Consider the following 110604-nt stretch of genomic DNA (forward strand, 5'->3'; position numbering starts at 1 on the left):
GAGATCTGTTTGACCTAAACCCATGTTGTTGCTTTGTAAAATGATCAAAGGTTTCCATATGTTTCACAACTGCATCGCGAACAAACGATTCTAAAAGATTTTACATAATATAACTGTTAAGCTTACAGGTCTGTAATTCGCACATACATGTTTATCCCCCTTCTTAAAAATTGGTGTTATCTGTGCCTTTTTCCATATATCTGGTAAAATCCCAGTCCCTAAAGAAATTGTAAAAAGCTTGGAAACTATGTTACTAATCTTAGCACTGCATTCCTTTAAAAACAACGAGTGAATCTGATCCAAGCCTGGAGATTTATTGGTTTTTAAAGCATTTAATTTCTTTCTTACAAGCGATGCATCCATGTTAATACTAATTAATGGGCCAATGAACCCCCTATCTTCAAGTTCTGGAACATTATCCAAATCTTCATCGGTAAAACACTTGAGGAAAACGATTTCAAAAGTTCTGCCTTCTGTCGATCAGAATTTGATAGTGATCCATCCTCAGTTCTCAAATCGCTTATACCACTATGAGTTTTTGACTGTAAACGCACGTAATTCCAAAAGGATTTACTATCAGATTTAATGTTCTTTGCAAGAAGGCGTTCAAAATTTAACTTAGATTGACGACAAATCTTTATTGCTTGATTTCTTTTAGCAGCGTATTTTTGATAGTTTTGTTTTGTCTGACACATGCGATATTGCTTCAAAACCTTATTTTTTGCCTGGATAGCGTTTTGTTGGAGGGATTTACTTTAGGAATGTTCGCATCGACGCAATCATTTAATACAGATGTGAAATTATCCCAGAAAGTGTTTATATCGTCTGACTCAATACTGTTCCAATTAAAATTTGAGAGTTCCTGCCTCGCAGAGGCGTAATTTCCCTTATAGAAGTTAAATCTTGGTTCACTTTGGACCTTTCTTGATATATAGCATGTGAAGTTAAAACAGAGACACGCGTGGTCACTAGCACCTATCGGTGGAAGATACTCTAGATCGTTAATCATATCACATTCATTAGTATCCATAAGAGGGTTGGAGTTTGTGACTGAATAGAAGGTACACCTTCATATATAAATACCATCCGTTTTGATGTGGTAGCCATTTTCTAATCAAAGACTTGAGGCGTCTGGAGATGGCGAGTTTTGGTAGATTCGTTTTCCGTTTTTAAAGGCCTAGATCTTGGCATCGGGCCAAGGGATTTCTGTCCTCATTAGCATGGGCGCTTATGACTCTCACAGTATGGTTCCAATTAACAGGGGTCATAGTTTATTGGAAAGTCAGTCTACCTTATACCTTTATCAATAAGCGAGAAGAAGAAACAGTACATTTTATTATTTTTTATTATAAAACATTTATTTAATAAACATGTGATGATTTAATCTATTTTTTGGCATTTCTTTATTAACAGAAAAATGTTTTTTGTTCAATGATAAGAAACTTATTTAGGAATATATCACAAATTTCACATTGCTTTTAGGAAGGAAAGCAAGTTTTTAGTTTTTAAAGTTCTATCTAGGTAAACAGATTCGAATTCATGCAAAAAAGGTACACTTTAATTATAAAAATTGAAAATTCAGTATAAATGAAACACAATAATAAAATTTTCTCAGGTTATATACTAATAATGGTGATGCATGTATAAGAGAAAATCATTTTTGTAAATAAAATCTGGAAAGTAGATCCCTCGGAAGCACCGAGAACAAGGCAAACAGTGAAAATTGCAGACTCGGTTTGATTGAGTCTGTTCATGAGCAGTAATGGAAAATGCAACACTGCCCACGCCCCCTAGCACCGGCTTAAGCAGTATTCAATCTTCAAATCTAAATGAGTTGAAATCAATGATCCCGAAGGACCAGAAAATATAACAACACTGAGATGAAGTTGTATATAAATATAATGGTAAGATCACTTCCGCAGCTATGACCTTTTCATTATTATGATATTGGCAGATATTGTTTGCCAGTACAAATACATTATTGAGTTTTCACTTTACCTGAATCTTATTATCATTATTATTATAATTTATTTTTACATTTATTACTATTATTATTATTATTTATAATAATAAAAACAGCAATAGAATAATAATAATAATAATAATATTATTATTATTATTATTATTATTATTATTATTATTATTCTACATTCACTGACAGAAAATAATTTTCTTTCAACCCCAATGCACACATCTTCATGGTCTAGTGGGGACCCCTGCTGTGCTAATTGCCCTCTAATTAGCTACTGTTACATAATCGCTGATAAGCAGCAGATAAGAAGGGGTTTGTTTATTGGATTGTGGGGGGGGGGGGGGGGGGGGGGGGGGGGGGGGGCGAAGAGGCACTTATATAGTAGTGGATCTAGGCCTTTATTGGCAACTGTTTTGTACCTCAATACTTTTCATTACCAGCTAGGATAAAGCAGGGAGTATCTGAATTTACATTTTGTCTGTCACAAATGTTATGTCACCTGTTAAAATGTAACTTTATGAAACAAGAAAATATCAGTAAAACTGATGGATGCTCCCCTGAAATATTCATTATTACATATTAACAGAACAAAAGTGGAATTCACTGACGATGATTGCGCTATAGTTTACTGATGTCGAATAATCAAAAGGCAATAACTCAGTGAAAATCATCTGAACGAAGCATGAAGATAATATGCGCATCTCCTATTGGAAGTGAAGTTTTCTATGAAGCTTCAATGAATGCCAGAAAGTGGTTGCTTAGGAATTCTCCGCATAAGAAATCGTACTACAGCATACTAGTGCACAGAGGGGCACCTAGGGTTTTCCTCCACCAGTAAAGCTGGAAAGTCGCCATATGACCTATCATGTGTCGGTGCGATGTTAAATAAAAAAATAAAAAAAAAAATAAAAAAAAAAAAAACAGCATACTAATGGTTCATAATCAAAGGACAATAACTCAGTGATAAATTATCCTACCAAACTACAAAGATAATATCCGCATCTCCTTTTAATGGCGAAGCTTCCTATGCAGTTCATATTTTTCAGACATTTCATCATGATTTTAGATTTAGATTTTAACTAATCCATACAATTTTACTATAACAGAACACTGTTTAAGCTAGTGCTCAGGGTGTGGGGGCAATTTCACATTTCACTACATCTAACGAACAGACTCAGTCAAATCAAGTCAGCTGTTATTTTGCATTGGCTGTGTTGTTATGCTTCCAAAGGATCATCTTGAAAATATTTGCCACCACAAAAAAGTCTTTAAGTGCCATGTAATGGTGATTTTTTGGTCCTTTTGGACCATAATTACTAAAACAGAATTCCTCTTAAGCCAGTGCTAGGAGGCGTAGCCAGGTGTGTTTCACACTTCATTACCTCTCATAAAGAGACTTGATCAAACTGAGTTTGTTATTTATTTGCTTGGTTGCGTACTTTGCTTCTAAAGGATCTTCGAAAAGTCTATTGCAAAATGTTTTCAGCATGTGTCGTTCAGAAGGCACTCAGTATCTTCCTAGAAGTTTTGAAAAGCATTATATAATTGTTTTCTTATCAATTTTGGTTTTCAAACACTTAATATTGTTCACATTCTTGACAGTTTAAATCTAAAGATTACTTGAAGTACCTGAATATTTCATATATTTCATTTTGGTTTTTAGTTTTTGTCAATACTGCTTTACAACAGTGAATATTTTATTAATAAGCCCATAAATATCTCAATACAATGCATGTTTTTTTCTGAAACTCAAAAACAAAATGCCTTTTTTTCTCACATAAATAACTGCATATATACACTTCACAAACATACAAGATAAGTATTCCATTAAAAAAATCCATGAAAGGCAGCCCCAAATTGTAATCCGTTTATCAGTGTGTGGTTGTTAGCAGGGATTTATACATACTTAATATATACAAAATATATACATAAAAATACATAATTTATTTATGTAAAATTTAATTATTGACAACAATATTGAAACCATCAAATAAAAGAACAACATAATTAAGAGACTGATATTAGTATAATTAAATTGATAGATGCATTAATTCAAAATGAAAAAGGAACATTGAATGTGTAATGACTGTTTCAGATGATTTCTTGGTTGACAACGGAAAGAAAGAATGTTAGAATTAATACTTTAAAGTTTTAGCAAATCAATGATATCATAATATTGATAACAATGATTCAAATTTCTTCCTTCATATTTCTAAATACAGCCAAATACAGTGGTAACGTATTTTAAAGCGCCGTAATGGAAAAAATCTCACTGCTTGAGAAGTATGGAACTATACTATTTTGTAAGAGTATTAAATAGCTTGATAACTAAATGCTCCTCTACTATTTTCTGAGAAAATAACGATACAATAAAACAAGATTACTGGAATGGTAACGTAACATGTTTCAAGTATGTAACAAACAGATTCCTCCTTCGAAAAAGTATTAACACTATATTTTCATACGATATAGCTCAAATAAAACAAGTTTATTGATCACAGTTTATTTCATCATGTTGTTCAGATTTAGTTATATCTTGTTTCCAGAGATGTCTGTTTTAGCATAGATTAATTTTATGCAAATTAGCTAAAATACCTATTGTTGAAGCAATTATTTACCTTCAGAGTAACAAAATACTATTATAGAAAACACTGAGAGACATAAGGACCAGATCAAAAGTGTCTGATCTATATTTTCTACATAATTGATGTAATAAAACAAGGTTATTGAAATGGTAACGTAGCATGTGTAAAGTAAGTTACATACTGATACTTCTTTCGAAAAGGTGTCTAAACTACATTTCCAAACAATATAACTCACATAATTGTTTTTTTTTTATTGATAACAATTAAATATATCATTTTATTAAATTTTAGTGGTATATTGTTTCCTGAGACGTTGGTTGTGGTAGTGGTTAATTTTATGCAAATTAGCTAAACATACCTATTTTGGAGTAAAAAAGTTACCGTCAGTGTTACAAAATACTATTTAAGAAAAATTGAGAGGCTTTCAGAACAGATCAAAGCTGTTTGGTACATTTAAATTGATTTAAAACTTAGAAAATATTATTTTCTAATAAAATTTTGTCATTTTGTAACATTCTCAGTAATATTCATGAATATGCAAATTAGTTAATTAATATCAAAATGCTGCTATTTTAAGGACAATGTCTTAACTCCATTTTGACACCATTTTTATTGTTTTATTACCAAAACTTACCAAGATATGACTGATTATCAATTAGATGGTTGTCCTTTCCAAAATGAACGGTTGCCATGGAAACAGTGAAATGATATATAGTTCAATAGAGTTTTTTCATGGAAACTTTTTTATTTTGAAAGAGTTGGCCCTGCCGAACAATTTAATACCTATGAAAAAAGTCTAGGGGAGGAGGGGGTGCATGGTAGACCTTATTGGCCCCCTACCTACAACACTCTCTCAAAATTTAGTGACCGAGCGGTAAGTTTTTTTTAATTCTTTATCCATTCCAAATTTCGCTCACTGAGTGAAAACTAGTCTGCGTTCAGACCCCGTGTTTTGTTCACAGAAGATAACTCCTGAGGCTATTCAAACTTTGTACAAGTATGTCCCTTGTCTTCTCAAAACACTGGTAATTAGTGCCAAGACTGATAATTTTTTGGGGGTTTTTTTTGGATTTAACGTCGCACCGACACATGATAGGTCATATGGCGACTTTCCAGCTTTAATGATGGAGGAAGACCCCCGGTGCCCCTCCGTGCATTATTTCATCACGAGCGGGCACCCGGGTAGAAACACCGACCTTCCGTAAGCCAGCTGGATGGCTTCCTCACATGAGGAATTCAACACCCCGAGTGAGGCTCGAACCCACATCGATGAGGGGCAAGTTATTTGAAGTCAGCGACCTTAACCACTCGGCCACGGAGGCCCCTGCCAAGACTGATAAAGTCAGAATACATAACAGAATTATTTTTTCTAAAAAAAATATTATCTAGTCGGTAGCCAGACAACGTGAAAACCGGAAACCAGCATTTGACAGAAAAGTTGTTGCAATTCAAGCAATTGCCGTACTAACAAATCCTGATGTGAATCTACACATTGCAGCCATCTGTTTTTTGAATAACCAGTCAATGATGTGCAGAATAAAAATGGGAGACGATAAAAAACCAAGTCAGTTAAATTATTTCAAATCTATGACAAACATACATTTTTTTAATGAATAATTACATGTCAGTAGATTTTTGTTTATCAAACCAATGCTAACATTACATGTTGAATTTACTTTATTGTACAAATAATAATGAAAAGAAACAAACGAAATTTGTGTGTGCGCGCGTGTATGTGTGTGTGTGTGCGGGTGGTGTGCACGTCTGCGTGCTGTAGGTTTCGTTTTGGGGAGGCTGCGTTTTTGGTGCGTGGCATTCATTGTTTGATATTTGTCTTTGTTTTTTTACTAATGTTTACAGGAAATAGTTGGACATAAACATGACCAGTTGCTTCTATAGGATTTTGACATTATTTGGTTAATATATAGTTAAATAGTTTTGAATATTTTAAATGTTTAATTTTCTTTAACCACACGCTTATCTTTCATTTTAGCTTCTTTATCCATGTTAATTTCTGAATTATGAATTCATGTTTTTCGAGAATATAGTTTTCAAAATCATATTGGTTGCCACAATCAGGCATGTACCATGTACGTGTACTTCATTCTGACGTTTTACCGCTTGTCTTGAAATAATTATGTCACGATATAACAAGAAACTGGCAGAAATCAATCATGAACTGCATTGTAACCTGTCATAGCCAGCGTATACGTAAGCGACGCTGTTTGTGACAGACCCAGAAACAGAGCATGCGCAGTGCTGATAATAAACCTCGTGTTCATTCATAAGTTCGGGTGTGATTTGATCACAGGAAAACCTATTAAAAGGATAGTATTATCTTCTATAAGTTGAAAATTTGGTACCGGATTTCAAAAACTTTCAGCGGAAACTGATCTGTGACGAGAAGTTTTAAGTTTGACAACCGTAATAACTTTTGAAACAGAAGTCTTGCGACTCATTTAAACTGATATTGACCAACATGAGCGAGGATACAAGAATCACCGCAAATGAATCCTTCACGTCAATGAAGCAGTGGCTATTGACAAAATTTCAGACACCTGGCGAAGGGAATCAGCCGAATGCATTACCTAAAATAGTGATATCTAGAGGAAGCGATAAAAGTATAAATAAAATGGTCAGTCCGTCGAACAGTCCAGTATTTAGACGTCCGAGCCCTCTGGCAAACACTTGGACAAATTACAAAGAATCGTCGCCAAGGACCCAGTCAGCACCTCACAATTCTAGCAGATCGTTCTTGGGTTCACCACAAAGTTCCTCGCCACCACAAACCGGACCACTGCAGAGAAGTGTTCAACCAGGCAATATGCGGTCAGTTGGCAGTTTGAAGAGAACCGTTCAGTCAGCCTCGTGTTCGCCGATACAGACGAATTCCTCTTATATACCGGTAAGAAAGGCAATATCAGATAACTATACAAATAGAATAAAGTCCCCTGTACTAAGATTTTCGCAAAGAAATAATATACCTATTTCCGGTGGACTCTCACCGTCGCCGTCCGCCGCCTGTTCTAGGAGCGATCTAGACAGCGAATCGTTATGCGGCGCATGCGGTCAACGCAAATATTACGGCAGTCGAGATCTGGTTGCCTTTGATGCAAGTCCAGTGGAGGATTTAGGGATACAGTCGGTAGTAAGCTCTCCTAAATTCCAGCGCAGACAACTACAGCTACGTCGCACAAGCTCTTGTCGGGCACCGGACAACCTAGAAAGACAAATATTCCAAAAATCAGCGATGATTACGAAAGCATCATCAAACGTGGATGTACAGAAGCATTCGTCTGTAAAATCTAAACGAGTGAAACGGACGGGATCAAAGGAATCGTACAGGAGCACAATATCTCTGACCCGCTCCTGGTCGATTAATCTCGATACCTTCCGCATCGTAAGAAATGATCTGGCAAAGTCACACGATGTAGACACCCGTAAGATGTCATTAAATGACAATGAACTTCGTCGAATAAAAGAAGACCGCCGCCGTTCCTCGATCCTTCGTCTGTTAAAATGTCATGATAAATGTGATTCCGACAAGGACGAGGGAGCTGACACTACTTCGAGTCCAGATTCCAACTCGGAAGTAGAAATTTTAGAGTATTCTCCAAAAGTCACCCGGGCAGCAAAATTTGAAAAAAGTGACCCCGTATTTGACTTCAGATCAACTTTTGAATCGGACTGTTTAAAGGATCCTAGCGTATACGGACAAATAAAAATCATGTTCCAGTATTTCAATGAGAAGAACGAACTTCAGTTAACTATCCTAAAAGGCTCAAATGTTGCCCCAGGCCAGACCGGAACCCTCGGAGTCTACACCAAAGTTTGTTTAATACCCGGCAAGCTGCAAAAGAAAGTAGGTGACGATAAACACGATACCCGGAATCCGGTATTCTACGAACCGTTCACTTTTAAGATGAGTCTTGACGAACTTCTGGAACGCCAACTGAGAATCAAACTATACAACAAGCCTGGGATCTTCTCAATTTCGGAGCCAATCGGTGAGTGCAGCGTAGCACTCTACCATTACGATCTCACAGCAGTCACTGTAATTTGGCAAAATCTTGATAAATGCAAAAAACAGAAGGTAAGTACAGTATTTTGTTTCTGTAGTTTTTTTGTAAATATGGGATTTAGATCGAGAAATATCATATAAAATTAGTTAGTCTACTATTCAATTCAATTCAAATTTATAACATATCAGTAAAAACATGTATAAAATAATCAATATATTAAATCATTTTGCTTAAAAAATATGAAAATATTTATTATATTCATGATGATCAGTACATAAAAAAGTCAAGTATATTTCATTGTTTGATAAAATGATCATAACGCCTGTGATGACCCAGTAAAGTCAAATCACTTATTTTTAAATTGGGTCATATTAAGTATTTATAGGTACAAATCTAGTGTATTAATTAAAGTAATTTTAACATAATTTACATAATTTAATAATAATTAACATAACATTATCTGAAAAAAGCCTTATGTCCTGAATTTATCATAATTAGGATTTCAGTTTTGAGAAGTATACCAAGCCAACAAAATTAATAGCAACTAAGACGTGGCAAAATTGGGAAGACTTATAAAGCAAGATACCCCGATTACCTGTAGGATGATTCTGGGCTCTGGTGGAAGGGTGTAAAACCCTTTTTAAGTCCCTCTTCTTATGGAATTGCTGCTGTACGGCTCAATTTGTTACTTCACAGTTTGTTCTTTAAAATTGTGACAGATCTAATTATATTGTCATGATCGCTGTAAAATCAATTTACAGTCCAGTGTTTTAGTGTCTTAATTTGTATGGAGTTTCTCCCTGCCAGTGCTTATCTAATCTTATTTTGAAGTCAATTACAGTTTTATCATATATGTACAACATACTGTGGTAATTCATTCCATGGTTTGATAACACGACGAGAAAGCTGGTCCAGGCAAAACGTTGTTCTAGAACATGGCATTTCAAGTTTTAGGTTATGGCCTCTTGTTGAAAAAGAGTACTTGAAAAATCTTTCAAAAGGACAGTCATCAATTCCTTTAACGATTTTAAAAACTTGTATCAAGTCACCTCTTAATCTGCGATGGTGAAGACTGGGTAATTTTAATTTTTTCAACCGGTCTGTATATGTAAAGTCTTTCAAAGATTGGACAAGATTTGTTGCTCTCTTTTGAAGTCTTTCTAGACTGTCTATATCCTTATTATAATAAGTAAATATGGGTGCCAGACAACATTTGCAAATTCAATATGAGGGCGAATCAATGCAGTGTACATCTTCATGAAAGTGTATTCATCGATAAATTCAAAACTCTTGCTGATAAGGGCCAATATGCTGTTTGCTTTGTTGATTTTTGTCGAAATATGCTTACTGAACTTCATGTCTCTTTCAAACATAACACCAAGGTCACATTCTTCCTGTGCCACTTTAAGAATGTTGTTACTCATTTTATACACGTGTTGAGGATTTGCATGCCCGTAATGGATAACTTTACATTTATCAACATTAAATTTCAATTCCCATGTTTCAGCCCATTTCATGACAGAATTAAGGTCATCTTGGAGTATATCAGAATCACTTGCTGGTGCATAAATCTTAGTGTCATCAGCAAAAATTTTAATGCTGGATTTTACATTCTCTGTGACGTCATTCACGTAAATAATAAAAAGCACAGGTCCTAGCACACTGCCCTGGGGCACCCCACTACAAACATTTTTCCAGGTTGATGTACTCCCTTTAACTGATACACATAGCCCCTTCTCAAATTATATGCATACTTTACATTTCATTGTCAGAACGAGGCTTGTAAATTATGGCAGTATGTATGTAAACAATTATGATCAGTGGAAAGACCAAGAAATTACTGCTTCATTTGTAAAGTACACTGTTTATGATCAGGTAGGGAAAAAAGACACAAAGTTTAATAATTACCTACTTTTGTTGTATTCCAATGTGTAATTCAAATAGCTGATATTTTTTTAAATCTGAATTTGAATCTGACCGGGACTGGAATCCTGCACATTGCTGGTCTTGTTTGATATGAACAATTTATATGTGTCCTCAACCTTTGATTCATGTGTCCGTATTATGTTACATTTAAACCTATTGGAGAATTGTTGCCGGAGAATGTAATCTGTAGGCTTGGTTACCTTTAATAAGTTGTGCAGTAGAACAATTTTCGAGCTCAGGCATGAAACAAAAAAGATAATGAAAATCAACAAAAAGGTTGTTGGCATGGCCCCGGAAACACACACACACACACACACACACACACACACACACACACACATATATATATTCCCCAAACAAAGCGTCGTCTTCTGCTACTGGAAATTCTACCATGCTTGTTTCTGTAAAAACGCTACTCCCTCATGATATTATTCCGCAGACGTATTTATAACGTCTTTTTCGTGTATCAGTAACATTAAAACACGATTTTCCAATACATTACTTTTAATTACAGCTTGCCGAACGTACACCGTGATAAGCATATATATGTATAGTGTTTAATTCAGTTGATACAGGCTAACCTAAATCACGTATGATGGGACGACAAGAAAAAACACAACTAGCTTTCCGAAATAAAATGAGCATTGTTTTACTTTCGTAGAAATAAATAATTTATCTTCAAGGATTTCTATGTTTCTATACAATTAAGACTTGGTACGAATACAGTGAATTACACGTGGCAAAAATGATAACAGTTATACAGTACAGCCAGTGTAATTAAGGTTGATCGGGGTCACACAGATAAATAGACACCTCGTCAATCTTTCCATCGAAAGGCTGGAGATTTTCGGCGTGTCCAATTTGAATAGCACATCTTACATTACGCAAATAACCTGTGGCAGCTTTCTTCCTTGTTTCAACACCATTGCTTCCCATCAGATCACCATTATTGAACTTGTATTCGACTGTCTTCTCAGGTACATCAGGATTAATTGGAAGCTGTGGTACAAATGTGTAGACAAATTGAGATGCATCTGTTCCAACTCCAAAATAAATGTTACTGTTGTCTTCGGAAAGCATGATGGACGGGGGAGTTCCACAGTCGCTATTGGAAACAAGAGCACGTGCCATACCAGTCCAGGTCTCGTGCTTTGAGCTGTACTTAATCTTGATAACTACCGTGGTGCTGTGTTCTAAATTGGTAAATCTTGGGATAACCAGTCTGCTGTTTTTGCCATTGAATTCCGCTACACCGTTTTTAATTACCACGTCTTCGTTGTGGACGAAGTAACTTTTACCAGATTCGTCTCTGTGGTCTCTGGTGAAGGGGAGATGTATCTCGGGCTTGCAAACCCTTTTCCTTGCAATGACGTCAGTCAGTCCGATACATGCGCATGCGTCTTTTAGAAACAACGTGCCTATTGGACAATCTAACGTAAGGTTACCCCAGCCCTCGACGTACCTTTCATACTTTGCAGGTTTACCCGCTATAGGAAACATGTCGCACTTAGGTGGATACAGGGTGCTTTCACTGACGCCAAAACAAGTGTCATTACATACGTCATTGACGTCATCAACGCATCCGGTACCGTCAACGTAGGTTTGATTGTAAGCACAGCACACTGGTTTAGACTTTCCGCCCACACACTTCATGTATCCCCTACAGTTTGTGGCAACACTATATTCTGAATCTTTGGCCAGTCTTAAACATTTGTCATTACCGCATGGCGTATCACCGATTGGCAGACACGTTAAACTTTCCATATCCCAGTGGGTTGCGAAGGGACAATCCATTACTTCGGCAACAAGAGCGCCAGTTCCATCATCATGGCACTGGACATATTTGTCACAGTCAACATGGTCGTTGTACCCGGCTCCATTTACCATTACACATCCGGCGCAGAGATCTGTTGGCTTTTGTGCGCTTGCGCAATGCAATACACAAATTAGGAATAAGCAGACGGGAATTTGCAACATTTTCTTTCGTGTTCTTTCAACTGAAATGCAATGAATGAGGTTTGAAAAAATAGCATAATACAAATCATAGTAAATTTAGGTTAAAACCTACAGAACACCGTTTCGTCAGGACGAGATTTAGCTTGAAGAACCTTACTGAAATATTATTATTATTATTATTATTATTATTATACCAGATTTATATAGCGCCCTTTTCATGATAAACACGTTCAAAGGCGCTTTACATATACTGCAGCCACACAGGGCGCGAAATCATCCTCTACTAGTACAGACACAGAGCGATCTGACCAGAGGGACAGAGTGAGATAAAGCCCCCAGAACAGACAGAGAGAACTTTTCAGATACAGACGTGTCCGGCTAACCTAGCCTAGCTCTTTTCGAATAGACAGTCTGGTTCTTTAACGTGTCCGATGTACAGCACCGATACACGCGAAGCCGTCGTTCCTGTGAAGAACCAGTACAGGCCTCTAGTTAGGTGGGAGACACTCAAGAGCATCTCAGAAATTTCCAGTGCCTGGACCGGGATTCGAACCCCGGACCTCTGGATTGACAGTCAAGCGTGTTACCACTAGACCATCGGCCCACCTGCATAATATACGAAACCTCACACTAGTGCCAGGTGCGGATTATCATGAACCCGAAATTTTACATTATATTCACATGTGTAGTATGTTCCGGTGCTATGGCCATATGGGCTCATACTTAAACATGGTCTAAATAGTGACAATGTTTTAGAGCGAACACAGCCCGGTCATCTCATATGGCCATCTAGAGCTATCAAAGGGTTACACAAGGTACCTAATCATTGCCAGGACCTATACATCTACATACACTAAGTTAGTTAGTAACTTAAAATATCGACTTACTTACTGACTCAAAATCTCGAGTAAGTGTCCCGGAAATTTCGAGTTAATAAATAACATGCACCGGACACTAATGCTCTGCTAAAGACGTCAGAAACAGAAAAGATTGTTTGACCAACCCGTGTATGTCACAACCCGTGTATGTCACACTTAAATGTAGGAAATATATTTGCACATAAAGTGGCTACGCATATAAATATTTCAGTTATTCTAAAAGATTTTGAAATGAAACGGAACAAATTTTTGTTATATTTTTTCTTTATAGCAGAAAGTATTGAATAACTGAACGTTTTATTTCATTATGTGGAATAAATGGAATGAAATGCAAATCACGTTCTTAAAAAGAAATTTTATCCCATATGATTTTTGGTTTTACGTCATATTAAGAATTATATTAACACGAATAGTTTACTTTCCATGTAACTTGTGACACAATATGTAAAATGCCCGTCAATTTTCTTTTTCAACATTATTTATTTGAAAACTAAATAAAAGATATTAGCTTACCTCTAGTTAAAATTGTGTTCAGTGAGTGATCTTCTCTAAACAAACTATTTTCGGTCTGTGACAACGTTGAAAATTCATCACTTTTATACCAGATATGACAGGAAGCAAAAAACGATATTTATTAACGTAAAGTGCATTCAACGTAAACGCCCCCTTACGTTTTTACGGTTAACCGTCGAATCCTAAACGAGATGTCAGCAACGTCTAAACGCAATTTACGTAATAAAAACGCTCTGGTCCGTATCCTTCAATACCTATATCATAGGTTTAGATGCATTTGATTGCATGTTTACATTTTTGAACATTCATTCATGTTTGAACAAATTAATTGTCTGCCACGGTAACAAGGATGGACTGAGTGCGCGTTTTAAAAGTTCAATGTGCATTTTAATGCGTAAACAACAATTAAAATTATGTTTATTGAGGCTTTGCATGTTATCAAAAATATCAACTTTAATATACATGCATGCTGATACCGGAATAATATTTACAAACCCTAATTCGATGACCGTCTTAGTTTAAACATATTTTATTGCTCATTCAATATTTACAAGCATATATAACATTTTTACAAACACAAACAAATAAGCAAATGGGTCGGGCCACAAGTTCTTACAATATCAGATGACGGCCCTCCCCAATGACCGTCTTGATGTTCATACTGATGCTAAGACTTATGCGAACCCTGCTATAATTGCATGACCGGTAAGCTGAAAACCCAACTAAGTCATAGTACAAAAAATGTTACATATTACTCTCTCTCTCTCTCTCTCTCTCTCTCTCTCTCTCTCTCTCTCTCTCTCTCTTTTTTTTTTTTTTTTTTTTTGCTAAGATATATGACAATATTTAGGGATGAAATTAACCACAAATGAACGGACAAATAATGAAGAAGAAAAAACTGCAAAAATACAATGTCATCAGTTGTGGTTTTTATTTTTGTCTTACAACCATTTATTACAACTGGTGGCATTTTTTCACGTTTACAATTATTTCTTTTTGCGTGGGCGCAATAACAATATAAATCAAAACTAAAATTGCATTTACCTGCTACCTATTATTTACCGTTTAGTTATCATTTTAATCTAAAATTTCAATAAAACATCTGTTTGATCCATCTGTTCACATCATTCTTCATGCTATAGATGTTTCAATATAATCTTGATTACAATGTACTTTTTAACGATTTTGATACAGGGCGGGTATTTTTATGGTGGCATATTCTGCCGCGAGATTGCGATACTTATAAAAATCTCTTAATAAAGCGAAGTTTTCTGAAAAGATTATCTCAGTAGTCGGAAGGTGTCCTGGAAATATTATTGCGATAATTTACAGTATTATCTCGATACCTTTTGTGTAAGTGCCAACAGCTGCCATTTATTATCCCCCACCGAAGGCGCAGGGATATAGGTTGGGTATGGCTAAACACCGAACATGAGTCATGTCCGCGGACATGACTGGTAAATACCGAACATGAGCGATTATTATTTTATTAAAGCAATATATTATGTTTTTATGATTTAAATTGATTATTTATGCTAAAAAATTAGTTCATACAAAAAATATTTAAAATGCAAGCATATTAATGCTTTTAATTCATATGATACCGTAAATACCAAACATGAGCGATTATTACTATATTAAAGCAGTATATTATGTGTTGGTGGTTAAAAATAATTATGAATTCTACAATACATGTACTTACCAAAAATATATTATTTTAAAACTTGTTATTTATATAGAATACAAAACTTGCGATCTGTTTTGTGTTCACGAACATGACTGTTAAATACCGAGCGTGTCTGATTAATTATTTTATTAAAGCATTATTATATTTTATGCCCCCAGCATCTACTGATGCGGGAGGCATATAGTGATTGTCCTGTCCGTCCGTTCGTTCATTCGTCCGTCCGTCCGTACGAGGTTAACCAAATGGGACCGTTTCGTCTAGCATCAATACCCCTTACTAGAATGACTTGATACTAAAGCAGATGTAACCTGTGACCATTCCTGATCTTCAGACAATACCTGACCTCAGTTTGACCTTGACCTCCTCATTTTGGACTTAGGTTGCTTTATATGAGCCATCTCTTGGTTAAACAAATGGGGCCGTTTCGTTTAGCATCAATATCCCTTACAAGAATGAATTGATACTAATACAGATGTAAACTGTGACCATTCTTCATCTTCAAACATCCTCTGACCTCAGTTTGACCTTGACCTTGACCTCGTTTTGGACTTGGGTGCAAAATCTATCGACAAGGATGCCAGTGGGGGCATCAAGCGTTTATTCAACGCAGCTTCTTGTTGTTGTTTAAATGTTGCTTGGCGTTGTCCGTCCGTCGTGGCTATAGGAACAATAGGTAACTGTACCTTTTCTTTGATGTAGCTTTTATGTGGCTATTTTTCTTTTACGTGGCTAAAAGAACAATAGAGAGAACAAAAGAGTAGCCACAAAAATATCCATATCCGTCCGTCTTTCCGTCCGCACGTCCATCCGGGGCCATATCTAGTAAGAAGTGTTGGGAATAACATGTCCACCACTATAGGGAAATGCACGAAAAATCATGTTACGGATTGGTGAATCACAACAGAGGTGAACGTCACTCTTAGCGTTTGCACTGGTACTTTTGGTTTAGTGTAGGCGGTAGAATGAACAACTTCTATCGCATAAAAAGTCTTGAATCCATTTAAGAACATTCCCCTTAATCTTGCCTGATAAGTGACCCAAAATATATTTGCCTCATAAGTGAGTCAAATAATTATAATTAGACTCTATATGCCTAATAGGCCTAAGTGAGTCAAAAATTATTTTGTCTCATAAGTGAGTCTATGAATTACATTTAAGAAATAATTTTTAGCAAAAGAGTGTTTTAACACTATTTATGCACGAGCGTATAGTGTGAAAACACTCTTTTACTATAAATTATTTCGATTCTTATATGCCCTTAATGTAAAACAGTAGATAAAATATAGTAGCGCTCTTTCTTGGTCGCAAAAAAACATTGACGTCATCGCACGTTAACGTGACGTCATTCTAGCGTTAGAGTGTTTTAACAGAGAAAAGCATATTAGAATGTCTCATAAACTCAAAGATTTGATTACTATATGACCTCCGGCCCTGGTACACAAAATATTTACAGAAATGAATGATTTAGCAGCATATTGCTTTTAAACATTTACTTTTCGCATGCATAATACAGCCAAACCTGTATCTAAAGCCCGCCCTTCCGAAATAAAAAAGATGGTCTTTATTAAAAGGTGGTCTCTCTATACAGTTATAATACATTATTTATACTTAAACGGGAAGAGAAAAGAGTAGCCTTTATGAACAGGGTTTATAGTAGATTTAGTGGCCTTTATTTGGAGGTGGTCTTTCGCACATTTCTGACTCTGTGTGTCAATATACTTCTGTGGTAGATTATTACACCTTAATTTAATACAGTATTGACAAAATGAAAAATGAAATTCGGTCTCGATAGCAAGTTAACATGACGGGCAAAAAGGAACTTTCAGTCTCTGTTTCTGTAACTATCTCTTTCAATTTAAAGAATATCAGTAGATGCTCTAAGACATTAATAAACTCTTCTAAATTTTCTATAAAATTAATATTAAGATACGATTCATATAAATCCACAGATTTTAGCCTTTTATTTCTTCAATGATAAAATAATTACTAAAGTTCTTACAAATACACTTACTTTTTTCCTTACAGGACATCGTGGATCAGTTTGACATTAGTCCTCTTGAACGCCATCAGAATAAACGGAAAAAGTTCCCACATTTTTTGTGCGGTCTCGGACGACAGAAAGCAAAGGATATTGAAGAGAGTTGAAATATTCAGATAAAAAATCTCGCAGATCGGCGTTACATGTTTGTAAATTTGACGTTTCAGTAGCCGTTTGTTATCAGTGTCTGAATACAAGCCGTTTCTTTTATTTTCTTTTCGTTATGGGGGATTGGAACAACCTACATTTAAATACAGAAGCACCTATATCCCTTTCGTTCTTATACCCCAGTTTAGTAATATTTTTGTCCTTTTAGTCGTGGAGTCAGTTAATGGAATTTTGACTCAGTCGGTACTACGGGCAGCGGTGGATATTACAGTTTATTACCTATCATGAACAGACTCAATCAAACTAAATCTTCTATTATTTTGCTTGCTCACGTTAAATACCCCCAGAGGATATCCTTACAGATATTAGCACAATTGTGTTGTACTACAATTAAACGACCTTTGACTGAAAGAAGTGAAACTTTGAAGTGGTCATAATTGACATTAACCAGGGAAACAGTTTGGAAAAGTGTTCTATTTTACCATTCCACTAACATCGAATTGTGAGCAGCAGATCGATATTATCAAAGTTGGAGTATCGGAACTTGGCACTCTTGATTCGTCCGTCAGAATCAGTATGTGGTGACACACATTTTAACCGCATTGTACGTAACTTTCAATTTCATGTTACACTTTTATATATGAAAAGTTCAGCATGTGTAATTGCAAAGTTGTATATAAGTATATGTATACAAGAGAGCTGGTAGATAAATAAAGCGTTAACCGTACGAAAATTGTATATCATAACATATTTGTTTTAAATGCCGTTATTTCTCATTGCCTATGTAACAATGAAAATTTGTATTGCGCTTTTGTTGATTTCACGAAAGCTTTTGATATTGTCGTCAGGGATATTTTATGGTATAAATTAATCAAATATGGTGTAAGAGGAAAGATTTTAGATGTTATTAAGTCAGTGTACGAATGTGTAAAATCAAGAGTTAAATTAATGAATACAGTAAGTGATAGCTTCTTGTGTTTCTTAGGGGTTAGACAAGGGGGGTGTTTATCTCCCTTTCTTTTTAGCATGTACCTAAATGATATAGAGGAAAATTTGGTTTTAAAAGGAGTAGAAGGCATTGATATAGGAACAGCAAAATTGTGTTTACTATTATATGCAGACGACATTATATTATTTTCAAAGTCAGCTGATGGCCTACAGCGTTCACTTAATCTCTTAGCAGATTATTGTTTTAAATGGAAGTTGTCTGCAAACACACAGAAAACGAAAATAATGGTGTTTAGAAGAGGTGGTAGGATTCCCCAAAATTTATATTTTCACTACAATAATTACCAGCTAGATATAGTGAGTAAGTTTAAGTATCTGGGTGTTATTTTCACAAACGGAAGGGCTTATAATGAAACAGACAAGACAAGACAAGACAAGACAATTTTATTGCAATTCATTTAGGCTTAAAAGCCCATCATGACATAAATGTTACATAATACAAGATATACAGCAAACAGTGGTGTACATCATGATATAAAAGTTATTATAAAGAGTTATATGACATGTAGACGAACTACAGAAAAGAAAAAGTCACAACCATAAAACACACAAACAAAACAAAACAAAAGCGGAGAAGGCCATCTTTGACAAGTTTACAAGAGTTGTACAACTTGACATAGATCTATTTAAATCAACAAACAAAAGCATAATTAATGCTTAGATAAGTAGTTTCAAAACAGAAGCAGTTAACCAAATAGACACTATATATATGGGCCGTTTAACAATACATTTAAATACAACATATATAGAACAATCAGTTCAATCACAGCCTTGTCGAAACGAAATACAAGACCTGAAAAAACACACACATTTAACTACAACAATTATATAAAACATAATAATATAGAGTATTACAGAGTAGACTGTCTAAGTTTAAATGCATTAAATATAAATATTCCTAAATTTTTTATTATTTTCTTATTTTCGGAGTTCAAAAGTTCTATAAATTTAAATATAATTGGTCTAATCCAGTATTTTCTTGGTATATATTGTTTTCTTAAATCATTATACAAATCACATTCTATTATAAAATGGTATTCATCTTCAACAGATAATATGCTCTCCGGACAAGCTCTTAAGGCTATTTTTCAACTTCATAAGTATATATATATAGGTTAACCCCGCTTTCCCCAAAACATTCGTTAGATCTGTTTGATAAATTAATTTCACCAATTTTAAATTACTCATCAGAGGTATGGGGCTTTAATAAAGGTTCGAAAATTGAAAGAGTACATATGAATTTCTGTAAACGTATTCTTGGTGTAAAACTTTGTACTCAGAACAATTTTGTATACGGAGAGACTGGTAGAATTTCTTATATGTTTAGACGTTATCTGAATATAATAAGTTACTGGTTAAAAGTATGTTCTAGTTTTGACACAAAATATATAAAAGTCGCATATAACATGTTAATTGCTGATGCAGATGCTCATCCAAACACAAAAAACTGGGTAACAAAAATTAAACTTTTACTGTCAAAATGGGCTTTTACGAAGGTGTTGGAGATGTAAATATTTTTCTCTCAATTGTAAAGCAACATTTAACAGATAATTTTATACAAGAATGGCAAGACAGTTTCAATGAATCCTCAAGGGCCCTTTTTTACAGATCTGTCGCATCCTTTGGATTTCAACAATATTTAAATGCCGCAAATGTTTTGAAATACCGTATTGCCTTATCAAAGTTAAGAATGTCCTCTCATAGACTCGAAGTAGAATGTGGCCGATGGAAGAAACCTCAGAGTGTACCGTTTGATGAAAGGAAATGCAAAATAGGCAATACATTAGAAGATAAATACCATTTTGTTATAGAATGTTCACTTTATGTAGACTTAAGGAAACTATATACCAAGAGATATTACTGGCGTATGCCAAATTATCTTAAATTCATAGAGCTGATGAATTCTACAAATGAAAGCGAAATTAAAAAATTATCAACATACGTTTTTAAGGCTTTTGAAAGAAGAAAACTATTTTCGAATATTTAACTGTTCTAAGGCTGAAACAGATAATATGTTAACAATGGTTATTAAACGATACACTGACGATTATTTTTACTGTTTATGCTTATATGTTAGTTTACAAGTATGTTTGAAATTTGTCTGTCCAATGTTTGCTTACTTGTGTAATGTTAGTCTTATTTACATGATGTGACCTGTCATATTATCATAGTGTTTTATTTGATATGATTATTGATACTTTGCATGGGCCTTAAATGGCTTATTACACATTAATACTACTGTGACTAAACTCACCGGTATTCTGTATCTAGCTAGGGATGTTTTGGTCGAACCTAGAAAAGTTTGGACAAAAACACCAAATTTTCAGCAATGCTAGACAATAGTATAAAACTTAAAAGAGTCAAATGGGTCCCAATGGCACAGGTTACAGTGCTGCTATTTTAGCACATTTCAAAATGGCCGCCAAAAGTCAGATATGGCGTTCAGTTCTACATTTTAATTTGTGAAAAATAAAACATACACGGTCACATTGTCATTTGTTATTTATTTTCTATTTCCAACACTTTTCAAAAATGGCCACCATATAGTCGAAATATTTGGAGCCAACTACAAGAATGGTATACCACTGTTTGACTTTAATAATTTTTCTCAATGTATACATTTGTTTTGCTACAAAATGAATCATGAAACTATGCTTGTACGTTTTGCCTAATTTAAAAATGGCCTTCATAAAGTTTATAAGATGGCACTTTGGTAGCAGGGTACACTTCGAATTTTGGCCCCCGTCAATATTTGTTATAATTAGAACTTCGTGATTTTGGATGTCTGTAAATTAAGGTGAGAGATAATGATTGTTATTTCTTTAGAAAATTTAAACAGCCGATACATGTAAAATTGTAAAACTAACTGCTGCTAGCTTTGTATGAATCGGTGAGTCACCTTTGCGCGGGAAATTCAAATCAAGGAAGGGTTCCGTGCTTATTGATTGATACTCGGGAACTTTTCCGCTATTTTGTGAAAAACAAAACCAAGCTGGATGGGCCCCCATTCCGTTTATATCCTGACGTTCAGTAGGGACTATTAGATTGAGAAATGCAATAAAATTTGGCATTGTTCCTGCAGCGGGATCATTGCAGTCTGTTCAATAAGTGCAAAATTGATGACTTTGGCATGCTATTTTTAATGGATTGTGTAAAACTTTCGTTTTAATAACTTTCTGTATTCTTGTATGAGAGTCCTGATCTTGCCATTAATTAAAAGCACAAAACATGCATGCAATTTATAAAATGGCCACCCTGATTCTGCTCATTAAGGAAGTGCAGTATTGCGACTCGCTACATGTAAGCCTGGCCGTGCCCAAAATTTTCGAATCTAAGTGTACCCTGCTTCCATTATACGTTAACCAACAACGAATCTTAGACAAACATACGGGTCTGCCATGTAAACCTTTGCTCCAAGCTTTACACGGCAGGTACTGACGGACTACATTCGATCCAATTTCCCTAAATGTAAAAAATACTGAGAATATCATTATGTGCGCGAAATTAGCCAGAGCAGCCAGAGTAGCCAGAGTTCAGCCAGAGTAGCCAGAGAAGTCAGAATTCTGGTTACTCTGGCTAGCCAGAGTAGCCAGAGTAGCCAGAGTTCAGCCAGAAATGTCAGAACTCTGGTTACTCTGGCTGGCCAGAGAGAAGTCAGAACTCTGGTTACTCTGGCTGGCCAGAGTAGCCAGAGTTCAGTGAGAGTAGCCAGAAATCTGGTTACTCTGGCTGGCTACTCTGGCTAAACTCTGGCTGAACTCTGGCTACTCTGGCCAGCCATAGTGACCAGAGTTCTGGCTACCCTGGCTACTCTAAATAGCTCCTTGAAAATAGTTATTAACTTGAAATTCAGTTTTAAACACGCTATTTAGATAGAAATGACATATGAGCCGTGCCATGAGAAAACCAACATAGTGCAGGCTGCTCAGGTTCCATGCTGTTCGCTAACAGTTTCTCCAATTCCAGTAGGCTTTAAAAGTGAACAGCATGGATCCTGACCAGACTAACAGTTTCTCCAATTCCAATAGGCTTTAAAAGCGAACAGCATGGATCCTGACCAGACTGCGGGATCTGGATCCATGCTGGTCGCAAACCCACTATGTTGGTTTTCTCATGGCACGGCTCAATTATTAAATTTCATTCGTCCTCCACCTCTGATAATTCATGTGGGAAAGTTGGCAGTTACTTGCGGAGAACAGGTCTGTACTGGTACAGAGTAGAAGTGAGCACAATGCCCAACTTTATAGTGCTGCCTCACTGGAGTATCATGCCGTAGACACGTGGGATGATACCCCACCCAGTCACATTATACTGACGCCGGGCTGACCAGTCCTAGCACTATCCTCTTAAAGCTGAGCGCCAAGCGAGGAAGCTACTAGTACCTTTTTACGTCTTTGGTATGACGCGGCCGGGGATCGAACCCACGACCTCCCACTCTCGAAGCGGACGCTCTACCACTAGACTACCGAGGCGGTAGGAACACTAGTTAGGGTAACTGCACGCCGTTACATGACTGAAATACTGTTGACAAACGACATTAAACCCAAAACAAACTTTTTTCTGCCTGTTCATATTTACTTTTGAAATACAGGATGTATTTTGTACAGAATTTATATAGGCATATTATAAAATGACATATTCAATGACGTTGTACATTTAATCTCACAAAATAGAAAAAGTGTAAACTCCAAAGGTCGCTCAACACCCTAAAATCGAAAAAATTTGCAGTCTCGGTTTGATTGAGCATGTTCATCCATTTAGCGCCAAGTTGTGCAGAACTCGACATTTACATGTGGTACAAGTACTAACAAAAGACACATCCGCAGATGTGTTCATACGGCGGTGCAAATGGGACTTTCAGTGATGCACTAGCGGGTAATTCCATGATAAGCGGTATATTTTAATCCTAAAACAAACAAAAAAATGATTTTTTTTCTTCCCTATATATACTCCTATATGGAAAAGGTGCTTGTGTTGCCGTAACGGTATGGAGGTTTACTAGGACACGCTGTGGAACAACCAAAATGTCCAGTTCAGTAACAGTTGAGGCTGCCTTGCTGCAATTTACATATCATGCATTTATAACATAGTAAACAATCTTGTTCTGCCTAGTAAACAGCCTTAAATAACTTACATTTAAAATCAAACAAGCCAAATTGTCTAGACACTTGCAAAATAAAAGTGACGATCGGCCATTTTGGTTCAAAACGAAAGTAGAAAACCTATTCCGTTGTTGGCGTCTTAGAATTTAAATGTAAGTTATTTAAGGTTGTATGCTAGGTAGAATAGGCTTGTTTACTGTTTTCTAAATGTCCGATGTGTAAACGGCAGCAGGGTAGCTGGCATTGGTACTGAACTGGACATTTTGGTTGTTCCACCGCGTGTCCTAGTAAACCTCCATAGCGTTACGGCAACACAAGCACCTTTTCCATATAAGAGTATATATAGGGGAAAAAATCAATTTTTTTTTCCGGCGTGCCGTATTAAGCACGATTTTATGACCTCGTATGACCTTATGCCGCCAATCGTGCAACATCGGGCATTTCCGTACTCTCCGGTAAATACGTCTATTGCGTAGCATAAAGGCCGAGGTAATCAGATTGCTTATGCCGCCTGAATAATGTACCAATCGGATTGCTTGGTAAGGTATTCTCGGTATTTTCAGCCATAATGAGAGATTTTGTAAGAGTGGCGCTGATTGGAGGAAAGGCTGAAAATGCTTCACTCTGAGTCATGTGTGACACTGAGTGAAATGACAACGCGTTCGTCATCTATAAACTCTATAAGTACAGCACCATCGGGTTGTATGCGTACCACTTGAACAGGAGTGCGTAACCAAATATTCATCTGCTCATCCGGACATATTTCTGTTTTGTTAAGTTTTCTTGTTAAGTTATTTCTGTTTTGTTAAGTTTCCTTTCCTTAATTTTGTTTTTACAAAAAGGTTATTTGTTTTATACAGTCATTAACTCTTACCCTGCATTACAGCAACAATTTCTAACCAGTGCAAATCATTACTAACCTGCAACAACATGTCCGATACTGTTAAATTTTATATTCTAAATTTTAAATTAATCTTTCCGGTGAAAACAGTACTGTATTTTGAATGATAGACAAATTTGATAATAAGCTGAAGTAGGGTAAGGGTTCATGTTGCTTCCAACAATTCCAGAAATAAAGTATAGAACGTATTTCAATATTGTTTGCTTACTGTTACCATCTTTTAAGCACCAAAGGTTCAAAGTGAGCTTTTGTGATTGATTGGTGTCCGTCGTGTGTCCCTCCACAATTTCTAAACACAGTGTTCTTCAGAACTACTGTCCTCATTTATTCAAAACTTCACAGAGGCCCCTTTCAACATTGCCAAAAGATTTAAAATACAGGTTTCTGCCCATATATATAACTTGTGCTTCAGTTACATCACGCCGACCATCTTTTTTAAAGATAGTTTTTGTTTCGTTTTAGGCTTGACAGTGTTTTTAATCTTTCTAGGAGGGGGCGGCACCCATATGGGCACCAAGACTGGGCAGGCACCTGTGGTTAAAAAGGGTTTTGTCTTGAGAAATTTAAACAAAATGGAATTTAGAAAGGGGATAATCATAATATATTTACTCACACAGAAATAAAAAGTAACATCTGCTGTTATCACATATAAAACAATTACAAGAAAATTAAAAACAAGGCCATGAAGTCCCTAGAATTTAAGATTTTTTTTAATGTATCAAGTGATACACACACCTAGCACTTGATAATATAGTATAAAATCGGGAAGAAGAATAGTTAACAAAGCTATTAAGCTGGAACACCCGTGTTTCAAAAATAAAACTTTTACTTTTTTTTTACAACATCTTGTGTTGGAGGTCATCTGAAAAACGTTTATCAAAAAAACAAAACAAAATAAATTCCAGTTTAAACAACAAATGTGACATTCAGGCAACACCGCACTTTATATTCAAATGATTCGTGTAACAATAATTCATGCGATATAAACAGACCATCTGGTCACCCAGACATTTTGGACTTAGTTCCATTGTTGGAAGTTTGGTGCTTTTGCCAGGCTTGTCTAGATCAGACGTTACTAACACGTGGCTAATTCTGTCACCTAAAGAAATTGTTGACAATGACTCTGATTTTCTGAAAAAGCGTGTTTGTCTCGTATCCATGACCACGTTTCCCCTTGTTTGTGTCATTACATATTTCCTCAGTCACGTATTGTATTGGCTTAACATGTATATCAGATGTTTCTGACACTGACTAGACAAATAAATATTTACTTGCAGTATGATGTCATCTGTCTCCATGGCAACATGTTTCAGAAAAGAAAACACAATCATATTTATTGTGAATGAATCTACATGTATTATGAAACAACATTTTCACTGTTCGTATATTCTCTCAGAGATTTATTTAAGAAGCAAAAGCACTCATTACATAGAATTAGATCACTATTAGAAATGTATTGTTATAAGTTTTATAAAATTTTGTAATAACACCACTCCCCCATCCACGCCCTTGATAGGTTTCAAGTATTCAATATTTAAAGCTGGGTATTTCTTTTTAATTCAACATAATTTCTAGTTTTAAATCCACATTTGATAAATACTTGGGTATTTCGACAATCTGAACCCAGACGTAAGTTTTTAGATTGCGTTTGCTTTCTCATTTCTTTCAGTTTGCAACCAAGGTAGACAAAGGGGCCATGAAGGCACGGGTAACTTCGCTATTACTTTGGTGGTGAAAATCCAGTTGCATGTCTAAAGTTGTTCTATAGGGCATGAAGTAAATGTGTATTTCTCTGTTATGTTGTCGATGGTAATCTACATGCATATCCCTTTAAAGAAAACCGACGGAGCATGAAGTCACCGCGTATATTGCTATAATGTTTGCATGTTCCTTTAAAGTAAGCCGATGGGGAATGAAGCCATGGCGTATAACCCTATGCAACCGGAGAAATATGCTCCCTTACAGTAGGCTGCATCCTGTCACGAAGCATAACCGAGATGTCCATCTTATTGAATGTCCCTTAAAAGTAAGCAACTAATATATCGCTTTTACTAGCAATATATCTAGTACATCTAGTGTGCTAGTACATCTATTAGCATGTCCCTTTAAGGTTGGCCAATGGCGCATGAATTCACGAGGCACGTTGCTTTTATGTTGATGATATACATCCAGATGCATGTCTCATGTAAGCTTGTAGACCGGGTATGGAGTCAGGTAGTATATTGCAGTTATGCTGGTGATGGTGATGATCATCTACAAAGAAGGCAGCTGGGACATGAAGTCAATGGGAATATAAATAGGCGGACAGGATTAATGGTGAGTATTATGTTTTGCTATGCTGCAGACAAGAATCACCAGACCAACTACCGTCTGAAAGATTTACATATAAAACAGCATAGATCTACAACAGTCTGTTGTCCTCTAGGAAAGAGATTTTTCATTGCATTTGTCGCAATGGATTTGTTTCTTCTTAGCAATGATACTTAATCATGTTGCTGATAAGAGTTTGATGTCGGAGGTTCTAATCTGTAACGCATAGTCACACTGTAAGCACATTTTCTACAGTGAACAAGTAAGTAGTTGAACTGCAGACTTTGTAAATGTTGCAGTGAAACTATACAAAAACATTTTGAATACAATATTTGATCAAACTCTATGGTAAAATATTGCCAAATAAACCAAGGTGTATCCATACATATCTATTATACTATAAAAGGCCACTACGTATGATGTCTGGTATCATTATGCAGAGCCGATGGATACCAGCATACTTCTTTCTCTTGGGGTTCAAGACTAGAAGAGCCTACCAGAGAGGAGAGTTGAATAGCATGTAGATGCTGAGACTGTTTTCAAAGTGGTTTACCTCCTGTAAATAATACACGCTGCACACATTGCATCATACACCCAACGAATGTGGGGTGGAAGTGTGTGTGTGTGTGGGGGGGGGGGGGGGGGGGGGGGGGGGGAGCTCATATCATATGAGGCTTATGTAAAGGAAAAGTAATACAACAACAAACAACAATTAATGCATTAATCATATATTTGTATTTAATAAGAAGTTAATACATTTTGTTCTTGTTTTCTTTTCATGTTTTACATTCGTTTATTCTTATTCATTTTTTCATTGCCCAATTTCAGTCTTATAAGCGTGATCTTGAGTGTGTGTGTATTCGAGTTTAGCGTCTTTTACAACAGTTTTTCAGTCATATAAACGACGGTGTCTACTTGTAGCAGTGAGCACAATGTCCAACTTTATACTGCTGCCTCACTGGAATATCACGCCGTAGACACGTGGCACGATATCCCACCCAGTCACATTATAGTGACAATAGGGCTGACCAGTCCTAGCACTATCCTCATAATGCTGAGCGCCAAGCGAGGAAGCTGCTAGTACCATTTTTAAGTCCAAGGGATCGAACCCACGACCTTCCGCTCTCGAAGCGGACTCTCTACCACTAGGCTACCGAGGCGGTCTGTTGTGATCTTGACCTTCAATATATGACCTTCAGAAATGTTTCAATACACACCCTTATCACTAGTATCAACTACATGTAGTGTAAAAACAATGCTGGAAAAAATATACAATGACATTACTTATTAAGGGGACGCATATTGCTACATTCACAGTTCATACAGCAATGCGGAAGGGGTGCATATTCAAGAAATCGATGGTGGGAAAATAAAAAACATATTCCTAAACTGATATAATACTGAAGGACACCTGTAATATTCAGTATTTTGTGGATAAGCATGTGGTACTATGAATGTAATAGGAAAACAGAGGTCTTTGTGAAAGTACATTCAACACAAAATATTAAGCTTTTGTATAAGGAAAAAACAGTTTTTTTTACAATAACAGTGTTCCAAATAATGTTGAAGGGATGAGATTTTCTTTCTAACACACCAGGTTTGCTTTAACATGTAAAAATTTAACGCCACGTCAGTTCATCTCGGGATGGACGCCATATTTCTCATTGATAAAATATGTAAACAAAAAAATCAGAGTGGGATTAGCATTGCAAGGGCATAACATGACATGCTACACAATGAATACCTTAGAACAGATATCTAAGATGCTACACAGGTCAGGCGGGTTAAATGCATAATGTCGATCACTTGAAATTCATCTTGAAAAGGTGGTTAATTTTAGTTTGTTTACATGGTTTTTAATTTTCCCACGACTTCTCGGCGATTCACTGCAAATGTATTACTGCGCCGGACGAAAGGTAACTCTAATAAACAACGGGAGACAACAATGGTGTCAGCACGTGTACGATTTTTAAAAAAAACATGTCGATGATTATAATTTCTTCAGATATTCGTCTTTAATATTAGAAAATTATTAATTTCTGTGGACATTTGTCAAAAAATATTACTTACAGTGGACTACTTTGCGCATCAAACTGGTTTCCGCTTCAGTTTTGAGGCACTTCCGTTATACTTTTTGACGACAATAACAAACACAAAATGAATCAATAAAGTCATTTATAAACCGACTGCTACTTAAATCAGTGTAAGTAAAGTTGTTGTTACAACATTATACATGTTCGTTACGTTACAAGATAAAGTTTATCTTGAACTGCATAATCCATTAATTACGTTTAGATGGTATTGCATTTACAACTTATTTGACCCCGTTTTTTTACATGAATGACAGCATTCTCGTGCAACTCGTGCAAACAGAGTTATGAAAAGTATGGTGGAGAATTCAAGGACAAATTATAAATGACATTAAAGTGAGGATAACTGTATATTCGTCCAGTTTTGATCATTGACATTCCTGCTGTGTATTAGTAACTTTTGTGAACAAGATTAGAATGTTGCTTTTGCACATATACATATTGATTGGACCTCTCAACCAAATTTCATACCTTATTTTAGGGATTTTTAAGACAATACATTTTCAAAAGTTTGTTGAATGTGTTTTGATATTTAAGTGCATTGTAGATCATGAATACCAAGTTAAAAATTAATAATGGCAACATTTCTAGGCCTTTATTGTAAGCCACTAGACTTCTGTAACGATAAATGTTTAATGTATTAAGGGGAATATACTCTTTTAGTTTTGGAATGTGGCATTCCTTGACCACCGTATCTTTTCTTATGCACTACTTTGTAAACAAACTAAATAATGTGTTTTAGCTCACATATGCCAAATGAAAAGCAAGATAGTGAACTTATTTCACATTCTTTCTTTAAATTAGAATCTGTAGGACATTGATAAATGTTTGGACAAAGTGAAGCACTATTATTTTCGCACCAAAAAGGCTTAATTGTTGACTTTGAATGTACACAAGAAGTCTTATGTAATTCAACAATAACTTTCTTGTTTCAGTTTTTCTCATTTTTATTTTAGTGAGCAATCCTTTGTGTACTTATAACAGTTGAAACAGTATTCATTTCATTTACCAAAACCTTGTACTTTTTTGCAGGTAAATTTTATAATACCCCACCCACTTTTTTCTAATTACAAAGTATGCGTCCCCTTAATTTTGAATATTTATATTATCACAATTATACCAGATTTATATAGCGTCCTTTTCATGATAAACACGATCAAAGCGCTTACATAGTACAGAACCTCTCAATCACATTGTACAGAGCAAGCAGTAGTAAGGAAATACCGGGAAGCTCTCAATCACATTATAAAACAAAAGCTGAAACACGTATGCCTCCACACTCCATGATTGGTTGCCCCATTTTCAGTCTCGTGATCACTATGACCTTGACCTTTAGCCTGCTGACTCTAAAAATAATAGGGGCAATCTACTTCATTAAGCCCAATCATGCTATCAAGTTTATAGGTTCTTGGTGAATTGATTCTCAAGTTCCCATGCAGAAATTGTTTTCAATGTTTGGGTCTCTGTGACCTTGACCTTCGACATATTGACCCCCAAACAACAGGGGTCATCTAGTCCATAAGCCAAATCATGCTTTCAAGTTTAAAGGTCAATGTGGTTCTCAAGTTATTGAGTGGAAACTGTTTTGGAGGTTGAGGCCTTCAACACAAGTTATCATGCAAAAATGTTTCTAACCAAGTCAATGCTGTTGTACCTTAAGTTCTAACAGCTCATTCAAACAAAACTGTTTAGCTCTGGTAGCTCCTTAAAGTGCCTAAGCACAACCTAAAACCGGTTGAACAAAACTCAGAGAACACTCCAGGGATTCTATAGACAAAATTTAAAAACTTTAAAAATCCATAATATGGATCGTGACCAAAGTTCTAAGAAATCCATTTTTTGCCCTGGTGGCCCCTAGAGGAGCTGAACAAAACTAAGAGAGGGTATTCCAAAGATGATACAGGTCGATGGTGATCAATCAAGTGGTCTATGAAAGCAGCTAATTTAAGGATTTTCTATTTTTAGCTCTGGTTCCCATTTGAAAATAAAATAGATAGGACCTGACAAGAATGTTATAGATCATCATGTTAATGAAAATCCATCAAATGGTTCATGAGAAAAAGTAAGTTTTAACAGGTTTCTACTTTTAGCCCTGGCAGCCTGTAAAAGGGTCAAACAGGCAAGGTCTTTACAAGGAGGCTGCAGGCCAAGATTGGTGGTGATCCATCAAGTGGTTCTTGTGATGGCTTTTGCTATTTTTAGCTCTGAAGACCTACAAAATGAGCCAAGCACTATATATGCATATCAGATCCATCTCTGTGTTAAATGAGAAAACGGACCCTCTCTGTTCGCGCACAGGACCTTCTTTGTGGTAAACAATGAACGCCACCCTCAGGGAGCTCGGAAATTCCAAACGTTTGTCCTGAACACAGGTTTGTGCATAAAAACATATTACCACGGGAAGACGTAGCTATATATCATTGCTTTTTTCTCGTTACATTTGTTTTATCAGTTGACACAAGTCCAAACGGAGATGGAATGTAGACGGAGGGTACTGGCTCGGATGAACATCGTGCGATATTTATGAAACTTAAATACGACTTTCCTTGAATATAGCAAGTATCTAGTACCTTAGATGTGAAGTCGTTGATCCCGTACACTTAATGTGGTTATTTTCATCATATTCCCTTAAAAACGCCCTACTTCCGATTCCGTTAGTGCACGGGATCCCTCTCAGTCGGTGCAATTTTTGCCTCACATGCACATGATCCCTCTTGACTCTCTGCACCCGGCACGGGAACCCTCCGAGTTTGACAAAATTTTCCATCCGCACCGGCATCATCACCCTCAACTTCAATGTTAAACTTTTGAGATGGTATTCTTATTGAAACAACAAAAAGTGCACATTTTGGGCCACATTAGCGAGCCAGTACCCTAGCTCCGTCTACATTCCATCTTCGTTCGGATTTGTGTCTACTGATAATACAAATATAACGATAAAAAAAGCAATGGTGTATAGCTACGTCTTCCCGTGGTCTATATGTTTTTATGCACAAACCTGTGTTCAGGACGAAAATTTCGATTTTCCGAGCTCCTTGAGGTTCCGTGCTATACAAGGATGCTACAGACAAATTAACGCTGGTGAATATCCATGAGAAGAAGTTATTTTAAGGTGTTTCTATGTTTAGCCAAGCAGACTCCTATGAACAAATATGAAAGAGTACCACACAGGGATGCTAGAGACCATGTTGGGTGAAGATCCATGAATTGGTTCATGAGAAGATCTTATTTAAGGTTTTCCTGTCTTAAGATCTGGCAGCCCCTAAAAGGAGTATTTGAGCAAATGTGAGAGTTGATCATACTACAAGGATGTACAGACCATGTTTTGTGAAGAGCCATCAAGTTGGTCATGAGGAGTTGTTGAAAGATTTTTGTGTTTTTAGCTCTGGTTGACCTTGTCCCTAAAGGGAGCCAAGCAGACTCCTATGAACAAATATGAAAGAGTACCACACAGGGATGCTAGAGACCATGTTGGGTGAAGATCCATAATGTGGGTCATGAGGCTGAAGATGTTGTTTAAAGGATTTTTTTTTGTTTTAAGCTCTAGTGGCCCTAAAAATGTCAAGTAGAATAATTTGGAAAAACTTAGGATGGGACCTTGCCAGGGTTTTATAGACTTTGGTGTAAGTCTGGCCAGTACTTAGAGGAAAAGAGGTTTAAGCTAAAATGTTGATGATGGACACCAGATCATCCCACTATACTAACAGGTCACCCTGAACCCTAGACCCTGAACCTACGGTTCAAAAACGAGCAAAATATCATGCCTTTCTTACACAAGTTGTAGAGTTTCTGAGTTATTTATGAACAGGGGTAATGTTTATGAGCTTTATGTGATGCATAGTCTTGATATATAATGTGTGAATTCAAATGCAGAAAGACCAATTATGTTTAAAGATAGAAACTTCATAACAGTATATTACCAATACTATATGGAAAACAAGAGCTTAACTGGAGATAGGTTACAGGACTACTGTAAAATTGGTCACATCAGATTCTGAGGAAGCTGTGTTTAATAAAGATTTTGACAGTTAAGTAAAAGCGTTTGTCAAATGTATTTATTAATAACAGAGATAGAGATAAAATTGTATCCAAACATTTACTGAGTATAAAAGAGGCATAATGCTGATACTGGTGCCAGAGTTATGGACCTTGTGTTATATAATGAGGGTTATGATATGGAACAAACATGTTAAGTTTGAATTAAATCAATTTAGTAACAACAGAGATATGATAAAAACCATGAAATTCTGACTAAAATGGGACATAATTCATGAAATATTTACTCCAAGTCATGGACTTTGTGTCATATGATAAGAATGATGATGTGGAGAACTATTTAAAGTTCGAATCAAATTCATTAAGAAGTAACAAAGATATGGTGAAAGTGCACCAAAACTGAAATTCGAAGTGAAAAGGCAGGATAATTTACAAAATACTGACCAGTGCAAGAGTTATGGTCCTTGTGAAATATAATGTGGGTTATGATGAAGACTATTTTAAGTTTGAAGCAAATCCATAAAGTAATTACCGAGAGCTAAAAGAAAGTGCACAAAAACTTTTACCAATGTGTGGATGCTGAACAGATGTGGACGACGACACTGATTTGAGTAGGATAGCTCTCCATGTACTTTGCATAGTCAAGCTAAAAGCTAATAAAGATAAACCACCTTTTAAATATATGTATTATCACCGAAAAACATCAATTTGTGTAATTCCCTCAAAACTAACTGACTTTTTTTCTTTCTTAAAACTTAGACAGTACTGTAAAAGAACATTTACACAATACATGTCAGAGTTATGGGACTTGATGCTATGACATAGTTTTATAAATCTGAAGAAACATGTGAAATTTCAATTCAATATTTACTTTAGTTTTTGAGAAAGTACCAGTAACTTGCATGCAAAACTTTAACCAGGATTTTCCAAGTCCAAAAGGGGCCACACTTTGACAAAAATACATGTCAGAGTTTTGGAACTAGATTCCTGTGAGAATGGTTATTGACCTAAAAAAAACAAACAAACTTTCAAAGCTATATGCTTTTAAATAATAGCTACATATACTTGCATGCAAAACTTTAACCAGGATTGATTTTTTAAGTACAAAAGCGGGCATAATTTAACCAAAATGCATATCAGAGTTATGAGACTTAATGATATCACCTAGTTTTATAACCCCAAAGACACATGTGAAGTTTCAGTTCAATATCTGCAAAACTTGAATACAAAACTCTAAAGGGGGCATAATTTGGCCGAAATACATGCCAGAGTTATAGGACTTGATCAAGTGAGGTTTGTAATTGACCTAGAAAAAGGAAAAAATAAGTTTCAGAGCTATTTGCCTTTAAATGATAGCTATAGGCACTTGCATGCAAAACTTTTACCAAGGTGTGACACCAACGCCAGTATTATAGCTCGTACTATTCTTGAAAAGTCAAGCTAAAAATCATTCTTTCTGTTTCATCACATGGAAGGTACGTGTGAAGTTTCATATGACCAATAACTACGACATGAGCTTGCTGAAAAACATGGGTGTCTACACAAGCAATATACTGGTGATACAGAAATAGCTTTTTTCAAGGCAAACTTAAAGTAACACTGGTTGTTTATTGCTTCATATGTCTCTCTGTTTATAGATGTATTAATGCATAGAATAGCATGCTTTTCATTACTGTAAGCTGTAAACATAAAAAGAAATCTGTCTATTTATCTTTCTAATTAGCAACATTTAAATATGTTATTTCATAAACATGAAGATCAAAAACAAACAATGAAGCAAATTAAATAACATGTAACACAATAAAGGTAATAATAACATGTATAATTAAATTGTTAATAAAAAAAATAATTTTGTGGTCCAGTCAACAACAAATTGTCAGTTCGTATATACATGTACTCCTACATGTAGCAATCTCTATACACAATTGCATAAAACTGAGTTATTACTTTAATCCAAGTTGATGATACATGTTAATCTACACATTTCACACTTTAGATTTAAGCTTAAAAAGTATTTTTTAAGCCTGTATATAGTGCTAAATTTTGTGAAAATTTGAATGTGCTAAATTTTGATATTGCAGAATTTGCAAGTATGAATTTGAAATGTCTTTAAAGCCTCTTGTCTCATTAGCATGCTCCCATTCTTGGAGGATTCCATATGGTGATATCAAAAACAGGTAACATGTTAAAAATTTCACTGTTTACCAAACCGGAAAGAAAAAATTTGTTTCTAAATTTTAAAGTTTTATTTTAAGTCACTTGATTTTTTTCAGACTTTTACCTCATTATCAACATTATTAGGACATGAATATCTAAAACTGTGGTAAAGCTGAGCAAGGATAAAAAAATAATTTTCCATTTAAACTAACAACATTCTGGTTACAGGTAAAAATGCACAACTTGTCATACTGCGATCAATCAAAACATTTTTAGGCACCAGCCCCTCCCACCACCCGTCTAATCAATTGTCAAAATAAATCAATGTTAGTCATGACACACTTTGATATTCTTACTGAGCATATTTTATAGAACAATTTAAAATCAGTACTATATGCAATAATTATACGATGTACATCAATATTCCTTAGAAAACTACATATTGGCTTCAGAATGTAAAATTTACCAATTGTGACTTTATCTATGACTTAAGTACCAAACATATCAAGAGCTGTCACAGGAGACAGTGTGCTCGACTATTTCAATGCTGTATAGTGAAACTGGGCACATCTGAGGAAACTGCAGCTGTCACGGAAGTGTTTAATGACTCAGGTGGTGGATGAAGATATTGCACAATGGCCTGAGTCTGTGTCAAAAATATTAAGTAATGATAGAGGTAAAGATAAAGTGTACCAAAACACTATAATTCTAAGCAAAATGGGGGCATAATTTAAAAAATATTGGTGCAAGAGTTATGCACCTTGTGTAGTATGATGTAGGTGATGATTTGGAACAACTGCTTCAAGTTTGAATCAAATGCATTTTGTAATAACTGAGATATATGAAAATGCATCAAAATTAACCTTAAATTCTAAGTAAAAGCGGGCATAATTCATGAAAAAGAGGGTCATGATGACTCTGGATCGCTCACCTGAGTAATATGAATGTCAAACTGATGCTAAGATATTAAGAAAGTCAGTAGGTCATATTCATGGTCAATGAAATTCAGTTTTAAGATCGGCATGCAGGTAGAGGACTACTAGGCAATGCATCGTACCAAATATCAAAAGCCTAGGCCTTGCAGTTTCAGGCAAGAAGATTTTTAAAGTTTTTTTACTTAATTATAATTATAAAAGTCTGTGCAAAACTTGGTACCCCCTGGGCAAGGCCTCTTTTCATCCCGGGGTAATAATATGAAAAATATTGGTACATGACCATTATGCAATGCAACATGCCAAATATCAAAAGCCTAGGCCTTTAGTTTCAAACAAGAAGATTTAAAAAAAAAAAATTCCTATATAATTTATATAATAATTAAGTGACCCAAGGGCAGGGCCCTCTTTTCATCCCAGGGTAATAATTTAAACAATCTTAGTAGAGGACCACAAGGCAATGCTACATACTAAATATCAAACGTCTAGGTCTTGTGGTTTAAGACAAGAAGATTTCTAAAGTTTTTTCCTATATTAGTTTATGTACAATTTGGGAAACCAGGGTTGGGCCTCTTTTCACCCCAGTGGTATAATTTGAACAATTTTGGTAGAAGACCATAAGACAATCAGTGTGGGGAATCACGTGACCCAAAATGGTACGGAACACGGAAATCAACATGGCGGATTTCTTACTTTTTTACCAATTTTCAAAGGTTAGTAAAAACTACAGCATCTATTTCGTTCGTATTATAGCGCAGTCTATGCGCATTTTAATGCTCTTTCCAGCGATGTATGTGTCTTGTCTACGTTCTCTCTAGTTTCTGAGTTAACTTCGAGGTTTTGACCGAACCGAGGATAATTTTCTGTAAAAACGCAATGGTACGATACACGTAATTACTCTTTGCACACAAAAATCTATGTAATATGCAGTTTTTCGTACTTGTTTCAATCTGTAACTGTTAGATCTTTATCATATAGTAACCATGCACAGTGTTTCTTTATGATTTTTCGTGAATTCTTGTAAAAGATCGACAAAGTATTGAAATGGTACGCGACACTTGCTATGATACGCAACACGTATTAACTGTTGGCAGTCTAATACGCAACACGTGCATGTGTCACCAACGGCGATTCAACTTCAAAATTGAGTCATAATTAATAAATTAACTATTTCAAACGTGGTTTTCAGTTTTTTAAAATCGTTCGGAAGCACTGCAATCTTTATTTATGTTTAAACAGGTCAGCGCGCTAAGACTTTCATGTTTCAAAATTACATAAAATCTATTAATCTGATTTCAAAATGACGCAGTTGTTTAGTTTTCTAATCTTGTATACTTTTCTTCTACAGAAATGGCAAAACCTAAGAAGAAACGGAGTCTGACACTTGGAAAAAGAAGTGGATAAAGAAGCAAAACAAGAATATCAATATTAAACTAACTTTCCAATTGCCGCAATGCGCCAGGAAATCACCAGTGAGAAAACCAACAAAAAGACTGCTTACGCCATCTGAATCCCCTCTACAGCTTATATCCAGCAAACTGAAGTATTAAGTCATTTAGGTCACCTGTCGCTTCCAAAAAACAAACATAAAATAACTCTCGATTAAAGTTAAAGTCTTCAAGAACACTTGTTTGACCTGTAGAGGAAAACAGTGATATATACAGACGATGTAGAGCACTTCTTAAACACTGAATTGCAAGTGTGAAGAGCTGCATAATACAGACAATGTAGTCCCCGTTGATGTGGCTGATGAAGCAATGGACTTGATGAAGTAATGATAAAATTTCTAAAATTGGTTAAAGATAAAAAATTCCACTGAAGAGTATATCATTTTTTTGTGGATGGAGGTTGTTTGTTGGTTTGGGTGCACTAATACAACACAAATGAGATACTCGAACAAAACTAAGATGTTTTGGAAACCCTGCTGGAGAATGTTTGGGGGACGGTTTATTCGTTTTATGAGCGGATACAAAAATAGGGAAGAGAACATAATTGGGAATGTCAGATCTAGGGCTGACATCACCCTAAACATCTTTGATAAACATTGCCGTACCAGATTTGCTAGTGTTTATACCATTAAGTTACAAATAAGTTTTACAAAGCTGACTTTCTTAATGAAAATTTGGTCACGTATCGTGCTAAAATCATCTAAAATTTGAACTAATTATTGAACTCTAAATAAAAGTTACTATATACCTTTCTTACGCATTTGTAGTCATTAGTTTCGATAGTTTCTTCATGGAAACATTTAACAGAAAACGTTTTATTTTGCAGTATCATTGAAAAAAATACTACACTACATTTTGTATATCGGGTCTGGTAAACCTACCCCACTTGGCCAGGCCAACATTATCTGCTACCCCCTGTAAAGTATCTTTTAACGTTATGGTACATCCCGAGACATAAAACAATCATACAAAATAAATTAGTCTTCATCGGATTACGTTTTGAAAAGTTCACCCACCACACAATGTTTGCGAACTGGGTGAGCTTTTATATTATGTACGACTGTTCTATGTCTCGGGATGTACAATACTGTATATGGGCGTAGCTAATATGGTGGTCTGGTCAAGCGGGCATGTTTTTCAGACCCCATGTGTCTGTGTGATATTTTTGGAGCGAAAAATCGTCTTGGTATATCTGTAATTGTTTCATAATACTCTACTCGCGATTTTATGGATTTTGTGTTACTATGTTTATAGTTGGTATTTTTATATGACGGTATCAGCATTTTGACGTTGTTTCTAGTTTCAGTTTTGTATATTCGTATATACATATATATATATGTGTGTGTGTATATACTTGCAATTTGCTCAAGTATTATTTATGTGTGAGTAAAGTGTGATTTAACCAGGAGTTCAAGTTAAATAAGCATTTTATATTTACGTACAAAAAATGAACAATTAATAAATAATTATAATAATTCAAACTGATTTTGTTTTTTGGTGGCTATATTGTCCATTGAAACAGTATTCCAGATACTTAGAAGCGGAAAGAGGCTTTGGAAGAACCATAACAAGATCCAAACTACCTAGTTTTCTCATATAAAGAGGCTGTTATTAGTTGGGCTCTAACGTAAACCCTCTATCTTTTCAATTTCACAGTGATTAGAAACTTGAGTAACAGTTTGGTTACTTCTTTATTGCAATTAAAAACATAATTAAACACAATTATGTCACAAAAACATGTGCAAAGAAAAAAACATATCATTTTTTTTAATTGACAAAAAAGCTATCAAAGCTCATTTTCATTATCTATACAGAATCTATACAGCAAGCTTCCAACAATAAATTAAAACAAAATCAAAGAAAAACACTGTCATTAGAAATTTCTTTTTCTCAATGTCATCGAGTCTTTCTATTCCCATTGAGTATGCCAATTTATATCACATAATGTCCTTTTGCATAAAATTTAGCCCCATGATTGTACTCATAGTTTTCACATTGTTTACTGAATATATCAATTTTTCCCTAATGTTTACTATTAAAAACATCGGTTCTTTCTTCACTCAGTACCTATTTCACTTCCCGTAATTGTATTAAATTCCTCGTCTCATTTAGTATAGATTTATATCACATTCCTTTTCACATTAAGTACTCAAATATTTTTTCTTTTCTCCAATTGTATTTATATCATCCTCCTTTTATTTTCGGTACTGATATCGTAACTATTTCTTTTCTCGTTCATATGCACTTCTCAGTCCAGTCCCATCCTCTTCATCGGTAGCATTTTAGATTCATTCGTCCTAGCCTTCTCCCACCTTATACACAGAGCTCCTTTCTGAACTGCGTTCCTTGATGTACTAACAGTACCCTCTTTTCTTCTCACAGGAAGTCTCTTTCTGCTTGCAGTATCGAACATGTGATTTCTTCACATTTCTTCACACAGTAATTCAGTGTTTAAAAAGCGTTCTACATCGTCTCTGGTATCACTGTTTTCCTCTACATGTCCAGAAAGTGATCTTGAAGACTTTCATCGGGAGTTATTGTAAACTTTTTTTTTTGTTTTTTTTTTGGAAACGTCAGGTGACCAAATTCACTTTATTTTTTATTTACTGGAGATATGTTGTACATAGGGGATTTAGATGGCGTAAGCAGCCTTTTCGCTTGTGATTTCTTGACGGATTGCGGCAATTGGAAAGTTACTTTGATATTGATATTCTTATTTTGCTTCTTTATCCACTTCTTTTCCCAAGTGTCAGACCCGGTTTCTTCTTAGGTTTGGCGATTTCTGTAAAAGAAAAATATACAAGATTAGAAAACTGCGCCATTCTGAAATAAAATAAATATTTTAAGTAATTTTGAAACATGAAAGTCTTAGCGTGCTGACCTGTTTAAACATAAATAATGATTGCAGTGCTTCCGAACGATCTTAAAAAGTGAAAACCACGTTTGAAATAGTTAATAAATTAATTATGACTCAATTTTGAAGTTTAATCGCCGTTGGTGACACATGCACGTGTTGCGTATTAGACTGCCAACAGTTAGTACGTGTTGCGTATCATAGCAAGTGTCGCGTACCATTTCAACAGTTTGTCAAGTTTTGCAAGAATTCGCGAAAAAGCGTAAACAAACACTGTGCATAGTTACTGCATGATAAAGATCTAACAGTTACAGAATGAAACAAGTACGAAAAACTGCATATTACATAGATTTGTATGAGCAAAGAGTAATTACGTGTATCGTACCATTGTGTTTTTAAAGAAATTATCCTCGCTTCGATCAAAACCTCGAAGGTAACTCAGAAACTAGAGAGAACGTAGACAAGACACATACATCGCTGGAAAGAGCACTAAAATGCGCATAGACTGCGCTATAATACGAGCGAAATAGATGCTGTAGTTTTTACTAACCTTTGAAAATTGGTAAAAAAGTCAGAAATCCGCCATGTTGACTTCCGTGTTCCGTACCATTTTGGGCCACGTGATTCCCCACACTGACAATGCTACAAACCAAATATCAAAGGCCTATGTCTTGTGGTTTCAGACAAGAAGATTTTTAAAGTCTTTTCTTGTATGTTTATGTAAAACTTGGGACCCCCGGGGCCATGCCATATTTGACCCTAGGGGGATAATTTGAACAATCTTGGTTAGAGGACCACTAGAAGATGCTACATACTAAATATCAAAGCCCTAGGCCATGTGTGATTTTGATCAAGAAGATTTTCAAAGTTTTCCCCATATAAGTCTATATAAACCATATGACTCCCTGGGGCAGGGCCATATTTGACCCTAGGGGGATAAATCTTAGTAGAGGACCACTAGATGATGTTACATACCAGAAACCAAAGCCCTGAGCCCTGTGGTTTTGAACAAGAAGATTTTTAAAGTTTTTCCTTTTGGTTACCATGGCTACCAGTGTTCTGCACAGAATTCAATTCTTTGAACAATATTGAAAGGGGGTCACTCAAGGATCATTCCTGTGGAGTTTGGTGTAATTCTGCCCAGTTGTTTTCAAGAAGATTTCTTTTTAGAAAATGCTGACAGACACACGACACACGATGGACATTGAGCGCTCACGAAAGCTCACCGTGAGCCTTTGGCTCAGGTGAGCTAAAAAATGGTGCCAGAGTGATGCACCTTGTGTCATATGATGTGGGTGATAAGGTGGAACAAGTCTTTTAAGTTTGAATCAAGTCTATTTAGTAATAACATAGATAGAGCGAACATGACTATTGTATAAAAACTTAAACCTGAAATTGTAAGTCAAAAGGGGGATTATTCATGAAATATTGGTGCAAGAGTTATGGTCCTTGTGTCATATGATATGAGTGATGATGTTGAACAACTATTTTAAGTTTGAATCAAATCCATTCAGTAATAACTGAGATATAGTGAAAGTGCATCAAAACTTTCACCTGAAATTCTAAGTAAAAGGGGAATAATTCATTAAATATTGGTACCAGAGTTATGGGCCTTGTGTCATATGATGTGGGAGATGATGTGGAACAACTACTTTCAGTCTGAATCAAATCCATTTAGGAATAACTGAGATAGAGTGAAAGTGCATCAAAACTAACATGAAATTCTAAGTAAAAAGGGGATATAATACATAAAATATCGGTTTGAGAGCTATGGCCCTTGTGCCATATGATGTGGGTAATGATGAGGATTAACTATTTTAAGTTTAAAGCAAATCCATCAAGTAATTACAGAGATAAGGAGAAAAAAGAGAAAGTGTAAAAAAACTTTAACTGAGGTCAGGATGCGGAAAGACGCCGACACCAGGTCAAGTAGGATAGCTCTCCATATACTTCCTATAGTCAAGCTAAAACGTAGCTGAGGTATGTAAGTTTCTGTAAAGCCTGTATGGCAGATCTATCATTCCAATATCACAGAAAACCTGAATGTCCTGAACAAATTGGGCAAATCTTCTGACTTATTGAAAAACTAGAATGTGTCTGTAGGACACAGAGTGTGCCCCCACTGGTACATTTGTCATAAATAAGGGGAAATAATTCAAATGTTTGCAGTCTTAATGGGGTATAGCCTGAACAAGCATTTTATGAAAAGGATTCATTATTCTAGGTCATATACTTTTTGAACTATGAGCATTACAAACAAAAAATCCACTATTTTGGCTATTTCAAGGGCCATAACTCTGTAATAAGCGCTAAGATTCTCAAGAAGAATGTTAAGTGTGCAAGGTAACATTATGATAAAGACTCAAGCAAGGTTTCACAAGTTTACATCAAATACTTTTTGAGCTAGGCACGTAATTAGGTGAAAATGTACTGTTTCAGGGGCCATAACTTTAACAAGAGGGTCATGATGACCCTGAATCACTTACCTGAGAAATATAAGCCACATGTTTAAAATGGCACACTGATGCTAAAATATTAGAAAGAAGGTCACATTCATGGTCACTGAAAGTCAGTTTTAAGATCGGTGTGCAAAACTGTACATATCATACATATTTCAAGGCTGTAACTTAAAAAACAAGAAAGTAGGTCAGTAGGTCAAGGTCACAGTCAAGTGACCCCTAATTGATTGTGGTCATCAGGTAATCATAATAAAACAGACTAGGAAATATGATCTGATAATTTTTTAAGTATTTATTCCTATATAACTCATATAACAAGTGACCCCAGGGCGGGGCCTTTTTTCATCCCAGGGGCATAATTTCAACAATCTTATTAGAAATCCACTAGGCAATGCTACATACCAAATATCAAAGGCCTAGGCCTTGAACTTTCAGACAAGAAGATTTTTTAACCCCTATACAAGTCTATGTTAAATTTGGGACCCCAAGGGCATGGCCTCTTTTCACCCCAGGGGCATAATTTGAACAATTTTGGCAGAGGACCACAATGCAATGCAACATATCAAATATCAAAAGCCTAGGCCTTGCTGTTTAAGGCAAGAAGATTTTTTAATTTTTTTCCTATATAAAACTTGAGACCCCCTGGGGCTGGGCCTCTTTTCACCCCAGGGTTATAATTTAAACAATTTTGATAGAGGTTACATACCAAATATCAAAGGCCTAGGTCTTTTGGTTTTAGACAAGAAGATTTTTAAAGTTTTTTCCTATATAAGTCTATGTAAAACTTGTGACCCCAGGGACACAATTTGATCAATCTTCATAGAGGAAAAATTAGATGATGTCACATGCCAAATATCAAGAATTTACGCCTTGCAGTTTTGGACAAGAAGATTTTTAAAGTTTTTCCTTTCGGTTGCCATGGCAACCAGAGTTCTGCATGGAATTCAATTCTTTGAAAATTTTTGAAAGGGGGCCACTTAAGGATCATTCCTTGAAGTTTTGTGTAATTCTACTCAGTGGTTTTCAAGAAGAATATTTTTTTAGACATTGTTGACGGACGCACGACCCACGACGGACATTGAGCGGTCACAAAAGCTCACCATGAGCCTTTGGCTCAGGTGAGCTAAAAATAGAGAAAGGAGCCAGCCAAAAAATAAGAGGTGTGCAAGTTTATATCATGATAAAGACACATCGAGGGCTGAGCGCGAAACTATTATATCTTATTCTTTATTTATATACAGTTACAATAGTTTCGCGCTCAGCCCACGACATGCAAGTTTTAATCCATTTATATCATAAACTCTTTGAGCTAGGTGCATCACAAGGTGAAAATGTGCATTTTTGACTATTTCAGGGGCCGTAAGTCTGAAAATAGGGGGCAGAGGCAGACAAAAAATAGGAGGTATGCAAGTTCATATCATGATAAAGACACATGCAAGCTCTAATCAATTCATATGCAATACTTTTTGAGGTAAGCACGTCATAACGTCATAATGTGCATTTTTGACTATTTCAGGGGCCATAACTCTATCATATAGGGGGCTTACCCAGATGAAAAATAAGAGGTGCACAAGTTCATATCATGATAAAGACTCATGCAAGGTTTAATAAATTTATATTAAATACTTTTTGAGTTGGGCGTGTCACAAGGTGAAAATGTGCATTTTTTACTATTTCAGGGGCCATAACTCTCAAAATAGGGGGCTGACCCAGATGAAAAATAGGAGGTGCACAAGTTCATTTCATGATTAATACTCATGCAAGGTTTCATGAATCTACATCAAACACATTTTGAGCTAGGTGTGTCACAAGGTGAAAATGTGCATTTTTGACTATTTCAGGGGCAATAACTATGGAAATAGGGGGCGGAGCCAGATAAAAAATAGGAGGTGCGCAAGTTCATATCATGATAAAGACTCATGCAAGGTTCCATCAATTTATATCAAATACTTTCTGAGCTAGGCGCGTCACGAACTTTGGATGGACGGACGCACACATGCACGCACGGACAAGACCAAATCTATATGCCCCCACCACTTATGGGTGGGCACAAAAATGCAAACATAAAGCCTCACATTTTGACTTCAAAAATTGAGAAATATAGGTCAAGACTTCATTAAAAGAAAGTTTCGTCATCCTCTGCACTAAAATGAAGAAGCTCATGGTCTATTCCGAGATGGTTTATAAGTTCTGTAAGAGATGGTCTGGGTTCCGGCATAGCTGCATGGAGATCCTGCACTGCCTGCTGGGAAACAGCTCGCCATTTATCTATCAAGATCTGTAACTCTTCCAGATTATTCTGAAATATATGTGAATACTTTAAATATAGGGCAGGTTGAGTCTTAATAAGATTTCATTTCTTGCCTACCACTCAGCGGGAAAGACAAGGTTATCTGGATAGGGGACCACTGTATCTTATCCCGAGAGAAAAGATAAGCTACATGTGCACATATTGACCCCATAATTTGATGTTGTATCATCTCAAAGAGCAAAGAGATTTTTAATTTAAAATATCTTTGAATATATTGCCACAATATCAATGGTAGGCAAGAAAAAATACCTTACCTGACTACCTGAGTAATGCAAGTATTTTCCCAAACTTAGAACAGTGTGGATAAAAAACCTCCCTAGCTCAGTTTTCCATTCCATGCTGTCCCTGGGGTTTGGGAAAACTCTGTCTTACACAGGCAGTCATTTAAGATCCGTGTAATCTTTACAGTGAGAATCTTCCTATGCAGAGCAAAGAGCCATTAAAAAGAAACAGGGTTAATTACCAGAATGTCCTGTATATTTTAATTTGTTTGTTGGTATGTTCAAATGGACCATTTCAAATACAGATGTTTAGTTAAGAAACAGTATGAAGAGTCATTTACTGCCATACAGTTAAAGTCCAAAGCTATTTTCCTCTGGGTAACTAAATGCAGCAACTGCATTCATGAAATATATTGACTCAAAAAGCAAAATATCTTAACTGTTTTTGTCACATTATCAAGAGATGTGTGCATTTTAGCATTTCACTTATAACCAGACATTATTAATTACCAGACATTGCTCATTAGCAGATATTATTAATTACAAGACATTTCTCATCACCAGCCATTACTCATTACAAGATATTACTCATTACCAGACATTACTCATTCCCAGACATTGCTCATTACCAGACATTATTAATTAAAGACATTGCTCATCACCAGCCATTGCTCATTACATGACATTACTCATTACCAGCCATTGCTCATTACAAGACATTTCTCATCACCAGCCATTACTCATTACCAGATATTACTCATAACCAGCCATTGCTCATTACCAGCCATTGCTCATCACCAGCCATTGCTCATAACAAGACATTTCTCATCACCAGACATTACTCATTACCAGCCATTGCTCATTACCAGGCACTGCTATTTACCAGCCATTGCTCATTACAAGATATTGCTCATTACCAGACATTGCTCATCACCAGTCATTGCTCATTACCAGACATTGCAATTTACCAGCCATTCCTTTTTAACAGACATCGCTCTTCACCAGACATTGCTCATCAGACATTACTCATTACCAGACAATACTCATTACCAGACATTACTCATTGACAGACATAACTCATCACCAGACATTGCTCATTACCAGACATTGCTCATCACCAGACATTGCTCATTACCAGACATTGCTCATCACCAGACATTGCTCATCACCAGACATTGCTCATTCCATTGCTCATCACCAGACATTGCTCATCACCAGACATGCTCATCACCAGTCATTGCTCATCACCAGACATTGCTCTTACCAGACATGTCCATCACAGACATTGCTATTACCAGACATTGCTCATCAGACATTCTCATCACCAGACAATACTCATTACCAGACATTACTCATCATCAGACATTGCTCATTACCAGACATTGCTCATCACCAGACATTGCTCATCACCAGACATTGCTCATCATTGCTCAGACATTGCTCATCACCAGACATTGCTCATTACCAGACATTGCTCATCACCAGACATTGCTCATCACCAGACATTGCTCATCACCAGACATAACTCATCACCAGACATTGCTCATCACCAGACATTACTCATTACCAGACACTGCTCATCACCAGACATTGCTCATTACCAGACATTGCTCATCACCAGACATTGCTCATCACCAGACATTACTCATCACCAGACATTACTCATCACCAGACATTGCTCATTACCAGACATTGCTCATCACCAGACATTGCTCATCACCAGACATTGCTCATCACCAGACAGTACTCATTACCAGACATTGCTCATAACCAGACATTGCTCATCACCAGACATTACTCATTACCAGACATTGCTCATCACCAGACATTACTCATTACCAGACATAACTCATTACCAGACATTGCTCAGTACCAGATATTACTCATTACAAGACACTGCTCATTACCAGACATTCCTCATCACCAGACATTGCTCATCACCAGACATTACTCATCACCAGATATAACTCATCACCAGACATTGCTCATTACCAGACATTGCTCATCACCAGACATTACTCATTACCAGACATAACTCATTACCAGACATTCCTCATCTCCAGACATTGCTAATCACCAGACACTGCTCATTACCAGACATTGCTCATCACCAGACATTGCTCATCACCAGACATTACTCTTTACCAGACATTACTCATTATCAGACATCACTCATTACAAGACATTGCTAAATACCAGACATTTCCTATTCCAAGACACAACTTGTTGCTGGACATTGCTCATTACCACATTGTTCATTCCCAGACACTTCTTCTTACAGGCCATTTTTCATTACCTTGTGATCAGACATTACTCATTGCCATGTATTCAATGTCCAATGTAATCTATTGAACTGTGCCCATATATTTAATATTCAGTACAATTCACTGAACTGTGCCCATGTATTCAGTATCCAGTGGAACCCACTAAACTGTTCCCATGTATTCAATATCCAGTGTAATCTACTAAACTGTGCCCATAGTGTTATCTACTAAACTGTAGAAGGTAGGTCAAGAGTAAGTAAAATTTAATAATGTTTGCTGTTCTATCACCAACAGCAACCTCAATGATAAAAACTATAATTTGTGAATAAAACAATCTGCTCTAAATGAACTGTCAACATAGCTCAAACATGGGAACTTCATCAGTCACTTTTTATGAAAATAACACTATTTGAAAATTGGAACCCTGATGGAATTTACTGAATTGTGGCCATGATCTATTAATAACCCAGTGATCTACTAAATTGTGTCCATGTACTCAACATATAATCCATAAATTCATGTCCTCATGATCTTTTAAATGAAACCTCATAATTTATTGTCCACAAAGTATAAATCACACTCCCTTGTTACAGTATCTGACCCAAGTGACCTTGACCTTTTCAGTTGCTGATCCTAAATCAAAAGGTGTTTGTCCTTAAATAAGACCAGTCGTTATATGAGGTTTGATAAGAATATTGGAAGTAATTAAGAACACTCAAACTAAGAATTTTAATCAAAGCATTATGCTTACAATATCTGACCTCAATGACCTTGACCTCACCCTAAATAAAGCATGACTGCCTCTAACCTTTTATGAGATTTAATGATAATAGGGATAATTGTTTAGAAGATATAGTGAAATACATATACCACATAACTTTAATGTGAAAACAATGCTGGCAGTGATGTCAAATGCCCTGATGAGTACAATAGCTCTCCTTATACTTTAATTATTAACAGACCTTTGATTACGATTTTTTTCCTAATTTTCATGGACCAAAATTACTTTTCACTATCATTTATATTATTTAAGGTATCTTCAAATTCTTAAATGTTCGTTCACAACACAAAGACGTATGTACACAATGTGTAATTTGTACCCGACTGTACCAAAACAATAAAGAAGAAATAATCAGTAATGGATCTTGTTTGCATTACAATTTTTATGGTAAATTCTCCCGACTTGAAATATAATACCTTTGATCTGTACATTTTAACCATCCTTAGCTTCCGTAATTGTTCCTCTTTTGTTTCAACTTCTTTCAATAACCTTGACCTTGATGACACTACAGATGGATCGAGATCAGTTAAATCACTTCTGTCGGACTGTTCTGAAGAAGTGCCTCTAGGTTTTTCCAGAGCTGTGTCATTTTCTTTGTTTGCATCTTCAAAAGAAAGTTTGCTGCCTTTGGCCCGAGATGCAGATGACCTTGACCTTTGCGTTAATGGTGTTTGATTCAAGGAACTGTTACTGGCATTACATTTTGCAGCTTTTTCATCTAATTTTGTTTTCTCTACATGTAAACTAGAGGGCTGATGAGAGAGAGTAGACACACTGACCAACGATGATGTCTTGTTACTATGGCAATCAGTAAACTCCTTGTATCCTCTGTGAAGAGTACCTGACTGATCAGTCATGCACTGCCTCTTAATTTGTGGTGAAAAGGATGCACTTTTTTCTATTAAATCAGTCTGTTTCCTTTCTTCTGTTGGGGCACCAACTGGAATTTTTGGTTCCCTGGCAACAGGTTCAGGAGAAGCATGGTAACGACCACATTTTTTCAGCCTTTCTTTTAAACTGCTGCTCAACTGGAAAACAAAAGCTTTTATGATTATTTATAAAAGTTTAAAGTGTAGACCAATCTTAAAAATATTTAGTTCCCCTTCCTTTGAGGAGTGACATTTAAGGCTGGATACATAGGCAGGAAAAGATTTTTTATTAAATTCTTTAATATAATGTCTTAAAAATTTTTAAATAACAAGCACTAGCACTATTTAGAATGAGCCTGTGTCTCCTGCGTGGTAAAAATAACACCAGTTTTTCATTCATAAACAGCTCTTAATATGTACAAATATACTTTCCAAAAATACACGGTGATCAATTAGAAAATTTATACATATAATTATTCTTTAGTCAGGTTGCTGTATATACTCAAGAACTTACATTAGCAAATTCTGTCCACAGTTGCCAAATTTTCATATTTCATGCAATAAGAGAGCTAATGTTGAGATATTAGGACATGGAAAAAACTGATAATTAACCGATATACTACCTGTGACTTGACTATAGGTGGAGTAGATGTCTTGTTCATAATTGAAGATGTAAAACAGGTTCTGAAATTATACAAATCTAGTAGTGAAAATTTTGCTAAAAGGAGAATCATAATCATAGACATGAGCAGGTAGGAGCTGGGTGAAGAGCTGGGTGGACGAGTACGAGTCAACAGGTGATCGCTACAGGAATTTTTGGTGCATTTATGATTTATCAACATACTTTTAACTCAAACTTGTTTTTTACTAAAATGTGTCAGTAAGACATAAATGCCCCTGCTTAATATGTGAATACTGATGTAAAAACATAGAAGTTTGTATCAAAGATGTCCAAGTCTTGCAAGGGACATTACACTTTGTTACAGTGAATGTCCTTGCCAAGTAAATTTAACAGATATCCACCAATGTATAAAGAATATAATACAGGACAAAAAATAATTTTTAAATATTGGACCTCTAAGTAGGCCAGTGACAGTTCAGCTTGGAACTTGAGTCTTGCATGTGACATCTTGTCTTATTTAATATGGTGAATGATTTTGCCAAGTTAATTGAACATCCATCCAAGCATGCAGCAATTAAAGACCAGAGAACGTTACCGTACATATCTGACCTCTAATTATGAGCTTGACCTCTAAGTTAGGGGTCTAGGTCTTGCACATTAAAATCTTCTTTTAATGATGAATGTCTGTGCCAAGTGATTTGAATATCCATTCATGCATTAAAAAGTTACAAACTGGACATTTTTTTAGTCTTGCCTATGACACATTTCTTGTAATTAATGAGAAATGTTTCTGCCATTCTGACCACGCATGACAAAGTTCTTGATCAGACACAGTTTTCCAATCAGAAACACTGGCAGACAAACAGACCTACACAAAGACATAGAGTGATAGACACTCACAACAGTATTATTTTTGCCTCCCCCTATTTTTAATGGTGGTGACATAAGAACTTCTTCTTATTCATTTTAAGAGACATTTCGGAAATCATTTTTATGTCAAAAAATGAATACAATAAACAATTAAGGGGATTATGCCTTTAGCCCATCAGTAAGTTGATTTCTAACATCACTGGCCATGTTTAAAGCATAAAAAGTGCAGTTTTGTAACTTTTTGTTAAAAAGTTGAAAAAAATTTCTCCAAGGACATCTACATCTACATCTTTCACCCAACCGTCGATTTCCGACTATCACTGGGCGGCGCTGTCAGAGAAACAGTTGTTAAAGAACTGATATGTTACAATGTTAAAAGAATAAAAGCTAAAAAAGACAGTATGCTACAGTTAAAATGGGACAGAGGCAACAGAATTACATACTGACCACCGCCAGCCTCTCTCTAAAGATACTGAGACTGGGGCTAGATTTAACATGAGTTGGTAGGGAGTTCCAGAGTCGGATGGTCCTAGGGAAGTAGGAGTTAGAAAAGTACTGAGTGTGAGACATGGGGATTAAGTAATTTAGGTTTCTAGTTGGAATAAGATGAGATTGGTCGACTGCAACTGTCTGGGTCCTTATTTTATAAAACATTACTAATGAATTGTGTAACCTTCTATATTGGAGTGTATTCCATTCTAAGGTTTTCAGCATTTGTGTAACACTACTGGTGTAACTGTAGTCATACATGACGTACCTAGCAGCTGACCTTTGGACATTTTCGACTTTGCTAGTGAGGGTTTTTTGCCAAGGATGCCAGACGCTTGAACAGTACTCAAGTTGAGGGCGGACATAGGTGTTATAGGCAGCAATTTTGACCTTTTTATTATCAGTTTTGACATTTCGTTGTATGAAGCGAAGAGTGGAAGTTGCTTTGGAAGTGATACTGTCAATGTGTTTGGACCAGTTTAGATCTTTGGAAATGGTTATGCCTAAGTATTTAGCTGCCTCACAAGTTTTTAACTCTATGTTGTGAAGTTTGTAGGGGTAGACTACAGGATTTTTCTTTCTAAGAATTCTAAGGACTTCACACTTGTCCGGGTTGAACTCCATGGACCATGTCTTCTCCCAGGTTTCTAAGCTAATCAGGTCTTGTTGCAGAGATATACTATCTGAAATGGAGTTGATGGTAAGGTATATTATGGTGTCATCTGCAAACATTCTTGCGTTACATTTGACGGAATCTGGTAAGTCATTGATATATACCAGGAAGAGACATGGCCCAAGAACAGACCCCTGGGGAACTCCAGACAGTACAGGAAGTTCACTGGAAAAATGACCATCAACAGCGACTTTCTGGGAGCGGTTGGACAGGAAAGATTTGACCCATTTGGTAATTTGTGGGTTGACACCAAGGCTTTGTAGTTTATAAATTAGTCTAATGTGATCGACCTTGTCAAACGCCTTGGAGAAGTCCATGACAATAACATCTGTTTGTTGACCCTGTTCAGTGTTATTGTAAAGTTCCTGAGTGAAATTAATGAGCTGAGTCTCACAACTGTGACCTGATCTAAAGCCGTGCTGGAACTGGCTAAGTAGCTTATGCTTGTCAAAATAGGTCATAAGATTGGAAACAACAATGTGTTCAAGGAGTTTGGAAGCAATGCAAGTTAGGGAAATTGGGCGATAGTTACTAGGTTTAGACTTGGGACCTTTTTTAAATACAGGGGCTACGGTGGCTTTTTTCCAATCACTGGGTACTCGGCCAGATTCGAGAGATAACCTGTATATATGGGCAAGTACAGGAGCCACAGGACATAAAAACATTTAGGGTCGGTTCAAAAATTTAGGGTAGGTCGGGATGCAAGTCAATGAATCCTGCAAGTCTATTTGCACAATTTACAGCAAGGCTTAAACTTCCACTCCTTATCAAGACGAATTTCCCAAGAACAATTTAACTGTTCAGTTTCTAACCAGTCGGCATTGAATCTCCTGCATCTGTACGCACACATTGAAAGTACACTATTAAACATATGTTAAATCTAACCCTAACCTTAAGTCAGTATATATAGATAGTATACTAAAACTGTACATATATGCAATACATGCGTACAACCAATACAGGCGATTTAATGTTGGCGGTTTCTAACATGGCCATCTTTGTCTGATATTTCATCATCAAAGCAGGGTGATCCTTTTTAATGTGCAAAACTTTACATTTGTCAATGTTGAAATACATATTTAAAGCCTCATAAAATTTGTCCTGATCTTCAACTTCTTGAAATGTCTCAAAATCCTGGAGATTGTATAGATCTAAAAACTTGTTAAGTCTAATCTATGGTATTAATAAACCAAGAAAGTCTAGACAATACGAATTTTGAGACTTTTTACCATCATACATCAGATTAAAACGAAGCTGAGTGGAAAATGTTACACTTTAGCGAATAAGAAAGAGATTTCATATTCAGCACGCGTCGCGAAAACATATGATAAACTAAATTAAGGCAACACAGTTGAACAAAACGGTAATAGAAAAAAAAATCAGGACGAAAAAAAATCCATATAAAATATTTATTGGATAAATACTGGTGCTGTCTAGTAACGTAAATCTTAATTATTCTCCTACTTTTTAAATTTCCGCCGTCATATTCGCCTAACTCTATGAATTACTGAAATGCCGAACTTCAGCACAAATCTCGCGAGACTTCGCTGACAAAGGCGGGTTCTTCAAAGATGAATAAATAAACACAAACGTTCGCTTTTCTTGGAAAGTGAGATAGAAATTGATTATAAAATTTCACTACGTTTTCTAAAGTAAGTTATTTCAAGTTTGTTTCGATTAAAATTTAGCATTTGTTGGTCAGATTGTAAGAGAAAAATCCGTTTAACGTTTGAAAACAAAAGTGGGTGGGGTAAAATATCCATGTTTTTCAACAATTTCAAAGTTTAACAAGTGATGGAGAAACACTGTCAACATTTTATTATGATGAATTAATCGTTCGTATTGTCATAACTGCTCGGCAATGTCAGCATTACATTTTATTGTCCACTTCAAGAGAGGATATCCTTTCAAATCGAGAACATTGAAGAGCATCAAAGGGATGTAACTAGTGTATGTTTGGACATGTAGATAAAAATGTTGTTTATAGTAAATGGGATTTATTTGTGTTTAACATTCATATCCTATATAAAGTCTAAGCAACTTTCAAAGTCTTCATATTTATGACAATGTAAATGAAGAGTGTAGACCTAACTTTGTTTATGTTGCCCCATACAGAAGTTTTGACATCCAGGAATCATAAAATGCGATGAGGTAAAAGATTATATATATATGTATAGCAGTGTTTGAGATTAGAGGTCCCCAGCCACCCAGTGCGACCAAAAATCGTACTGCGAGTACAAATCATAAGCTAGGAGCTTAGCTTACGAGCAATTTTCTTACTCTGACTCTGAGCCATCATGTTTTGTTTATGTTAGAACTAATGCATGCGCATTTTACCGTATTTAAATGCAGGGTTGTCAAAATGAATATGAGTATCAGATTGAATTGAGAAAGTAACAGATTAGGTGAGGGATCAAGGGGACCACCTAGGCCCGCTGTGGGTCCAGGGCAACACCCTGGTGGGGAGACCAGGGGGGCGTTATCCCCCTTGGTCGAAAGCAAATTTTAAAAATTTGAAACTTCAACTTCAACTATCTACTGCCGAACAATCGTCTAGCGATTATGACTGGCAGGCGCTGTCAGGAAACAGTGTTTTAGTAAAAATGTTATGTGCAAAATTAAAAAGATAAAAGACCCAACACCTTAGAAGCCTTCTCCTTACAGCAAAATTGTGTGCATTCTCGACGAGACATCCGCAATAATTTCCAATAATTTTTAAATCATAATCGTAGGTTGATTTTGGCAAATTCCAATGAAAAACTTGGATAAACAAGCAGAAATCAATGGTAAAAATTAACTCTGGTCATAGAAAATACGTTATAAATTTTCATTTTATAAATAATGCTAGTCTTGCCATTATTTCGTTTGTCACACATTTTCGCGACCCCAATTTCAGATTAATTGTGGTCATTCAGAGAAGACCTCCCTATGCAAATGGATTTTTTAATTTTTGCTGAGAAGTACCCTAGGCCTTTTATTTTTGATCTTTCGGTTTACGGAACTGCCGCTCAAAAAAACGTGTTTTCAGAAAAAAAATAAAATTGAAAAAACGTGATTTTTTTATTTCCTCCGCTAAGACATGAAAGCTTGCAGAAGAAAAAATGCATCGCGTATTCCAAAAAGAAAAAAAAAGTCTCGTTCTTCGAATATCCGTCACGGCGAATGAGTCAAATCAACATTAGGAATTCCTATAGTTCTATTTTTAAACTTCATATCTTATGCATGACGTAAACGTCCAATTAAAATTTCCGATATATACTGCGCCCAATCAACATGCTTGTTACGCAATTAACGAAACGTTTAAAAATGGCTGCGCCCAGGCTGTATTATTTCCAAAGTTTTGAAGTAATTTTAATGAAAATGCAAGAACATTCAAAGTTGCGACGTAGTGCTTTCCTGAAAAAAATGGCCAATTGTCGGTGATATGCAGTCTGTATTTAGTATACAACTACGTTTATGGTAACTGTCGTTTCAGTAGCGCAATGCTTATTACGGTGATTCTATGCACCACTTATTACGCGAACTTGAAAGCATTTTTTCCCGAAAAATATCATTTAAATACACAATGATGACAGTACTTTCGTTTGGTGATATAAACTGGTACAGGGGACATTAAAACTGTGAAATTGTAAGTCCCGGTAAGCAAATGTCTAGCCTGTACAGCTTTTTGGCGTCCAGTAACCCATTTTGTTTATAAGTTATGAATTAGGTATTTTTAATGAAATTATTGTACGTTATATATTAACATCAGATTAATGTTGATTATAGATGTAATTACTGTCTTTTGCAATGTAGCTGTGCAGTAGATGTGGCAAGACAAATACTGACTGACAGAATTTTCAAAGATCATTGCAAAGATGAACTGTTGTGTTACATTAGGCCTATTCATAAAATAAATTAACAAATACCAAGAAAACCATATGAGGAAAGGCAAGGCTTCCAGTTAACAGACATAGGCTAGGTGTCTGTTTACCAGATGGCTAGACACTTCCTATTCCTAACGCTTAAAAAGATAATTGCTTATTAGGCACTGTGCAGTGTATGCTGTACCCCTAAGTTTCAGACTGGGTCCATAAACAGCCAAGATGCTTGAAAGCTGCTGAGTGTAAAATCATATATCCATGGTGACAGTGTTGTTCAAATGTGGGGAATATTAGATTCTTCCATCTGTTGTTTTAACAGAAGGTATTAATCTCAGTCAGTGTTCAACATATGACGTCTATGTCTCCAATCATTTAGTTTGTGAGAATATGTACAGTTTTTATGTATACAGTCCTTTCAAGAAAAATGATACAGCTACCTGCCCAGCTGTATATTAATGTAATTTCACAGAAATACCAAGACAATTTTTTTTCTCAAGCTGCTATGACAAGCCCCAAGGCTCATTTTTAATCAAATATAACTAAGGTCACAGGTATATTTGCAGGAAAAAGCATCAAAAGTGGGAAAGAAGATTATAACATGCAGCCTGTGTGATGTTATGTAGAATTTACCCATATTCCTTTCAAAGGTCCGTTTCCTACGGAAAAAAAAAAATCTGATTCTGTTTTTTAATTTTTTTTTTTTTTTCCCTCCTCCTACGACCATGTGTCATCCTGGCGGTTCGTAAACCAAAAAATAAAAAAATAATGGCCCTACTACATTTTTGTATTTTGGCAGTGTTCGAAATTCACGGTAGTCTGACAGCCCGTGGCTACCAAATTTCAGCTCGGGCTACCGATTTTCCACAGGTACAAGCCCGACTGGGCTACCGAATTTTCCTCATTTGTTTAAAAAAAAACATGCTAATTAAACGAGTACTGCATCGTGATTTTCCAGACTGAGAAACGCTTATGGAATTATTGGTTTTTGCACTCTAACGTGTTGACAATCAAACACAGTGTCAAAGACGTAACCGCAGCGCTAATTGGCTGAATACAATCACCTCTAGCATAACGGATAATTTGATTAGCTTTCACACTTCTCGCGAAAATCTCACAAGTACCTGCAGTAGGCGGAGCTTAAATTATGCTATCAGCGTGTGTGTAAATGTGTATTCAGCACTCGGTATTACATCTTACAAATTGTCAACAGTCCGAGTTGCAGTAATTGGCGAGTGCGGATCCTAAAAAATCGGGCATAACAGTTTAGATTTCGTTTTGGCAAGGAGTGTCATGTACGATGCTTTTGGACTCTGACGATGCTGATCTAGACTGGAGTATTTCGAGTTAAAATTTTTCAAAAACATGGCAAACATGTACTGTATGTCTTTTTTATTACTTCAAACATGCATAGAGATGTTTGTAAAACAAGATGTTATATGGTGCAAAAATTATGTATTTTAAGGTGTTAAAAGTTCGGGCTAGTGAAACTGGTGTCGGGCTTGGAAAATTTTTAATGTGGTAGCCCGAACGGGCTATTGGATTCAAATCTGAATTTCGTACACTGTTTTGGCAAAGGAATAATAATATTTTCTCAAAATTTAGACCAAGAAACACACCAGAGGCCACCATTCCATACCTGTATTTTATAATTTTCCAGGGGGAAAACCCCCTGACGCTCCACTCATAAAGAGGGTACTAACCCCTCCTTTACCTCAAAATTTTGGCCCTAAAAATGCACCAGAGGCTACCATTTCATGCATGTATTTCAAAAAATTTCCAAGGGGAGAGCCCCCTAACCCCCCATCCCCCAATAAGAGTTTTACAATCAAATAATAAAAAAAACTGTAAAAATGACAAATTGTTGCAACATGCAGAGTGTGTTGGAGAATACACCCAATGGACACCCCTTCCCCTAGGCATCGTTAACTTCGATATTATGTGGCGGAAAAAAAATTAGGGCCAGTGGAAACCCTGATATATGATAAAAAAAAGTTAATTTTCTTCTGTGTTTATGGATCATTATTTTAAAAAAGATATGATATCTCTTATTCAAAATACTCGTATCTTATTTATGATCCGCCTTACCTGATTTATATGCTTGAAGTTGGTACTAGAGCAGGTGTTAAAGGCTTTTGTTGAAATTTAAATTTTCTCTGGAGTAAACATGAAGTAATTGTCAATGCCCTGAGGGCTAGAGACTCAGGTGACACGAAAAACTGAACATCAAATTCCTTGGGGGGGGGGGGGGGGAAATAAAATAAAAAATGCTGTAGATCTAGTTTTTAAAACTTAGGGGACAACTGTTCGAGAGTCCTTCCAACTGTGATAAATATTATTAAACACGCGCTTTCTGACTTTCATTAACAGTAACATTTGTAAGTGTATTTTTGATAATTTTCACTCGCCACGTGTATAACCAAACTGAAAAAGCCTATGATTGTTAGATTTTCTCTTGCCGTCCATTTTGGAAACGGCCTGACGTCGAGTAATTACACAAATTTTCATTGGCTACATCGATAGACCATAAACCAGTTAAAACGCCCATAAAGTGTATTACAGACTGTATCATTTTATAAATCAAAATAGCGTCTTCTTAGTTGAAATAACTGTGAATCAGTGCGGTGTAGAGGTGAATAAATACGCGACAGACTTGTCTGAACATTTTTTTTTACTACCAAAAAAGTAACCGATGCAAAGGACTTTCTTACCGATGATTTTGATTGGCAATCGCTTAATTTTGACAACGCTGTAAATGCAGCCTTATCCCGTTCCAGGTTTCTGGAAATTTGTTTTAGATATAATATGCTTTTTTAGCTCACCTGTCACGTAGCCAGAATTTGCTATTTTTGTGCGTCAACAATTTCTTGTCTGCACAATAGTGGTTTCATTTATGATTTTATTTTAACCAAACTTGCACACAACTTGTATAACCATAAGATCTTGGTTCCTTTCTTGAACTGGCCAGATCCCATTATGGGTTCCAGAGTTATGGCCCCTGAAGAGCCAAAATGAGCTATTTTGACCTTGTCTGCACAATAGCAGCTTTATTTATGATTTGATTTTTACCAAACTTGCACACAACTTGTATCACCGTAAGATCTTAGTTCCTTTCTTGAACTGGCCAGATTCCATTACGGGTTCAAGAGTTATGGCTCCTGAAAGGGCCAGAATTAGCTATTTTGACCTTGTCTGCACAATAGCAGCTTCATTTATGATTTGAATTTAATCAAACTTGCACAAAACTTGTGTCACCATAAGGTCTTGGTTCCTTTCTTGACCCAGCCAGATTCCTTTATGGGTTCCAGAGTTACTGCCCCTGAAAGGGCCAAAATTAGCTATTTTGACCTTGTCTGCACAATAGCAGCTTCATTGAATTTAACCAAACTTGCACACAACTTGTATCACCATAAGATCTTGGTTCCTTTCTTGAACTGGCCAGATTCCATTATGGGTTCCAAAGTAATGGTCCCTGAAAGGGTCAGAATTAGCTATTTTGACCTTGTCTGCACAGTAGCAGCTTCATTTAAGATTTGAATTTAATCAAACTTGTACAAAACTTGTGTCACCATAAGATCTTGGTTCCTTTTTTGAACCAACCAGATCCCATAATGGGTTCCAAAGTTATGGCCCCTGAAAGGGCCAAAATTAGCTTTTTTGACCTTGTCTGCACAATAACAGCTTCATTTATGATTTGATTTTAATCAAACTTGCACACAACTTGTATCACCACAAGATCTTGGTTTCTTTCTTCAACTGGCCAGATTCCTTTATGGGTTCCAGAGTTATGGCCCCTGATAGGACCAGAATTAGCTATTTTGACATTAGCTATTTTGATATTGTCTGCATAATAGTAGCTTCAGTTATGATTTGAATTTAATCAAACGTGCACAAAACTTATGTCACCATAAGGTCTTGGTTCCTTTCTTGAACCGGCCAGATTCCATTATGGATTCCAGAGTTATGGCCCCTGAAAGGGCCAAAATTAGCTATTTTGACCTTGTCTGCACAATAGCAACTTCATTGATTTTAACCAAACTTGCACACAACTTGTATCACCATAAGATCTCGATTCCTTTTTATTCGCCTGAAGGGACATATTGTGTTATCGCCTCGGTGTCCGTCTGTCTGTATGTCTGTTGGTTAGCAATTTCCCTTCCGCTCTGTAACTCTTACTTCCCTTTTATGTTACTATAAATAGCTTATTTAGTAACTTTTTTATTATTGGCCGTAGGGAAAAACCGAGACCACTTTTCTGTGGTACAACATGGATGGTACCTCCAATTTTTAGGTGTATTTTGACATATCTGTACCTTGTAAGATTTTTTTTTTAATTTTGGTTAATTTCTTCCCTTTGTTGTTCCTGTCCTTTGGGCTTCATCAGTCAAAATTTTGCTCCTAACCTCCTCTGATGTAATCCTTCAGGCATGAAACTACTGGCCTGATTTGAAAATAATTTTATTTGAAGAAAATTTCAACTATATTTTCTCATAATTCTTTTGATTGATCTTGATTATGATTTTTTGACCTTCTTGTCCTTAAGTGCAATGATAACAGGTGAGCGATATAGGGCCATTTTGGCCCTCTTGTTTATCTGTGTCTTTTATTTCAAAATGTTCTGACGTGTCATGGCTGTGCCAGTGTTACGAGTTTTATGATGTAAAATGTGCAGTTTATTCATGTTTATGGTTAGTAAAAAGATTCCTGTAGGAAGTTATTTACAGTAATTTACACAAGTTATTACCAGTTACTATGATGTGTTTATAAGAGCTTATAATTGACCTATTGATGTTTCACACAATACCTTTTAAAACAGTTGTTGTGTTCCAAGAATGAAGTTTACTAAAAAAGAAAGAAAAAAAAATTAATGAATGAAATTACCATGTTTTACAGTGCTCCAGCTAGGATTAAAAAAGGGCAGGGTGCTGGCACTGAAAAGGGCACTTCTGGGGTGGTGGTCGGTCCGGGAACGGGGCCCCCCTGGGAAAAAAAATATAACTGGTCCATGCATACAGTGCATTTTAACATACTTTAGGCATGGAATTTGGCATAATTTAGGCATGTTTTTTGGCACACTTTAGGTATGGTCTTTTAATAGGCTATGTCTGTCATCTCTAATGCACCTATTTATTAACTAAAAATTCTGCTGTTTGTATTTTACTTGGCATTGATTTTCAACTTGTAACATTTCTTTGTAATTGCATACTGAATAACAATATCTATGTGTTTAGGCCTATTTTACTTGTTACAATTTCAGTACACATCTTCTCCATGTAGGCTACTTGATATTAGAGAGTTTGAGATTTCAACCTTCGCCTTCCCCTTCAACGTCTCTTGCGAAGTTAACGTATGAAGTTGAAGTTCGATTAAAATTCCTTGAGATTTCAAACATTAGAATGAACCTTACTTTTTTTAATCCGCCCATTCAATTTATCCGTAATTATGGTCGTGTTTTTCGTGCATTTTGATACCAGTTGTCCGAAAGGGCAGGATTTTACAAGAGGTTTTAAAAATGAAAAACATGAAAATTGAATAAAAAAAACATTTCAATTAATATAATCACAGCATGGATTTTAGAGCGATTACCAAATAAAAAAAAAATAAAATAAAACGATAAAACAATGTGAACAATGTAAAAACTCGTTAGTCTTGCAGCTGAGCTCCAAACACTTAGATTTTATATAAAATTATGTCAGTATAGTCAGTATACAGTGCACGATTGTAAATCATATATGAGAGGAAATAAAAATAATTATTACATATTACCTAAAATCATTTTCCATCGGGTTTCAGTGGACCGCGATTGTGCAATATTTTTCCATATCATGACGTTGAACGCTTTTATATCGGACTAGTCCCAATCCGTGACTCTAGTTACCTCCCCTGACGGTCCATCCATTGCGGATCTCGTTTCTGTAGATTTTTGTTGCTATTGTGTGTTTGTTTAATTTGTAATTTATGCAACATTTTGTTTACTTTTACAGTTTGATTAATCTGACCTATTAGATACTGGCATGTAGTAATTTATCAGACTGAAATGAAATGAAAGTTATAATTACGTCATGAGTTGGACTTATATAGGATGTGGAATGTTTTCTTAACGTTGTGATGGAAAGAATCGCGTGAAGTCAATGGCGTCCACGCGCACGTTGCGACAACAAGTTGACGTCATTTTCGCGGAAAATATTAATGCGCATCAATTTGATTTGTTTATTGCGTTTTCGGAGAATTTTTTTTCCGTATTTTTTTCCTGTCTTTCGTGACAGAACTATAATTTACATATAAATTAATCATTTGATAGGGGATATGTAATAAAAAGGTTATCAACTTTGTATGTGGATATGTGCACTCGTTCTTTCGCGGACAATATTGCCGCTGCAGAACTCGTGCATATGTCCACATACAAAGTTAATAACCTATAATGATCATATCAACGTGATAATGACACTCTGTATAATGTCAAACTCTCAGACAGCACAATATGATTTTAATATACTATTTTATAAGTAAAGCATCTGCGGATCCAGGAATTTTGGTTAGAGGGACACCAACATTAAAGAGGGGGTCACCCATTTCATGGTGGGGAGGGGGGAGGAGTAGGGTAGGGTCACACCGAGTTTCAAGACCGACTTTCTTTGTAAAATGTAAGAATCAAAGGGGGAATTAACCCATAATGTCCCTCTGCCAGGTTCTGGTTCCGTGCATTTAAAGAATGGAGTTATCCCATACGGCTAACAGGAAACGTCTCTTATCATGATATCATAGATCTGAAATTGTCTGATACTTCAGAAGAATTTTCCGTCTTCCTAGTACCATTTTATGTTTATAATTAAAACGCAATTGTCGTATTAAGTGTCCGACTGAAACAGATTGATTTTATTTGGATGTGAAAATAAAATGTTCCACCAAATGATAATCGCGCGTAATTATTTATTTTTTCAAGTAAAATGACTGTCATGCCATTTGCCTCCATCCAGATTTCAGTCCTTGATGCCGAGTATGTGTTGACAGACTAGACGTAAAAAGAATGAAGTTTCGACTTTCGTGATATCACATCTTCAGACGTTCAAAACTTCACTTCATACGACAAAAAGGCCCATCTGGTAAAATCTATATCGCCTGGGGACACAAATATGCCGTAGAAGTTAAAGTTTGAACAAAATCTCAAAGTTTCTCAAAATCAGTTGATAACTTCATACTTCCAGGTTCAATCCAATGTATTTAGTTAAAATCATTAGCCATACAAAACTTCATTATTTTTATACCTATTGATAGTGTTTCGCATCAAATTTAGTCTAATTATATATATGGATAATCAAATAACTTAATAAGTAGAAATTCTGAAACTAAGCTTTTTATTTCGCATAGTAATAAAGAGAAGTCTTAGGCTTACGTGATATTACATGGAAAACTTTAGTAGCAACGTGTGATATAAATAAAATACACGCATATCGGTGACATTTTACCCAAAATGTATATGAGAGACATTGAAGGGGAAGGCGAAGTTTGAAATCTCAAACTCTCTATTTATAAGTTTATACCTGCAACATATTGTATACAGAAAATAAAGTTTAAACTTCCACTTAAATAAATGAAATCAGGCAAAGTTTTTAACTTACAACAGTCTAAAAGCAAGTTTAGCACTTGTAATAGACATATTCCGGGTATCCAAAATTTTATATCCGGATATGGTTACACTTTTTTCTAAAAGTCTTCGAATGTCCAGTTTAAACAATATTTTTGAAAAAATATTATGATGCAAAGACAGTTTAACAGCATTTCACAGTATCTGACATTAAAGTGTACCCTGTCATTACATCTTAGTAAACTAATTCCAAAGAAATCTTCATGGAAAATTGGCAATTTCACAAAGCAGACGACAACTTACTTTCGATTTCAAAAACTTGTAAAACCATAAAATCAAAATATTTTCTTATTTAATATTGATTGTGATCGATTTTTATTAATTACATATAAATGTCTGTTGTCTGGACTTAAGTTTCAGTTGTGTATAAAGGGGCATTTACGACTATATTACCAAAAACGAAAGTACACTTTGACAGGTGGCGCGAAATGATAATGATTTCAGACTGATTTGCAAACTGTTTTAACACTAAGGTTCAATGATTTTATTGCTAATGGAGCAGTCTAAAATATCATCGTCTGCCTCGGGCACGATTACAGCAGGTAATTGTTTGCTAATTATGTCAATGCCCCCCGCCTTACACTCAAGAAACATATGAAATTAATCTATTTAAAAGGTTACAGGGCCTCCGCTGTCGATCGCCAATGTCGCCATTTGCGATAATTTTAAGAATTTGGCGCTAAATTTTGCGAACTGGCGAAAATAAGTGGCGCATAGTTTTTTTTTCCTCGGCATTTGTTTTTTCCGTAGTGATATAAGCAGCCTAATAATTGGTTCCCGATACACATGTTTACCTAGACGCTGGTAGTGAATAAAATCGATAACCAGTCTAGGCAGTGTTGACAATTCGACTATTGAAGTTGGTTGACACTTTGAGAAGATAATTGCGTAATAATGTGTGAGTTGATGATTAACTAGTAATCAAAACATCTGCCAGCTTGTATGTTTGACCTCTGCCGAAAATTCACCAAAATTAACGCCGATTACGGTGTACTTTACGGTGTGTTGCGATTTTTTACCAAAAAAAAAAAAAGATCGACATGTTTGAGGCATGCAGTTGTATGACTGACGAATTTTAAATAAGTACGAAAGATACATTTAATTTGATAGTTTTTGCAAGATAAATTTTGTAATTCCTCAGTTTTCATAAAAGATTTTAACGATGGATCCGAAAACAAAAACACATCGACCTCAATTTGTATCCTGGACCTGGTTAATTTCTTTGAAATGTTCAGAAGCTGGAAGATATCACTTGCTACCATGGCTTCTTAAAAATCATTAGACAAGTGTTCAACCCGACCTTTTAGAATAGAAAAAAATCCGAATTTTCCTTTCCGAAAATAAATGAGTCCTGAAAAATTGGTAGTTCTGACCAAAGAGCTATAAAAATAAAAATTACTTCTACAATAAACTAATGCACCTTCAAAACTTATTATTATTCCTAATGAAATTATTTACAATATTTTATTTCTCTATGCACACTATGACAGCCAACTAAGAGAAATAAAAGTGGCTCAGAACTTTGGCTCTAAAGTGGCTCCAACTTTTTCAAATTGGCGAAAAGGTTGGCGACAAGTATGAAAAACCCAGAGGAGGCCCTGGGTTATTTTCTAAATAAAGAATTCAGCAGTGTGTAAATGACGTCATAAACACATTAAAGTGGTTGCCTCCATGATAGCCATTTTCTTAAATTTCAAACTGCCATATCTTTTTCAGTAGTTATCCGATTTTAAAAATTCTTTCAGCGTTATGAAAGGCTTGGGAATGACTTTCATGTAAAATAAACGTATTGTCGGGCTTGCCTTGCCCTTTAAAGCGTATTTGAACTACTCTCAAGTCTGCTTCCTGGAAAAACAAGTACTGGTGACATATGAGAAGTCATGGTCAGTAGCAGACCTCAGTTGAACAGATGTTTTACAAATTCGATTAACATTGCTGGTGACGATACCAACTTGAAAGCACATTTCTTGATGAAACCTTCAAGAACTTTAAAGATCATGTTAATTTATCACAAATGTCGTATAGCCATGTTGTATTACCTACGAATTAAGAACATCAGAAAATATTTAACTAAAGCAGTCACTGAAATTGTAGTTTTTATGCCCCCGAAGGGAGGCATATAGTTTTTGAACCGTCTGTCCGTCCGTCGGTCTGTCAGTCTGTCGGTCTGTCAGTCTGTCCGCAAATTTCGTGTCCGGTCCATATCTTTGTCATCGATGGATGGATTTTCAAATAACTTGGCATGAATGTGTACCACAGTAAGACGACGTGTCGCGCGCAAGACCCAGGTCCGTAGCTCAAAGGTCAAGGTCACACTTAGACTTTAAAGGATAGTGCATTGATGGGCGTGTCCGGTCCATATCTTTGTCATCCATGGATGGATTTTCAAATAACTTGGCATGAATGTGTACCACAGTAAGACGACGTGTCGCCCAGGTCCGTAGCTTAAAGGTCAAGGTCACACTTTGATGGGTGTGTCCGGTCCATATCTTTGTCATCCATGGATGGATTTTCAAATAACTTGGCATGAATGTGTACCACAGTAAGACGACATGTCATGCACAAGACCCAGGTCCGTAGCTCAAAGGTCAAGGTCACACTTAGACGTTAAAGGTCATTTTTCATGATAGTGCATTGATGGGCGTGTCCGGTCCATATCTTTGTCATTCATGCATGGATTTTAAAATAACTACGCATGAATGTGTGACACAGTAAGACGACGTGTCACGCGCAAGACCCAGCTCCGTATGTCAAAGGTCCTAAACTCTAACATCGGCCATAACTATTCATTCAAAGTGCCATCGGGGGGCATGTGTCATCCTATGGAGACAGCTCTTGTTTCGCTAGTTATTTCACATCTGGATTACTGCAATGTCATACTGTATGGTGTAGCTAACGGTGAGGTGCGTAAAATGCAACACATTCAAACAGCGTTCGACACTAACTTTTTTGCCAGGTATCTCGAAGGAATACCTGCTGGGAAATTTAGGAATCCCTGCTGAAAATTAGGAGTCCCTGATAACAAAATGTGGTTAGAACATGAAAAAACTAAAATCTAACAAACACAACTGTTTACAGTACATGTATTTTATTTTCACTTTATTTCCATTTTACATCAATGACAACAATAGCTTGTATGACTTTTGCTGTAAAAGAATAATGTCATTTCTGCCCAAGTCCTCTTCCCCCTCATCTTCACTACCATCGCACTCCTCTGCGATTTGTTGTAGTTCATCTAAATGTATGCCGCCTAGTTCATTCCCCCTTATAACCCCCTTATTTGTAATCATTTTTTTGACATAAAAAAAAATTCCAAAAAGTCTCCCTTAAATAAAAAAAAAAATTCAAAAAAAAAAAAAATGTTCCGACCTACCTACCCTAATTTTTTTAGCATGTTACCAGATACAAAGATTTTTTAGGCCTTATTAATGCAACTCCAACAGACTTTATCTAAAACTAGTACATTGGTCATAACAGATTTTCTTAAACATTTCATATTTTAGTTGTTTTATTTTGCACATTGCCTAAAAGTGGGTGGGGTTTAGTGTTTGCATGCTTTTATTATCAGCAAATTCTTCTAAATAAGAGCTGCTTTGGCAACAGTGATCATATTTTTCGTAAATGCAGACCTTTTATTGGCTTTTTATTTTAGTTTGTACTAGAAAAATCTTGTAAGAAATGATAAAAATGTTCGAAAATGTCGGTCTATAAAACGAGTAACGAAAAACAAAAGTAACAGTTAAAGTTCTTGAAAAGATAACTGTTTTAACTTTATTTTCTCATCATACCACGTATAATTTCTGCTTATTTAATTTGTTTTGCCCAAACAAAGCCTCGGCAATGATAATAAATTTGTTATAGACCGTAACGGCCGACCGGCTCATGTAATCGTATCGAGCACACAAAATAATGGTACAAACACGATAATCTAAGGCTGCATTGTTTATCAATTAACTTGTAAACATTGATCAATAAACACCTTTGATAATGACAAGGCATATTGTACTAAATACAAACCGCGAGATAAGCACGTGTCATTTGGCGCGTGGCGTGACTGACATCTGTCGGTAGCTAATTAACATACGACGCTCCGCCTACTGCCATATTTCCGCTTGTGCCGGCAAACAATATTGAAATTCACTGGGATTTTGATTGACAGGGGGCAGAACTATCGAACTTGGAACGCATCTAAGTAAATTTCCGCGAGTCAAGCCGACGCGCGTGCCGTAATTTATGCGGGTAAAATACGAGTTTTTCTCGATTTTCGCGGGTCAAAACCCGGGACCTCGGGTCAACTGAAGCAAAAGACCGATGTTTGAGCGAACAAGACTGGGGAATTTCATTTTTTTTAGAATCATATTTTATTTGAAAATCAAGAGTCCCGACGGAACACCGAAATTGTGAACTTTAGGATCCCTTGCGGATTTTTGGTGTCCTCGGGATCCCGGGACACCGTTAGTGTCGAACGCTGTCAAAACATGCAAAACTTGTCCTTAACAGGAGGAAATTTGACAACCGCTAACAGGCTTGTCAGCAGTTACAGTTACACATCTGTACCTCTAGAATCAGATTCTAGAGGTACAGATCTGTACCCCTAGACACTTCCTATTAGTATTGCGCAGTCAAATTTACTAACTGAGCCGGGACACAGACAATATCATCAATGCCGTGATGGCTGAGAGGTCTAAGGCGCTGGTTCACAATACTGCACTTTTCAGTTGGCTAAACAATGAAATCGTTTTGACGAGTCCTTGCTATCCAGCGATTCTCTAAGTCTAAATGGACCAAATAACACAGTGAAGGGATGTAGTTCCATTAGATTTCTCAAACTTCAAACAGTTCACTGCATGAATGAAGTTAAGTTGTGTGAATTCCCTTTGCTATGACCAATATACGATGTAATCTGTCATATTTATGACTTGTAATTGTGCAATACTCGAATGTAACTCATTAAGCATAAATGTGCATTTTATGAATTGCGCAGGCTTACAAAGCTTGCGTAACATCCAGCGAAAGATAAAAAATAGTTCCACAGGGCTCCAGATAAGATGCGTATTAGCGTAAATTACGTATAGAAATAATGCAAATACGCATGTCTAATAATTTCTAAGCGTATAAAAACGTATATAAAATTACAGAAATGCACACAATGCTTTTTTAAAAACAAAATCTGAATCGTCTGAATCGTAACATAGCCGATCCCGATCAGCCTTAATTCTCCCACATTGAACGTATACACGCATCGTATGATTTCTATAAACTTTGCGTGGGTTTCTGCACACACACATGAATTTTGCAGTCAGTTAACAGATAAATTATCGGAAGAAGAAGCTCTTACTGGTTTGTTTAGTTACTACAGATATTAAAAATGATTTTAATTCTTATTTTTCGAGAAATAAACAAATTGGCGAAACATTAAATTGTATTTTCTTGTAGTTTTTGAAATCGAAAGTAGATCGTCTATGTTTGGCTGCTTTCACGAAACGAAACAACTTTTTTATGAAAAGATTTGAATAAGAGGTAATTTAACCGTAAACTTCAATGTCAGATACTGCCAATTGCTGCTAAATGTCTTCGTATCATCACAATTTGTAAAATATATTGTTGAAAATGGAGAAAAGTGTAATCGTATCCGGATATAATATTTTGGGTAAATATCGAGCTGTGTTATGAAATTTTAGCATTCATGTAACATACATGATAGATATTATTGTAACAGAAATGATTCTAGAATTTATTTTTATTACACCTACATATAATCTATGTCAGACTGGTATTCTAGTCCTGAGGCATGATCTGAAAGTAAAAAGATGAAGTGAAGTCATACTTTGGATATTGTAATACTAGAAAGAATCTAGATCGTAACCTTTCTGGAATTTTGACTGGTTTGGATAATTTGCTTACGATTCTGGTTCACAAAAAAATGAAACCGTCACCCATTCTGCTTTTCATGATGACACATGGCTTGATTTTTGCAGTCAGTAAGCGGATAAATTATCCCGAGAAAGAGCTCTTACTGATTTGTTTAATTACTACTGATTTTAAAAATGATTTTATTTCTTATTTTTCGAGAAATAAACAAATCGGCGAAACATTAAATTGTATTTTCTTGTAGTTTTTGAAATCGAAAGTAGATCGTCTATGTTAGAGTGCTTTGACGAAACGAAACAATTTTTTTTATGAAATGATTTAAATAATTTCACCGTAAACTTCAATGTCAGATACTGCCAATTGCTGCTAAACTGTCTTCATATCATCACAATTTGTAAAACATATTGTTGAAACTGGAGATTTTGGCGGTTATAAAGAAAGTGTATCATATCCGGATATAAGATTTTGGGTAAATATCGAGCTGTGTTATGAAATTTAAACATTAAAGTAACAGACATGATAGATATTATTGTAACAGAAATGATTCTAGAATTTATTTTTATAATACATACATAGAATCAATATCAGACTTATATTCTAGTGCTGAGGCATGACCTGAAAGTAAAAATATGAAGTGACAGTCATTCATACTTTGAATATTGTGATACTAAAAAGAATCTAGAGGTAATATTTAGAAATTGAAACATAAAATTTTCAGTTAGAAGTCGCACCAAAGGCTGTATCAAGGGTCTACATTTTCAAAATTTCCTTGTGGTGATACCCCAAACCCTAATTGCAGGAGGGGGTATCCTCCCACACCCTCCCCCCATATTGCCACTTTACAGTTTGATACATTTGCCCTTTTACCACCTGCCACAATGCCATTTCAAATCTGACTGCAGTTCAAAGCGGGAAGGAACACCCCTCCCCAAACCCACCCTGCTACCGACCACGTAAAAATGGCTCAAACATTTTTTCAGCCCAGTCTGGGCCTGTCTGTCTACATGAATCAAAACAGATAATTGAAAGTACATAGACTTGGGGACTACTGACATGGTTTTGAAGGGGTTAACAGGTCTGAAATAGAATAAATGATGGTTTTAACTAAAAAAGAACTGCATTTATTAATATTGGTTATCTTTTCCGAAATTGGTAGCTAGTCCGAGTAACTTCTCTTTGTTTCGAATGCGCAATTTTCCTGTCAGTGTAAACATTCATGACACTATATATTGACACCCAGCAACATTTACATATCTTTAAACGCAAAAGTAAGTATACTTTAAATTCACATCCCTTATAATATGATTGAACAATACCTAGCGTTTGACACGGTTATTGCCAGGCCCCTTATCTGTAAAATATCTGAACAGTTCTTTCGTCCATCCGTTACAAATTGTATGTGGCAATCCGTGCTATAAAATTTCAATATATAAATTTTCATATTCAAATTTTATCATGTGCGAATATATACCAGCCGATAATTGCCTGTTTTGGTAATGCCGGAGGCAAATGTTTACTGGAAAAATATTTATAGTCATGGGCAGTATCTCAGTGTCACCTGTCAAATTGTAGTTTGTACTTTCAACATTTTTATTTTTGCCAACCACTCTTCAATTTTAGAGAAATATATTGGGTTTAAATACTTGTATAATGTCAATCAAAGTTTTACTAGGCATCGATTGAATGTCCATTTCATCTATTGTAACAAAATCTCTGTCCAGTTGGGGAAAAAAACTAAAACCAAACTGAAACTGGTAGACTAGACTACCAGTACATCAATCATTAGCCGACTCTCAGGCCCTTCAGGCCTTTGATTTTTGTCAGGGCTGCGGGTGATCTTTTTTGTTGAGATTTTGTCTTGAGATATGAAAATATTAGAAATATTACATTGGAAAAAAAGCAGCTCGAAAGCAACTATTTCGCCAAAGTCGCCCCCTTGCTTACTGAAAAATACACAAAGTACTTGTGTTGAATATGTCTTATATGTTTCACATAGTCCGAAACCATGTACAGTGTCAGGAGTTGGGGGCACCTGTGTCCTATGGACACACATCTAATTCAGTATTGATTCTATTGAATAGATCATATTTTGAAACTTTTCTTCTAATATTACTAGATTAATGAGTATCTTCTAGTTTTTCAGCTTTATACAGGTTAATATTTGGCCATTTTCCATTAAAAAATGTCAGCATTGTGGTACTTTTAGTTTTAATTTTAAACATTTTTAGCTTTAATACCTGAACACGAAGTGCTCAGGGTGAGCTGTCCATCTGTACTCCATCATTCATCCACCCAAACTTGTCTTCAGATGGCATCTCCTTGTACTGGTCAAAATTACACCAAACTTGGTCAGTAGCATTCTCAAGTTTGTTTAAATGTTTCAGCTTGGTCCCTTTAATGGGCTGCCAAAGTTTAAGTGGAAAAATCTTTAAATGACTTCTTCTCATGAGCTGCTTGCTGGATCTTCATCAAAATTTGGTCTGTAACTGTAACATTATTATAAGGTCCTCTCCCAATTTCCTTCAAGGGTGTGCTTTGCCCCTTTTAGGGGTCGTTAGAGTTAAAAATAGAAATACCCTTAAACAACTTCTTCCTGTGAAAGTCTTGACTGATCTTCATCAAACTTGTTCTGTAACATGTTTTGAGGTCTTCTCCAAAATTTGTTGAAATATGCGGACTTGGCCTCATTCAGGGGCCACAAGAGCTAAAATAAAAAGTTAGACCTTGAAACAACTTTCATGAACTGCTTGATGGATCTTATCGAACTTGGTCTGCAGCATCATTATAAGGTCAGCTTCCAAGTTTGTTTTGTTTTGGGTGCTCTTAGCACCTATAGGAGACACTAGAGCTAAGCCTTCAAAATAAACTTCTTCTCATTGTAAGGTCCTCTCCCAATTTGGTTCAACTGGGAATGTTTTGTCACCTTAGGGGCCCTTAGAGCTATAATAGAAATACCTATAAACAATTTCTCATGAAAGGTTTACTGGATCTTCATCATCAAACTTGGTCTGAAGCATCATTGTAAACATTGTTTTAGGGGCCACTAGAGCTAAATACAGAAATATCTTTAACAACTTCTTCTCATGAACTGCAGGATGCAGATAACCATTATCATTGATTTTTTTCCCCTTTTGGGAAAAGGTCTGGTACCAGATAAATTGGGAAAAATAGCGGGGTTTTTACTTAGATTGGGAATTTTTATAGTTATTAAAATAATAATATTTAATATGCTTCTTCCTTTAATTCCATGTAAATAGCATCAAACAAACTGTTTAAATGGTTAAATCTGACATGGTGAATGTCAATGTAAGTAAGTTTTCCTTCTGCAATCATCAAAATGCAAACTTAATTTGGTCATTTGGGGAATTTTTGGATGATACTGTGGTCTGTGAAATCATTTAATTTCGTGGGCATGAAATTTTGTGGTTTTGGTCAAAATGGCAATTTCGTGGGGATATGAATTTGTGGATTACAACTTTTGAACATAAAGTAAATGGGAATTTTACTTGTTCGTTGGGATTAAATTTCGTGGATTGACTCAACCACGAAATCCACGAAAATTAGCCCCCCACGAATATTAATGATTACACAGTAATTGGGAAAAAAGATTGCATTTTTCAATTGGGAAAAGGTCCTTTTAGGGGTACTTTATAAAGAAGGGAAAAAATCGCTGATTATAAAGAGACCTTCCAAACATTCGGTCTGCACCAGATGTCTGTATTTTTCCACTCTGTTTTAAAAGACATAAAAAGCTTGTAGTGTTTGAACTGTTTGTCATCTGTCACACTAACTTATGTAGTTAACTTCTACTGCCTCTGGAACTTTCGACACCTGCAGCATATTATGGTCCTCTTCCGAAATTGCACACTCTCTAGCCTGTTTAAGCTCTGAAACTGAGGTGAGTGATCTAGTGCCATCATTGCCCTCTTGTATTTTGCTTATCTTTATTTTTGGACTGATTTTGATATGTGTTTGATATCTATTTCAGCGTGCAATGTCGGCCATGAGACAACGGGAGGTCCTATCTCCCATTGTCAGCACACCAAACATACCTCAAAGACATTCACAATCATCAGTCATCTCACCATCACTAGGCAAAGTTACTAGTAAGTATATAATTATATTACATAGCTATATATTATATAGCAGCTTGTTGTAGACATATGTTTCTCAGTAGCATGGCTTTTTTCCCATTTTGGGAAGAAGCTATAGCCTGTTTATTTTGGGAAATTCAAGCGTTATTTTGTTGGGGGAAATTGGGCAAATTCGGACAGGAATTTTTTTTGAAAGTGGGAATTTTTAGGAATTGTCTCCTAAAATTGTGAAAATAAAGCATGCTTTTGATTTGGGAAGCCACTGAATTTCGCCGTCTGTTGTAGGAGAAAAAGCCCCGAGTAGGGTTTGTGTGTTACTATGGTCCTTTCTAAGACACTGTTTTCACTGGAATATTGTATCTTAGGGTATCTAACTCTATATTTAGCATTAGAATAGAATTATCTAACAGACATTAAAACTTATTAAAATGTTTTATGTAGCTTACTACATCAGAGTTTTTTCACAAAGTGGCAGAAAATACTGCATATGGAAGTTTAGTTATAATAGCCTGGCTTGTATTTGGGTAAATTGGGAAGAAAAATCTTGATGTAGTCAGTTTTAACATAAAATCTTTGTTGTGATCCACTGTGTGAACACTAGATTAATATGATATCAGTGAGTAACAAAGTGTAGTTTCCTACTAGTTGGAAGCTTTTTTTTAACTGCCCTTGTCAGTGATGTGTAACAAGATGTTGTACTTGCAGTAAGTGAACTGTGACACTTATCTTGTATCTGTAGTTCAAATGACTTAAAAAAAATTGCAAATAACTTCTGTAGACTTGAACATCTGTTTTACAATTACTGGTAACATCTTTCCAGACATGGATATTGAAGATCAAAATGACAGAAATTTTAATTTTTCTCCAGATACTGTCCAAGTAGTTTTGTCAAATTGTGTGTACATATTCATTGATGGAAGTGGTTATTTATCTTAGGTTTCAAATGGTTTGTTGCCTGTTTCTGATAAACGTGTTGTTTAATTTTTGAAGATTATCAATACATGACCTATACTTTGATGATAGTTCTTGCATTTTCTAAACTGTTGTGTCCTGTTAAAATATATCTTTGACTGATTTTTATACCGGGTTTTGAAATCTAAGCCTCTCTGACACAACATGTATGCAAGTGACACGATGAATGTTTTTGGGGTGGGATGGGGTGTTTTTGTTTGATGCCATATAATCAAATTTTACAATGAATGACAAAAATATTTTTGCTTCAGGCGTCAGCAGTCCATCAACGTTACTGATGGAGCAGCAAGATGATGAACTGGAAAGGAAAGCTCGTCGTAGGTCAAGGGTCATGGACCTGCAGCGTAAAAACATGGGCAGTCCAAGTTCACCAGCTGACAGGTATGTCAAGTAAAAGTGGTAAGAAGTACCAATGTAATATTTTATATAGTTACTATATCTTTTAGCAGCTGCAGTGGAATCCATATGATTCTATACCATTTTGAAGTACCTATGTGAAGTTCGTTCATATTGTGTATTCAAATTTTCATATTTTTAGCAGCTTACAAGTTTTCAGAATCAGAATAATACTTTCTCTATATAGCATAAAATAGTTATTATTTGGAATTATATCTAAACATTTATGTCATCATTTTTAGCTCATCTGATTTTTTGAAAAAAAAAGATGAGTTATTGTCATCACTTGATCGGCGTCGGCATTGCCTGGTTAAGTTTTATGTTTAGGTCAGCTTTTCTCCTAAACTATCAAAGGTATTGCTTTGAAACTTGGAACACTTGTTCACCATCATTAGCTGACCATGTACACCAAGAAACATAACTCCATCCTGCTTTTTGCAAGAATTATGGCCCTTTTTGGACTTAGAAAATATCAGATTTCTTGGTTAAGTTTTATGTTTACATCAGGGTTTTTTCCTAAACTATCAAAGATATTGCTTTGAAACTTTCAACTGTTGTTCACCATCATAAGCTGTCCCTGTGCAGCAAGGAATATAACTCCATTCTGCTTTTGCAAGAATGATGGCCCCTTTTGGACTTAGAAAATCTGATTTCTTGGTTAAGTTTTATGTTTAGGTCAGCTTTTCTCCTAAACTATCCAACGTATTGTTTTGAAACTTGCAACACTTGTTCACCATCAATAGCTGACCCTGTAAAGCAAGAAACATAACTCCATCCTGCTTTTTGCAAGATTTATGGCCCCTTTTGGACTTAGAAAATATCAGATTTCTTGGTTAAATTTTATGTTTAGGTCAACTTTTTCTCTTAAACTATCAAAGCTTTTGCTTTGAAACTTGCAACACTTGTTCACCATCATAAGCTGACCCTGTACAACAAGAAACATAACTCCATCCTGCTTTTTTGCAATAATTATTGCTCCTTTTGGACTTAGAAAATCAGTTTTCTTGGTTGAGTATTATGTTTAAGTCAGCTTTTCTCATAAACTATCAAAGCTATTGCTTTAAAACTTGCAACAGTTTTTCACCATCATAAGCGGACACTGTACATCAAGAAACATAACTCTATCCTGCTTTTTGCAAGAATGATGGCCCTTTTTCGACTTAGAAAATCATGGGTAGGGCAATATTTTTATTATATAAAAAAATCAGATGAGCGTCAGCACCCGCAAGGCGGTGCGCTTGTTAATCTTTAAATTTTTGTAATTGTACACTTGGGATGACATTTGTTTCCAGGATGATTTTTCTTTCCGTATGTTGTGTCGAGGGTTCATTCTATGTTACCCTTATAAATGATGTTACGCCATGACATTGGTTAAACAAACATTAGAATAACATTAAAATGCATATTGGTGTTTGATGTATTGATCACAGTGATATGTGATATCATGAAAAAATGACCAGTTTCCCTTCAGGTGTTTATTATTTCTTTGGTTATAACAACAAAGAAATGCCTAATTTTGCCCTGTCAAAATATTATGGCTGTTTTTAAGGGTTGCTCAAGTACTGTGTTTAGAAATGAAGTTATGTTTTGCTAATTGCTATTTTACAGAAGAAAGTCTCTGCCGTTGAGTGGCTTTTCCACAGCTCAGCTTACAGAACATTATACCAGCTGTATCAAATTGTCTGCAGAAAATGTAAGTTCTAAAAAGAAGGGCTGGGCATTTATATATTGCTTCATATTTTTTTGTTCAACTGAAGCAATTCTTTACGATCAGGCTTAACCTATTATTGATTCTAACATGGATCCACTGACATAATTATTGCATAATAAATAAATTATTTGTAAATAATTTTAGGACTGTAAAGTTCAATGATACTGATTTTAATAATAGATATTAATTAAACCCAGGTTACCATTGTTATGTAAATTTTGTGAAATTTTAGATTTCAACTGAATTATGAAAAAAAACTGTTGTGTATTTTCAGAAAATCAATGCGAAGAATGCATTTGGTCTTCACCTGATAGATTATATGTCAGAATTGTTGAAGAAAAAAGAGCTTGAAAACTTCCAGGTATATACTATACACATGCAAACCACATGAACTGTCTTGTTTGCCATATTTAAAGTTAATTTAAGTCTTTTAGATTATTACTTTATCTTTGTATATACTTCAGTGGCGTGTTTGTCATTTTGTCAATAGAAAACAAAAAAAAAGAAGAGTAAGAAAATTGTAAATTAGTTTATGAGCATCATATTTCGTGCAAATAGTGGATTATACCACTAGACATAAAGACAGCATGTACACTTTCAGCAATAAGATGTCAGTACACATGTACAAACATAAGTGTATAAACAGTATACATCTCAAAGTTTAGACTTGTGTATTAGAAGTGCTGTATACACAGGGAGTCAGTGGCACAGTGGTTAGCAGCCTGGTTGGACTACAATGCCAGCAGTCTGGGTTTGATTACTGGTCGTGGCTGATACCGCGACTAGTGTTCAGTGCTGGGTGATTACTTAAATTGGTGCTGTTTCAAGCAGTATCGGCCTAGACTGGGTGCTGGGGAGGTAAATATGACACCTGTCGTATGCTCCACTGGAAATAAGTTATTCCATCCAGTCCTGTTTGGGACTTTCCTGGACTACCCACATTAAACAAGAAACTTTACTTTACTTTTTATATGTTTAAATGGAACCAACTAAAGTTGATAATTGTTGGAAGGAAGTAGTCTTTTAGATGCTGTTGTTATATACTGTAGGTTGCTAGTACAACTTTAGATGCCAGTGCAAAGATTTACGCTGGCAGGGTGGATGCAATTCATGCAGAAACATACAAAGTTCTCAGTGGCCTAGGGAGAGGGGCAGACAAACAGAAACATTCACAAGGTAATTGAAATAAGATCAAGAGCACTTTTTAAACATTAAATAATGTTTGTTATAAATGAAATTTTAAAGGACATGTCTACAAGTTCAGATTTTTTTTCTATTCCATATATGGATATACTTGTATCTGTTAAGGTATTGGAAATAAAAGGTGAAGACAAAAAGATTTAGTGAAAGCTAGGCAGTATGTATGTTTTATTAAAATTATAGAAAAGAGGTGTTTCTAAGGATGTAAAAATTTGATGCAGTTAGAAGGAATTTCATAGTAATTTAAAAGAGTATTGAACTAGTTGAGCAATAGATTGGGAGTAATATCACTGTGTGCATATACAAAACAAAACAGACCAATCAGTACTCTCCTTTGTTATAACTACAGATATATTTTATCTCGAGCTTGCTGGCGGCAAGTGATCCTGCCTTTGTGATCATCCATACAAGCTGATCATGGTCTACACTGTATGCATAAAGAAAACAAACCAGATGTATCAGGTACTGCAGTGTGGTGGTATTTATGGCCACTCTCTCTTGTTATTACTGCATTATAACTGCAGTAAGTATGGGTTAAGGTGAACCTTCCTTCAGAATCCCTGCTCATGTCTCTATGGCTGACTGTTATTACTTATAGCGGATTTGTTATTTATACAGTATTGGAAAGGTTAAAAAAGCACTGCAAATGTTGATGAAACATTATATATTGTAGATGATGAGGGAGCAGAAATGGAAGAAGGGGCTGAGGGTGAACCCAGAACTGATGAAGTACAGAAAAAGAAGAAAAAGGTAACAAAAAATGCACTTTCTTCTCATTTATTGGAAAATTGAAACCTTGAAATTTTCTTTTTCCAAACATTAAAAAAAATAGTTTGAAGGCGTGATATTGGAGGGTTTAAATGTTTGTGCAGGGAGAGAAAATTGAAGATCATGGTTTAGTTTTTGTAACTTTGATAAGAAACAGTAAAATAGTTGCTTGTGCACTTAAGTGTTCTGTCTGAATAATAGGGAATAAAACATTCACTGATGACCAAATGAAGTAATGTACTTTTAGTTATTTGTTAAATGAAGGTACAAGTATCATATTTCAGCGGAAAAGTAAAACAGTGGAGACAAATCTAAAGAACATCAATGTGAACAAGTTTGATCTTGAGTTTGAGGTAAGCTGTTTGAATATAGCTTTTAACTATTTAATAGCCCATAATTACAAACGTCTATGATCAGCCAAGAGTAAAAAATGGACAGCAGGAAGTTTGAAAGATGTTTGCTCTTAATTAAGGTGATAAAAATGGAAATCACTTGTAACACACAGTAAAAGTACCGTATTTTGGTGTGTATAGGTCGCGGTAATGTACAGTCCGCATCTAATTTTTGCTCTGGAAATGGTCGGAAAATTTAACTTCTAGCATATTAGTCGCAGTTAAATTTCGGATTTTTTCCCCAGCAATATTTAATATTGTAACGATCTAGCCATTATCATTTTAACTCCAGATATAAATGCATGTAGAATGTAGTAAGCTATAAATTCACGCATATTTATATATTCTTAGTCCGATACCGGTTTGCATGGATATTTAGACTTTCTTCTGCGTATTTTCATGCTTATGATATCTATAATACATACACCATGCTAGAGTCATTGAAATACACATACTATCTGTTGCCCTGCCATCAATGCCATTTCTGGCAAGGGATACAATTTCCTTTCACGAACTTGGCAATGACGCCATTTACAAGATGGCAACTCTGCCAAGACAACCATGCCATGCTAGGCACCGTATGCCAATGATGATGTCATCTACCCGATGGTGACACCATGACAACCCTGCCAAGCTAGGCACCGTATGCCAATATAGCCAGACTTGATGATGATGTCATCTACCAGATGGTGACACCATGACAACCCTGCCAAGCAAGGCACCATGTGCCAATCCAAGACTATAAATACTTGGCAGACCTTGGCAGTTTTGTCAGTACCTGGTAAGAACTCACAGTGACCACTTGTTTACATCACACATCCAAGTATGCCAAAATACCTTATGAATGTTTTCCAGCTACCTAGCCTAGATGGTACAATAGAGCCACATATAATTGGCAGAGTTTGGCTGAAATGGTTACCTTCCCAGCTATGAAACTAAAATAAATTCCTCTAATAAACTACATATCTCCTGACCAGATATAACATGACATTCATAACCCAAGAATAAAATACTATTTCTTATTTCCCAATACACCTGGGACCCTGAATAAACTGATTTCTAATTACTATTCTACCAATACAAGACTACCATTATTTAGACTTAACGCAGATTCCTTTCAACTACATAGCTTAACTCTATTCATCCTCCGAGAGCCAGAATCATCAACCGGATTTCCTGACAAGACCTATAGGCAAGACGTGACACCGTTTTTGTCAAGCCTCAAATATTACCAAGGCAAGACGTGACACCGTTTTGTCAAGCCTTTCTATACTCTTTAGAATTTTCTGAACTACATCTAGACGAGGAACTTTTGACTGGCGTAGGCGAGCATTCCAGACCGGACTTAAACGAGGAACCAGGGCCAATAATACAGATAGACCACATCCAATTTTATTGTTTGTGAAATGACATATAAATAAATCACTATGTTTTAACATTATTTCAGGTGTCCGTGTAATTTACTCCCTATTATCTCCCTGTTTTCCCCCACGTGTGTTTGAGAAGAACCCACGTTTGGATATTGATGTGTGCGCGGGCTAGCAGACCCCGTGTACGTTTCAATATTTACCGGCAAAAAAGTTATGGCGGCGGCCATATTGATGCCGCGGACTGAATTATTATCAGAACCTGATTGGTGGAAATCGGACTGTGTTATTTTCGTTCCCAACCGTTTCGTACCAACAGTAGTATCGGTGACAGACTACATCAAAGAAAAGCGGCTTTTTGACACTAATTGGCAGCAGACGTCTGTTATCATGCAAGTTTAAGTGTGAATTGTTTGCACAGCAATTATAACACCTTTCCGTGTCATGTAATTAACCGCGTTCTTTTGATTCTGAGTAAAAAGATTAACAAAATATCTCTTTTTGGATTTTTTTCTTTTATTTAAAAATCAAAAGTAAAAAATAATCATTCAAGCTTTTTAATACACTAAGAATTAGTATAAACAATGTTTGGAATGGAGGACGGATCTGTCCAGATTTTATCCAACCCGGAGTACATGTCAATGGCGTCCAGTAAAACGAAAGTAGAAACAAACGTAATTCAGACTGCAAAGACATCTTTGAATTAAAGTCATTCGTAATTTTAATAGTCTGTATGGGTTATTTACGACATATTTGATTGAAAGTAACCGCTATTGGTTGAAAAGCCGCCGATATTGATATTTTTTATCCATTTTGTTCGTTCGTAACAGATGTACGTAATTTTGCGAGAGCTACGGTCAGAAAATTGGCCCGAAAAAAAAATGCTGGCAATGTTCTGTCGTATAGGTCGCAGGAACTTTTTCAGGCAGCAGAATGGGTAGAAAAAGTGCGACCTATACACACCAAAATACGGTAAAAGAAATGATATTAAGCAATAGAAGTTCAAACTAATATTTGATGATATAAGAAGCTATCGTAAATTGTTATTTTGATCATTATTTCAAAATCTTCTATAATAGTGCCTTTTCCTCATTTCAGGTGGATCTAATGTATGTTTTTGTAACTAAAAGGAAATTTCATATATATCATTTAGTTGATACAAACTTTCATTAGTCTAAAATATAGGGTTTAATGAATTTTATACATCAGTAATATTCCAGAATGTGTGCTCTAAGTCACCTGCTCTTGGCAGAAGAGATATCTGCTTTAACTTGAAGCCTTTAAGCAGAGAAAAAAGGCGTTTACCTGCCTGCTATCATATAACTAATATTGATAGAATTTCTAAGAAACTATTACAGATGACCATAAATCCTGAAATTCTGTCTTCCTGTTTGAACATATGATTTGACACATTTTCCAAAGAGATTGGTGTTGTTTGTTTTGCAGGTTGATCCATTATTTCAAGTAATGTCTGCAGCGTTTGATGAAGGAGGAAGCAGTGGCTTGCTTTTATCTAATTTACGCACTTTCGATAACACACAGCGACTTGTTCTTGATTCTAACACGCTGATTAGCCCCACTGATGACTTAGATACATCGAGAATTGAACAGAGAAAAGAAACAGTTGATGTGTCAGATTATAAAGGTAAATTTATTTTATTTATTTTTTATGGTTTAACGTTGCACTGACAATTATAGGTCAAATGGCGACTTTCCAGCTTTGATAGTGGAGGAAGACACCCAGATGCCTCTCTGTGCATTTTTCCAGCACAAGCGAGCACCTGGGTAGAACCACTGACCTTCCGTAGGCCAGCTGGATGGCTTCCTCACATGACGAATTCAATGCCTCAAGTAAGGCTTGAACCCACATCGATGAGGGGCAAGTGATTTGAAGTGAGGGACCCAAACCACTCATCTACGGAGGCACCGTATTAAGGTAAAAAGAATTTTTGTATGTTTGGGGATGACCACTCATGTTCTAATTAATCAATCATTTATTAGAATCAGTACTACTATCTTAAAGGTGGTGAATAGAATTTTGATCAAGTAATGGAATATTGCAAAAAGTTAACATCTGTCATTTACTCTTGTTTTTGTTTTCTGAGTGCTTAATACATTTTAGATCTTAACTGGTTCGTTTTTCCTATTTTGATTTCAAAACCAAGATAGAATTATTTGAGCATATGTATAAATTTGATAAAGATACTTAATAGCATTATTTGAGCATATGTATAAATTTGATAAAGATACTTAATAGCATTATTTGAGCATATGTATAAATTTGATAAAGATACTTAATAGCCCAGGAAATTATAGGTATATAAGAAATATTGTATTATAGTTGTTAAAGAATTGCATTGACAGTTGTTTTTTTAAGTTAGTAAAATTATTATTACCTCCCTTGGTCTGACAGGATTGAGCAAGATAGATGGTATTAGACAAGTTCTGAAGCTACACACTGTTTTAAAACTGGCATTTTGGTTAAGATTGTTGAATTATCCAATTATCTATCAAATGCAAATGTAGAATTAGAAATTACAATGAAATCAAATGTTTTACTTTCTTAGTATCAAATGGGGGTGGGGGGAATACATGAAAAGCAGTAAAGTAGACCTATTTAAAAGGACTTAACTTTACGAAATGAGTCTTTTTAGTTCTTCAACAGACACGTAAAGTGAAAAAAGTCTTTTAATGCTGCTGAACTGTCGGAAACAGTGAAAAAGTGTGATTTTGCACCTATGTTTACATTGTTAGTTACAAGTCAGATTTACAGAGATTCATTCCCCTGATCTGGAATGGGTACTGATTTAGGTAATTATAAAATGATCCAACACAAGGTAAAGCTGAGATAAAATGTAACTTATGTAGTCAGACAAAAATGATTCAATATAGTTGATACATTCCTTCATTTTAGTGATCGAAATGAGAAAACTTAATTTTTTGAGAGAAAGTTAGCTGAAGCTTAAACCATCCTTTTTCCTCAGGTGCTTCTTTGTGTGATACTCATTTGAGAGCAGTTTTATAGATGTGTTTATTTCGTATTAACAGGTTTACTCAAAGAAAATTCTTCAGCAGAGCAATTGGTTTGTCCAGCATTTTCAACTTACAGATTTACAAATTGGGATTCCTCTGACCAAGTAGGTGTAATTGGGTTTTCGCATTGAGCCCATTGTTGATCTGTAACTCGCTTTCCGATCTGTAAATGTTTGTTTGTTGGGTTAAGAGCCACACTGACAGAGATTTTGTCATACGGTGACTTTCCAGATTTTGATTGTGGAGGAAGTTAAAAATTGCCCCAACTGGCATCACTTTAGGCATGTGCAAACACCTAACTAGAATCACCAACATTATGTAACCCAGCTGGATAGTTTCCTTATTGGAAGAGTGCGGGTTTTTGCACCCAAATCGGTGAGGGGTAGGTGATTGGAAGTCAGCAACTTTAACCATTGGGCCTATCTGTTCTTCAGATCAGTAAAGGTACGATTTTGAAAGGCATTAAGTGTAAATAATTGGCTTCAAAAAATCAGGTAAAGAGCATGCATATTGAAATGTTTCTGTTATCAGTATTTTGTGTTTTAAAGCATCCTTTATTATTATTCCTGGGGTCTACTGTTGTAAATATGCTTCGTGATCTTTGTTTTTTATGAAGTAAAGAAAAAATGAAAATAGTCTGCCAAAGATTATTAGTATTGCATTCATGCTTAGTGGCTTTTGTTAAGTTAGTTAATGCCACAATTCTAAACAATTGTTTTAATATAAAATTCTTTTCTTATTTGACTTCTTTTCTCCAATCCATTTGAGTTAGGAATTAAAAATGAAGTTTTGAATTTAAACTTGACATTAGAGACAACTCTTTCAGAGTTCTATACCGGGAATATCAGCATCACAGGAGGAACATCGGTTTGATATGGACGCTGAACCAGAACCTATACCAGATAATCATGATGATATGTCAGTGCTAGGGGGTGGAGATGGCAGCTTTTTAGGGGATGATCTTGAAGGTTTTTACTCTATATACTATCAATATAAGATGGTAATTCTGTGATGATTTGGGCTTGGCTAAATTCTGTTGAGTCTGGCTTGGATGAACTTTCCAACAACTAGGCATTAAGTTATTTCCTTATTACTTTCATTACTAAAAGATAAGTTGCCTGTAATGCAACAGCAAGCTAGTACTGAGGTCAAACCCAACACAACCAAATGAAAGACGAGCAGGATTCAAATAAAACTTTTTTTTTTTGGTTTTAGAACTGATTAAGCTAATTTTTAAGTATCAGTCAAACACTAGTAATCTCTTCAATTATGACTTGACAGGTTTCTGGCAGTCAAATAGTCTTATCATTAGAGAAGTGTGAATTGTTGCAGTTGTTACTGACTGTAAGATGTAAATTTTTAATTGTTACAGATGTAGCAGACACGAATCTAGACGAGGATATGGGGAGAGATAATTGTATAGGTGATGGAAAGGCAGCTAAACTTGTACAATCTGTACTTAGTGATATGACGTAAGCTAGATTCTGATCTGTATCTTTAAAATTATTGAACTGTGAAAGGTAATGATTTACAGACAACAGTTTGCTGAATGCTTACATCTACTTTCAAAATAAATAAAAGATAATCTCTGGAAAAGAATGCAGGAATTGACTTCTATCCATACTATATCATAGAAGAATAAACTTCCTTTTTAGCTCGACTATTCGAAGAATAGGGGAGCTATCCTACTTGCCCTGGCGTCGGCGTGAGCATGAGGGTCACACAAATGTTAAAGTCCATTGAGATATGCTTTGATATTTTGCATACTTTGTTTACCATCATGACCCTAGTCTGTAAAAAGGAGGAGGCAACTCTATCAAGCATTTTGACTGAATTATGGCCCCTTTTCGACTTATTAATATATATATATATATTACTATCAAGCACTGAGAATAGTCGAGCGCGCTGTCCACTGACAGCTCTTGTTTGATATTGTAATACATGTATTATTAAAATTTTGCAGACATATCCATTATGTGAATTTAATATGTAAACTGATGTGAAAGCCTTTCCCTGACTGAGTACATTAGTTCATATTTCACTGTGATGATAACTGACCTATGTTGTTATTTCACTGTGATGATAACTGACCTGTGTTGTTATTTCACTGTGATGATAACTGACCTGTGTTGTTATTTCACTGATGATGACTCACCTGTGTTGTTATTTCACTGTGATGATGACTGACCTGTGTTGTTATTTCACTGTGATGATAACTCACCTGTGTTGTTATTTCACTGTGATGACAACTCACCTGTGTTGTTATTTCACTGTGATGATGACTGACCTGTGTTGTTATTTCACTGTGATGATGACTCACCTGTGTTGTTATTTCACTGTGATGATGACTCACCTGTGTTGTTATTTCACTGTGATGATGACTGACCTGTGTTGTTATTTCACTGTGATGATGACTGACCTGTGTTGTTATTTCACTGATGATGACTGACCTGTGTTGTTATTTCACTGATGATGACTGACCTGTGTTGTTATTTCACTGTGATGATGACTGACCTGTGTTGTTATTTCACTGATGATGACTGACCTGTGTTGTTATTTCACTGATGATGACTGACCTGTGTTGTTATTTCACTGTGATGATGACTGACCTGTGTTGTTATTTCACTGATGATGACTGACCTGTGTTGTTATTTCACTGATGATGACTGACCTGTGTTGTTATTTCACTGTGATGATGACTGACCTGTGTTGTTATTTCACTGATGATGACTGACCTGTGTTGTTATTTCACTGTGATGACTGACTGACCTGTGTTCTTATTTCACTGTGATGATGACTGACCTGTGTTGTTATTTCAGACATGGTACAACAGGGACATTAATGCAGGTTTTATCTACAGAACCCTCAGATTATTCATATTTTAACAAAGCATTGTTGAGAACCTGGGCAGGACCGTCACATTGGAGGGCAGGACATCTATCGAGAGGTAAAGTTTTAAACACTGAACCAACTAATGTTCATAAAAGTAATGAGTGCACAAAGTTTGAAACTTAACAATCTTCATGCACCAGTAGCAGTGTATGACTGTATTTTAATGTGATTTGCGCAGAGTGCAGTTTCTACCTTTTTGACGTTTCCATTTAAAAAATAAAAATTGGCTGCAAGTTTTTTTAAAAACTTTGTGAAAAGGTAACAAAATTACAAGGTTTATGGTCTTAATGGTGTTAGTTTTTTCCTATTCACTGTAATTTTGTAACCTTTTCACAAAGTTAAAAAAAACAAACTTGCAGCCAATTTTAATAATTCATATATCTAGTAAAGTTAAATAGTTGGAGAGGATTGTAGATATGTAAAGATAAAATATTTTAGAGAAAGATGGTCTTTGACCTTTGAATTACAAATATATTTTACAATAAGTGATGGATAAAATATGTTGGAAATAGTTGATAAATGTTGTTTGGACTATGACTGGTGAACAGTAGCCAATGAAAATTTGGAAAAGGTACTTGAAAGTACTTTAGGTTTGTCTCAGATATTCTCTATGAACCATGTTATATAAATTTGTTCTTATAAAATGTGTTACATGTAGTAGGACTACTTTTGCTATGATACTCTGAAATCCCAAAAATAAGTCTGTTTTGAAAATAAGTTGGTCTCGAAAATAAGCCATCATTTCACCACAATACAAGCAAAAAGGGCCCATAAATTACCCACACTCAAAAATAAGCCGTCCACTTTATTGTATCAGAAATAGTATCAATGATCTTGTTATGACATATTAATTGATAACACAAGGTGGTGTTTATCACGTATGGTGAAAGTTATTCTTACCCATTGGGCGATTAAATCAAAGGTGTGTTTGTTTGTTAGTATCAGATTATATTTGTTAAGAAATTGTTACAAAACAGGCATTTCAGAAGTATAAGTATTTACCGACATCACTGTTTTTTACTGAAAAGCAAAAAATATGACATCCGTAACTGCAGTATTCTGGTACTTGAACATGCACCGTTTTTTAAACCGTTACCTGATACATGTACTGAAAAGTTAGCAGGACTCTATAATAAGCCGGTCTCGTTCATAAGCCACCAAATCTGTACGAAAACCGAAAATAAGCCACGGCTTATTTTCGGGATTTCAGTGTATTCCAAGTTTAAATTCAGTTTTAAAATTTTCCTACCAGGGTTGTACCTGAATACCATGATTACACTGTCTTTTTCCATTTTGAACAAAACATAATTTGAGTCGTGCCATGAGAAAATCAACATAGTGGCTTTGCGACCAGCTTGGATCCAGACCAGCCTGCGGATCTGCGCAGTCTGGTCAGGATCCATGCTATTCGCTTTCAAAGCCTATTGCAATTAGAGAAGCTGTTAGCAAACAGCATGGATCATGACCAGACTGTGCGGATGTGCAGGCTGGTCTGGATCCATGCTGGTCGCAAACCCACTACGTTGGTTTTCTCATGGCACGGCTCATTTATTGGCTCTTTATGGCTGCTTTTGGATCCTCAACACAATTTTTACCGGAGAACATGTAATATGATTTACTGTTACTTGTCATTTATTATTCCAGTCTGTTAGTGTTTACTTCATAATTGCTTGACTATTCTTTATTTTTCCCTTCAGAATTGGGGAAGTCAGCATCCACTACACAAGCACAGAAAAGTAAAGGCAAGAAACAAGTGTTTAGAATAGACTTTGATGAAGAGATAGACTTTGATTCAAAGTTTAAAATTTCGAAAGCGACGGCACTCACAAAGAATACATTAAATAAATACAGTAAAGAGCAGACAACTTTACCCAAGGATCATCACTATGATGCTGACAAATTGTTCCGATTGTTCATGTTAAAGCGAAGGATGGTAAGATGTGAATTCTTAACAGAAAATTTAACTTTTACCCTGCTAAATTTCGAAAACGGAACTGGTCCATCATTCAGTTTAAGCAATACCATTATTATTAGAAAGGTGTTCTCTGAGAACTGATTGGCTGAATAGGGAACAGTGCAGACCATGATCCATGCAGGCTGATCTTGGTCTCCATTGGTCACAAAGGCAAAATTACTTGCCTTCAGCAGGCTAAAGGTTAAAGTTGTTCAGAAAGTTTGATTATGAATACAGACTATGAGTTTAATGCCCAGTCAGACAGGGTCTTCAATAAAGATTTTACAACTAGTAGTTACAGAACTGATTTATATAATGGGATAATACATCAACCAGAATGTAACTTGAAATTTTCTAGTTTGAATTTGTTACTATTTATAGGTACTGGTGTAATAGCCTTTATTTTTAGCTCGTCTGATTTCTTGAATACTTGCTACAGCTTTGAAACATGATACATCTTAGTGTCATCAATTAAGATGAGTAAGAAGGCCAAGAACAATAACTCTTTTCTTGCATATTGTCCAGTACTTACAGACGTGATAACACCTACAGGCGGTGCTCTTGGTACTTTTTGCAGTCTTTTTACTAGCTAATGATAGTTTTCCTATTCTGTCAGCTAGTATTAATTATAGATAAAGGTATTTTCAAAAATTGTGTTTTGCAGTAAATCTTACAATGTAATTACATTTATGAATTGTAACTATGGGTTTTCTGTTCAGATTAAACGTGAGAAGACAAGTGCTAATGTAGATGATGCTATAGAGAACTACGACTACGAGAATACCAACGACATGGAGAACTACTGTCCCAATGATGAGGTAGGATTTCTTCTGTGACGGTCTGTATCTATTTATAACAAGAAGCCTCTTAGTTAGCAATTATAAGGATCTGGCAGTTTCTGTGTTTGGTCATTGAGTAATAAATATTCTCGGGCATAGCTTGGCATATACCGTTATATGTGTCAGCAGCTGTATACCCTATTGGGATGTTGTCAAGCTTTGTAGACCAAAAAAAGCTTGTAAGATTTCAGAGATGGTTTTGAGGTGATCTATTTCTGGTACATAATTGGAATAATGCTAAAAATGTATTGAATGTAGTATAATAAAAAAAGTCTACGGATTGCGGGGTCTTGAGTTCGATCATCGGGCGGGGCTTATGTTCTCTGTGACGATTTGATAAAAGACATTGCATCTGAAATTATTTGTCCTCCATCTCTGATTCATGTGTGGAAGTTGGTATTTACTAAGAGACTAATCATGATGTTGAAATGTCTGCCTTTCATTTTTTCAAGGGAGAATTTTGTATTTATAAGCAGGTTGATGATGATAACGACAGTGGAGATATGGATTTTGGCAATTTTGTTGCGGCTGGTACAGATTTCAGGCAGGAGTCGTCATCTCAGGATCCGTTCTCACAGTCTCAGGATACATTTACACAAGTTAATCCAGGTGATGGCACGATGCTGACTGGAGATAAACTTATTGCACAACCGTATAAGGTATTTCTGTTGTCATTTGATCTCAAGGCATATTGCTTCACATTAACAGGGCTGAGAGTAGTAACAGAAAACGCTATCAGAGTGAGTAAGTCTGTGAGAGGCTTGAACAGTTACTCCTATAGTGCTTCTCTCATTGAGCTTAGCATAAGTAGTGAGTTTCAAAGAGCGTACAGTGATATAAAATTATACAAAAGTTTGACCATAAACAAAGCAGTTTGTTACTGAAATTGTAATACTTTAAAAATGTGAACAGTATCTTATTACATGTGTCAAGTTATTTGAAGGATAGGGAGAAAGCACTTTTGTTTACTTAACATGTTAATTTTCTTTAACAAAAGCAATCAATTATTTGCATAAGAGGAGAGACATGTTTTCCACACAAGAAACACTTGAAAGTGAATGAATCTTGGGCCAGGTTGCTATATACTTGCCAGTAGGTAGTTTTACTAAAGAAAATTAGTAAGATCTCCAGACAGTTTGATGAACTTAAGTTTTATTTCCCATGGTGACACGTTATTATATAAAATACAGGTTGCTAAGATTGATATAGATTATGCCAAAACTGCAAAGAAACTAGACGTGAAGAGGTTAAAGTCATCTATGTGGAACTTACTCAAATCAGCACCTAAAGATACAGAACAGGTAAGACAAATAGATTTCTGTCACAAAACCAAATACTACTACTTGACAGTTTTCCCCAGGATTTTTCCAAGTGCTGGAGCAAGGGAGCTAAAAGCAAGTGGAAGGATGGTGTCCCTCTTTTATTTTATGAATATATTTAGCAGGATGACATTTGAAAGGTAGCATCCAAGTCTGCTTGGCCAGTTTAAAATGATAAATAACAGAGTATATTATCAATAAATACCAAAGGTTTCAGAATGACTCGGTTTACATCTCCAAATAGAATAAAATCTAGATGAAGATCATTTGTAAACATAGAATGCAACCAAGCAAGATAATAGCCGACTTGTTTAGATTGAGACTGTTCATGAGAAATAATGGAGAGTGCAAACCCCAGTTGCCCCTTAGCAATGGCTGAAGAATAAGATAGATATTGAATGGCTCCATGATCCCAGCGGACCCATAAAATATATCAACACTGAAGAAATGTTTTACAAATTAATTTTTGTCTTGAAGGGCATGCTTCTGGACCCTCTGTGCAGACACACCCACATAAATACTGCACATCTGTTTGGGGCTGGCTAGGTCCTTATAAAGTAAATAAGTTAATTTCAGCTCCTAAGTGTACTGCAGGACTAGGTTTAAATGTAAACACTGTGGAGTCTGTAAGAGAAATGTTCTACTGCACATACCTTCATAGTTTTAACAGATATGAATAGAAATGGGAGCTTTTTGTGCCAATGCCTTTGATAGTGTTTTAGGCATTGTTGAAGCTAGCTTGCTTAAATTAAAGAATGAATGTCAGTTTTTTTTAAAAATTACTTGGAGTAAAATCATAACTTGATAGTAATGGAAATAGAATGATTTAAAACATTGATGCAATATGACATCACTCTTAAGTCAAAATTTGTGCTTTGGTATTAAAATTGCTGTAATGAATGTAGTGATATTAAACTATGATACTGAGGTCATTTTCTTACAACCAGAAAGAAAATTGCTCATCAGCAAATTTGTTTGATTCTCCATGAAAGAATTGCGCTTGATTTCTTTTCCGAATTAACTTATATATGAAATTCTGTCTTGCTATTCAAATTTGAGAGACCTGCCAATGAAAATGTTTATTGAATCAAAGGTAAATAAACTGCTAATATGTTGTAATTGTCGTACCTGACAAAGCAGCAACACATTTCGACACAACTGGAGTGACGACGTTATTGATATTTAAGCTCTTTGGCAGCATTAAAGCACCTTGCGCAATTGATTTTAAAAGCCAAGCACAGCACTGCCACTTTGCTAAAAGGCTCAGGGGAAAACCGGGCTTTGTTTCACAGGGAATGGGGGAAGAGGCACTATTTTCGTATGAATATTGAAGTTATGTTACGTAGCCCCTCCTATTGTTTTCTTTCCAATACATCATTTTCATCAAATGTGCAGTATACACTAATATTGAATATATACATTTTTTAGACAATTAGACATATGTTATTTAAACTTATTTGAAATTAGACAAGTATTTCGTACAGATTGTAAAATGCTAATTGCTATTAAGGATATTTTTGTTTACTAAGATAATGATCAGATGGATACTATGTTTTTTGCTTAATAAAATTTTGTGTCTTGAAAAAGACCCAGAAGGGAAAGAAAGATTTGTTTTCCCTGCACTGACATATTTTGTTTAACCAGACCTCAACATCAGAAGATGGTAACACAAATAATTCAGCTAGCAGTGAGCCTGTTCCTGGAACCAGTAAAGAGATGGAGGGAAAACTGACATTCCAGAAACTTCTAAACGATCTACCAGAAAAGGTGTCTGGACAGACGGCGAAAAATCTCAGCGTTCCTATCGCATTTGTCTGTCTGCTTCATTTAGCTAATGAAAAGGTAGAAAGTATTTTCAAGTTTTTTTTAATATTTTGTAGAGAAAATATGTAGATGTTTTTTCTTGTTAATTGAAAGTATGTAACATTTTATCACTGTTCAGAAGTTTGCATGTTTCTTAGCTTAGACAAAAATTCTGTTGATTTCCGTACCTTCAAAAGCATGATGCTCATCAAAAACCATGTTTGATTTATGCTCTATGCAGGTCCTGAATTTAATTGAGTAAGGTTAAGACACAGAACTTCTTATAAGACATCCTGAACTACAACCAGAGTTGTTCTGTGCCAGTGTTTAATGTACATGATCAAGTTGAGGCCCTTACATTATATCAATATGTAGCTGAAAAGACATGTAATGTACATTTTTAGCTCATCTGATTTTTGGAAAAAAAATGATGAGTTATTGTCATCACTTGAGCGGTTGTCGGCGTCGGCGTCGGCGTTGCCTGGTTAAGTTTTATGTTTAGGTCAGCTTTTCTCCTAAACTATCAAAGCTGTTGCTTTGAAACTTGGAATACTTGTTCACCATCATAAGCTGACCCTGTATAGCAAGAAACATAACTCCATCTTGCTTTTTGCAAGATTTATGGCCCCTTTTGTACTTAGAAAATGTCAGATTTCTTGGTTAAGTTTTATGTTTAGGTCAACTTTTCTCCCAAACTGTCAAAGCTATTGCTTTGAAACTTGGAATACTTGTTCACCATCATAAGCTGACCCTGTACAGCAAGAAACATAACTCCATCTTGCTTTTTGCAAGATTTATTGCCCCTTTTGGACTTAGAAAATCAGTTTTCTTGTTAAGTTTTATGTTTTAGGTCACTTTTATCCTAAACTATCAAAGCTATTGCTTTAAAACTTGCAACACTTGTTCACCATCATAAGTTGACCCTGTACAGCAAGAAACATAACTCCATCCTGCTTTTTGCAAGATTTATGGCCCCTTTTGGACTTAGAAAATATCAGATTTCTTGGTTAAGTTTTATGTTTAGGTCAACTTTTTCTCTTAAACTATTAAAGCTATTGCTTTGAAACTTGCAACACTTGTTCACCATCATAAGCTGACCCTGTACAGCAAGCAGCGTAACTCCATCCTGATTTTTGCAATAATTATTGCCCCTTTTGGACTTAGAAAATCATTTTCTTGGTTGAGTATTATGTTTAAGGCAACTTTTCTCATAAACTATCAAAGCTATTGCTTTAAAACTTGCAACAGTTTTTCACCATCATAAGTGGACACTGTACATCAAGAAACATAACTCTATCCTGCTTTTTGCAAGAATGATAGCCCTTTTTAGACTTAGAAAATCATGGGTAGGACAATATTTCTATTACACAAAAAAAATCAGATGAGCGTCAGCACCCGCAAGGCGGTGCTCTTGTTTGAAATTACTGCCTTATTGAGAAATGGAATTTAGGTTATTAATGCAGTCTGTATGCACAAGTGTGTTTCAGTTTGACCGGGGCGGACAAAATCCCTCTTAAGGTTATTGATTAGATAATTTAAAATTAAATGAAGATGAACAGTTTTAGGATGATCATTACCAATTGTTACTGGAATGAAGTGAAAAATTATGATATTGGAAAATATGACAAGGGGGAATTTTGTCCAGCTTGGTCAACACAGGGGCAGGAGAGATTTTGTCAAGAGGAGAGTGCAATTTTGTCTGTATCACATATATATTTATTATATATACATTTCAAAAATATAGGGCACTAGGAAAAATGCCATTTAGACCAGATGGCTACAACTTACCTGTATGTTGCCTGTTTCTCAAAGTAAAGTATGTTAAAGGCATTTTGAGATAATTGTTCTTGTTTATTTTTTCAATAGTAGGACTAGTCTTGCCTCATAGTCACACATAACTTAATTTCACCATTTTGTGTGGTTTTACCTATTTATACATAAAAAACCTTGTAAGAACTGATATAGTTTTATGTTTTCATTCTCTGTTCATGCATAAGGATGTCCTATTTTGTGTTTCAGACTCTTAAAATAGAAGAAAGCAATAACATGGAAGATTTGACGATTACACAAGGTCTATGAAGGAGATCATACAGCCTTAGGTTTACATGGCTTTCTTTCGGAGATGCCCCTCGGGGACTGAGTTATTGTCTTAAATGTAGCCGGTTCTCTTATTATATAAACAAACGCAGAATGCATGAATTAAAGTGTAGAAAACAAGTGGTATGTTAAGTTGGTCTGACATACACAATGGCAACTGGATGAGGAATACCTGTTGGAGTATTGAATGGCTGTTTTGTTTACAAGTTTATTGCTATTCTATGGTAATTCAGAATGTTTGAAATAATGTTAAATGTGGAGATTAATGCTCTTATATAAGGAGAAGCAAGAAGTGTGTTACAATCAGTGTTACAAAAGGAATGAATTTGTAGAAATCAAAAATGGACTTCGAGACAGTCACCATTGTGAGAGATGTAACTTGGAGAAATTAGAAAGCAGAAAGATTTGAAAATGAAATGGAGGTTGTGTAATGGTAGCAGCATGAACAAAGATTGTTTGATAGCAGATAGCAGGAAATATTGAATTGAAGTGTAAAGGTACAATCATATGAAATCAAAGTTGAACAAATGTGATAAGTTTGAAGTGCCTTTTTGAGATGTGATGGACGGTAAATAAAGAAATTTTTCATACATATAACAAGGAGATGGTTGCTGTGTGTGTATAATGCTCACTGGTTCCACACATTGTGTTCATAACTCTCAGAGGAATAACTGCTGTTTAATTCAGGGATATATGATGCTATCATTTCGTTTCAGTATAAACCTTTGCTGTCTCTTACCTGTCAAAATGTGATGATTATTCTTGCTTGATACAGTTTTGGATCATGGAAGAGTTCTCTCCCTTACATTTATGCACACTGAAAATATGAAGTTCCTTTGATTTTATATGTAAATGTCCAAATTCTTTGTTAATAATATTTGCGAGTTTGTTTTCCTGGGGAAAAAAATGCAAGATCAATGGTTTATTAATCCTAATTCTTTCATAGAAATAATTTTCACAGCACCTAATAGTCTATAAGATTGAACATTTTGCAAATAGATATAGTTGGACAAATCAGAACAAATTCTCAAATATAAAGTTATACGGTGTTTTTAAAGCATTAATTTTAACTTGACACATAATGATGAAGTCAACTATTTATTTCAGTTTAAAAGTTTTTGATAGTGTAGCTGTTAATGATACCTAGAGTTGTGTTGATGCAGGAATATACCAGTTTCCCTGTAGTGAAGAGTTTTAGTATAATGAAATAAAAAATGGAATTATGTTAGGAAATCAAATTTTTATTATTATTGTTATTATTTATTAGAACTTCATTTTAAAGGTGATTATTTGTAAATAGCTCATTTATTATTGTAAACATCATGTCTGATTTTTATCTAGAAAAACAGATGTAGAATTTTATTGTTGTTTTGAAGGAAATAGCGGCACGTTTAGTTGTTATTGGAAATTTGAAAAGGAAATGTATGAATATAAGTAGAAAAGTTCTTTAAATTGTATCTATTGCTAGTATGCAAGCTTAATACAGGTAGTTCCACATGGTTTGGTTAGGACAGGACATCCTACCAGGGGTTATAGGTTTGAGTCCAGGAGATATTCTATGTTCTCTGTGAGGATTAAAAACATAATGTCTAAAGTGATTGGTCCTCAACAATGCAAAGTTGTTTACCTACAAAGACAAGGTAAATAAATACTGATAATGGAAGATTTCAGAATATGTTTACTCACCTCCATATGCTACTTAAATAACACTGAAAAAATAACTAAACAGAAACACGCCTTGTGATTTCCTCACACATTCAGTACATAATTTCAACACTGCAAATATGAACAATTTTTTTCTGAAGATGAAAAAATATATATAGATTGTTTCTGTTGAAATTCTTTTATAACATTAGTTATGCATGTTTTAGCAGATCTTACATCTGAAAACAACAGCAACTACAGACAGTTCTGTTGTTCTGAAATAACCACATTCATCCATTTCCCTTTGGAATTTCCATATCAGCTAAAGTAGCGTTCAGTTACAGTTTGTCTGTAAATAACTTGTAAATATGAAATAACTGTCATTTTATGAATATAAATGTGCCACTGTTTGTGTGAAAGTACTTAGTGCCTGTAAACAGTATGATGTGTCATTGTTGATATTCATTTTCTGGCTGTAACAAACCTCTAACTACTGTAAGTCTGACTTCTGTCTTTTCTTTGAGCAGAAGAAAACTGCTTTTCCTACTGAAAATTATAGTCTAGGTGAATTTTTGATGCTGGTTGATATAAGGCTTAATTTACATGTCACAGCAAAATTATTTACTGTGAATATTCAGTCTGATTGCTCCTGTAGTTGATTTCATTAAATTGTATGGAACTATTTTTCAAATGACATGCAAGTTCCTGCAAGGTAACATGTTGCTTAGTGTTAACATACCTGTACATTCTGGGATATAGCCACTACCTATACAATGTAACTTTCAGATTGTTCTATGATATTTTCTGCACAATATCTTCCTCCGACAGCGTTTTCTAGACCTGTTAGAAACAAAAAAAACTACAAATTCACTATTGCTGTATCTTCGCTGGAAGTCATTTCTGTGAAAATGGTCCATTATTTTACAGTCAAAACTATTTCAAACTTGGGAAGTTGGGAACAATGCACCTTGAAAGTACCGGTAGTTTACTATTGCGAAGCACTTTAATTTGTTGGATATGTAAACATACTACAATACGTAATCGAGACATAAACCTGTTACTATTCATTTAATTTTTTTTTTTGAAGATCTCAAATATCATTTTTCACCATCATGATAATAGAATAAAACATTATTAAATGTACATAGTTTCTTATTGCTTTCTCTATTTTTAGCTCGTATGAGGACATAATGCTCATTATTATGGAAGTGAGTGTATTATGTCCACTTATTTTGTTTCAAGCTAGCCCTGAGCACAAAATGCTAAAGATGAGTTACTGTGATACCCTTGTGTTTGTTTTGGTGACCTTTTTCAAATATCAGTGTAGACTATAATATACATGTAGATATTTAAGCCCCCCTTCGAAGAAGGAAGGGTATATTGTTTTGCAGATGTTGGTCGGTCGGAAGACCAATCGGGTTCCAGATGATAACTCAAGAACGCATGGGCCTAGGATCATGTAAGTTGATAGGGAGGTTGGTCATGACCAGCAGATGACCCCTATTGATTTTGAGGTCAGTAGGTCAAAGGTCAAGATCACAGTGGCCCAGAACAGTGAAACCATTTCCGGATGATAACTTAAAAATGCCTGGGCCTAGGATCACAAAACTTAATAGGGAGGTTGATCATGACCAACAGATGACCCTTTTTATGTCTCCCCCAGGAGACATATTGTTTTTGCCCTGTCCATCCATACGTCATACTTCATTTCCGAACAATAACTGGAGAACCATTTGACCTAGAACCTTCAAACTTCGTAGGGTTGTAGGGCTGCTGGAGTAGACGACCCCTATTGTGTTTGGGGTCACTCCGTCAAAGGTCAAGGTCACAGGGGCCTGAACATTGAAAACCATTTCCGATCAATAACTAGAGAACTACTTGACCCAGAATGTTGAAACTTCATGAGATGATTGGTCATGAAGAGTAGACGACCCCTTTTGATTTTGGGGTCACTCCGTCAAAGGTCAAGGTCACAGGGGCCTGAACATTGAAAACCATTTCCGATCAATAAGGCTTAAAATAAAATTAAGTTTGTTTGACCTTTACCGACCGACCCGAAAAAATTGCCCCGACTCAAATAATTTTATTGCATTCCAGAGAAAAAAAATATTTTTATTTTCTTATCAAAGGGAAAAACTTATTTTGGTGCTTGAAACTGGCGATTATTTTATTTAACAAATGCATACATAATTATGGCAAGTGAGAAAGTAACCCGCGGTCGGCTAGTAGAAATCGATAAAGCGGACTGTTTATCATCTCGTGTATTCCGAAAACGTGTCAACTATGCCGATAACGTTGCCTAAGGCCATAGGATGCAGACGACAATCAACCCGCTTATAACAGGAAGGCAATCTGACGAAAGGACATAATTTTACAAATCTAGTATCTAATTTACCCGCTAAACGTAAAGAAACCAAAACGTCATGCCGGTACTTTTCCATTCCACGAGCACGTGCGAGCTATCGAAATATCTAATTTCCATCACTCGACGTTACTTTTGTTTACACATACACAAAAAAAACCGCGCGTAATGCATTCATTTTTTGTTATTATCGCATCAATATTTTTTTAGCACCGCTTAAGAAGTAATATTGTTTGAATTCTATAACGATTTTAATAAGATATCGACAGGAATGTAGGCAAAATTCTATAAAAACGGTCAAATTTAAATTGAGTTCTTTGTAAAATTTCAAACAGTGCGATCTTAAAATTACTTATTTCTTTCTAAGAGTAAATAAATGATAAATTCTATGGGCATAAAGTTCAGACTTTTGACCAGAAGGTACAAAAAAAAAAAAAGAAAAAAAAAAGAAGAATAAAAAAATCTTAAATAATGAAAAAGCGTCAGCAGTTTAAATACATGGCGTAAAACGACTTTTGGCAAACAGATTTATGTTAGTGCGGCAAAATAGCTCACAGAGGTAGGATATCCACAATTATCGTTTGACACATTTACCTGTCAGTTTATACAGGATATGAATTCGCTTTAAGAAATTAAAGAAGAAACTTTTTTATTGATTAATTCAAAGAACCGAGACGGTACGATCAAACAGTGATGTGTTATATGGCGCGAAAACATGACGTAATTCCATGACAATCTCGGGCAACTGTAACGCTTTGATCTCCACTTCAGATGCCATGATACCTACATACTTCTTTTAGCTCTTTGAGGGGGGTGTTAATTGATGATGAAAACAAGGACAAGGACTAAGTTTATCAACAGAATAATTACTGATAATCGTTTACGCTTTCAACATTGGGTGATTATGATTATTGTGTCCATATTTTTGGGACACTTTACAAAATAATCATTTTTCGGGAAATAAGTCTTGAGAAAGTGAAAATAACTAGTCTAACATTTTTGGAAAATACGGGCTAGACTGTGATTATTTTTACTATCGATGCAGTTATTATGGAGAGCAACTAGGTGGTGGTGATTACTAAAATACCCTGAAAGAAAAATGTCTGCTGTGAAAACGAAATTTAAGAAGAACAAATATGATTGATTACAAAGGAAACGTAATGTACATGAGATTATTATTTGTCTACTATGTGTTATATTTGAAATTTGCTTGTACATAATACTGCTTTCATAACAGTGACAGTATTACGACAATTGACAGGCGAGTGGTGGGAAATTTGATTACCTGTGAAAATATATTATGAACCTACTTAATTGTTGATTTCAAAATGTGTTTAATCAGAGATCGTTTTGAAATGCATTTGTTCGAAATGAGAAAATCTCAGTTTCCGAATTTCAAGAATTTGACACGAACGTAAATGTTTTGAAATATGACAAGCTAGATAGTTTTAATATTTTAATTTTGTAATGCCAGAACAAAGAGGTATAAAAATCTTATACTTCTTTTGCCAGGACAATGGCATAATAAATGTCTGATGTCGGGGAAACCCAATCTTGTTTCTGTTCTTAGTAACATGACCAATACGTGCAAGTAGCTTGAAGCTAAAAAATTATCACTTTTGCTTCATACTGCCATAACCGTTGTAAAAACCTAAAACTCATAAAAAGTTATTATCTATTGAATTAAGCATCAAACACTTGTTGAAAATAAGCTGTAATTCAGTAGTGTGTTTAGATGCCAAATATTTTCGCGACTATATATCGTTTTGTACTTTTAAGCGCAGATGTAGTCAAAACATTTTTGATATATATATAAAGAAAAAGTATAGACATGAAAGATACTCAAAGACTGGGTCAACTTTGCCTTATGTGCAAATTAAGTCTGTGCCCATACTGTGTGTGCATGAATAGGGCTAGGGGTTTATTACAAGCATACATTTAACAGAGCATCTTCCGAGATTATCTACAAGCAATAGGTATTAATAAATAGACTTTAATTTTTATTATTACTGAGACAACAAACATTAAAAAAAATCTAAAATATAATAAAATTATTTACCTACCTACCTACCCACTGTAAAAATACTGGGTCGGTAAAGGTCAAACAAACTTAATTTTAATTTAGGCCTAACTAGAGAACCACTTGACCCAGAGTGTTGAAACTTCATAGGATGATTGGTCATGAAGAGTAGATGACCCCTGTTGATTTTGGGGTCACTCCGTCAAAGGTCAAGGTCACAGGGGCCTGAACATTGAAAACCATTTCCGATCAATGACTAGAGAACCACTTGACCCAGAATGTTGAAACTTCATAGGATGATTGGACATAAAGAGTAGATGACCCCTATTGATATTGGGGTCACTCCATCAAAGGTCAAGGTCACAGGGGCCTAAACATGGAAAACCATTTCCGATCAATAACTACAGAACCACTTGACCCAGAATGTTGAAACTTCATTGGATGATTGTACATGCAAAGTAGATGACCCCTATCGATTTTGGGGTCACTCCATTAAAGGTCAAGGTCACAGGGGCCTGAACATTGAAAACCATTTCCGGTCAGTAACTTGAGAACCACTTGACCCAGAATGATGAAACTTCATAGGATGATTGGTCATGCAGAGTAGATGACCCCTAAGGATTTTAGGCTCACTCTGTTAAAGGTCAAGGCCACAGGGGCCTGAACATGGAAAACCATTTCCAATCAATAGCTTGAGAACCTCTCGACCCAGAATGTTGAAACTTCATAGGATGATTGTTCATGCAGAGTAAATGACCTCTACCGTTTTTGGGGTCACTCCGTTAAAGGTCAAGGTCACAGGGGCCTGAACATTGATAACCAGTTCCGATCAATAACTTGAGAACCACTCGACCCAGAATGTTGAAACTTCATAGGATGATTGAACATGCAGAGTAGATGACCCCTATTGATTTTGGGGTCAGTCTATTAAAGGTCAAGGTCACAGTGGCCTGTTCATGTAAAATCATTTTTTGGAAATAACTTGAGAACCACTTGACCTACAATATTGAAACTTAATAGGATGATTGGACATGCAGAGTAGATGACCCCTACAGTTTTTGAGGTCACTTGATCAAAGGTCAAGGTCACAGGAGCCTGAACAGTGACTTGAGAACCACTAGGCCACGAGTGTTGAAATTTAGCGGGATGACTGGACATGCCAAGTAGATGATCCCTATTGCAGCTAACCATCAGTGTCTCTTTGACTTTCACTCCTGACCCCTATTGACTTCTTGCCTATAGGACTTTGCATTGGGGGAGACATGCGCTTTTTTACAAAAGCATATTCTAGTTGATTTTTAGGTCAGTAGGTCAAAGGTCACATTGACCCAGAACAGTAAAAATTATATTTGTCAAATAACTAGAGAATGCCTTGATTTAGATCACATTTGATACAGATGTCACCTATGATTGTTAAATGACCAGTAATTATTGATTTGAGGTCATTATGTCAAGTGTCCAGTGCACAGTGAGCAAATAATTTCTGTTCCTTGTGCATTTACTGAATGCATCAAGGGGGCTATTTAGGGCATTTACGAGCTCTTGTTCCCATTTGAGGATAAGTCTTGTGAAACTAAATGACTGACCAGGATTAAGTTGAGTTACACTCATTTTTTGTTCAGTTTTTTATGCCACAATTAGACCTTTCAAATGGATAAACATTATTTAACTTTATCTGTTTGAACATTCTTCTGGCTTTTTTAATTAAATGGGAGTGTATGCACACATGATCTTTTTAATAAATCTTCTAGAAATTGCAATTCTGAAATGAGTTATGATGCAACATATGCCATAATTTTCAAGCATGAATGAAATAGTTAAGTGATACTTCCTTTTGCCAGGAAACATGACACCAGTTTTACACAACATTCACAGTACTGTCACACAGTCTGCAACTTTCTTCAGAAAATACAAACATTGTTTTATGATTTAGAGTAGGTCTCTGCAGAAATTCCCACAGCTCTATAATATAAAACACATGTTACACTGTTGACTTAGCATGTCAGGGTGCCTTATGATGCTTGCTGTAGATTAGAACAGGTTGCTGGCTTGTAGAGAAGCTTTCTCAGCTAGAATGAACTTTTATGCTAGAAGTATATTATTGAGGGATTGACTGTCAAAATTATTTTGAAAATATTTTCTCAAAATTCTCAAGTATTTATTGTCCAAATTTGTTCAGATTTTCAGGCTATATAGTTATTTGTTGGTTTATTATAGCAACCCCTTGATGAGAGTTTTTAGTTTGGGGACATATCATTATCTTGATGCAAAAAGTGATCAACTGCTTTAACCCTTATCATGCTGGGCACGACTGAGTCTGCCTATGCAACCAGTGTAGATCAGTCAGTATCTTTGGTAAGCACCCCTTTTGACAGTTAATGGTACTTTTCAAATTGAAAGATGGACAAGTTCATTATAGAAATTTAGCAGGGTTAATGACAGTTTACACTTTGCTTCTGATTTTATAATATGTACCTGTTACACACATTTCAAGCAAGTGTGAACCTTCCGAAGTTCCTACCAAGTTTTACTGGTACAAGTTCACCACTTTGTTGCAAGCTCTATACAGATACAATATACTGTTACAACCAGATTACTGAAACATTGTCACAAGGATCCCAAATAACCACAAATTTGTACCCCACTTGGTTTATTAAATAAGTTTTAAGATGAGAAGTATGTAGTACAGGACACCAATCTTTGCTTGTCTTTATTTATTATACATTTAGGGATTTACATAATTGTTTTGAGGGATTTATGAAAGCTAACAGTTGTATCATAAATGCTTGATTTTTTATGTATTTACAGCTGTGTTTAAGGGATACGTTAAAATTTTATCTGTTTGGATATCCACCTTACATGTTCCACACAACATAGGCATGCACGCCACACTTATATTTGTCTGTCTCTGTTTCATGGAAAAATATACTTGTATGTCCCTTTTATTTATGCTGTCTAGTTTTGATATTATAATGTGGAAGCACAATTTCCTCCTTAAATTGAATTTTAAACATGATGGAATGCCAAGCAATTAATTGATAATATACAAAATTCAGAGTCAAGCCTTTCGTTATCCTGAAAGAAGTTTTAGAATTGGACCACTGTTGAAAAAAGATATCCCAGTTTGAAATTGAAGAAAATGGCTGATCATGAAGGCAGCCATTTTAATGTGTTTTTTTTTTTTTTTTTTTTTAAAGAAATTACTTAGTGAATACTGTAAAATCATTTAATTTCACGGGCATGAAATTTTGTAGTTTTGGTCACAACTGCAATTTCGTGGGGATATAAATTCAGGGATTTCAACTTTCGAACATAAAATGAATGGGAATTTTACTTGTTCATTGGGATTAAATTTCGTGAATTGACTCAACCACAAAATCCACGAAAATTAGTCCCCCATGATTATTAATGATTTCACAGTACCCCTTTAAATAGATTACATTTTTAGATTTTTGAATATATGTGTTTCTGAAGTTTAAAGGTGACAAGAATGGTAATTTCTTTCGTTTAAGGTGGAAAAAGTAATTTTACAAAATTAAAGAATGATAATCTGTCATATATTGTTTTGTTTCATGTTGCCATGGAAACAAAATGGCTGCCAATTTATCAAATGATCTCATTCATAAAGTGATTTTGAAAATGCTGTCACTGCTTTAAATGATTTTAGACGTCCTAACAGATTGAATTAAGGTAGTTTTGCACGTTTGGGTCGAAATTTTTTCTACAATGTAGAATTTGATTAAACTCTGATTTTTCAAAAATTCAGAATATACCTAGAAAATTCAGCAAACAAAAAAGATAGGGTCGTGTGCTTGATTTTTTGCTGGACTGATTTGAAAAATTTGGACCACATGCAATATTTCATAATGGTAGTCTCTGGGAAAATCATTACTTTCATAACAATTTCGCAAATAGAATTTTTTCTACAATGTAGATTTTGAGGAAACTTCTCACAGCTGTAAATAAACACATGGCTTATAATTTGGTTGAATAAAATGTATAGGTCCATGATTAAAGTGAATCGGACATTTCACGCTGATTTTAAGACAATATTTTACTTATTTTAACGTGTTGTATGTTTTGATATCATATTTTGACTTTAGGAATATAGCAACAGTGCCATTGTAATAATTTTACTCACAAATTTCAATGAATTCATAAAATGATTTTCATTTCCGTATGCCGAATCCAGGCTTTATTCTACATTTTCCGGATAAATGACGTTATGCCATCACTTCTGGTTTATCAAACGTGCAGAACTACCTTAACAAGAGACAACTTTGCCATTCAGGATTATTGTGGTAATTTTTTTCTGTGATTCACTAAAATGTTTCAAAAAATGTGTTTTAGACTGTGTATAAAAGGCATATTTCCTGTGGTATTATCAGATAATAGGGCTGGGAATTGTTCTATGGAAAGGGTACCAGTCCATTTCAGTCTTCTGAAATATCAATATCTCTGTGATAGTTTTGTGAATTTATCTAAATGACCTGTGTCCATTATCACCCAATGGATCTTGGCCAGTCCATTAAGAGGACAGCACAATAATTGACCTGTCACTTAAGAGCTGATTAACCATTTGTTTCCTTTTTCTTGGAACTGGATCCTGCTTTGGACAGTAAAAAACTTTCCAGATTTTTTCCCAGTCTTACAAGGTAACATTTTGGATACCTCCATTGTTAAGCCTAGCATGCACCATTTACTTACCTGATCTGTTCTAGATTATGAAAAGTTTTGTGTCTCATTTATTTCATAGAGTCTTCGTTATGTTTTCAATTCGGCCATCGTTGGGGAAATCGGCCACCGTTGTGGAATTTAAAAATCGGCCTTCGTTATGTTTTCAATTCGGCCATCGTTGGGGAAATCGGCCACCGTTGTGGGACTAGCCACCGATATGAGACCTACATATACATATACATGGCATCTAGGACTCACAAATCAGTCGTCAAAGATTTCAGAATTTTCAAATTTTGGCAGTTTCTGTAAAATGACTGCTACCATTTGACCTTTGATTTCATGATCTGTAACTTCCATGAATTGATATTAAAATTTTTACCTGTGTAATAGTGTAATATGATTGGTAAAGATAGACCAATGATTGCATTGAAACTCTAGGAAAAATCAGTGTAAATGTCTTGAGTTTCGCAATTTACTTTTATTTCGAAAAGTAGCGAAAATAAAACCATCAGGATTATTTTGCAATGTACAGTATACCTGAAGTAAAGGGCAGTTACTAGACTGCATGATAAATGAGCAGGAAGCCAGGGGGTCAGTAAAACATGATGATAACTGATGCAAACCATTGGTTTCAGTATCCCAGTATAAACCTGCTGTCAATTAATACCCATGTTCATGCTGAGTTTTATCAATATTTCATTAACTTTGATTGATATTCAGTCCACCTCTCCTTTCTATATCCAGCCTGCTCAGTGAACCAGAGGTCAGGGAGAGGTTTCTTGGGTAAATATTTATCACCTATTGTATTTAGGGCAGCTTAGGTTGATATCCATAAGGAAAACTAAATAATCAAATGCATACAAATTGTGCTATTCACGAATCAAAAATGATTTGAACCATATTTCCTATATAGTTATTAGCCAGTATGAAGATGGTTCAAACAAGTCAAGAATTGGATGTACGTCAGTTATTCATCTTTTGGAAACTTTCCATCTCTCAAACTTGCATATCTATCCAGTTATTAACCCTTATCATGCTGGGCACAATTGATTCTGCCTTTGCAGCCAGTGCTATCATGTTCAGCCTGCACATCCATGCACTCTGATCATGACCTGCGCTGTTTACCATTCAGTCAGTATCTTTTTGGTAAGCAACAGTTAATGGTACTGTCCAAATTGAAAGATGGACAAGTTCATTAGGTAAGGGTTAATAAAAAAAGAGATTGAGATTTGATTCTTATAATATGTGCATGTATGTACAGGATTTTATTCTTTATTTCGATAAACATCCATGCTGTCACTTTGAAGAATATTGCAGTTTTTGGCTTTACTATTGAAAAATAGAAGTATTCTACTCCCCTGGGCACCAGCTTCAGCCTCACACCTTGGTTTAAAGGCACTGACCTCCAGATTTTGGCTAAAAGTAATCTTTCTTTAAAATTGATGTTTGGTCAAATTATGAACGTTAGAATATGAGATTTTGTTCCTAAACTATCTTCAAAATGCAAAATCAGGAAAAAAAGATGCCCACGTCAGGAATCGAACCCAGGCTATTGTGGCAGTTAAAACTTCCACTCTCATTACCAATAGATATTTGCAGTATATCTCGAGGAAAGCTTTACAAACGCTTTTTGATTTTAAATGGAAAAATTAGTAAAAACAACTAATTTTTGTTTGTTTCCATAACATATAGTCTGTCATTAAATAAGTTTCAAAGCTTTCTTACGAAATACAGCATTAATTTACTGATACCTTAATTTTTTAGCTCACCTTTAATTTTTATATGATCGCTCAATGTCCGTCGTTTGTCGTCTTTCAACATTTAGCTTGTGTATGCGATAGAGGCTGTATTTTTCAACTGATCTTCATGAAATTTGGTCAGAATGATTACCTTGATGAAATCTAGGCCGAGTTCGAAAATGGGTCGTCTTGAGGTCAAAAACTAGGTCACTAGGGCAAATCAAAGAAAAACCTTGTGTATGCGATAGAGGCTGTATTTTTCAATTAATCTTCATGAATTTTGGTCAGAATGATTACCTTGATGAAATCTAGGCCGAGTTCGAAAATGGGTCATCTGGGGTCAAAAACTAGGTCACTAGGTCAAATCAAAGAAAAACCTTGTGTATGCGATAGAGGCTGTATTTTTCAATTAATCTTCATGAATTTTGGTCAGAATGACTACCTTGATGAAATTTAGGCGGAATTCGAAAATGGGTCATCTGGGGTCAAAAACTAGGTCACTAGGTCAAATCAAAGAAAAAGCTTGTGTATGCGATAGAGGCTGTATTTTTCAATTAATCTTCATGAATTTTGGTCAGAATGGTTACCTTGATGAAATCTAGGCCGAGTTCGAAAATAGGACATCTGGATTTAAAAACTAGGTCACTAGGTCAAATCAAAGAAAAACCTTGTGTATGCGATAGAGGCAGTATTTTTCAATTAATCTTCATGAATTTTGGTCAGAATGATTACCTTGATGAAATCTAGGCCGAGTTCGAAAATGGATCATCTGGGGTCAAAAACTAGGTCACTAGGTCAAATCAAAGAAAAACATTGTGTATGCGATAGAGGCTGTATTTTTTAATTAATCTTCATGAATTTTGGTCAGAATGGTTACCTTGATGAAATCTAGGCCGAGTTCTAAAATGGGACATCTGGATTCAAAAACTAGGTCACTAGGTCAAATCAAAGAAAAACCTTGTGTATGCGATAGAGGCTGTATTTTTCAATTAATCTTCATGAATTTTGGTCAGAATGATAACCTTGATGAAATCTAAGCCAAGTTCGAAAATGGATCATCTGGGGTCAAAAACTAGGTCACTAGGTCAAATCAAAGAAAAATCTTGTGTATGCGATAGAGGCTGTATTTTTCAATTAATCTTCATGAATTTTGGTCAGAATGATTACCTTGATGAAATCTGAGTCGAATTCGAAAATGGGTCATTTGGGGTCAAAAACTAGGTCACTAGGTCAAATCAAAGAAAAAGCTTGTGTATGTGATAGAGGCTGAATTTTTCAATTAATCTTCATGAATTTTGGTCAGAATGATTACCTTGATGAAGTCTAGGCCGAGTTCGAAAATGGGTCATCTGGGGTCAAAAACTAGGTCACTAGGTCAAATCAAAGAAAAACATTGTGTATGCGATAGAGGCTGTATTTTTCAATTAATCTTAATGAATTTTGATCGGAATGATAACCTTGATGAAATCTAGGCCGAATTCAAAAATGGATCATCTGGGATCAAAAACTAGGTCACTATGTCAAATCAAAGAAAAAGCTTGTGTATGCGATAGAGGCTGTATTTTTCGATTAATCTTCATGAATTTTGGTCAGAATGATAACCTTGATGAAGTCTAGGACGAGTTCGAAAATGGGTCATCTGGGGTCAAAAACTAGGTCACTAGGTCAAATCAAAGAAAACCTTGTGTATGCGATAGAGGCTGCATTTTTCAGTTAATCTTCATGAATTTTGGTCAGAATAATAACCTTGATAAAATCTAGGCCGAGTTTGAAAATGGGTCATCTTGGATCAAAAACTAGGTCACAAGGTCAAATCAAAGAAAAACCTTGGTGTATGCGATAGAGGCTGTATTTTTCAATTAATCTTCATGATATTTGTTCAGAATGATTGCCTTGATGAACTCTAGGTCAATCAAGTTCAGATATGGGTCATCTGTGGTCAAAAACTAGGTCACTAGGTCAAATCAAGTTAAAACCTTGTGTATGCAATAGGGGCTGCATTTTACACTGGATTTTCATAAAATCTGGTCAGAATGGTTGCCTTGATGAAATCTAGGTCAAGTTCGAATATGGGTAGTCTGGGGTCAAAAACGAGGCACTAGGTCAAATCAAAGAAAAACCTTGTGTATGTAATAGCAGCTGTATTTTTCAGTTGATCTTCATGAAATTTGGTCAGAATGATAGCCTTGATGAAATCTAGGTCAAGTTCGAATATGGGTCATCTGGGGTCAAAAACTAGGTCACTAGGTCAAATCAAAGAAAATACTTACTTATACTCAAGATTTTTGCTCCAATTCTAATGATAATTGGTTAGAATATTTTTATGCCCCCAAAGGGAGGCATATTAGTTTTCAACTGTCCGTCCGTTCGTTAGTTAGTTCGTCACAACGTTAACTTTTTGCATGAAGGCACTTTATTCACAAACCACTGCACCCAGGACCTTCAAACTTCACATGCTGATAGTACTTATTGAGTACACCACCCCTACTGACTTTGGGGTCAAAGGTCAAGGTCACAGGGGCCAACGTTAACTTTCTGCATGAAGGCACTTTACTCGAGAACCACTGCACCCAGGACCTTCAAACTTCATATGCTGATAGTACTTATTGAGTACACCACCCCTACTGACTTTGGGGTCACCAGGTCAAGGTCACAGGGGCCAACGTGAACTTTTTGCATGAAGGCACTTTACTCGCGAACCACTGTACCCAGGACCTTCAAACTTCACATGCTGATAGTACTTATTGAGTACACCACCCCTACTAACTTTGGGGTCACCAGGTCAAAGGTCAAGGTGCTGCAGGGGCATTTGTCACCATTAGTGACAGCTCTTGTTTTCCATGAAATCACTAGGTCAAACATGTTTACACTGTTAAATATGTTGTGTTATGGTGTGTTTCTCAGGTGAGCGACCTAGGGCCATCTTGGCCCTCTTGTTTTGCATTCTTTTTTGTCGTACGATCTGGAGGCCAGCGCCTTTAATTTTTACATGCCAGTTCATATCTCTGTAACGACTGTATGTTTAAGATTGAAACTTCTCAACAAGACTCCCTAGTCCTCAGACCTACTGATATAGTAAAGTTAGATAACTCTGGATGAATGTAATTAACACAATTATGGCTCTTTTTTACTTTAAAAAAATTGGTAAAAGTTTTGAGTGCAATGAATTATGAAGCTGTATCTCAGTAACAACTCTATGTATTGGACTGAAACTTCACACAAAGCTTCCCAGTCGTCAGACCTACTGAAATAACCAAGTAAGGTAACTTTCGGTTGGATTTGATGTAAAATAAGGTACTTTTTCTGCTTAAAAAATTTGGTTAAAGTTTGGCAGCAGCGGCTGTTCTAAGCTGTATAACAGTAACATTTGAAACTTCACACAAGACAAACTTCTCATCAAACCTACTGAAATCACCAAGTTTGATAACTTTTTGTTGACTTAAATTTAAATTATTGTTCTTTTTCAATATTGTCAGCTTGATCTGTACTTCGAAGTTGCAGCCACCTTTGTTATCCATTGCTTTATGAAATTATTTGTAAACTATTTAATTTTCAGAGAAAGATTGGACAAATTGGATAAAATAAATTCTAGAAAATATCCTGCCAATTAATGGGAAGTGTCAATATCAATACTAGCTGTCTCTAAATTTTGATGAGTTACAGATGTGACAGGAGCATTCAAGATATCCAAATTTGCCCATTTTCTTGAAAGCAGACCTTGCCCGATCAATAGGGATTGTAGGGGTGAGAGGTCATGCCACCACTAGTGTATTCACTAAATTGTGAATTATAGTGTGATGACTACATTACAGTCACAAAATGATTATTGCCTAGAAAGTAAGTTTTTGTCATTGAAATATATATGTGGGCTTTCCATTACTTAGTGATAAACTAAAATTTGGAAAGG

General features: G+C 35.6%; 3 protein-coding genes across 5 annotated transcripts; 1 reads left to right on the top strand and 2 right to left on the bottom strand.

The window, feature by feature from the left end:
- Positions 1-11129: 11129 nt before the first annotated feature.
- Positions 11130-13981, bottom strand: LOC123546375 (protein PIF-like). The gene is made up of 2 exons (XM_045332590.2): positions 13853-13981; positions 11130-12502 (listed from the first exon to the last, which is right to left on the bottom strand). Exon 2 carries the CDS (start codon positions 12480-12482, stop codon positions 11283-11285), a length of 1200 nt encoding a protein of 399 aa, XP_045188525.2. The 5' UTR covers positions 12483-12502; positions 13853-13981; the 3' UTR covers positions 11130-11282.
- A 22551-nt stretch (positions 13982-36532) lies between these two features.
- LOC123546374 (swi5-dependent recombination DNA repair protein 1 homolog) lies at positions 36533-53629 on the bottom strand. The gene is made up of 5 exons (XM_053550707.1): positions 53507-53629; positions 50012-50072; positions 48936-49547; positions 41034-45241; positions 36533-40411 (listed from the first exon to the last, which is right to left on the bottom strand). The coding sequence occupies exons 2-4, from the start codon at positions 50048-50050 to the stop codon at positions 45059-45061; spliced, it is 834 nt and encodes a 277-aa protein (XP_053406682.1). The 5' UTR covers positions 50051-50072; positions 53507-53629; the 3' UTR covers positions 36533-40411; positions 41034-45058.
- Positions 53579-97042, top strand: LOC123546373 (condensin complex subunit 2-like). 3 transcript variants are annotated; one of them, XM_045332588.2, is made up of 19 exons: positions 53579-53694; positions 73407-73524; positions 74736-74865; positions 76489-76573; positions 76866-76952; positions 77641-77767; positions 78465-78541; positions 78844-78912; positions 81765-81963; positions 83367-83455; positions 84178-84319; positions 84724-84823; positions 86171-86298; positions 87941-88176; positions 88917-89015; positions 89510-89695; positions 90227-90337; positions 92000-92197; positions 94178-97042. In XM_045332588.2, exons 2-19 carry the CDS (start codon positions 73413-73415, stop codon positions 94235-94237), a joined length of 2235 nt encoding a protein of 744 aa, XP_045188523.2. In that variant the 5' UTR covers positions 53579-53694; positions 73407-73412; the 3' UTR covers positions 94238-97042. The 3 variants fall into 3 exon arrangements, with proteins under 3 accessions (XP_045188523.2, XP_045188522.2, XP_045188524.2); XM_045332587.2 differs by lacking the exon at positions 53579-53694 and adding an exon at positions 53979-54193; XM_045332589.2 differs by lacking the exon at positions 53579-53694 and adding an exon at positions 53979-54193 and having other exon boundaries at positions 89513-89695.
- Positions 97043-110604: the final 13562 nt, after the last annotated feature.

This window comes from Mercenaria mercenaria, chromosome 9, assembly GCF_021730395.1.
Source record: "Mercenaria mercenaria strain notata chromosome 9, MADL_Memer_1, whole genome shotgun sequence".
Lineage (NCBI taxonomy): Eukaryota > Metazoa > Mollusca > Bivalvia > Venerida > Veneridae > Mercenaria > Mercenaria mercenaria.

What these genes read in the sequence shown, in the direction of transcription:
- LOC123546375 (XM_045332590.2), bottom strand. Translation starts at nt 12,482, where the DNA reads ATGTTGCAAATTCCCGTCTGCTTATTCCTAATTTGTGTATTGCATTGC.
- LOC123546374 (XM_053550707.1), bottom strand. Translation starts at nt 50,050, where the DNA reads ATGAACAAGACATCTACTCCACCTATAGTCAAGTCACAG. An exon ending in CACCTATAGTCAAGTCACAG is followed by an intron (nt 49,548 to 50,011) that starts GTAGTATATCGG and finishes TTTGTTTTCCAG; the next exon opens with TTGAGCAGCAGTTTAAAAGA. An exon ending in TTAAAATGTACAGATCAAAG is followed by an intron (nt 45,242 to 48,935) that starts GTATTATATTTC and finishes CATATATTTCAG; the next exon opens with AATAATCTGGAAGAGTTACA.
- LOC123546373 (XM_045332588.2), top strand. Translation starts at nt 73,413, where the DNA reads ATGTCGGCCATGAGACAACGGGAGGTCCTATCTCCCATTGTCAGCACA. An exon ending in ATCACTAGGCAAAGTTACTA is followed by an intron (nt 73,525 to 74,735) that starts GTAAGTATATAA and finishes TTTTTGCTTCAG; the next exon opens with GCGTCAGCAGTCCATCAACG. An exon ending in ATTGGGATTCCTCTGACCAA is followed by an intron (nt 83,456 to 84,177) that starts GTAGGTGTAATT and finishes CAACTCTTTCAG; the next exon opens with AGTTCTATACCGGGAATATC.